The sequence below is a fragment of the Heptranchias perlo genome, chromosome 20, assembly GCF_035084215.1.
Source record: "Heptranchias perlo isolate sHepPer1 chromosome 20, sHepPer1.hap1, whole genome shotgun sequence".
In the NCBI taxonomy this organism is placed as follows: domain Eukaryota; kingdom Metazoa; phylum Chordata; class Chondrichthyes; order Hexanchiformes; family Hexanchidae; genus Heptranchias; species Heptranchias perlo.
Genome location: NC_090344.1, coordinates 2,574,430 through 2,716,493, shown reverse-complemented (window position 1 = coordinate 2,716,493; position 142,064 = coordinate 2,574,430). Strand labels below are relative to the sequence as shown.

The window sequence follows — 142,064 nt, the reverse complement described above, 5'->3', positions numbered from 1 at the left end:
GTTGCCAGTTGGTCTTTGGATCTGATTCTCGCTCAGGGAGTTTCACTGGTTCAAATCCTGGAGCTCTTCTCCACTTTCACTTGATTTCCCACGAAAGCCGAAATAAAGTTTCACTCTCTTCGGTCCTCCATAAATCCTGCTGTCGCAGCCTCTCTCACTCCGGGAGCTGGGGAATAACGGAAAACTGGTGGGTTTGTTGTCCCATCTGGAATGCGGTTTTGAACTGGTGTTTTTCGCCGAGACAGTGCTGCAGGAGCCTTTAATGATCACTCACAAATCAGCTGAACACGGTCGGAATGTGCAAACCATATTGCTTTTCCGAAATAAAGGAGTGACGTTCATTGTGAAAACACGATAGCAGTCTGGTCTCGCTCACTGCACAGATATCAATATCTGAATGAACCAGCTCTCCGGCAAACATTGAGTCCTCCCTTCGGACCTTGTCTGTGAAGAAGAATTCTGAGTTCCGTACAGCCAATCTTGGATTTTTAAATATTTGTCATGTGTCTGCTATCGGACCGTAGGGTCAATGGTGGAATATCAGCCGTGCTCCGCTGGCAATTTTGACCGTGCATTTTCTTGCAGACGAAACACACATTGGAAACCTGGCGCTGTGAGGCAATAAATCCCGAGGTAAAAGTTATCCTGGGCGGGCTTAAACCAGCAACCTTGCAAATAAAAGCCGAACGCGCTAACCGATTACACCACAGAAACACCATGTGCTTTATACTAAACCATTAATTCACCGCGCGAAAGCTTGAGTTTGCAGCGACCAATACAGCAGCTGTCTACAATCGGTTCACTTTTCTAAAATAAAAGGTGTACAGCTGGCACGAGTGAAGATCTGTGCTGTATTATTTCTGAGCATCAAACCCACTTTGCCCCATAAATACCTGTATGTTTGAAGGCTCAGCTCTTGGTGGTAGAGAGGATTGGTTTTTTAGCTGTTATTTGACCAGGCTCCATTTCAGTAATATTCCCGTTACCAGAAAATGAGATGAGATGAAACGAGCAGGTCTAACCTGCCGTTCTGTAACACGACACGGCATCTACAAAGTTGCCTCTTTGCACTTACAGTGAAGCGGAGGGCAGTTTTCACCCTTAAACCAGCAAGTTAGGTGACACGGTAAATAGTGTAGATTGGAGCAGAAAGCAGCAAAGGGCCATTGATGATTAAATGAGAGGCTAAAACTGTGACAGATGGAGTCCAATGTGGGGAAGTGTGATATAATCCACTGAGAAACTCAGAAAGATCAGAGTATTTTCTAAATGGAGAGAAGTTAGGAACTATCGAGGAGCGGAGAAATTCAGGGGTGCAACTCCAGAAATCATTGCGTCAACTGAGTTTTTTACTGATCTTCTGGCTGGCAGCTGGTGTTCACGAGAGAATGGTTTCACTTTTGTGCTGCGGGGTCGATTCTCGGTCAAGGAAATAATTTTAACAAACCAATTATGAACATTACGAATTTAATACACGAAAGCGATGATTCTCTGTGAAAGATGAATAATTGTAATCGTCATTAATGAAATGATAAATTTCTGCTGCAGACCGGTGCAAATACTGACATGGTTAACAAGTGACAGCGAAACTTTGTGCTTTGCATGTTACGAACTTTCATCGGTTCTCATTTCCCAGACAGTAATTTAAGAGTCTGACACCAGGACTGTGATAGAGCCGTTGTTAAATTGAACAGGAACAAACAATTGGCGGCGCATTTTCAAAGGTGAAGCTCAGCCCTGGAGGGCCATCAGGAGTAACTTCCCAAATAACTTTTCCGCCTGGGATCTAACCGGGGACTTTTCGCATGTCAGGCGAACGTGACGACCGCTAAACTAGGGAAACCGTTGCTCAGTTTATAGCACTGTGTCGCTTCTCCGTTAGACAACATCACTTCTGTCCCACACGAAACGCCGCCAATCCTCTTCCGCTTTCCTTCACAAACATCTCAATGATCAAAACCTCACAAGTTACACAGGAAAAAATCTTCCAAATTTCAAAATCATTAAACTCCAGAAGGAACTAAGATGTTAATTCATGGGATTTAGGCGTCGCTGGCAAGGCCAGCATTAATTGCCCATCCCTAATTGCCCTTGAGAATGTGGTGGTGAGCCGCCTCCTTGAACCGCTGCAGTCCGTGTGGTGAAAGTTCTCCCACAATGCTGTTAGATAGGGAATTCCAGGATTTTGACCCAGCGACGATGAAGGAATGACGAATGACGACAGCACTCCAAGTCGGGATGGTGTGTGACTTGGAGGTGAACGTGCTCTTCCCATGTGTCTGCAGCCGTTGTCTTTCTAGGTGGTAGAGGTCGCAGGCTTGGGAGGTGCTGTCGAAGAAGCCTTGGCGAGTTGGTGCAGTGCATCTTGTGGATGGTACACACTGCAGCAGATTAAAGTTGCGTTCAGTCAAAGTCGGTGTGTGAATGTTGTGTGTGTATTGTCTTCCTGAGAGACAGAGACAGGATTGTGACACAGAGCGAAGACATGAACACAGAAATGTGGCCATTCAGGTCCATAAAAAGGCAGACAGTCAGTCAAAGTCATTCATTCCGACACACAATGCGGTACTTGGTCATTCAGTCGGGGAGTGAGGCCTGCAGCCAGCAATCAAAAAGCCTGAGAATAAGGCAGAGACGCATTCAGACGGATATACAGGTAGACAGGAAGATAGACAGACAGACAGGCAGAGAAGCAGACCGTATCCTTTGCCTTTTTTCCTGATTTGTCAGTAATAATTTTAAACAGCTTCTGGATCCATCCCTTCCTTTAATCCTGTGCAGCAGCAGTGACAATAACTTTGTGGATTTGAGGGTTGAGCAGCAAAAAGTGTTACTAATGGGAGTAGTGGGACTGAGAAATGCTTAAACAGCCGGCACCCTGTAAAACAGAGCGCCAAGTATCGGTTTAAATAAAGTCCTGAACTGACAGAGGGGAGGGAAGATGAGGATTGAATTAAATCCCAATTCACTGAATCTAAACAAGGTTTAAATAAGTGAATCTTTCAGGAGTGGGATTCCTGAGCCTGTGTGTGAGCTGAAAGTGGATCGGTCCCGTTCAGTAAAAGAGACCGGCAGGCGGATCCCAGACAGGGCTCAGGCCGGGACCGGGCAGCGGCTGGATGAGAGAGCGGGGCTCCTGCGCTGTTGCTGCGACTGCTTCCGCCTCTGTGAGTCCCTGCGGCGGCCGGTACTGATTTCCCTCTTATGGATCCGGCTCCAAGCTTTCGTTATGAACCTCGTGGCGCAACGGTAGCGCGTTTGATTCTGAATCCAAAAAATGCGTGTTCGAATTATGTTGGGAATTTTGCATTTTCGCAACGTTTCAGTGTCACTCTGTTTTATCGTGGGGCAGTCTTTCAGGGATGGTCCATTCACTGTATGTAAAATAATATTTATCATAGAATGAACACACCACAGAAGGAGGCCATTCGACCCATCAATTCCTTACCTGCCTTTTGTAAGAGCAATCCCATTGGTCCCATTCCCCGTCCCTTTCCCCCTGGCCCTGCATTTTCCTCTTCAAGTATTTATCAAATTCCTTTTTGAAAGCCACGATTGAATCTGCTTCCATCACCTTTTTCAGGCAGCGCATTCCAGATCATAACTATTCGCTGCGTAAAAAAGATTTTCCTCATGTCGCCTTTCGTTCTTTTGCAATCACCTCAAATCTGTGTCCTCTGATTCTCGACACTTCCGCCAATGGGAGCAGCTTCTCTTTATTAACTTTATCTGAACCCCACATGACTTTGAACACTTCTATCAAATCTCCTCTGAACCTTCTCTGCTCCAAGGAGAACACCCCCAGCACGGCGTAAATGCGGTCAATTAGCTCCAATTTATTTTTTTTGGGCATTAAACAAAACGTGAAAGACGAGCAAGGCATTGTGCGAACGGAAATCACTGCTTTAAGACAATAAATCCAATGGCTGCGAGGGAGCAGAGTTCAAATCCTACTACTGATAGAATCTCTGGCAATATTCGTTTTGACCTGTTCACAGAAAACCCGATTGTTGTGCGATAGAGCAGAGGATGTGAAAGAAGCTGAAAGTGAAAGTGCAGATATTAGTTTCATCACAGTTACTGGACACGTTTCCACAGGTAAGGACCTCTCACCTTAAGTTTCTTTCCAGTAGAGTTGGACAGGTGATCAGAGTGACCGGACTCGAGCGGCGCAATCGGTCAGTGCGCGGTCCTTATACAACAGTACAGGATCGGGAAAAGCCGAGGTTGTTAAATCGAGTCTCAGCTAAGTCAAAGGATCCTTTGCCTTGTGAACATTTCGACCGGAGTTGAAGGTACAATTGGTTTGTTCCAAAGTGCATCTACTTATTTGTATTGCCATGTGATTCCTCCGGACTACGCTGTTGCAATAGCAGATGAGATGTTTAGTATTACTTGTATACAGGAGGGAGGCTACGGTTTTGGAGACACAAACTATGATTTTGATCCATCTACAAATTGTGGGATTTAACTGGAGCTTTGAACCAGCGCCTTCGACCGCTCAGGCAGGATACTTTCCATCCTGCACTTCAGGAGCTATTTTTACAGGAATAGAATTACTGCAAGCAAGAATTCTACCCCTGAAGCAAAATTCTCACACGGCAGCAGGATGCATGTGTCCAGTTAGAAACCTGTCTGAAGGAACATGCAGTCTGACAGAGCCGGAAGTCCAGCAGATTGACTTTCGGTCTGAGCAGATGATGAGCCTCCTCCTGTTTCGCCAATTCAGCTCAGAGTGGATTTGGAATCATGAATTCGGGTGTGACTGGAGCCACTGGTGTAAGATGAAGTGCAGGGGGCAGTTTCCCGTCCTTGACGGACATTAAAGACCCTGTTTCGGATTTGCTGCAAAATTTCACTCCCCAGCTCTGAACTAAAACACAACGCTGGTTGGACTTGAACCCACAACCTTTGAATACCACTTCTTAAACTGTTAAACGTAGAAATCCAACACGCTGTCCATTGCGCCACAGAGTCAATTGTACAATGTGAGCGAGAGCGGGGATCCTCTGCTGTGGTTGAGGCGGTCAGGCTGCTCCAGCTTCCGCCTCTCACATTCCGAGAGCCGCGGCGGCAGTCTGCACCGATCGCCGTCCAATGGATCCGGCTCCAGCCGCTTGTTGTGGGCCTGGTGCAAGAACAGTCGTGTCTGACACCACATCAGAAGGTTTCGTGTTTTGAACCAGGTTGAAATCACAGCATTTTCAATGTGGCTCAGGGTCCTGCCGACTGATTTTAGATCGGGACAGTGTTTTAGGGATGGGATGTTCAGTGTTTGTGCAACAATATCAACATTAATTTTGATACAATAATGAGCTTTTTTTCTGTTACTTTCTGTTTACACCCTCTCCAGTTTTATGGAGAAACAGTTAACAACGTTTAAGGGATGTGGTGTGCAGTGTTTGTGGAATCAGTGTAATTAAATTTGATACTTTCATCTGTTCCTTCTCCAACCCAGACCCTTATCATTAGATTTGTACCTTCACCCTGTTTAAAATAGGTTACTCAGTGATAGAAATAAATCAGTAACAACTCTGAAACCTCAGTGGGTATATTTGTTCCAATGCTTTGTGATGGTCTCGATTTCCATTCAAATTTTCGATCAGCAATTCCCAACGGGTATTTTGGGTTTCACAAACTAATTTAAGGAGTTGACTGGTTCCTGGAAATGATCCAGTGGGGATTTCCTTACCCGTACAGATATAGAAATAAATATATTCCATCATTTCACAAACGACAGTTGTGTAAATAAATATATTGCGATATGTAAGATGGAAAAGCAGCTCTTCATGTTCATAAACAAATTTCCTCATTTTATTTTATTAATCCACTTACGTTTCAATGTAGAACATATATTCAGAGCATCCCTCGAAACTTGAAGAATGGTAAAACAATTGCAGATTTTACAATCACATAACATGCTATCGTATAAGTAAGATTAAGGCCTACTTTGTGAAATGTTTATTCTAATTGTCTTTATGATGTTACGAGAAATATTTCTCGATGTCCGTCCCCAACTTAATGGAGAAACTAAGATGAAAACCGAAAGGATTTTTCAAAAACTATTTGGAGCGATTTGATCGGTTCCCCTTCTCCTTTCTTTAATTGTTACCTTTTGCGAATTGTTCATCTTGATCCGTTTGCTTCATTTTTTTCCTCAGTCATTTATGATGAATTTTCTATCCGTTAACGTTCTTAAATATTTGATTTGTTTGCTCTCTCCATCTTGACTTGTGAACTGTTGATCTCCATGTAAAAGTCTGAAGCAGAAATGTGTTTATATTTAGGCGTGACTCTGAAGTGTGGGGCCGAGAGGTGATGCCGGATGTGTGACCGAGAGACCAACTGCAGGAGGCAGGACTGTCCGTAACCTCACATACCCTCTGTGGCATTGCTCATGGTAGGTCGGATGACAATGTTTTATATTGACTGAACTGCTATGCATACAAGACACAACGGATTTTGCTGCTGCTTTAACTCCACAAAGTATAATCACCATCAATGACCAAAGTCTCAGATCAGTTAGAATTGAATTGCTGTTGGTGAAGGGAGATTTTACAGTGGCAGGAGTTTATACATTTACAGCTCCAGGTAAACCTGCAAACCTCTCTCGCCCGTGGGTGACGTCACCATGAGATGATCACCTTCCTTTGCGCTTCTGGAGTTCTGAAGTATGATTGAACCTTACCAAAAGTTTCCTATAATTAGTAAGGAAGGAAGGTATCAGTGTAAATGTGAGATATAAACGTGGATGTTTCACTGGGTACCATGGGAACCAGATACACTGATCATTCCAGTTATTTGCTCAGCAGTAAACAGAAATCATTCTCTTCAACTGTACTCGTCCGAAGGAAAAGGAAACAAACAAAACTGCTCGGTTCTTTGTTTTAGCTTCTTCTGCTGGTTTACGTTCACTCACAGAGATAGTGACAGAGAGAGAGACTGAGAGATTGGATTGGCTTTTTCACTTAGTAATCTATTACACTTTGTAATTATTATAAGAGACGGTTCCATCGCAACTGTCCTGTGCCTGACATTCTCATTGATACTGAGATGTGCTTTAAATGAGTTTCTACTAATTGCACATTGCGGACAAAAGCTGAACGCCGAAAACTGCTCTGAAACCAGTTTCACTTTACAACCTTTAATGGAGATTGTTTGCTGGTTCCAGGTCAAGAAGTTTGTAAAATAAGCCCTCGAGAGCAGTATCCACAAAACGTGTTTTGGACACATTCGCAGATCAAATAACTTACATTAAATATAACAAATATACAAATACGTCACAGGTGTTAAGATTAACACATAATGATACGAGGAAGGAGGCATTGGTGGATCTGGTTCTGGAGAATGAGCTGGGTCACGTGGAGCAAGTGTCAGTGTCATATTTAGAGAACGGTGATCATAGTATCATAAGATTTAGATGAGTTATGAAAAAGGAGAAGGAGATATCTCGAGTAAAGTACTTAACAGGAGAAGGACCAATTTTAGTGGGTTGAGAACGTACCTGGCCAGTGTAAATTGGAATCAAAGATTGGCAGTCGAAAATGTAATCGATCAATGACTCGATGGGCCGAATGACCTCCTTTATTGCTCTAACGATATTATGATTTGTCAAGCTCAAAGTGCTTGCTGCTTCAATGAAAGCTCTGGCTGTACAAAGAACGAGCACTTCCGCGTTACAGTTCAGCAGTCCTTTCCTTGTTGGCTCCGGAATTAATACAAATACCGCCCTGTGTTATTTTGTTGTTTAATTCACAAATGAGCTAAATATCAAATAGAATAAAAAGGCTCCACTGGAAATCGAACCGGGACACCTTGTCACGAAAAAGGCAATTTGCTCAGCTTTTGCAAAATAAGGAGATAAATTAAGCTGCAACGACCCCACCTCCTCTTCCTGATATCTACCTGTCACTGTCTGTTAGCGTTTGAGGCAGTTTGTATTTTTCTATTTCTCTTGTCCATTTTACTGTGTTTACCGATACGCTGTATCTCTCGCTGTGTTCACTATTACTATCGATGTCTCTCGCTGCGTTTACCGATGATCTGTATCTCTCGCTGTGTTGACCGATACTCTGTATCTCTCGCTGTGTTTACCGATACCCTGTATCTCTCGCTGTGTTTACCGATACTCTGTATCTCTCGCTGTGTTTACCGATACTCTGTATCTCTCGCTGTGTTTACCGATACTCTGTATCTCTTGCTGTGTTCACTATTACTATCGATGTCTCTCGCTGCGTTTACCGATGATCTGTATCTCTCGCTGTGTTTACCGATACTCTGTATCCCTCGCTGTGTTTACCGATACCCTGTATCTCTCGCTGTGTTTACCGATACTCTGTGTCTCTCGCTGTGTTTATCTCTCTGTGTCAATCCGTTGGCTGATTCTGAATGAACAATGAAATAAATGAGGGATTTAAGACAATTCTCCCTCTGACACTCGGGAACCAATGAGCGAAACTTTATAACAACATATTGTTTATTGTGAAGCAGCAAAGAACACATTTCATTTTGAATGATTTAGGTTCAGTTTTGTACAAAAGGAAACTGTGACCACAACGAGTTTCCAAAAAGCCGCCTTTTAAGTTGATGTCAGGCTCGCTAACATTGCAGCACGAGGTGTCGGCACCGCGCTGATGACCTTCATGTGTATCTGGGCCTTTCAGACACTTCGTGTGACACAAGAACTTTCCAAACCCCTCCAGATTCTGGACACCGACACATCCGTCGAAGCAGTATTCACCACCAGGATCGATATCGCGCTACCTTTGCCGGACTTCAGCAAATTCAACGATGAAAAGACAAACCAGGACGGACAGTTTCTGGAAAACAGTAAAACTTTCCGTGTTCAGACTTTAGTGAGAACGATAAACAGGACTTTGGGTAGATATTAAGTCGGTGTGTTGTAAGAGTGCGATGTTGTTTTATAAAGTGTGGGAGTGTAGATATGAGTATGATGTTGACATATGAACTGTGGATGTGTTTATATGAGTGTGATGTTTATATATGAACTGTGGATGTGTATATATGAATGTGATGTTTATATATGAAATGTGGGTGTGTATATATGAGTGTGATGTTTATATATGAACTATGGGTGTGTATATATGAATGTGATGTTTTTTTCTGAACTGTGGGTGTGTATATATGAATGTGATGTTTATATATGAACTGTGGGTGTGTATATATGAGTGCGATGTTTATATATGAACTGTGGGTGTGTATATATGAATGTGATGTTTATATATGAACTGTGGGTGTTTATATATGAATGTGATGTTTATATATGAAATGTGGGTGTGTATATATGAGTGCGATGTTTTTCTGTGAATTGCGGAATGAACAGGAGGGGCAATTCCTCCTGCGGTTATATTTTCTTCTAGGACAATGACATAAAGGGAAACTTTATCATGGGGTTGAAATAGCTCAGTTGGGAGAGCGTTAGAGTAAAGATGTCAAAGTCCTTGGTTCAATCCCTCGTTTCGGCAGTTTTTGCTTGTTTAGTTTCTTCTTCCTTGCTTCGATTCTCGCATTTATTTATAGTGAAATTTCATACCCGCCACAGAAGGATTGGGGATGGAATAGAGAGACATCAAGGATGGGAAATATTTATATCGTCTGTATTTGGCTATTATTTATCTGTTACCTTCAGCCTTTTTCTCTTGGTTTTGTCTCTCTCGGTGCCGGGTGACGATTTGATTTGTACGAAACTGATGCCTTTTCCACATTTCTGGGCGGTCAGACCCGCTCTGTCTGTCTGTTGCTGCTGATGATCATTAATGGGAACAGGCCGCGAGTTCAACTTTTATCTGCAAACTGGAGAAAGACAAATAAAAAGAAAGACGTGCTTCTCCGGCCCAGGGGCAAAGTTACAATGGATGTTATTCAAAAAAACTACCCGTGAATTTGTCCATGGATTTTATTTGTAAAGGTTCGAAGTTAAAAATTACAAAAACCCGAAATAAATAAAGTACATTACAAGAATCGAATCCCTGATCATGATATTACAGTATACTGTTTGCAAATGAGTTAACCGGCCGTACCAGCGGCACATTAGGCTGTTTACTTAATTTTTGCACCTGCAGCGATTTCTGTACTTGGACCCCTAATCTCTCTGCTCCTCCAAAGTTCCGAGTTTCTCACCATTTAGAAAATACTCTGATTTATCTTTGTTAGATTGAAAGTGGATGATCTCGCTCTCCCCATATTGAACTCTATTTGGCGCAGTTTTGCCGACACACTTAATCTATCAATTCTCACTTTTCAATTTCCTGCTTCTATCAACATGACTTATTGCGCCACCAGAAGGCTGCGTATTCAAAATAGAGGGTAACCGTTGCTTTCGGAGCTGATAGGATTCTGGATCGTTCCGGAATGAATGTTTCATCTGATTTTTCTCAATACCAGAACCTTGCTCTTAAATCTGCTTCTCTGATTCTCAAATGTCAGCCAATCGTTTCATTCTGACCTCGAATTTTAATCTTGTGCTGCGGATGAAACGTTTGCAAAGAGGGAGAAGAAGTCTCCAAATCACTCCACTTGAATCTCAAACGCTTTCGGAAGAAGTTCAGTGCAAACAATCAGGACGTTAAAGGCACCTCAATGACCTGCCCTTTAATTGAATGAGTTTTGTTCGCCATTGCAATCGACGTGCAATCGCTCCCGACTTTGATCTCACCGAAGTGAAGAGTGTGCCGGCCTTGTATCTGTCAGCGTGTAATTGACGAGTTTGGGGTAAGCACGGGTCGCCTTTATTTTTGAAATCTCAGCAAGCACCGGGAAAAAGAAACTTAGAATCAAACTGTCCCTGTAAGTGAAGAATTGAAGGGAATATCGCTCCAAGCAAATCTGGACAATGCGCAGCGCAGCCGCACAGGAGTTCCAAATCCACCTTCTCGCCCAGTGTCACCGCTCTGAAATCGAGTATTTCTCGGCCACATTTTTTCTTATCATCATTGTTACCGGGTTAATAGCGAAAACTGCCGTCCACTTCACTGTACGTGCAAGCGACAACTTTTTGGACACCGTGTAGTGTCACAGACCGGCTCGTTGGACCTGCTCATTTCATCCCATCTCATTTTCAGCAAACCTGTATATTATAGAATCATAGAACCATAGAAGTTTACCACATGGAAACAGGCCCTTCGGCCCAACATGTCCATGTCGCCCAGTTTATACCACTAAGTTAGTCCCATATCCCTCTATACCCATCTTACCCATGGAACTGTCCAAATGCTTTTTAAAAGACAAAATTGTACGCGCGTCTACTACTGCCTCTGGCAGCTCGTTCCAGACACTCACCACCCTTTGAGTGAAAACATTGCCCCTCTGGACCCTTTCGTATCTCTCCCCTCTCACCTTAAATCTATGCCCCCTCGTTATAGACTCCCCTACCTTTGGGAAAAGATTTTGACTATCTGCCTTATCTATGCCCCTCATTATTTTGTAGACTTCTATAAGATCACCCCTTAACCTCCTACTCTCCTGGGAGAAAAGTCTCAGTCTATCCAACCTCTCCCTATAAGTCAAACCATCAAGTCCCGGTAGCATCCTATTAAATCTTTTCTGCACTCTTTCTAGTTTAATAATACCCTTTCTATAATAGGGTGACCAGAACTGTACACAGTATTCCAAGTGTGGCCTTACTAATGTCTTGTACAACTTCAACAAGACATCCCAACTCCTGTATTCAATGTTCTGACCAATGAAACCAAGCATGCTGAATGCCTTCTTCACCATCCTATCCACCTGTGACTCCACTTTCAAGGAGCTATGAACCTGTACTCCCAGATCTCTTTGTTCTATAACTCTCCCTAACGCCCTACCATTAACGGAGTAGGTCCTGGCACGATTCGATCGACCAAAATGCATCACCTCACATTTATCTAAATTAAACTCCATCTGCCATTCATCGGCCCACTGGCCCAATTTATCAAGATCCTGTTGCAATCCTAGATAACCTTCTTCACTGTCCACAATGCCACCAATCTTGGTGTCATCTGCAAACTTACCAACCATGCCTCCTAAATTCTCATCCAAATCATTAATATAAATAACAAATAACAGCGGATCCAGCACCGATCCCTGAGGCACACCGCTGGTCACAGGCCTCCAGTTTGAAAAACAACCCTCTGCAACCACCCTCTGTCTTCTGTCGTTAATCCAATTTTGTATCCAATTGGCTACCTCATCTTGGATCCCGTGAGATTTAACCTTATGTAACAACCTACCATGCGGTACCTTGTCAAAGGCTTTGCTAAAGTCCGTGTAGACCACGTCTACTGCACAGCCCTCATCTATCTTCTTGGTTACCCCTTCAAAAAACTCAATCAAATTCGTGAGACATGATGTTCCTCTCACGAAACCATGCTGACTGTTGCTAATCAGTCCCTGCCTCTCCAAATGCCTGCGAATCCTGTCTCTCATAATACCCTCTAACAACTTACCCACTACAGATGTCAGGCTCACCGGTCTGTAGTTCCCAGGCTTTTCCCTGCCGCCCTTCTTAAACAAAGGCACAACATTTGCTACCCTCCAATCTTCAGGCACCTCACCTGTAGCTGTACATGATTCAAATATCTCTGCTAGAGAACCCGCAATTTCCTCCCGATCCTCCCATAACGTCCTGGGATACATTTCATCAGGTCCCGTAGATTTATCTACCTTGATGCGCGTTAAGACTTCCAGCACCTCCCTCTCTGTAATATGTACACTCCTCAAGACATCACTATTTATTTCCCCAAGTTCCCTAACATCCATGCCTTTCTCAACCGTAAATACCGATGTGAAATATTCATTTTGGATCTCACTCATCTCTTGTGGTTCCGCACATAGATGACCTTGTTGATCCTTAAGAGGCCCTACTCTCTCCCTCGTTAATCTTTTGCCCTTTATGTATTTGTAGAAGCTCTTTGAATTCCCCTTTGCCTTATCTGCCAAAGCAATCGCATGTCCCCTTTTTGCCCTCCTGATTTCTCTCTTAACTCTACTACAGCAATCTCTATACTCTTTAACGGATCCACTTGATCCCAGCTGCCTATGCATGTCATATGCCTCCTTCTTCTTTTTGACTAGGGCCTCAATCTCCCGAGTCATCCAAGGTCCCGACTTCTACCAGCCTTGCCCTTCACTTTATAAGGAATGTGCTTACCCTGAACCCTGGTTAACACACTTTTGAAGGCCTCCCACTTACCAGACGTCCCTTTGCCTGCCAACAGACTCTCCCAATCAACTTCTGAAAGTTCCTGTCTAACACCATCAAAATTGGCCTTTCCCCAATTTAGAATTTAACTTTTGGGCCAGACCTATCATTCTCCATAGCTATCTTAAAACTAATGGAATTATGATCACTGGTGCCAAAGTGATCCCTCACGAACACTTCTGTCACCTGCCCTTCCTTACTTCCCAAGAGGACGTCAAGTTTTGCCCCCTCTCTAGTCGGGCCAACCACATACTGAATTAAAAATTCCTCGTGAATACACTCAACAAATTTCTCTCCATCCAAGCCGCTAATGCTATTGCTGTCACAGTCAATGTTGGGAAAGTTAAAGTCCCCTACTATTACCACCCTATTTTTCTTGCAGCTGTCTGTAATCTTCTTACATATTTGCTCCTCAATTTCCCGTTGACTACAAGGCACACGTCAGGAGTGGAATGGAATACTCTCCACTTGCCTGGATGAGTACAGCTCCAACAACACTCAAGAAGCTCGACTCCATCCAGGAGAAAGCAGCCCGCTTGAGTGGAAACCCATCCACCGCTCGGAACATTGACTCCCTTCACCACCGGCACACGGTGGCTGCTGTATGTACCATCCACAGGATGCACTGCAGCAACTCGCCAAGGCATCTTCGACAACGGCTCCCAAACCCGCGACCTCTACCACCTAGAATGACAAGTGCAGCAGGCACATGGGAACAACACCACCTGCACGTTCCCCTCCAAGTCACACACCATGCCGACTTGGAAATATATTGCTGTTCCTTCATCGTTGCTGGGTCAAAATCCTGGAACTCCTTTTCAGCAGCACTGTGGGAGAACCTTCACCACATAGACTGCAGCGGTTCAAGAAGGCGGCTCACCACCACCTTCTCAAGGGCAATTCGGGATGGGTATTAAATGCTGGCCTCGCCAGCGACGCCCACACCCCTAGTTCTTTCTCCTCCTGCACCACATTTGAGAATGTACCATTTAGTTTATATTTCTTCTCCTCGTCCTTCCTTCCAAAATGTACCAATTCGGACTTCCCTGCATTAAGTTTCATCTGTCATGTGTCTGCCCAATTCTTCAGTCTGTCTATGTCCTCCTGCAATCTGCTATCATCCTACTCAATATTTACTGCATTTCCAAGTTTCTAATTTGGGCACTGTCAAACTTTTAAGCAGGAAAGTGTTAATCAGACTGCCCTCAGTCCACTAATGTTATACTGCTATTGGTCAGTTTCGATGCAGTGGCCAATGAACTATTGAGTCAAAACCTAAAGCACTGATCAGTTTAGTCACCAGTAAAGATGTTAATATTCCAGAGAACTTTATTCAGTTGATAACAAGTTAGTTCAGCAGACAGTATAAATCTGCGATTCGATCATCCTTTTCAGAAAGCTGGAGATTGGGATGGAATGGTGCAGATTGATAATTAGAGGTTTCACTTGGGAGAATAGCAACAAGAGTGAAACTATCGTCAAGATAAAGTTGGGGAATTGTACCGGTTAGTGGAAAAAGATCTGAAGATATTGATAAGAGAGAAGCTCATTGACATTCTGCGTATGTGGATTTGTATTTCGTAATGCAGAAACTGTAGATTGTCAGGTAGGAGGGGTAAGGAAAAGATATAAAAAGTAAGCGTTGGAACGGATACTTGGGATTCGATTCAGGTCTAGCGTTACATAGCTGGTTGGGAAAGTGAGCTGTGAGGAGGACGCAATGAGTCTGCAAACGAATATAGATAAGTTAAGAGAGTGGGCGCGTAGATGGCAGATGGAGTATATTGTGGGGAAATGTGAAATTATCCACTTCGGGAGGAAGAATAGAAAAGCAGAATATTTTTTAAAAGGTGTGAGACAAAGAATTGTTGGTATCCAGAGGGATTTCGGTGTCCTTGTACATGAATCACAGCAAGTTAACATGCAAGTTCAAAGATCAATTATGAAGGCAATTGGTATGATAGCCTTTATTGTAAGTTGGTTGGAATATAAGAGTAAGGAGGTCTTGCTGCAATTCGATAGAGCTCTGGTGAGACCTCACCTGGAATACCGTGTACAATTTTGGTCTCCTTAACTAAGGAAGGATATACTTGCCCGAGAGGAGGTGCAATAAAGGTTCATTCGGTTAATTCCTGGGTCGAGGGGGTTGCCTGATGAGGAGAGATTGAGTGGAATGGGCCTGTATTCTCTGGAATTTAAAAAATGAGAGGTTATCAAGAGAGCGTGAGCGGGTGGCGATAAAGCAGCGGCGGGTGAAAGCCCGACAGTAGAGCAAGAGTCGGAGGCGATAAAGCCCGAGAGTGGAGCGAGAGCGGGAGGCGATAAAGCAGCGGCCGGCAGATCGAGTTGGAGTCAACTGACCACAGTTGAAATTGAAAGAGTTGAAATTGAATGGTGAGTTTTGTTTTCACTCTAAGTTAGGGCGGAGGGTTAACTTAGAACTCAAATCAATAAATGTAACTGGATAATTTAATTCGTTAATATAACTAAAAAAAAACGAGCGACTAAAATTAAATAAAATATATAAAGAAATGTTTGTTCGCCAAGCGATGGCAGAGCAGGTGATGTGTCATAAAAGCAGCATGTGGGAGTTGCTGGAAACCAGCGAGATCCCCGGCAACCACATCTGCAGTAACTCGAGGAAATTCGGCTCAGAGTTATTGAGCTGGAGTCTGAGCTGCAGACATTGCAATGCATCAGGGAGGGGGAGAGTCACCTGGACAGGGAGCAAGGACTACATGGAGGATGGGCAAACTGACGACAGCGCTGTGGTAGAGGAGACCAATCAAGCGGTGGGGAGCAGCAAAAAGGAATGCGATGGTCGTAGGGGATAGCATAATCAGAGGGATAGACACTGTTCTCAGTGGCCGTGATCGAGATTCCTGAAGACTTTGTTGCTTGCCCAGTGCCAGGGTTAAGGACATCTCCTCAGGGCTGGAAAATAATTTGGAGCTGAGGGCAAGGATCTAATTGTCGTGGTCCACGTACGAACCAACGATATAGGTAGAACTAAGAATGAGGTTCCGGTGAGAAAGTTTGTTGAGCTAGGGCTAAATTAATAAGCAGAACCTCAAAAGTAATAATCTCTGGATTACGTCCTGAGCCACGTGCAAATTGTATTGCTCCACTTGAACCAGGCTGGAACCAGCGTTCTGGTCAATTGAATAACTCGGGCTGTGGATGGAGCTTTGAACTAAAATTAGGGGGTTGTGGGAGGAGTCAGGTGAGGGGAAATTTACAAATCTAATGAGAAAAGTTAAGACAATAGAACAGTGCAGTGCCTTGGGTAAAGATAAGCAAAGTGTGGCAGGAAGGTACAGAGAATTTACCAATCATAGTGCAACAATAAGTAAGGTAAAAGCAGGAAAAATGGTAAAAAGTCAAATGTAAAGGCTCTTTGTCTGAATGTACGAAGCATTCGTAACAAATGTAAAGAATCTTAAAACACCAGGTTATAGTCCAACAGATTTATTTGAAAATCACAAGCTTTCGGAGGCTTTCTCCTTCGTCAGGTGAGCAAGTGTGGGATTCCATGGAAGGTTACCGCATTTATAGTCAGAGAACAATACCCGGTGATTACAGATAATCTTTCCAATTGCCCGATTTCAAGGCAATCAAAGTGTTCATACAGAGTGATGTTACCTACAGGACCACCGAATAAACAAACAGCCATGACAAAAGACAGAGAGAGAGAGAAACATCCGAAAGGAAGAGAAAGACAGAGAATGACCCGTTGTGTTAAAAACAGATAACGTTTTTTCGCTGGTGGGGGTAAATGTAGCGTGACATGAACCCAAGATCCCGGTTGAGGCCGTCCTCATGGGTGCGGAACTTGGCTATCAATTTCTGCTCGACGATTTTGCGTTGTCGTGTGCCTCGAAGGCCGCCTTGGAGAACGCTTACCCGAAGATCAGTGGCTGAATGTCCTTGACTGCTGAAGTGTTCCCCGACTGGGAGGGAACCCTCCTGTCTGGCGATTGTTGCGCGGTGTCCGTTCATCCGTTGTCGCAGTGTCTGCATGGTCTCGCCAATGTACCATGCTCTGGGGCATTCTTTCCTGCAACGTATAAGGTGGACAACGTTGGCCGAATCACAGGAGTATGAACCATGTACCTGGTGGGTGGTGTCCTCTCGTGTGATGGTGGTGTCTGTGTCGATGATCTGGCATGTCTTGCAGAGGTTACCGTGGCAGGATTGTGTGGTGTCGTGGACGCTGTTCTCCTGAAAGCTGGGTAATTTGCTGCGAACGATGGTCTGTTTGAGGTTGGGTGGCTGTTTGAAGGCGAGTAGTGGAGGTGTGGGGATGGCCTTAGCGAGGTGTTCCTCAAACAGACCATCGTTCGCAGCAAATTACCCAGCTTTCAGGAGAACAGCATCCACGACACCACACAACCCTGCGACGGCAACCTCTGCAAGACATGCAAGATCATCGACAAAGACACCACCATCACACGAGAGGACACCACCCACCAGGTACATGGTTCATACTCCTGTGACTCGGCCAACGTTTTCTTCCTCATACGTTGCAGGAAAGGATTCCCCGGAGCATTGCACATTGGCGAGACCATGCAGACACTGCGACAACGGATGAACGGACACCACGCAACAATCGCCAGACAGGAGGGTTCCCTCCCAGTCGGGGAACACTTCAGCAGTCAAGGACATTCAGCCACCGATCTTCGGGTAAGCGTTCTCCAAGGCGGCCTTCGAGACACATGACAACGCAAAATCCTCGAACAGAAATTGATAGCCAAGTTCCGCACCCATGAGGACGGCCTCAACCGGGATCTTGGGTTCATGTCACGCTACACATAACCCCACCAGCGAAAAAAAAGTTATCTGTTTTTAACACAACGGGTCATTCTCTGTCTTTCCCTTCCTTTCGGATGTTTCTCTCTCTCTCTGTGTCTGTCTTTTGTTATGGCCGTTTGTTTATTCGGTGGTCCTGTAGGTAACATCACTCTGTCTGAACACTTTGATTGCCTTGACAACGGGCAGTCGGAAAGATTATCTGTAATCACCAGGTATTGTTCTCTGACTATCAATGCGGTAACCTTCCATGGAATCCCACACTTGCTCACCTGACGAAGGAGAAAGCCTCCGAAAGCTTGTGATTTTCAAATAAAACAGTTGGACTCTAACTTGGTGTTGTAAGATCCCTTACTTTTGTCAACCCCAGTCCATCACCGGCATCTCCACATCATTCGTAACAAGATAGATGAATTAATTGCACAAATAGAGATAAATGACTTTGAACTAAGAGCCATTACAGAGACATGGTTGCAAAATGACCAAGGTTCGGAACTAAATATTCCAGGCAGTGTGCCATTTGGAAAAGACAGGCAGAATAGAAAAGGAGGGGGTGCAGCCCTAATAATAAAGGATGACTTAAGGACAGCAGTGAGAAAGGATCTTGCTCGGAAGGTCAGGAAGTGGAATCAATATGGGTGAAAATAAGAAATAACAAGGGCAGTAAACACTGGTGGGAGTAGTTTATAGGCCCCCTCATAGAAGATATACAGTTGGACAGACTAGTACTCATGAAATAATGGGATTTTGTAACAAAGGAAATGCAGTCATCATGGGGGACTTTAATCTGCATATCGACTGGGCAAATCAAATTGGCAAATGCAGTTTGGAAGACGAATTCATGAGATGTATTCGAGAAGGTTTCCTAGTGCAATACATCATGGAACAAATCAGAAAACATGCTATCATAGATCCTGTATTATTTAATGAGATAGGTTTAATTAGTAATCTCACAGTAAAAGAACCTCTTGGTAAGAGTGATCATAATAGGATAGAATTTCACATTGAGTTGGATAGTAACGTACTTATGTCAGAAACTAAAGTCTTAAACTTAAAGAAAGCCAATTCCATAGGTATGATGGGCGATTTGTCAAAGCTAGATTGGGAAATTAAATTAAAGGGTTTAACAGTTGTAAAGCAACGGCAAACTTTTAAATAAATATTTCAATATTCTCAAAAAATGTACATTCCATTGAAAAATTGAAAACTACACGGGAAAAGTGATCCATCCGTGACGAACTGAAGAAGTTAAGGAGAGTAATAGATTGAAATAAGAAGCCTGTAATATTGTCAAGAAGAGTAATAAGCCTGGGGATTGGGAAAGTATTAGAAACCAACAAAGGACGTCCAAAAATTGATAAAAAGGGAGAAAATAGAATATGAAAGTAAGCTGGCAAGAAATATATAAACGGATTGTAAGAGCTGCTGCAAGTATGTAAAACGGAAGAGAGTAGCAAAAGTAAACGCTGGTCCCTTCGAGGCTGAGACAGGATAAATTATAATGGGGAATCAAGAAATGGTGGATGCGTTCAACAAATATTATGTGCCTGTCTTCACGGTACAAGACACAACAAACATGCCAAAAATGGTGTGGAACCAAAGGTTAAATGAGAGTGAGGAACTTAAAACAATTAATATCAGTAGAGAAAAAGTACTGCTCAAACGAACCAGACTAAAAGTCGACAAATCGCTCGGACCTGATTGTCTACATCCTCGGGTTGGAAAAGAGATGGCTGCAGAGATAGTGGATGCTTTGGTTATGACCTTCCAAAATTCTCCAGATTCTGGAACGGTCCCAGTGGACCGGAAGGTAGCAAATGTAACCCCGCTATTCAAGAACGGAGGGTGAGAGAAAACAGGCAACTTCAGGCCAGTTAGCCTGACATCGGTTGTCGGGAAAATGCCGGAATCCATTATTAAGGAAGTGGTAACAGGGCACTTAGAATATCAAAATATGATTACGCAGAGTCAACATGGTTTTTTGGAGGGGAAATCGTACTGAACAAATTTATTATAGACTTTTGAAGATGTAACCAGCACTGTAGATAAAGGGCAAACATTGGACGTAGTATATTTGGGTTTTCAAAAGGCATTCGATAAGGTGACAAATAAAAGGTTGTTACACAAGTTTAGGGCTTATGGGGTTGGGGTAATATAGAGGTATGTAGAGGCATGGATGGACGATTGGTTAAAGGACAGAAAACGGAATGTAGGGATAAATTTATCATTCTCAGGTTGGCAGGCTGTAAGTAATGGGTGCCGCAAGGATTGGTGCATGGGCCTCAACTAATTATGGTTTATATAAATGACTTAGATGATGGGACTGAGTGTAATATATCCAAGTTTGCTGACGATACAAAACAAGGTGGAAAGTAAACCGTGAGAAGGACACAACGAGTCTGCAAAGGGATATAGGCTGGTTAAGAGTGTGGGCAAGAAGGTGACAAATGGATTAGAATGTGGGGAAATGTGTTTATTCATTTTGGTAGTTCGAATGGAAAAACAAAATATTTTTTTAAATGGTGAGGAACTATTATATGTTGGTGTTGAGAAAGACATGGGTGTCCTCATACAAGAAACACAAAAAGTTAGTATGCAGATGCAGTAAGCAATTAGGAAAGCAAATGTCATTTTGGCCGGTATTGCCAGGGGAAGTAAAAGAGTAAGGAAGTCTTCCTACAGTTGTACAGGGCTTTATTGAGACCTCAACTGGAGTACAGCGTACAGTTTTGGTCTCCTCATCTAAGGAATTATATTCTTACCATGGAGGCGGTGCAATGAAGGTTTACGAGATTAATTCCAGATATGAGGGGGTTGTACTATGAATAAAGGTTGAATAGAATGGGTTTAAACTCTCTGGAGTTGAGAAGAATGAGAGGTGATATCATTGAAACATATAAGATTACGAGTGAGCTTGAGAGATTGTTTCCCCTGGCTAGAGATCCTGGAACGAGGGGGCATAATCTCAGGGTTATGGGTCGGCCATTTAAGACTGAGATGAGGAGGAATTTCTTCACGCAGTGTTGTGAATCTTTGGAATTCTCTACCCCAATGTACTGTGGGTGCTGAGACATTGAATATATTCAAGGCTGAGATGGATAGATTATTGGAGTCTAGTAGAATCAATCAAGGGATATGGGGATTGGGCTGGAAAGTGGAGTTGAAGTCGAAGATTAGCCGTGATCTGATTGAATTTCAGAGCGGGCTCGAGGGGCCTTATCGACTACGCCTGCTATTATTTATGATATTCTTATTTTCCTATCAAGCATTACCTGGATCTTATTCTGGGCGGTTTGTGAATGAATTTCAGTTCCTGGTTCCACAGAGGCTTGCTTCAAGCTGATTGGTGGAGGGGACACGATGATCATTTCCTGCTCTCACCGCTCAGAGAAGCCCAGGAAATGACGCTGCAATGATTGGTGGAGGGGACATGGTAACCATTTCCTCCTCTCAGAGAAGCCCAGGAAATGACGCTGCACTTCTTGCAGCACTCAATTGAAAAAAGTTGTCGCTTTCCAGACCGCAGAAATTTTATGTGTGAGTCAGTTACTTCGCAACGGTGGGCGACATTCGTTCGCCGCTCAGAGCAATTTCCGAGCTCAATCTCATTAGGTTTAGCGTGTTTATGGAAAAGGATCAGGAACAATCAAATGTGAAAATACTTAACTGGCTAATTTCAGTGAGTTGAAAATGGACCTGGCCCAGGTGAATTGGAATCAAAGATTGCAGGTAAAGTAGTAACTGAGCAATGGGAGGCCTTCAAAGAGGAGATAGTTTGGTGACAGCGTAGACACTTTCCAAAGAGGGGGAAAGGAAAGACATCCAAAGCTAGAGCTCGCTGATTGACTAAAAATACAGAGATTGAAATGAAACTGATAAAGGATTCTTATTGTAAAAGTCCGGTTCACAATTCAGTAGAGAATCAATCTGAATCCAGAAAGTACAGAGGAGATCTCAAAAAGGAAATTGGAGGGGCAAAGATAATTGATGAGATTAGATTAATGGGTTACATAAAAGTGAAAGTCTTTTATAAATATATAAATTGTGAAAGGGTGATCAAAGGAAGGGGGTGGGGTGACTAGGGACCAATAAGGAAATCTTCTTTGCAGGCAGGGAACGTGGTTTAGGTAGTGAATGATAACTTTTCTTCTGTCTTTTCTAGAGAAGAGGATGCTGCTAATTTAGCAGTAAAGGAGGAGGGAGTAGCGAAATTTAATAGGATAGAGAAAGATAAAGAGGAGATACTAAAAGGTTGTCAGTGCTCAAAGTAGAAAAGTCACCCGGTCCGAATTGGTTGGAAGTAAGGGTGGAGATTGCGGAGGACCTGGCCACGGCTTTCAATCCTCATTTGATATGGGAGTGGTGCCAGAGGGCGGGAGGAATCCAAATGTTACACCCCTATTCAAAAAAGGGGAGGGTCAAACCTGGCAACTACAGGCCAGTCCGCCGAACGTCAGTGGTGAGGAAAATTTTAGAGACATTTATCAGGCACAAAATTAATTTGCTCTTGGAAAACATTGGTTAATAAATGTAAGCCAGCACGGATAAGTTAAAGGCAAATCGTGTTTGACTAACTTGAATGAGTTAGTTGATGATCTAACGGAGAGTTGGTGAGGGCAGTGGAGTTCATGTTGTGTATATAAACTTTCAAAAGGCGTTTGATAATGTACCACATAATAGACTTGTTAGCAAAATTGAAGCCTATAGGATTAAAGGGCCAGTCGCTACATTGAAAAGAAATTGTCAAATGGACAGAAAGCAGAGAGTCGTGGTGAACGTTTGTTTGTGAGACTGGAGGAAATGTGCAGTAGTGTCCTCTAGGGGTCGGTGTTGGGACCACTGCCCATTTTAATATATATTAATGACCTGGACTTGGATGCAGATATGCTCCTCCTGTGTCCCTGGCGACCATGTTTGCAGGATGTGTGTCTAGCTGCAGCTACTGGCAAACCGCATTTCGGAGCTGCAGCTGGGGGTGGGTTCATTGTGGAGCATCCGTGATGCTGAGACCATCTTGGATAACACGTTCAGTGAGGTGGTCACACCTCAGTTAAAGATTACGAAGGCAGAAGGGAAATGGGTGAGCGCCAGGCAGAGTAAAGGGACTAGGCAGGTAGAGCAGGAGTCTCCTGGGGACATCTCCCTCTCAAACAGATATATCGCTTTGGATATTGTTTGGAGAGCTGGCTTATCAGGGGAAAGCAGCAAGAGCCAAGTTCGTGGCAGCACTGGTGGTTCTGCCGCACAGGAGGGGAGAGAGAAAAGTGGCAGGGCTATAGTGATGGTGGAATCAACTGTATGGGGAGCAGATAGGCGTTTCTGCGGCCGCAAGTGTGACTCCAGGATGGCATGTTGCCTCCCTGGTGCTAGGGTCAAGGATGTCACGGAGCGGCTGCAGGGAATTCCGGAAGGGGAGGGTGAACAGCCAGTAGTCGTGGTCCATATCGGTACCAACGACATAGGTAAAAAAAGGGATGAGATCCTGCAAAGTGAATTTAAGGAGTTAGGAGATAAATTAAAAAGCAGGACCTCGAAGGTAGTGATCTCAGGATTACGACCAGTGGAACATGCTAGTGAGTATAGGAACAGGAGAATAGACTGGATGAATGCATGGCTGCAGGGATGATGGAGGAGGGAGAGATTTAGATTCCTGGGATATTGGGACCGGTTCTGGGGAAGGTGGGACCTGGACAAGCGAGACGGATTACACCCGAGCAGCAACGGAACCGATGTCCTAGCGGGGGTGTTTGCTAGTGCAGTTGGGGAAGGTTTAAACTAGAGTGGCAGGGGGATGGGAACGTGAGCAGGGAGCCAGAAGGGAGTAAAGTTGAGAGCGGCAAGAGAGGGGACGACACAGGGGAAATATGAAATACAAATAGCACAAACATTTGTTCAAGAACATGTGAAATCAAAACGCGTAGAGCAGCAGAAAGAAAGTGCACTTTAGGCACTACAGATCAAGAGAAAACTAGAATGCATAAAGCGATTAACCCAGCTTCAAAGCTGAAGGTCAGGCTCGGGTGTGTGGCTCAAAGAAAAGTTCTATAAACAAATGCACGGAGTATATGGAATAAATTAAATTAACTACAGGTTCAAATTCAATTTGGAGGGTATGACATGATAGCTATGACTGAGGCTTGGCTGCAGGATGGTCAGGATTAGGAACTAAATATACCGGGTTATAAGGTCTACAGGAGAGACAGGGAAAATGGAAGAGGGGAAGCAGTAGCCTTAGTGATTAGAGATGAAATCACTTCAATGATAAAGGAGGATATAACGAGAGGTAAGCAGCCAACAGAGACCTTATGGGTTGAATTGAGAAATAGGAAAGGATCTCAGACTATAGTGGGAGTTGTGTATAGGACCCCTGGCAGCAGTTCTGAAGTGCTAGATTGTATAAATGCAAAGATTAGACAAGGGTGTAACAAAGCCAAAGTGGTCTAAATGGGGGACTTTAACCTTCAATAGATTGGGAAAAGCAGACTAGCAACTGTCCAGAAGGAAGTGAATTTCTTGAGTGTGTCCGGGATAGTTTTCCACAGCAGTATGTCCGAGAGGTAACAAGGGGGCAGCCATACTAGATTTAGTAATAAGTAATGAACCAGATTTAGTTAACAGCTTAACTGTGCGTGAAAATCTATCCAATCGTGGTCATAACATGATCGAGTTCAAGGTAGTGTTTGAACCGGAAAAAAGTGAATCAGCTGCTAAGATTCCAGACTTGCGTAAGGCTGACTTCAATGGGATGAGACAGAGACTGTCCACAGTAAACTGGGCAAATCTGTTAATGAGTAAAACCACTGATGATCAGTGGGAAATGTTTAAAGAAATATTTAATGTGATACAGAATCTGTGTATTCCCGCGAGGGGCAAGAACTCTACTTGCCAAAAAAGAAACAGCCGTGGACAAATAAAGTGGTAAGGGACAGTATAAGACATAAGGAAAGAACACACAAAAAGGCAAAAATGGCACAGGTCATGGTGAATGGGAAAGATACAAAGATCAACAAAGGGTCACAAAACAGATAGTAAGAGCAACAAAAGAGAGTATGAAAAGAAACTTGCAAGGGATATCAAAACCAATCCGAAGAACTTTGATAGTTATATTCGGAAAAAGAGGGTGGTCAGGAGCAGTGTTGGCCCCTAAAAAATGAAAGTGGGGATATTGTCATTGACAATGGGGAAATGGCGGACATGTTGAACAATAACTTTGCCTCAGTATTTACAGTCGAAACAGAGGATAGAACGTCAGAAATCCCAAGATAACTAATATTGAATCGGGGACAGGGACTCGATAAAATTAACATCAGTAAAATAACAGTAATGAAGCAAATAATAGCACTAATGAGTGACAAATCCCCAGGACCAGGTGGTTTCCATCCCAGGGTTTTAAAGGAAGTAGCTGAGCACATTACAGGTGCTCTAACTATAATCTTTCTAAGTTCTCTAGATTCAGGAACTGTCCCTCTAGATTGGAAAATTGCACGTCACTCCGCTTTTTAGAAAAGGAGAGAGAGGGAAACCAGGGAAGTATAGACCAGTTAGCCTGTCATCTGTTGTGGGGAAAATGCTGGAGTCTATAATTAAGGATAGGGTGACTGAACACCTCGAGAAATTTCAATTCATCAGAGAGAGCCAGCATGGATTTGTGAAAGGTAGGTCGTGCCTGACAAACCTGATTGAATTTTTTGAAGAGGTGACTGATGTAGTGGACAGGGGAATGACAATGGATGTTATTTATATGGACTTCCAGAAGACATTTGATAAAGTCTCACATAAGAGATGTTAGCTAAGATGGAAGCCCATTGAATCGAGTGAAAAGTACAGCCTTGGTGAGAAAGTTGGCTGAGCAAAAGGCGACAGACAGTAGGGATAATGGGTAGGTACTCACATTGTCAGGATGTGACTAGTGGAGTCCCGCAGGGATCCGTCTTGGAGCCTCAATTATTCAAAATATTTATTAACGACTTAGATGAAGGCATAGAAAGTCTCATATCTAATTTTGCTGATGACACAAAGATTGGTGGCATTGTAAGCAGTATAGATGAAAACATAAAATTACAAAGGGATATTGATAGATTAGATGAATTGGCAAAACTGTGGCAAATGGAATTCAATGCAGGCAAATGTGAGGTCATCCACTTTGGATCAAAAAAGGATAGAACAGGGTACTTTCTAAATGTGAGACGTTAAAAACAGTGGATGTCCAAAGAGACTTCGGGGTTCAGGTACATTGTTCATTGAAGTGTCATGAACAGATGCAGAAAATAAGCAATAAGGCTAATGGAATGCTGGCCTTCATATCGAGAGGACTGGAGGGCAAGGGAGCGGAAGTTATGCTGCAGCTATACAAAACCCTGGAGTAATGTGAGCAGTTCTGGGCACCGCACCTTCTGAAGGATATATTGGCCTTGGAGGGAGGGCAGCGTAGTTTTACTAGAATGATACCCGAACTACAGTGGTTAAGTTACGAGGAGAGATTACACAAATTGGGGTTGTATTCTCTCGAGTTTAGAAGGCTAAGGGGTGATCTGATCGAAGTTTGTAAGATATTAAGGGGAACAGATAGGGTGGATAGAGAGAAACTATTTCCACTGGTTGGGGATTCTAGAAGTAGGGGGCACATTCTAAAATTAGACCTAGACCTTTCAGGAGTGAGTTTAGAAAACATTTCTACACACAAAGTGTGGTAGAAGTTTGGTACTCTCTTCCGCAAACAGCAATTGATACTAGCTCAATTGTTAAATTTAAATTTGAGATAGATAGCTTTTTGGCAACCAAAGGTGTTAAGGGATATGGGCCAAAGGCAGGTAAATGGAGTTAGATCACAGATCATCCATGGTCTAATCAAATGGCGGAGCAGGCTCGAGGGGCTGAATGGCCAACTCCTGTTGCTATGTTCCGAAAATTTCTAAGTTTGTTGATGACAGGAAAATCGGAAATGTGGTGAACAGTGAGGAAGATGGTGACAGACTTGAGGACGATCTAGTCAGACAGGTGAAATGGTGTACCTACACAAGTATTGGCAGGACAATTTAAGAAGGCTGTTAAAAAACACACGAGATCTTTGGCTTTATAAATAGAGGCATAGAGTGCTAAAACAAGAACGTTTTGCTAAACTTTTATAAAGGACCTGTTGGGCCCCAGCTGTGGCATTGTTCCAAATTCTGAGCACTATATTCTAGACCTTGGAGAGGGTGCAGAGAAGATTTACTGGAATGGTACCAGTTATGAGGTCGTCTTTCGTGGAAAGACTGGAAAATCTGAGCTTGTTCTCCTTGGAGCAGACAAGATTAAGGGGAGATTTGATAGAGCTGTTCAAAATCATGAAGAGTTTTGGTCGAGTAAATAACGTGAAACTGTTCGCATTGGCAGAATGGTTGTTAACCAGAAGACAGAGATTTATGGTAATTGACAAAAGAACAAGATGTGATTTGAGGAAAGAAAATCCGCAGTTATTTGTTATGAACTGGAATGGTAGAAGCAGATTCAATAATAACTTTCAAAAGGGAATTGGATAAATACTGGAAGTGGACAATTTTGCAGGGCTATGGGGAAAGAGCACGTTGATGGGACGAATTGAATAGCTCTTTCAAAGAGACAGCACAGCACGATCGGGCGAATTGCATCCTGTGCTGTGTCATTCTGTGATTCTATCAGTGTACGATGAATAATAAACATGGAAAATGAAAGCGATCTGTCAGCCCTGATTGACAATAAATTGAAGCTGTCGTAAAAATGCTCGGTGACACTGAATAATATAACTGTTGGGATGCAATAAATGGTCAACGTTGAGCTGAAATGGTGAGGTCACCCTGTCATTTCATAAATCATTACTGCGACCTCAATTAGAATTTGTTTACAGTACTGGTCGCCACAGTAGGAAAAGGATACTGCAGCTGATGAATGGATACAGTAGAGAGCAACCAGAATGAGTGAGCGGATGGAGGGATTCAGTTCTGAGGAGCGTCTATGTTAATTGTATAAGTTCTCCCTGGAACAGAGAAGGTTGAGAGTTTATTTGATTCCAGGTTTTAGGATTCTAAATGGACTAGATAATGTGGACCATGAAAAGGTATTGCACCTTTCCAGAAACATAGTATCAGAGGACATGGCCTGCGCTTGAAGGGTGGTGAATTCAAAACTAAACTGCAGAAATAAAGTTTCAGTGTGCGAGTGATACCTCGATGGAACAGACGCACTATGGAGTAGGTGAAGCAGTCAATATTTACTCATGCAAATGTAAATTTGATAGATTTAAATTTTAAAATATATTTTGGTGTAATATGTATGAATAATTTGAGACAAGACATGCGGTAAGTGTACCATATTTAGGCTCAAAGGGTGACTTTGGACCGATGGTTCCCAAAGCTCTCCACTACTGGGGTTTTCCTCGTGTTATTTCTGGGTCTGTTGTAGTCTAATTGATAGAAATTGTTTTTTATGAATAGTCAATAACACCATTATCATTGTATCAGGATGGTAGAAGGTGAACTAGATGGACCTTGGTCTTTTATCATCTAGTATTTCTGACGTGTCACTTGGTATAATTGCTGCAAGACCGTGACTTTCACATTCATGTTCTGTTCTTTCAAAGTTACTAAGATTATATTCTGATCGTCATAGCGCTGGATTATACCTTTCTGCAATACCAGTGAAAATTGTTAGTGTAACAGTGGTTAGTATAACCTGTTTGTTCAATGACGTGATTAATATCCGTCACCATGGAATACAATTCTCCCAGGAGAGGATTTCTATACAATAAATACGGCGCTTAATTCATCATCTTACCTCAAAGTGTGAGGAGAGCATCGCCTCCAGCATCAACTGGAATCATCAGTCCACCAACAAACTGAACGAATGGATTCGTTCCTGATAATAAAATATCTGATACTGTGGACACTTTACGATTTCCAAAAGATTTACTATCCCATCCTCGCAGCTGTTGGTGTTACTGGTAAGTCTTTTATCCAGTTATTAATTCTATAAACCATGTTTCAATGTATTGCTATTCTTGTTATTTACTATCCCCTCGTTGCCGCTTTTGGGATTCCTGGTAAGCCTCTATTTCCAGTTATTGATTCTGTCACCAATGTAATACTGTAACACTGGTCTTGTGATGTACATCATGACATCCAGCTAACTGTTACATTCAGATCACTCATCTTACTGTGTTAGATATAATATGACGCTTCTCTTTGCTATGATTGGTATAATACGGCGCTCCTCTTACTGTGATTGGTATAACACCCCGCTCCTCTTACTGTGTTTGGTATGATACCGCGCTCCTCTTATTGTATTTGGTATAATTATGCGCGCCTTTTGGGTTTTTAGTCTAATACCGCGCTCCTCTTGCAGTGTTGGGAATAATTCCGCGTTCCCCTTCCTGTGTTTGATACAATACTCGAGCTTCCTCGCTGCGATTATTCGATAGTCACCCATTTACTGGAATCAGCTGAATGAATAGTCCGCCCTTATTTACCGCTGTTTGCTCTACGTGGTTCAAAAACTCTTTGAGGTTCTAAAATCAGCAATTTCACTGAACGATTCCCTGCCTTCATCAGATTACTCTCTTTGGTCTCCAATGAAACCTGTGTCAGTTCACAAATTCTCAGCATGTGTTTGCCAGGGACCTTTAACTCCAGCTCCAAGTGGTTCAGTTTGTGGGAGGAATAATTCAGTTCCCGTCAGCTGCCTCACTTCTCTCCATCTCCCTCACTGCACCAGTGTCACTGACCCCGGTTGCTGAGGACAGGAATGCAAGTGCTACATGTATCAGGATCAATTCTTCATTTTATTATATTGCTGTGGATCTATCTCCAATCATTGCTCTGAAATAACCATTTCGTCCCAGACCAGTCTAACACGGTTCAATGGATCTATCAGCGAGTCTCACGCTGATTTTCTACCATCTCCTGCTATTCCACAATACAAATGAGTTAACTTAATTTTTACCTGTTTATTATATGGGTATGTAACCACACGATCCTTACTGGACTGCGATGAATTATTAACTAAATTCATGTTTTATTTTCCCACATTCCCTGTTTCATTTCGTGAAACATTTGATGCTCATCAACTGATGAAACCCAGAAGCCCAGCGCTGCCACTGAGTTCAGATCTTTAATGTTTTAATGTTGTCAGACTGTTTGAAATAACTGTTCATTCTTATAAACGTTATGTGAATGTTCTGATTTTACTAATTATTCCATTAGTGGTTGTAGTTACTGTAAACGATCACCTTAAAGTCCCAAATAGTTCCTCTCCTGTCCGTGCCTCATGTCCACAGTCACCTTACAGAGTAACCGTTCCACATCCCATGCTTACCTCTGGGTGTGGGTGCGATGTTTTAACAACTTCGTCGTTCCTTTTTACTGTAGAAATAAGTGTCTTGTCTGTTTCACATTGATGTATCTTTGGCCCTGTGGTCTGTTTCTCCTATAGAGAGTTTTATCTTGCCCAAGAATCACAGTCTAATTCTGAGCACGTCCATCAAACTATTAAAGAGATTCCTTAGAATGTTGCTATTGATTGCATCAGCGCTGTCAAATGATCCTGCATGGACTGCATGGAATCAGACTACACAAGACATTGACTTGATTTTCACTATGTAACAAACATATTACTTGAGCAATGAGAGAACGTGTATTTATCACATTTCATTAAGGTACAATAATCAATTGGACATATACTTGAAAATAAAGAAATGCAGAATAATGGGGAAATTGGCTTACATGATGGCTCATTCAGAGAGCTGGCAGGAGCACGACGGGCCGAAGTGCCTCATTCTGTGCTTCAGGATTCTATGATTCGACGATTCTATACTACTGTGATTCTCTGATTCTGTGATTCTCTGATTTTATGATTCTACGATTCTATAACACTGTGAACCTATGATTATTTCTGTCACACTCTCGCCTTTGTTCTGAGTTTACTATAATTTGCTTGTCTTCCGCTGAATTGCAGTTAACTTAATGACAATCATTGTCCTGTCTCGTGGAATGTGCGGACTCTCCAAATGTGTCACTCGCTACCTGGTGGCCATGGCAGCGGCGGATCTATTGGTCGTTATCACTGATCTGGTATTGAGGCGGATCCCCATTACTTATCGTTCACAGTTTACTTTTCTATACCACATTCCAGTGTGCAATATTCACGCCGTCCTGCTTTATGCAGCCACAGACTGTTCTGTCTGGTTCACCGTCACTTTCACCTTTGATCGATTTGTAGCCATTTGTTGTCAGAAGTTGAAAACAAAATATTGCACCGAGAAAACGGCGGATGTGGTTTTAGCAACAGTGACTGTTCTGTTCTGTTTAAAGAATATTTTTTGGTACTTTTTCTATACCCGTGATTATATGTTATCCAATAGCCCCTGGTTCTGTGGTGTGACAAGCGGTGCTGTATATTCGCAGATATGGGCAGGCATTGAATTCCTCCATTATATTCTAACTCCGGGTGTCCCATTTGTTCTGATTCTGTTGCTCAATGCTTCAACTGTCAGACACATTTTAGTGGCCAGCAGAGCCCGCAGCAGACTCCGGGGTCACAGCAGTGGGGAGAGTCCCCGTGACCCAGAGATGGAGAACCGAAGGAAATCCATCATTTTACTGTTTGTTATCTCGGGGAATTTCATCCTGTTATGGGCGCTGTTTCTGGTGTTTGTAGTTTCTGAGCGAATGTGGTTTATGGGGTATTCCTCTGTATATCTCCCTACATTCGTAAGAGAAATGGGATTCATACTTCAGCTTCTGAGCTGTTGTACAAACACCTGTATTTATGCAATAACACAGACTAAATTCAGAAAGCAGTTGAAAAATGTGGTGAAATATCCATTTATTGTAATTGTCAGGTTAATTAAATAATTTACAGAATGGAAGAATTCCTGACATTAGATTCTTACTTGGACGCTATTCGATTCATCCTCTCCCCTGAACATCCATTCTCCCAAAATGACGCACAGTGGTTACTGTATATACAACCCACAAGATGTCCTCCTTCATCTTCCCAAGTAACTTTTCCTGGACAATAATGGAGCCTTTTCATCTTCATCCATAATCTGCATAACTTTTCTTTCAAATGTGGTCTGTTAGTTTGTCCAATCCATTCACTGCGGTCTCTGCGATTACAAATTAACAATGTTCGATATTTCAGCAAGCAATTTGGGATTATCATAGAATCAACAAATGGTTACAGCGCATAAGCATGCCATTCGGCCCACCCAGCCCCTGCCGGCTATTTATAAGAGCATTCCAGTTCGTCGCATTTCCCCACACTTTCCCTGTAGCCCTTCAAATGTTTTCCCATTAATTATTTACCAAATTCCACTTTGAAAGCCACGATTGAATCTGCTTCCACCACCCTTTCAGGCAACGTATTCCAGTTCAAAATTACTCTCTGGGTAAAGAAGTTTTCCCTCATGTCGTCGGTGGTTCTTTTGCCAATCACCTTAAATCTGTGTCCCCTAATTCTCAACCCGTCCACCAATGGGAACAGTTTCTCTTTATTTACTTTATCTAAAACCTTCATGATTTTGAATACTTGTGTCAAATCTCCTTTTCGCCTTCTCTGCTCTAAGGAGAACAACCTCAGCTTCTCCAGTCTATCCGCATAAATGTAATCACTCATCCCTGGAACGATTCTATTAAATCTTTTCTGCACCCTCTCCAAAACCTTTACATGCTCCCTAATGTACGGTGCCCATAATTGAACACAATTCTAAAGTTGTGGCCGAACCAGTGTTGTATAAAGGTTCAACATAACTCACTTGCTTTTGTATTCTATGCCTCTATTTATACAGCCCAAGGTCCAGTATGATTTTTAAACACTTTCACAACCTGTCCTGCTACCTTCAAAGTTTTGAGTACACGTACTCCCAGGTCTCTCTGTTCCTGCACCCCCTTTAGATTTGTAACATTTAGTTTATATTGCCTCTCCTCATTCTTCCTGCCAAAATGTAATCAGCTCGCATATCTCTGTGTTCAATTTCATTTGCCATGTGTCCGCCATTGCACCAGCCTGTCTATATCCTCTTGAATTCTATCACTATCCTCCTCACTGTTTATTACACTTCCAAGTTTGTGTCTTCTGCAATTTGAAATTGTGCCTGCACACTCAAGTTGAATTCATTAATATATATCAACATTCAATGGTCCTAGTACTAACCCCTGGGGAATACCCCTATATACCTTCCTCTAGTCCGAATAACAACTGTTCACCACAACTCTCTGTTACCTGTCACTTACCAAATTTAGTATCCATGCTGCCTCTGCTCTTTTATTCCGTGGGCTTCAATTTTGCATGTTTCAAAAGTTGACCAAAGTTTATAATAAGTTCAGGAGAGACACTAACAGAGAGCAAATGTAAGATGGATCTCACAGTTCTTGTGATACTCGGATGAAGACGTCATTTCAGACAGTTCTCTGCCATGCGTTTCATCTCATTCATGACTGTGGTTGACAGGATAGAAAACTCACGAATTTCAGTAACAAAGGCACTGTCATCAGCAGAAATTAATTTCCGTAATCTGGTCTCGGGGAGTTTATGTACAGATTAGAAAGGATAGATGCTAGGACTGATCCCTGAGGGAAACCATTGATTTGGTATCTCTGTGGCATGGTGCAGACGGCCAAGTGTACTCTGAAAATTCGGCAAGGGGCCTAATTGGTTAGTCTAAACACGGAAACAGATTGAGTGCTGTGGGGTTGAAACAGGTGAGGAAAGCGGAATAGATGCAGGACAGAGGGGAAAAGAGAGAATAAGGAACCGAGCCAAACTAGATAATAACAAACAATCTCGTGAACTGAGCTGCAAAATCTGGAAAGTAGACTAATGTCCTGCGGCTGAGACGATGGTGTGTGCATCTTTAAACTCGCTGTCTCAGTGTGCAGGTATTTTAAGTGGGATGGTGTGTGTCTCTGAGACGATGTGTAGCAGTGCTCTGTGAGAATTGTATTCTTTATCTTACTGTCTCGGTTCTCATTATCCTGTTTCACTGCCTCCATTCCTCCCCAGGATATTTCCCTCCCCTTTTATCTCCGATCCTCCACCTTTGTCTCGCTGTTTCTCCCACTATCTTTGTTTCATTCTCTCTCTCACGCTATCTACCTCTTTCTCCTTGCTTGTACCTCTATCTGCATTTCTCCCTTCTCTCTCGAGATGATGTGCAGCCGAGTGGGAGAATTGCACCCTCTATATTTTCTCTCTCCCCTTACAATCCTATTTCCCTCTCTCTTTTTGTCCTCGACAGTCTCTCCCACTATTTTTGTTTCATTCTCTCACACGCTATCTCCTCTGTTTGTTTTTCTTTCTCTCATGTGATTCTCTATCCGCCTTCCTCCTCACTCTAATCTGGGGACCGGCAATTCGAGATGATGTGTAGCCTAGTGGAAGCAGCGCCCTGTGCACCGTTTATATTTTTTCTCTCTCGCCACTCTCCGGCTCAGTATCCTGTTTTACTGCCTTCCATTCCGCTATCATTCTATTTTCCTCGCCTCTCTGACCCTCGACATTTTCCGCTATCTCTCACCATACCTCTATCTTTGTGCTTGGTGCCTGCATCTCTTCGTTTCTTTCTCAGTGAGCATTTCTTTGTCTGCCCTTCACTCTCCTTGCGTCCCTCTCTGATCTGCATCTCTCCTTTTCATTGTTTCTTTCTCAGTGCCTCTCCTCCTTTCTATTGGCTCTGTACCAATCACGGATTCTCGATTTTCATTTTGTTCATAGGATGTGGGCGTCGCTGGTTATAACGGCATTTCATGCCCATCCCGAATTGCCCTTGAGAAGGTGGTGCTGACTGATCTTCTTCAACCGCAGCAGTCTGTGTGGTGATGGTTTCTCCCATAGTGCTGTTGAGAATGGAGCTCCAGGATTGAACCAGCGACGATAAGGGAACGGCGACATATTTCCAAGTCGGGATGGTGCGTGAGTTGGTTTTTGTGGTGTCCGGTTCAATGTTAATTACGACTTTTTTTTTTAAGCGAGATTTAACAACTGAGTTGCTTGCTAGGTCATTTCAGAATCAACCACATTGTTCGGGGTGGGGAATCACACAAAGGCCAAACCTGGAAGGGACAGCACATTTTTACCACAATCCATTAATTTCACGGCCACCATTACTGACACTAGTATTTTAATTGCACATTTTATTTAATTAATTGTTTTGGATTAAATTCCCCAGCAGTAGTAGTGGGTTTTCAATTTACAACTCCAGATTACTAGGGCTGTAACTTAACCACTATGCTACCGTACCCTTATGGCGAATCAGATAATGAGAAGGGGTTGATTAATAATCTTGTCGTGCGCGGTCCTTTCGGGAAGAGTGACCATAACATGATAGAATTCTTCATTATGATGGATAGTGAAGTTGTCCAATCCGAAACGAGGGTCCTAAATCTAAGAAAATGAAACTGGGAAGGTATGAGGAGTGAGTTGGCTATGATAGTTTGGGAAGCTTCATCGAAATGAATGATGGTGGTTAAGCAATGGCTGACATTTAAGGAACGAATGCATGAATTGCAACAATTTTATACATTCCTTTCTGGTGCAAAAACACAAAAGGAACATCGGCGAAACCATGGCTAACAAAATAAATTAAGGATAGTATTAGATCCAAAGAGGAGTCATATCAAGTTGCCAGAAAAATTAGCAAGCCTGAGATTTGGGAGCAGTTTAGAATTAAGCAAAAAAGGACCAAAAGATTGAATAAGAGGGGAAAATAGAATATGAGAATAAACTTGGAAGAAACATAAAAGTGGACTGTAAAAGCTTCTACATGTATGTAAAAAGAAAACGATTAGTGAAGACAAATGTAGGTTCCTTAAGAACAGAAACGGGAGAATTTATAATGGGGAACAAGGAAATGGCAGAGCAATTAAACACATACTTTAGTTCTGTCTTCACGGAAGAGGACACAAATGACTTCCCAGAAAAGCTAGGGAGACAAGGGACTGGTGAGAAGGAGGAATTAAAGGAAATTAGTATTAGTAAATCAATAGTGCTGGATAAATTAATGGGACTGAACGCTTATAAATCCCCAGGGCCTGCTAATCTGCATCCCAGAGTAATAAAAGAGGTAGCCATGGAAATAATGGATGCGTTACTTGTCATCTTCCAAAATTCGATAGATTATGGAACAGTTCCTGCAGATTGGAGGGTGGCAAAAGTAATCCCACGATTTAAAAAAGGATGGAGAGAGAAAAGAGGGAACTATAGACCGGTTAGCCGAACATCAGTAGTAGGGAGAATGCTGGAGTCCATTATAAAGGATGTGATCACAGGACATTTATAAAATATCAACGGGATTAGACAAAGTCAACATGGATTTATGAAAGGGAAATCATGTTTGACAAACCTACCGGTGTTTTTCGAGGATGTAACTGGTAGAATAAATAAGGGAGAACCACTGAATGTGTTTTTTTGTATTTTCAGAAGGCCTTTGATAAAGTCCCACATCAGAGGTTTGTGCAGAAAATTAAAGCACATCGGATTGGTGGTATTACACTGGCATGGATTGAAAATTGGTTAACAGACAGGAAATAGAGAGTAGGAGTAAATGCGTCTTTTCGGGGTGGCAGGCAGTGACTAGTGGGGCACCGCAGGTATCAGTGCTTGAGTCCCAGATATTCACAATATATATCAATGATTTGGATGAGGGAACCAAATGTAATATTTCCAAGTTTACTGATGACACGAAACTAGGTGGGATCGTGAATTGTGAGGAGAATGCAAAGAGGCTTCAAGGTGATTTAGACAAGTTGAGTGAGTGAGCAAAAATATGGCAGATGCAGTATTAAGTGGATTAATGTGAAGTTATCCACTTCAGAAGGAAAAACAGAAAGGCAGAGTATTATTTAAATGGCGATAGATTGGGGAATGTTGATGTACAAAAGGACCTGGGTGTCCTAGTACATCAGTCACTGAAAGCAAACATGCAGGTGCAGCAAGCAATTAGGAAGGCAAATGGTATGTTGGCCTTCATTGCAAGAGGATTTGAGTATAGGAAAAGGATGTCTTACTGCAGCTATACAGGACCTTGGTGAGACCACATCTGGAGTATTGTGTGCCGTTTTGGCCTCCTTAGCTGAGAAAAGATATACTTGCCATAGAGGGAGTGCAGCGAAGGTTCACCAGAGTGATCCCTGGGATGGCAGGACTGTCATGTAATGAGAGATTCGGTCGACTCGGTCTGTATTCACTCGAGTTTAGAAGAATGAGAGGGGATCTCAACGAAATATATAAAATTCTGACAGGACGAGATAGACTGGATGCAGGGAGGATGTTTCCCCCTGGGGCGTCCCGAACAAGTGTCACAGCCTCAGGATACGGGATAGGACATTTAGGACTGAGATAAGGAGAAATTGCTTCACTCAGAGGGTGGTGAACCTATGGAATTCTCTACCACAGGAGGCTGTGGAGGCCAAGTCACTGAATATATTTGAGAAGGAGCGAGATAGATTTCTAAGCACAAAAGGCGTCAAGGGGTATGGAGAGAGAGCGGGAATATGGTATTAAGATCAAGGATCAGCCATGATCATATTGAATGGTGGAGCAGGCTCGAAGGGCCGAATGGACTACTCCTGCTGCTATTTTCTATGTACTATGTTTCGTTCTCTGTAATTATCTTTCTGAGCATATCTCTCTCTCTGTCTCTCTCTCTGAATCTCTCTCTCTCTTGCTTATGACTCTCTCTGTCTCTCTGCGTGTCACTCTCTCTATCTATCTCTCTCTCCGTATCTCTCTCTGTCCATCGCTCTGCGTCTCTTTCTCACTTTCTCTCTCTCTCTTTCTCTCAGTCTCTCTGTCCATGTCTGTCTCTCCCTAACTCTCTCCCTCTTTCTCTCTCCCTCTCTGTCTCTCTCCCTGTGTCTCTCTTCCTCTCAGTGCCTCTCTCTCTCAGTGTGTCTCTCTGTGTTTCTCCCGCTCTCTGTGTTTATCACTCACTGTCTGAATGTCTCTCTTTTTTTCTCTATCTTGCTCTGTGTCTCTTTCCTTCTCTCTGTCTCCCTCTTTCCTTCTCTCTCTCTGACTCTCTTTGTCTCTCTCTCTCTGTCTCTGTGCCGCTCTCTTTCCCTTTCTCTATCTCGCTCTCTCTTTCTCCGTTCCTCTGCCTCTCTCTCGCTCACTGTGAACTTTCTCTTTCACCATTTCTCTCTCTGTCTCTTTCTTCTTCTCTCTCACTGCTCCCCTGTCTGTCTGTCTGTCTCTCCCCCTCTCTCACTCCCTGCCTCTATCCCTCTTGGTCATTCCCTGTCTGTGTCTCTCTCTTTCTGTCTCTGTTTCTGTATATATGTATTTGTGCGACTCTCACTCTATGTGTCTCTCTCTGTTTGCGTCTCTCGCTGTTTCTCCCTCGCATTGTTTCCCTTTTTCTGTCTCTCACTCTCTGTTTTTTCTCACACCCTCTCCCTGTCTCGCTCTCTCTCTCTCTCTCTGCTTCTCACTCTGTCCCTCTCCCTCTCTGTCTCTATATCCGTCTCTCTGCAGTGGCTGCTGTGGGTACCTTCCATAGGATGCACTGCAGCAACTCGCCAAGGCTTCGTCGACAGCACCTCCCACACCCGCGACCTTTAAAACCTGGAAGGACAAGGGCAGCAGACACATGGCAACAACACCACCTACACGTTCCCCTCCAAGTCACACACCATCCAGACTTGGAAATATATTGGCCGTTCCTTCAACGTTGCTGGGTCAAAATCCTGGAACTCCCTACCTAACAGCACTGTGGGAGAGCCTTCACGACACGGACTGCAGCGGTTCAAGAAGGCAACTCACCACCACCTTCTCAAGGGCAATTAGGAATGGGCAATAAATGCCGGCATCGCCAGCGACGCCCACATCCCATGAACAAATGAAAACAATCTCTGCGCTCCTCCAATTCTGGCGTCTTGCGCATCCCCGATTTCAATCGCTCCACCATTGGCGGCCGTGCCTTCAGCTGCCTCGGCCCTAAGCTCTGGGATTCCCTCCCTAAACTTCTCCGCCTCTCTCTCCTTTAACACATACCTTAAAACCTACCTCTTCGACTAAGCTTTTGGTCACCGGTCCCAATATCTCCTTATGTGGCTTAGTGTCAAGTTTTGTTTCATAACGCTCATGTGAAGCGCCTTGTGACATTTTACTACGTTAAAGGCGCTTTATAAATGCGGGTTGCTATTGTTGTGTCCTCTGGTTATCGACCCTCCTGCCAATGGAAACAGCTTCTCCCCATCCATTCTGTCAAAATCCCCTCATAATTTTGAACACCTCTATTACATCTCCCCTTATCCTTTTTGTGACGAACCATCGCCACCGATCCTTCTCTGCAGCGCTCCGAATGCACCACAGGAAATGTATCCCCGTGAATTGAGCTCCTGGACAGTAATACGGAAATTAGTTTGGCTGAGGGGTTATGTCCCTAACACAAAGTTTTAGCAAACAAGTTTCCGTTGTGTAGTGGTTATCACATTCGCCTAAGACAGGAAATGTCCCCGGTTCAAAACCAGGCGGCAACATTTTGAAAACTTGTTCCATTTCAAATGCTAAAATACTGAACGATTCACACTGCTGATTAAATATGGACAAGTGCGTATCTCCCAGCCCTGTTATTGCAGTCCGCTGGCAGCAGGCGATGAAAGCCAGTGTGATATTGGGGGTGAAGGCTGCATCTAACACTCTCTCACACCCGGTGGGACCTGGCGGAGATTTGATAAGCCCTATCGATTCAACCAAAGTAGGATAAATGAAACGGTGTTTGAGAATCAGTCATATGTATAAAAACATGAGAACTTGTTTGCTATGAAGTAACCGCTGGGCTAAAGCTGACGCCGTTCAAAGGACGCGAACCCACTGAATGTGAAGGATAAGCTCATAACCAGCAGGTCCTGGAAACGTCAAACATCTCCTTCCTTATTCAATCGAGGGAGCAGAGGCGTGTGCATTATCAGACGCCAGCAACTTTAAGAAATATAACAGATAAAGGCACAGATGCAAGTTCCAAATCTTTTCAATGCAAAGTTATTTCACTTTACTTAAAAGGCGACTGCCGTGAGGCTGAAAACAGGTTCCAGTTGATTTGCGTTCACTCGTGATTTGTTTTCCAATGTTTGTCCGTCAGGTTTGCAATTCAATTTTTATTGGATATTGAAGATATTCCAATTTCAGGATGATTGCACAACATACCACGTGTAAAGCAACCATCTTGATAACTCCAATCATCACACGCTCCACATCGACGCTTCAGAGGCCCCAGCACCCCTTTCAATATTGTTTTTCTTAACTCACAGTTTTCAAAAGTGAATTGGATAAACGCTTGGATGGAAACATTTTCTGGACGATGGGGAAACAGCAGGCGAGTGGGATTAACTGGACAGCTCTTTCAGAGAGCTGGCACAGGCACGATGGGCCGAATGGCGCTGTCTTATTCTATGATTCTATTAATAGATCAATTTCCGCCTTTCACTGAGCCTCCCTAAATGGAGCGCAGTAATCGTGTCCCTGTGAAATGAGCTCCTGAACAGTAATTCGGAAATTAGCGTGGCTGAGCGGTTTAAAACTGGTTATGCTCCTAACATGAAATCTCCTCTCTAAATTTGATAAGTTTATCAATTATCTGCCCCCTTTCGATCTTAAATGTCTTTACATATTTTTTTGATCTCGTTATCTACCGTCATGCCCACAATATTAGTGTCCCTGGTAAATACTGAAGCAAGGTGATTATTAAATATTTCTGCCATTTCGCTGTCATTGCCTTTGAGTTTGTCGCGTTCATCCCTGGGTGGCCCTATTCCTATCCTAAATTTTCTTTGGCTGTTAATGTGTCCAGAATACTTTGCTTTTTTGATATTCCTTTTTGCCTTTCTAACAGTTCGTTTGACTTCTTTCCCAGTCTTCTCACATTCCCATTTGTCATCCTCTCCTTTATTGTCTAGTTTGTGCCTTTTTCAATCGTTTCAATTTTGCCCGTATTTCTTTATTCATCCCTGGTGTATCATTTCTGGCTAGTTTGTTCTTGTATTTTAGTGGGATATATTTCTCCTGGACGTTATTGATCACCGTTTTAAATGTTTCCCATTGCTGTTCTATTTCTTTGTCCAGGTCATTAATATGTCAAACATTTCACCGTTCAAAACTTCTCAAGTCACAAATCCATGACAAAGCCAGTTGCTTTTATGGGAGGAGCAAATCGACTTGGCAGAAAAATTAGCTGCAGCCCAATCCGCAAATAAAATATTTCCATGGAGCAGTAAAAATGGGAAACGTCGGAAGGGGGATTCGAACCTACGCCTCCATAAAAAACTGCGACATGAACGCAGCGCCTTAGACCACTCGGCCATTCTGACGAGCATTTGAGTTTTTCATTCTCCATCATTTCTGCACTGTTCGCCAGTGAAGGCAGCACAAAAGTTTAAAATGGCATTTTTTTAACGTGGGGCTCGAACCCACGACCTTGAAATTAAAAGTATCAGACCCTACTGACTGAGCTAGCCGGGCTTATATGCACTCAGCCGCCTTATCTCTTATTGTAGCAAGCAGAAGACTCCATTTCCAAATTATTGGAATCAATTCTGAGGGACAGGATAAACTGTCACTGAGAAAGGCATGGACTTATCATGGACAGTCAGCACGGATTTGTTAAGGGGAGGTCGTGTCTGACTAACTTGGTTGAATTTTTCGACGAGTTGATAAGGAGGATTGATGTCGTCGGAACGGAATAAGAGCAGAGAGAAAACACCATTCAGTTACCCATTGTGTTGAGTGGGATGCCACCGGTTTCCGCAGTATAATCGTTATCCTTATTCGCTTTGCACGCGAAAAGTCCCGGTTCAATCCCGGGTGGAAACGTTATGTTGGAACTTGGTCTCCATAAACATCCTGACGGATTTTCTTCTCCTGCCGAAAATGGAGACAGTGGCTTCTCCCTTATTCTTTAAAAGCTGCATCTTTTACTTCATTAAAGAGATAACTTTGAGTGCGAGAAAACTGATGCACAGTGACGCTCATTTCAAGTTTCATTCCCTTTTTATCTGGATAGATATATTGGCTTTGAACAGAGTGGATTTTTGAAAGGAGTTTGTTCGGGTGGGATCGACAAACCTTTTTCGCTGGTGGCAGACAAGGGAACCTAAACAATCACCTGCCAAGTTCTCCTGAATTCTAACGTGCAATGGGAAACCGACCAACAAAAACCCTTTCATTGACCGTGGAGGTTCAGACAATTTTCGGATCACAAAGTACTCAATCCATTTCTCTTGTCTATTTCCCGGTGTTTCCAGATACTGTCTGCATCTCTGCCCTGTGTTTATCTCACTATGTGTCCACCTACAGGTTGTTTTTTGAAAGAAGACGTGTGTTTGTCTTCTGTTTGTTACATTAAATAAATGAGGCCATCAGGTGCTTCCCTCCCTGACACGGGGGAACCAGAGGCAGACTTTAGAGCAGGGTTCTGTTAATTGTGAAGACGCAAAGAAAACATTAATTGCGGAATTATACAAACCAGCTCGAAGGAAAATGTGGAACCGCGACGTGATTTGAACACGCAACTTTCTGATACTGTAGGCAGACGGGCTACCGTTGCGCCACAAGATATGTGCACACTTCTAAGTGTTTGTTTATGTGAATGTTTATCAAGCACCGCTTTATTTCTCCAATATTGGTGCAATGGGTTGGCTTTCAAATCGCCGCCCACTTTTACCGGATGTCAGGCAGCATCAGAAGTTGCCTTCACCTGTCAGCGGCAGCACGGCGCTCGCTTCCATCGCCTGCTGTCAGCGGACTGCAGCAAATCCAATTACATTCAACCTGCACCCAGAATTATCACGTCACAGGCAAAGGATGCAGGAAACTGCTCAAGATACATAACAGGACGGGAAACTTCTGAAAAACACTTAGACTTTCGATGTTTGGATTTTGGTCAGAACTGCAAAAAAAGAGAGTGTGAAAATATAAACTATGAGTGTGATGTTTATATATAAAGTGAATGTTTGTTCGCGGATTTCTCCCGTTACTGTCGCAACTATGGGTTGCTAATCCATCAACAACAACTTCCGCTTGATTTTAGCCCGAGTGGTTACAAAATTGCAAGTTTAATTGATTGACTTACAACAGAGTTGCACTCCAGCTATCTTCAACATTACATTCAACGGTATTATAGTTATAATACAACTGTCTACAGATTACATTAATGACAAGCAATCAACACAACCTGACCTGTCTGCGAATCCAGGTCGATCAGACCTGACATTTGCGGACTGCCTGTGGCAATGGACTTCTGACTGTCCCCTATTGAGAGCTCGAACATTTGAGAAGGGAGCATGCCCTATCTTTATACGATTCGGCTGCATTGTTCTGTACGTAAGCACCGCTGATCTTAACTCATGATCGTAAACCATCCCACTTTGCTGACTCTCAGAAATCACGAAGGTTTGTTTAATGTCGTAATGTTTATTTAGCCTTTGTCCGTCATCAGGTTATGTATGTTACACTAGGTTAGCTCAACCTGGAGTTCAGATGTCCAGGACACCCAAGTCTCTCTGGACATCAACATTTAATAGTTTCTCACCATTTAAAAACATTCGGTTTTTCTTTTCTTTCTACATATATCCCTGTATATATCCCTTTGCAGACTCTTTGTGTCCTGCTCACAGCTTACATTCCCACCTAGCTTTGTATCATCAGCAAACTTGGATACATAACACTCGGTTCCTTCATCAAGTCATTAAATGTCTTCTATAGGCATAATAATAGTAAACGGTTAGTAGGAGGAGAGGTAAGACCGATTAGGGACCAAAAAGGAGATCTACGCATGGAGGCAGATGTACTAAATAAATACTTTGCATCTGTCTTTACCGAGGAAGAACATGCTGCCAAAGTCACAGTAAAAGGGGATGTTTTGAGATACTGGATGGGGTGAAAATTGATAAAAGAAATGTACTAGAAAGGCTAGCTGTTCTTAATGTAGATAAGTCACCTGGTCCGAATGGGATGCATCCCAGGTTGCTGAGGGAAGTAAGGATGTAAATTGCAGAGGTCCTGGCCATAGTCTTTCAATCCTTCTTAGATACAGGTTTAGGTTCCAGAGGACTGGAGAATTGCAGATGTTACACCCCTGTTCAAAAAAGTGTGCAAGGATAAACCTAGCAACTACAGGCCAGCCAGTTGAACCATGGAGGTGGGAAGCTTTTGGAAATGATAATCTGGGACAAAATTAATAGTCATTTGAAGAAGTGTGTATTGATAATAGAAAGCCACTGTGGATTTGTTAAAGGCAAATCATGATTGAGTTTTTGTGATGAGTTAACAGAGAGGGCCGATGAGGGCAATGTGGTTGATGTTGTGTAAAAGGCCTTTCAAAAGGCGTTTGACAAAGTGCCACAAAATAGGCTTGTCAAAAGGGGCGCGAGTGGCTGCTTCCTTATTCTTTCAAAGCTCTTTCTTTTACTTCAATCAACAGATAACTTTGAGTGAGCGAAAACTGATCCACAGTGAGACTTATTTCAAGTTCATACCCTTTTAATCTGAAAGGATATATTGGCCTTGGAAGGAGTGCAGCACAGATTCACCAGATTTTTACCAGGGTGCAATGCGTTAAATTATGAGAAGAGGTTACATAAACTAGGCTAAAATCACACAAGTCACAGTGCAAAAAGTTTTCATTTTTGATACATACATTGATGACCTGGACTTGGGTATACAGGGTATAATTTCAAAGTTTGCAGATGACATGAAATTCGGGAATGTAGTAAACAATGTGGTGGATAGTATCAGACTTCAGGAGGACATAGACAGCCTGGTGAAATGGTCTTTATTAATCGAGGCACAGTACAAAAGCAACAAAGTTATGCTAAACATTTATAAAACACTGGTTAGGCTGCAGCTGGAGTATTGTGTTCAATTCTGGGCACCACACTTTAGGAAAGATGTCAAGGCCTTGGAGAGGGTGCAGAGGAGATTTACTAGAATGGTACCAGGGATGAGGGTCTTCAGTTATGTGTCGAGAATGGAGAAGCTGGGAATATCCCCTTAGAGTAGAAAAGGTTAAGGGGAGATTTGATAGAGGTGTTCAAAATCATGAAGGGATTTTGATAGAGTAAATGAGGAAAACAATGTTTTCAGTGGCAGAAGGGTCGGTAACCAGAGGACACAGATTTAAGGTAATTGGCAAAAGAGCCAGAGAGGACACGAGGGAAGTTAATTTACGCAGCGAGTTGTTATGATCTGGAATGCGCTGCCTGAAAGGGCGGTGGAAACAGATTCAATAGTAGCTTTCAAAAGGGGATTGGATAAATACTTGAAGGAGAAAAAATTGCAGGGCTTATGAGGAAAGAGCTTATGGGTGGTGAGACTACTTGGATAGCTCTTTCAAAGAGCTAGCACTGGCACGATGGGCCGAATGATCTCCTTCTGTGTTGCAACATATTAAGTGTTGCTGAACGGAGAAGCAACACATTCCAAATCAGAGACAGGAGACTAAGTCAGTTCCCCATTGTTTTTAATAAAAAAAGCAGCGGTTTCCGTAGTGTAGCCGTTATCACGTTTGCTTTACACGCGAAAGGTTCCCGAGCGGGAACATTCTGTTGGAACCTGCTCTCCATAAACATCCAAGGAGGAGATTTTTTCTCCTGCCAAAAAGGGCGATAGTGGCTGCTCCATTATTCTTTAAATGCTGCATCTTTAATTCACTAAACAGATAACTTTGAGGGAGAGAAAACTGATCCTCAGTGACGCTCATTTCAAATGTTATACCCTTTTCCTCTAAAAGGGTATACTGGCCTTGGAAGGAGCGCAGCCCAGATTTACCAGAATGTGAGCAGGGATCGAAGGGTTAAATTATGAGGAGCGGTTACATACTTGTATTCCCTGGAATATAGAAGGCTTTTCTGGATTTTGAAAGGTAGACAGACAAGCTGGTGAGGGAGTCCAGGACAATATCACAATATCACAGCAGCTGGTTTCCGAGTAAAAACGGCCTGACGCATCACTGAGTTCAAGAGACTCTCGGTGCCGCGTCCTGTGCAGTGAATGTCAAGACTTTTAAAAGGTGCAGAAAGTGTTGGGGGTACAGATACACAAACCTCTCTGATGGAAATGAGAATTTGTCAGAGGTTGCAGCCTTCCCTACTTCTCTTGCATTTTGCGAGGCATCTGTTCCGGTTTAAACTTACAAACTGCGTGAGTTGGTGATCACGGCACAGCAGTCTCAGCGGTCCCGGGTGAGACAGAGAAAAAGCAGCCCGGGCGCGGCCAGAATGTGCGCGGTGACACTGCAAGGGGGTGGTGGAAGTCAGAGGTGGGGTTCACCCCTGAAAGCAACATAAAAAGTTTAAAACAGAAATCGCCCAACGTCGGGCTTGAACACACGACTCTGAGATTAAGAATCGCATGCTCTACCGACTGAGCTAGCTGATCTTGAAAAACCAAGCCACTCTTGTCTTTCATTGCAGTAAACTCGTCCCTGGGCGTCCATGTGCAACAATCCAAACAGAACGTCTTTTTCTTTGGCTGTGTTTATTTGTGTGTGTGTGTCCACCTGCAGGTTGATTTTGAACGAATACGAGTATTTGTCTTCTGTCTGTAACATTAAATAAAAGAGGGCATCAGACGCTTCCTTCCCTGACACTGGGGAACAAGTGAGACAGACTTGTTATTGTGAAAACTCAAATAAAGCATTAATTGCGGAATTATACAGACTCTTATCAGCGCCAAAAGTAGCTTTACAATATAAACACCCCAATAAATAAATACATAATACAGATACATGTAAATCAATTTGCAACTAACAGAGTGATGAAACCAGAAATATTATTTGTGCCGAATACAAACACTCCCAGATATATTGCGAAATCTGAAATGCCTTCCCTGGTGGACGCTCTCACCGCCCCAACGCGGGTTCGATTCCGGTTCAGGGAATTTGCGGTTACAAAAACAAGTGCCAATTTTGTAGAATCATAGCAAATTTACGGCACAGAAAGAGGCCATTCCGCCCATCGTCTCCGCGCCGGCCGAAAATAAGCCACCCAGCCTCATCCCACTTTCCAGCACTTGGTCCGGAGACTTGTCGGTTCCGGCAATTCAGGTGCACAACCAAGTATTTTTTAAATGTAACGAGGGATTCTGCCTCTACCAGCCTTTCAGGCAGTGAGTTGCAGACCCCCACCACTCTCTGGGTGAAAAGATTGCTCCTCATGTCCCCTCTAATCCTTCTACCAATCACTTTAAATCTACGCCCCCTGTTTATTGACCTCTCTGTTAAGGTAAATAGGTCCTTCCTGTCCACTCTATCTCGGCCCCTCATAATTTTGTACACCTCATTAATCACCCCTCAGCCTCCTCTGTTCCAAAGAAAACAACCCCAGCCTATACAATCTTTCCTCACAGCCAAAATTCGACAGCCCTGTCAACCTCCTCGTAAATCTCCTCTGTACCCTCTCTAGTGCAATCACATCTTTTTTGACCAGTATGCCATGTGGGACCTTGCTAAAATCCATGTACACTACATCAAAGTACTCCAGGTGTGTTCTCACCAAAGCCCTATTTAATTGCAGCAAGACTTGTGCTGCAACCTCCTTGCAATAAAGGCCAACATACCATTTGTTTCCTAATTGCTTGCTGTACCTGCATGCTAACTTACTGCGATTCGTTTACAAGTACACCCAACTCCCTCTGAATAACAACATTTATTGGACTCTCACCTTTTAAAAATATTCTGCTTTTCTATTCTTCCTACCAAAGTGGACAATTTCACATTATTCCACCTGATACTCCAACTGCCACCTTCTTACCCAATCACTTAATCTGTCCACCTCCCTTTGCGTCCTCCTCACGGCTTACTTTCCCACTTACCTCTATATCATCAGCAAACTTGGATACGTTGCACTCGGTCCCCTCATCTAAGTCATTAATATAGAATGTAAACAGCAATTGCAACATAAATTGTCCGCCCAGGATCGAAAGCAGGGCCGTTCGCGTGTAAAGCGAACTGGTAACCACTACCCCACAAAAAACCGCTGGTGACTTATACTGGACAGAGGGGAACTGACCAGTCATCATGTTCAAGTAATTAACGTTCCGAAGGAGATCCCTAATTTCGCTCCCCGAACTTTATGAATCAGATCATTCTCGTCGGGATCTTTTTCAACGTGAACCGGCCGCCCTCCCCCCAGGAAGTAGCCTTTCTGATTCTGTGACTGTGGCCGGCTTTGTTGGCACCCTTGTCCCTTGTCCCTTGTTTTCTTCCACATCCGCAGATTGGGGCCGGGCCCTGACTGATTTTTTTTCTCTGTCTCACCTGGGGCCGCTGAGTCTCCGACTGAGATCACCAACTTGGTCTCTGACACCCGATCACCAACTCACCCAGTTTGTAAATTGAAACCGGAGCAAGTGCCTCGTAAGAGGGCAAGAGATGTAGGGGAGGCAGCAACCTCTGACAAAATCTCAGGAACATCAGAGAGATTTGTGTATCTGAACTCCAAACACTTTCTTTCTCCTTTTAAAGTTTTGACCATTGCACACGACGCGGCACTTACAGACTCGTCTCTTGCACGCGGAGGGTTCACACGTGAAAGCAGCGGAAAAGTTTAAAACAGAGCTTACCCAACGTGGAGCTCGAACCCACGAACCTGAAAATATGAGTCTTATGCTTGACTCAATGAGCTAGCCGAGCCAGTTGAAGGATTTCCATTTGTTCTGCTATTTCAACGAGGCGGCTGTTGGCTCCGCCCAGGGGCTGAGTTGAAAATCGTGGAAGGAGACAGCTCAGTGGCAGACCATTCGGGCCATCGCGGCCGTGCCTTGTCCCACAAACCAAGTACCAGATTCCCCTGAATTCCAAGGTGTGGAAAGATAGCGAAAAACAAAAGCCCTTTCATTCGACTGTGGAGGGACAGGCAACTCTCTGAGAAACCGTTTTGTCTATTTCTCGTGTCTATTTCCCGGTGTTTGCCGATACCGCCTGTCTCTCTGGCTGTGTTTATCTCTGTGCGTGTAGAGCTGCAGGCTGAATTTGAATTAATAAGTGTGTTTGTGTATGTTTCTTACAATTAATAAATGATGGAATCAGACGCTTCTCTCCCTGACACTGCGGAACCAGTGAGCCTGAATTCAGATCAGGGTTCTGTTCATTGTGAAAAAGGGCATGCAATTTGAATTCCGGAATTATTCAGACTCCTCCCTGCGCTAAAAACATCTCTGATCCAGACGTGATTTGAATACGCAGCTTTACTGATTTGGAGTCAGACGCGATACCTTTGCGCCACGAGCTCTGATGACCAAGAGGTGGATGTTTATCTTATGAAATGTTCTCATGCACCGTTTCATTTATTTCAGATCACCAAATCCCCGCCCACTCCCACCGGGTGTCAGGCACCGTCAGAATCAGCCATCACCTGTCCGCGGCAGCATGACTGCAGCAAATCCAATTACCCACACCCGGCACCCAGAATCATCACATCACAGGAAAGGAACTGCTCAAAATGCATAACAGGACTGGCAGCATCTGAATAAAGCCTGAGACTTTCGGTGTGTGGATTTTGTTCAGGACTGCTAACAGGACGGTGTGCAAATACAATCTATGGGTGTGCATAAATCGATGTCATTTTTTTTTATTATTCGTTCATGGGATGTGGGCGTCGCTGGCGAGGCCGGCATTTATTGCCCACCCCTAATTGCCTTTGAGAAGGTGGTGGTGAGCCGCCTTCTTAAACGGCTGCAGTCCGTGTGGTGATGGTTCTCCCACAGTGCTGTTAGGAAGGGAGTTCCAGGATTTTGACCCAGCGACGATGAAGGAACGGCGATATATTTCCAAGTCGGAATGGTGTGTGACTTGGAGGGCAACTCTCTGGGGTGACTGGGTGCAGTCTAGTAACCCTGGCTGCACTCTTGAATGACTCTGCTGTGACTGGGTGCACTCTAGTAGCCCTGGCTGCACTCTGGGATCATTCTGGGGTGGCAGGTTGTTCTCCGGGATGCCCGGTTGCACTCTGAGATCACTCGGGGTGACCGGGAGCACACTGGGATCACTGGCTGCACTCTGGGATCACTCTGGGGTGAATGGTTGCACTCTGATATCCCTGGCAGCACTCTGGGATCAATCTGGGATTACTTGGTGCACTCGCGGATGCCTGGCAGTCCTCTGGGGTCACGCTGGGGTGACTGAGCGCACTCTGGGCTCCCTGGCTCCACACTGGGATCACTCTGGGGTGACTGGGTGCTCTCTGGGATGCCGGGCTGCATATTTGGATCAATATTGTGTGATTGGGTGCACTCTGGCATCCCTGGCTGCAATCTGGGATCACTCTTGGGTGACTGGGTGCACTCTGGAATCACTCTCGTGTGACTGGGTGCAATCTGGGCTGCTTGGCTGCTCTCTGGGATGAATGGTAGCACTGTGGGATGCATGGCTGCAATCTGCGATCACTCAGGGGTGACTGGGTGCAATCTGGTAACTCTGGCTGAACTCTGGGATGCGAGAGTCTGAGAGGTGAGCACAGTATAAAAGGAGAGACCTGGAGCGGGAGGAGAATCTGAGAGTCTAAGGCAAGTCATGGCAGCACAGCTCGCACCCGTGATATGCTGCTCCAGCTCGATGTGGGAAGTCATGGACAATACCAATGTCCCTGGTGGCCATGTGTGCAGGAAGTGTGTCCAGCTGCAGCTACTGGCTAACCGTCTTTCGGAGCTGGAGCTGCGGGTGTGCTCACTGTGGAGAATCCACGATGCTGAGACTATCGTGGATAGCACGTTCAGTGAGGTGGTCACACCGCAGTTAAAGATTACGCAGGCAGAAAGGAAATGGGTGACCGCCAGGCAGAGCAAAAGGACTAGGCAGGTAGTGCAGGAGTCCGCTGGGGCCATCACCCTCTCAAACAGATATTCTGCTTTGGATACTGTTGGGGGAGATGGCTTATCAGTGGAAAGCAGCAAGAGCCAAGTTCGGGGAACCACGGGTGGCTCTGCTGCACAGGAGGGGAGGAAGAAGAGTGGCAGGGCTATAGTGATAGGGGATTCAATTTTCAGGGGAACAAATAGGCGTTTCTGCGGCCGCAAACTTGACTCTAGGATGGTATGTTGCCTCCCGGGTTCTCGGGTCAAGGATGTCACGGAGCGGCTGCAGGGCATTCTGGAGGGGGAGGGTGAACAGCCAGTAGTCGTGGTCCATATCGGTACCAACGACACAGGTAAAAAAAGGGATGAGGTCCTGCAAGGTGAATTTAAGGAGTTAGGAGATAAATTAAAAAGCAGGACTTCAAAGGTAGTGATCTCAGGATTACCACCAGTGCCACGTGCTAGTGAGTATAGGAACAGGAGAATAGACAGGATGAATGCGTGGCTGCAGGGATGGTTTAGGAGGGAGGGATTTAGATTCCTGGGACATTGGGACCGGTTCTGGGGAAGGTGGGACCTGTACAAGCGGGACGGGTTACACCCGAGCAGGACCGGGACCAATGTCCTCGCGGGGGTGTTTGCTAGTGCTGTTGGGGAAGGTTTAAACTGGAGTGTCAGGGGGATGGGAACCTGAGCGGGGAGTCAGAAAGGAGTAAAGTTGAAAGCAGCAAGAGAGGGGAAGACCCATGGGAAATCTACAATACAAATAGTACAAACAGTTTATCAAGAACAAGTGAAAGGAAAAAGCGTAGAGCAGCATAAAGAAAGTGTACTTTAGGCACGACAGATGAAATAAAAACTGGAAGGCGTAAGGCGATTAACCCAGCATCAAAGCTGAAGGCCAGGCTAGGATGTGTGGACACCTAAGAGTTCTATATACAAATGCACGGAGTATAAGGAATAAATTAAATGAACTACAGGTTCAAATTCAAATTGGAGGGTATGACATGATAGCTATTACTGAGACTTGGCTGCAGGATGGTCAGGATTGGGAACTAAATATACCGGGTTATAAGGTCTACAGGAGAGACAGGGAAAATGAAATAGGGGGAGGAGTAGCCTTAATGATTTGAGATGAAATCACTTCAATGGTAAAGGGGGATATAACGAGGGGTAAGCAGCCAACAGAGACCTTATGGGTTGAATTGAGAAATAGGAAAGAATCTAAGACTATTGTGGGTGTTGTATATAGGAGCCTTGGCAGCAGTTCTGAAGTGCTAGATTGCATAAATGCAGAGATTGGATAAGCGTGTAAGAAAGGCATCGTGGTCTTAATGGGGGACTTTAACCTTCACATAGATTGGGAAAAGCAGACTAGCAACTGTCAGAAAGGCAGCGAATTTCTTGAGTGTGTCCGGTTAGTTTTCTACAGCAGTATGTCCTGGAGGCAACAAGGGGGCAAGCCATACTAGATTTAGTAATGAATAATGAACCAGATTTAGTTAACGGCTTAACTGTGCATGAACATCGATCCAATTGTGATCATAATATAATCGAGTTCAATGTAATGTTTGAAAGGGAAAAAATTGAATCAGCTGCTCAGATTCTAGACTTGGGCAAGGCCGACTTCAATGGGATGAGACAGAGACTGTCCACAGTAAACTGGGCAAATCTGTTAATGGGTAAAACGACTGATGATCAGTGGGGAATGTTTAAAGAAACGTTTAACGTGATGGAGAATCGGTTTATACCCCTGAGGGGCAAGAACTCTACTTACCAAAAAAAAAACAGCCATGGACAACTAAAGAGATAACAGACAGTGTAAGACATAAGGAAAGGGCATACACAAAGGCAAAAAATGGCACACATCCTGGCGAATGGGAAAGATACAAAGATCAACAAAGGGTCACAAAACAGACAGTTAGAGCTACAAAAAAGAGTTTGAAAAGAAACTCGCAAGGGATATCAAAACCAATATGAAGAACTTTTCTAGTTCTATTAGGAAAAAGAAGGGGGTCAGGAGCAGTGTTGGCCCCTTAAAAACGGAAAGTGGGGATATTGTCATTGATAATGGAGAAATGGCGGACATGTTGAACAATTACTTTGCGTCAGTAATTACAGTCGAAACAGAGGATAGCATGCCGGAAATACCAATAAAACTTATATTGAATCGGGGACAGGGACTCGATAAAATTAACATAAGTAAAGAAACAATAATGAAGAAAAGAATAGCACTTAAAGAGTGACAAATCCCGAGGACCAGATGGTTTCCATCCCAGGGTTTTAAAGGAAGTAGGTGAGCACATTGCGAATGCCCTAACTATAATCTTTCAAAGTTCTCTAGATTCAGGAACTGTCCCTCTAGATTGGAAAATTGCACATGTCACTCCGCTTTTTAAGAAAGGAGAAAGGCGGAAACAGGGGAATGATAGACCAGTTAGCCGAACATCTGTTGTGGGGAAAATGCTGGAGTCTATAATAAAGGACAGGGTAACTGAACACCTCGGGAATTTTCAGTTAATCAGAGAGAGCCAGCATGGATTTGTGAAAGGTAGATCGTGCCTGACAAACCTGATTGGATTTTTTGAAGAGGTGACTAAAGTATTGGACAGGGGAATGTCAATGGATGTAATTTATATGGACTTCCAGAAGGCATTTGATAAGGTCCTACATAAGAGACTGTTAGCTAAGATAGAAGCCCAGGGAAAAGTACGGACTTGGTAAGGAAGATGGCTGAGCGAAAGGCGACAGAGAGTAGGGATAATGGGGAGGTACTCACATTGGCAGGATGTGACTAGTGGAGTCCCGCAGGGACCTGTCTTGGTGCCTCAATTATTCACAATATTTAATAACAAGTTAGATGAAGGCATAGAATGTCTCATATCTAAGGTTGCCGATGACACAAAGATTGGTGGCATTGTAAGTAGTGTAGATGAAAACATAAAATTACAAAGTGATATTGATATATTGGGTGAATGGGCAAAACTGTGGCAAATGGGATTCAATGTAGACAAATGTGAGGTCATCCACTTTGGATCAAAAAAAGAATAGAACAGGGTACTTTCTAAATGGTAAAAAGTTAAAAAAAACAGTGGATGTCCAAAGGGACTTAGGGGTTCAAGTACATAGATCATTGAAGTGTCATGAACAGGTGCAGAAAATAATCAATAAGGCGAATGGAATGCTGGCTTTTATATCTAGAGGACTTGAGCACAAGGGGGCAGAAGTTATGCTGCAGCTATCCAAAACTCTGGTGAGTCAGCACCTGGAGTACTGTGAGCAGTTCTGGGCACTGCACCTTCGGAACGACATATTGGCCTTGCAGGGAGTGCAGCGTAGGTTTCCTAGAATGATACCCGCATTTCAAGGGTTAAGTTACGAGGAGAGATTACACAAATTGGGGTTGTGTTCTACAGAGTTTCGAAGGTTAAGGGGTAATCTGATCGAAGTTTGTAAGATATTAAGGGGAACAGATAGGGTGGATGTGAGTAACTATTTCCGCTGGTTGGGGATTTTAGGAGTGGGGGGCACAGTCTAAAAATTAGAGCCAGACCTTTCAGGAGCAAGATTAGAAAACATTTCTACTCACAAAGGGTTGTAGAAGTTTGGAACTCTCTTCCGCAAACGGCAATTGATACGAGCTCAATTGGTAAATTTAAATCTGAGATTGATCTTTTTGTCAACCAAAGGTATTAAGGGATATGGGGCAAAGGCAGGTATATGAAGTTAGATCACAGATCAGCCATGGACTTATCAAATGGCGGAGCAGGCACGAGGGGCTGAATGGCCTCCTCCTGTTCCTATGCTCCTATGTTGCAGAGAGAGAGATCGAAATGAATAAACACACGAGGATTGGACAGGGTGAGAGCGAATGTAATAAACACCCAGAGATTGGACCGAGCGAGATGGAAGGGAAAAAACACCCGAGGATTTGACAGGGAGAGGTGGAAGTGCACTGTTTGAGGGGCACGACCTGTCTCGCAGTAATCATAGACTTTTACACATGCCGGCTACAAATTCTCCACCACAAAATTATGGATGGCGTGAAAGGATAATTGTTGGAGACGATTCGATTCTATCTGCAGAGTGAATTGGGGTAAGTACCGGAGAAAAAAGCACATTTAAGCCCATTAACCTTACTATCCCATGGCCCTGGCCTCTCGACACATCTCAACCGCACATCAAAACCCACATCGCAACTGACATCTCAATCGCACATCACAACTTACATCACAAACCCACATCACCACAACCCACATCACAACCACACATCACAACACCACATCTCACTGACATCACGACCCCACATCCGAAACAGCACATCACAAACCCACATCACAAACCAACATCTCTTCCCCAGAAAGGTGCCGAGGCAGCAGGAGGAGTTGTGGAGGCCAGGACGCGGCACAGGCCAAGGTGGAGCCGCCATATCGATAACTATTCGGAGCTGCACTCACCCCGAGTCTCAAGCCTGGTTGTAAAATGGCCCTTGTATTCTGGAGGCTTTACAAGAGGCAACACCTCAATCCGAGTTGGGAGAGGTGCTTTCTCACTTCCCTAAACAAACAAAAAACGGTGCTCTCTCCACAGAGAGAGAGGGAAGGAGAGTGGGTATCTGACGAAGTCGGGAACGGTGAGTTAGGTGGGATACACTTTCCCGTTGGCCGATATTGTCTTCTTGTGGGAGTGGACGGGTGGAAGAGATCTCGTCACCTCAGACGGCTGGAACAGCCCAGGCTCAGTACTCCACAGGAAGCGTTTTGCAGGAAAACTTCGGCCAGACAACGGGGGTGTTTATCAAATATGAATCACCTCCCCATTTTAGACCTTGTGTCTTATTTTCTCCCCCTCCCTCTCATCGACCTCTTCCTAGATCTTGTCTTTTCCAGGCGAATCAAAAAAGCCCAAAAGAAGATGCAGAAAATTGCCCCAAACGCAGACCTCTTCTTCCACCTCCTTTGATGTGTTGATAGATAGAACCACCCCCACGCAATCGAGGTTGGGATGAATCTGAATGTGTCGGTCAATCTCCCTCCTTCCAGGTAGATGTCGTTTTCCTTTATCCTTTCCCTTCCCTCTCCCCTCTCCTCCAATCTTGAGAGCAAAACGCCCACTCTCCTTGAATCCATCTCTTTGACCGAGCTTTTGGTCACCCCTCCTAATATCTCCTTCCTTGGCTTATCTTTTTCCTCGCCCCACCCTGAAGCCCCTCAGGATGTTTTTTTCCCCATTTAAGGCGTTGTATTATACAAGTTGTTGTTGCTGTTGTAATAACTCGGCCTGAATGGCTGCACACAGTATTTGGGCAGGTGGTGGGAACAGAAGGTGGTTGAATTCGGACTGATATCCTCGTGTCAAGATGCCTTTAAATCTTTCAATGGCAGCATCCCTGCTCTGGCCAATTGTTAAACATTTCACCTCACACGCTAAATGCTCAAGAAATACTTAATATTAAAAATGGTACAGGGAAATTCAGACATGCCTGATTACTGCAATATTAATAGAATGTAGTTCATCGATTTAAATATCGTTCTAAAACATGACTTAGCCTCCCCCTCAGCTTTCTTCCATATTATTTAATTGATCTATTTATCTCTTTAATCTTGTTTTTTTTGTGCCTGTACCATACATTTTAGGTCACATTGCTTTCAATCTCCACCGAACTGGCTGCTTCAGCTGAGCAATCAATTAGCTGATTGGCAGCTTTCGAAAAGAGCTGGGGTTGGTGGGGATGGTTTCTGTATTTGATATCCGAATGGGTTGCTGTGTGGATAGAGCGGTCGCTGAACTGCGAGGGTAAAGAAGGTTTATTACAGGGAAGGAAAGTGGTGCAGGATGTGTAAAGCAGATATAAGCCCAGAATAAGCACTGGGAAACTTTACTCAACTTAGGTTTGGGTGTTGAAGAAAAACGTTTCAGGCCTCTTACTCCCCCCTCAAAATAATACCATTGAGGTTACGTGTTGGAGCAACTTCCTTGCTTTTTAAATTAATAAATCCCAGTGTCCCATAGGCTATGATTTGATCTATCTTGATATGTGGGAGTTAACTGGAGGTTTAAACCAGCGGCTTAGACACGATACTTTCAATCCTGCATTTCAGGAACAGAATTATTACAAGCAAGAATAATGGCTCGGCAGAAGAGTGCTTTGTCCAGTTGGAAATCTGTATGAAAGAACGTGCAGTCTGACAGAGCTGGACGTCCAGCAGATTGAATTTTGTGCGAAGTAGATGATGAGGCTCCTTCTTGAGAGTTCTCTGGTCTTCAGTGTAACAGTTCCAGGGGTCAGAATGGCGCAACGGGTGTAAGTTGCTGAGTTCAGGTCGCAATCTTCCCTGCAGGCTTGGGCTCCAATCCCAATAATTCTCTGATTCTAATAAACTTGCGTGAGTTGCTTGCTTACGTATTTAAAAGCGATAAGTCCAGGGTCCAAGTCCCGGATAAAGCAAGCATTTTTAGTCAAAAATCTCCAATTCATATAAACGTTGAAAAAGACAGAAATATGTTTAATTACTAACTGCGACAAAATCTGATTTACGTTGAAATATTATTCATGTTTCAAACTAACAGCAACAAGCTTTGCATCAAAATATAAACGAAGGATTTTAACGAAACGCAGTAGAATGAATTCTAGCCGTTTTTTTGCCTCCTGTTCTTCACATTGAGAGGATTCAAATTCACAGGAGACACTTAGATTTGTGAGAGAATGCGCTGCAAACAAGGCGGGAACCTGAGCGGGGAAAACCGCAGTGAGTGTCGAGTCCAACGGCTTAACCTCCCGCCCAAGGTTTCAACAGTCGGCGGGAAGGAAGTCGAGGCTGAGGCTGATCTGTGTCACGTGGGAGCTGAACACCAAATAATATTCATCGAGTTACATCGAAACTGCAACACAGAAACAGGCCATTCGGCCCAACTGGTCTCTGCCGGCGTTTAAGCTCCACACGAGCCTCCACCCTCCCTACTTTATCTCACCCTGTCAGGATACCCTTCTATTACTTTCTCCCTCATGGGCTTATCTGGCTTCCTCTTCAATGCATCTCTACTATTTGCCTCAACTATTCCTTGTGGTAGCGCGTTCCACATTCTAACCAGTGTATTAGCGACTATTCCTTCTGTTTATATTCGTTATCCTGCAGAATATTCGATACTGTTTTCAACATCTTCTATTAGCTTTAATATTGGAAGGGTTTAGACTGTTGTAATGGTCGCTGCGATTATTTCCGATTTAATTAATTTCATGCAAATTGAACAATACAAACTAGCAAAACATTTCCTGCCGATATTAAACACACCTTGAGGTGCAATCGTAACGTGTCTGACAACAACTTATAAAGCGACGTCTTTGAAACACGTTGGGGCCACAGTTTGTTTTTGCACAGAACTGAACCTAAATCATTCAAGATGGGATTTTATTTAATGTATCAAAATAAACAATATCTTGCTGTTAAGTTTGGCTGCTCAGTTCCCCAGTGTCAAAGGGAGAATTGTCTGATTTCCTCATTTATTCCACGTAAGGAACAAACACAAACAAAAACACATGCATTAAATCAGAATCAAGTCACAGATGGACAAACAAAGAAAAACAGAGCGAGAGACACAGAGAGGATCGGGAAACACAGTGAAACAGACAAAAGAAATGGATGAAGACAAAATGGCGCCACAATCCTCAAACTCACCGTCTCGACTCAAAGGAAGCTCACATATCAGTGAGAAGATGTGGTGCTTTATCAATGTGATTTGGCGCCGTGTCTTAGCTGGTTAATGCGACTATCTAACTAAACAGCTGATCCTGGGTTTGATTCCCAGCGTGTGTCCTTTTTGTTTCCTAAGTGATATTTACAACTTTGTGAATTTAAGCAACAAAATATCACAGGGCGGAATTGAGGTCCAGATCACCCATGATAAATTAAATAGCGCAGCAGGTTCGAAGGGCTGGATGGTCTTCTCCTGTCCCCATGTTCCCGTCCTGATCAACGTGGAGCTGTCTGACAGGTAAAGAACATCAGACTGACTCCAGATTGAAAATCAGGTGTTCAGAAGGAAGTCCCCTTCGATTGTTGGACAAATTGACCAAATGAAGCAAAGCCCATTGGTACCTTTCTGCCAGAAGAGGTAACGAATGTTACCAGTGGGCCCAGCTATCTCTCGTCATTAAACACATGAGACTCTTAATTTCAGGGTCGTGGGTTCAATCCCCACGTTGGGTGGTTCGCATTTTATTGTTCACAAAGGGTTGCAGGTGCAACCTCTTATCTTCAATTAATGAAATCCAGATATAAAAAACGGATACAACAATGAGCTGTGAGAAAGAAAACCGTGAGCACTGGCAAACATCCAGTCCCGTCCCGATTCTACCTTTTCATTCCCTGCACGTGGGACACGGCAGATTATCTGTTCAATTCGGATTCATTTTTTGCTGTTATTAAATATTAAGAAATGTAATGTTTAGAAGATGACAACTCTGGATCCATGGGCCTCTCTGATCCCTCCTGAACACCCCTCTCCCTCTTTAATTCTCCCTAAGCTCATTGCCTTCTCTGATACGGTCTGTCTCTTACATTCTCCGATACCCTCAGAGAGTCCATGATCCTTTTTGATACCTTGTCAGCGCCCTTTACGTTCTCTGATACCCTGAGTGCCCCTTACACATTGATATGCCCGGAGACCCCTTACATTCTTTGACACCCTCTCACAATCCGTTCCCCCTATCTCAGATCCCCTTGCCCTACCGGATCACCACGAAGAAGCCATTAAACTCCCTGATACCTTCTCAGAAGATTTACAGGTTTATAGTTCAATCTCGGGTTTCGGCAGCTTTCGCTGTTGGGAGAATCCAGAATGAGGGGGCTTAATCTGAAAAGTAGAGCAAAACCATTCAGCTGATAAATCAGGAAGCACTTTATCACAGAAAGTATCGTAGAAATCTGGAACTCTTTTCAAGAAAAGGCTTTAGATGTTGGGTCAATTCATATTTTGAAGACTGACATCGATGGATTTTTCCCCGAAAGTGTATCAAGGGATATGTGTCACAGTCGGGGAAATAGAGTTGATGCACAGATAAACCCTGATCTTATTCAATAGCGCAGCAGGTTCGAGGGGCTGAATAGTCTTCTCCTGTCCCCAATTTTCGACATTTATCAACGTCGGGCTCGATGACAAGTTTTTTGAAAAAGTGTTAAATGCAGTAAGCGCTCAGAAAGCCCTTTAAATTCCTTCTTGCACAATTCAAAAGCACTGGACCCAGATGACAAAGAGCAAGAAAGCCGGATTTCAATCACTAGCCTCATGTTTCATTAACGATGAGCTTCTAACGTGGCAGCATGGCCGAGCGGTCTAAGGCGCTGGATTTAGGCTCCAGTCTCTGCGGGGACGCGGGTTCGAATCCCACTGCTGTCAGGATTAGTAGTAATGTTTATTTTGACGTATTCACAGAAAATCGTGGTGCAGTGTCGTCCAGAGGAGAATGCAAAAGAAGCGAAAAGTACAGCAATGAGGATCATGGAGAGTTGCTGCACAAAGGTGGACCATTCGGCCCATCGTGTCCGTGCCGCTTTCAAATTTTTGCAGCGTTGCGATTCTGTATCATGTCCCCGGAGAGACTGGAGCTCTAATCCAGGATTCGTTTCAACAAGGGGATAAGACACGTTTTCATCGGTAAGGGCGGCTCCCGTTTGCATCATTTCCAGCAGAGTTGGTCATGTGAATACGCGTTATTTGTATGTCAGTAAAGGTTCGGGGAATGCCGAGATTGTGAGTTCGATTACCCACTTAGAACAAAGAATCGTTTTGCTTCTGAACAATTCGAACGGAGTTGAAGGAACAATTGGTGTTCTTCAAACTGCATCTCCTTATTGGTGTTGCCACGTGGTTCCTCCGGCCTATCGTGTTCCAATACCAGATGAGAGGTTGAAAGCAGCGCTTCAGCATTCCTTGTTTACTGCAGGGAGGCTGCGGTTTTGGAGCCATCGGCTTTGATTTTGATCCAACTACAAAATGTGGGATTTATCTGGAGCTTTAAACCAGCGCCTCAGAACATTCAGACACGATACTTTCCATCCTGCACTTCAGCATTTACTGTTACAGGAACAGAATTACTACAGCCAAGAATAGGACCTCTGAAGCACCAATGTTCGTACGGCAGAAGAGTGTTTTTTCCAATTGGAAATCTATATGAAAGAACATGCAGTCTGGCAGAGACCGGCGTCCAGCAGATTGAATTTTGCGCGAAGCAGATGATGCGGTTCCTTCATGAGAGTTGTCTGGACTTTAGTGTAACAGCTCCAGGGGTCAAAATGGCCTAACGGGTGTAAGGTGCTGGGTTCAGGTCGCAATCTTCCCTGGAGGCGTGGGCTCCAATCCGAATAATTTAATGATTCTAATAAAGTCGCTTGAGTCGCTTGTTCAGGGACTTGCTCTGATTGAAATGCGATAAGTCAATGGTCCAAGTCCAGGATAAAGCGGGCATCTTCAGTCAAAAATCTCCAATTCATATAAACGTTGAAGAAAACAGAAATATTTTTAATTAATAACTGCCACAACATCTGATTTACGCTGAAATATTATTCATGATTCCAACTAACAGCAACAAGCGTTGCATCAAAATAAAATTAGAGATTTTTACGAAACGAAGTAAAATGAATTCCAGCCGTTTTTTGTCGACTGTTCTTCACAGGGAGAGGAATCAAATTCACAGGAGTCACTTAGATTGTTGAGAGAATGCGCTGCAAACAAGACGGGAACCTGAGCGGGGAAAACCGCAGTGAGTGTCGAGTCCAACGGTGGAACCTCCCGCCCACGGTTTCGGCAGTCGGTGGGAAGGAAGTTGAGGCTGAGGCTGATCAGCGTCACGTGGGAGCAGACCACCAAATAATATTCATCGAATTACATCGAAACTACAGCACAGAAACAGGCCATTCGGCCCAACTGGTCTCTGCCGGCGTTTAAGCTCCACCCGAGCATTCACCCTCCCTACTTTATCTCATCCTATCAGGATACCCTTCTATAAATTTCTCCCTCATGGGCTTATCTGGCTTCCTCTTCAATGTATCTCGACTATTTCCCTCAACTATTCCTTGTGGTAGCGCATTCCACATTCTAACCAGTCTATTAGCGACTATTCCTTTTGTTTATATTCATTATCCTGCAGAATATTCGAGACTGTTCTCAGCATCTTCTGTTACCGTTAATATTGGAGGGGTTTATACCATTGTGATGGTCGCTGCGATTATTTCCGATTTCATGCAAATTGAATAATACTAAACTAGTGAAACATTTCCTGCCGAGACACACCTTGAGGTGCAATCGGAACGTGTCTGGAAACAACTTATAAAACGATGTGTTTGAAACACGTTGTGGTCACAGTTTCTTTTTGAACAGAACTGAACCAAAATCATTCAAGATGGAAGCTTTATAATGCTTAATAATAAACAATATCTTGCCATTAAGTTTGGCTGCTTGGTTCCCCAGTGTCAAAGGGAGAATGGTCTGATTTCCTCATCTATATCACGTAATAAACAAACACAAACACAAGGACATGCATTAAATCAGAATCAACTCACAGATGGACAAACAAAGAAAAACACAGCGAGAGACACAGACAGTATCGGGAAACACAGAGAAACAGACACAAGAAATGGATGAGTACAAAATGGCCCCACACTCCTCAAACTCACCTTCTCTTCTCAAAGGAAGCCGACGGATATCAGTGAGATGTGGTATTTTAGTATTGTGATTTGGCGCCTTGGTTTAGCTCTTCAAAGCACACTATCTACACTATCTAGTAAATAGGTAGATCTTGGGGTCGATTTCCAGCAGTGCCTTTTTGCTTCCTTCGTGATATTTGGTACTTTGTGAATTTAACCAACACAATATCACAGGGCGGAGTTGAGGTCCAGATCACCCATGATCAAATTGAACAGCTCAGCAGGTTCGGAGGGGCTGAATGTATTTCTCCTGTGGCGATGTTCCAGTACTGCTCAACGCGGGGCTGTTTGACAGGTGAAAAAACACAGACAGTCTCCAGATTGAAAAATCGGGTGTTCAGAAGGAACACTCCTGGAATTGTTGGACAAATTGACCCAATGAAGCAATACCAATTGCTCCCTTCCTGCCAGAAGAGGCAACAAATGTTGCCAGTGGGCCCAGCGATTTCGCGCGTTGGACTCTTTATTTCAGGGTCGTGGGTTCGAGGCCCACGTTGGGTGGTTCACATTTTATTGCTCACAAAGAGTTCCAGGTGCAGCCTCTTATCTTCAATTAATGAAATCCAGTTTTTGAAACGGAACAACAAAGAGCTGTGTGAAAGAAAACCGTGAGCACTGGCAAATATCCAGTGCCGTCCCGATTCTACCTTTTCATTCCCTGCACGTGGGACACGGCAGATTATCTGTTCAATTCGGCTTCATTTTTTGCTGTTATTAAATATTAAGAAATGTAATGTTTAGAAGATGACAACTCTGGATCCATGAGCTTCTCTGATACCTCCTGAACGCCCGTTTCCCTATTTAATTCAATCTGAGCTCATTGTCTTCTCTGATACGCTCTGTCTCTTACCTTCTCCGATCCCCTCAGAGAGTCCATGATCCTTTTTGATACCTTGTCAGCGCCCTTTACGTTCTCTGATACCCTGAATGCCCCCACCACACTGATATGCCCGGAGAACCCTCACATTTTCTGACACCCTCTGACAATCCGTTCCCCTATCTCAGATCCCCTTGCCCTACGGGATCACCACGAAGAAGCCATTAAACTCCCTGATACCTTCTCAGAAGATTTACAGGTTTATAGTCCAATCTCGGGTTTCGGCAGCTTTCTCTGTTGGGAGAATCCAGAATGAGGGGGCTTAATCTGAAAAGCGGAGCAAGACCATTCAGCTGATGAATCACGAAGCACTTTATCACAGAAAGTATCGTAGAAATCTGGAACTCTTTTCAACAAAAGGCTGTAGATGCTGGGTCAATTCACATTTTGAAGACTGAGATCGATGGAATTTTCCCCGAAAGTGTATCAAGGGATATGTGTCACAGTCGGGGAAATAGAGTTGATGCACAGATCACCCCTGATCGAATTAAATGGCGCAGCAGGTTCGAGGGGCTGAATAGTCTTCTCCTGTCCCCAATTTTCGACATTTATCAACGTCGGGCTCGATGACAAGTTTTTTGATCAAGTGTTAAATGCATGAAGGGCTCAGAAAGCCCTTTAAATTCCTTCTTGCACAATTCAAAAGCACTGGACCCAGATGACAAAGAGCAAGAAAGCCTGATTTCAATCACTAGCCTCATGTTTCATTAATGATCGGCTTATTTCGTGACAGCATGGCTGAGCGGTCTAAGGCGCTGGATTTAGGCTCCAGTCTCTGCGGGGACGTGGGTTCGAATCCCACTGCTGTCAGGGTTAGTAGCAATGTTTATTTTGACGAATTCACAGAAAATCATGGTGCAGTGTCGTCCAGCGGAGAATGCAAAAGAAGCGAAAAGTACAGCAATGAGGATCGTGGAGAGTTCCTGCACAAAGGTGGACCATTCGGCCCATTGTGTCCGTGCCGCTATCAATTTTTTGCAGCGGTGCGATGCCATACCATATACCCAGAGAGACTTTTGGGCTTAATCCAGGATTCGTTTCAACAAGGGGACAAGACACGTTTTCATTGGGAAGTGCGGCTCATGTCCGTATCTTTTCCAGCTGAGTGGGACAGGTAAATAGGCGGTATTCGGATACCAAAAAAGGCTCGGGGAATGCCGAGATTGTGAGTTCGATTCCCACTTGGAACAAACAGTCGTTTTGCTTGTGAACAATTCGAACGGAGTTGAAGGAACAATTGGTGTTCTTCAAACGGCATCTCCTAATTGGTGTTGCCAAGTGGTTCCTCCGGCCTATCGTGTTCCAATACCAGATGAGAGGTTGAAAGCAGCGCTTCAGCATTACTTGTTCACTGGAGGGAGGCTGCGGTTTTGGAGCCATCGGCTTTGATTTTGATCCATCTACAAAATGTGGGATTTATCGCGAGCTTTAAACCAGCGCCTTAGACCACTCAGACACGATACATTCCATCCTGCACTTCAGGATCTACTGTTACAGGAATAGAATCACTACAAGCAAGAATAGTACCTCTGAAGCACCAATGTTCGCACGGCAGAAGAGTGTTTTGTCCAATTGGAAACCTATATGAAAGAACATGCAGTCTGGCAGAGCTAGGCGTCCAGCAGATTGAATTTTGTGCGAAGCAGATGATGAGGCTCCTTCTTGAGAGTTCTCTGGACTTTCTTGTAACAGCTCCAGGGGTCAGAATGGCCGAACCGGTGTAAGGTGCTGAGTTCAGGTCGCAATCTTCCCTGGAGGCGTGGGCTCCAATCCGAATAATTTAATGATTCTAATAAAGTTGCTTGAGTCGCTTGTTCAGGGACTTGCACTGATTGAAATGCGATAAGTCAATGGTCCAAGTCCCGGATAAAGCGGGCATCTTCAGTCAAAAATCTCCAATTCATATAAACGTTGAAGAAAACAGAAATATTTGTAATTAATAACTGCCACAACATCTGATTTACGCTGAAATATTATTCATGATTCCAACAAACAGCAACAAGCGTTGCATAAAAATATAAATGAGAGATTTTTACAAAACGAAGTAAAATGAATTCTAGCCGTTTTTTGTCTCCTGTTCTTCACAGGGAGAGGATTCAAATTCACAGGAGACACTCAGATTGTTGAGAGAATGCGCTGCAAACAAGACGGGAACCTGAGCGGGGAAAACCGCTGTGAGTGTCGAGTCCAACGGTGGAACCTCCCGCCCAAGGTTTCTGCAGTCGGTGGGAAGGAAGTTGAGGCTGAGGCTGATCAGCGTCACGTGGGAGCAGACCACCAAATAATATTCATCGAATTACATCGAAACTACAGCACGGAAACAGGCCATTCGGCCCAACTAGCCTGTGCCGGCGTTTAAGCTCCACCCGAGCATCCACCCTCCCGACTTTATCTCACCCTGTCAGGATACCCTTCTATTACTTTCTCCCTCATGGGCTTATCTGGCTTCCTCTTCAATGTATCTCGACTATTTGCCTCAACTATTCCTTGTGGTAGCGCGTTCCACATTCTAACCAGTCTATCAGCGACTATTCCTTCTGTTTATATTCATTATCCTGCAGAATATTCGAGACTGTTCTCAGCATCTTCAATTACCGTTAATGTTGGAGGGTTTATACTATTGTAATGGTCGCAGCGATTATTTCCGATTCATTAATTTCATGCAAATTGAATAATACTAAACTAGCGAATCATTTCCTGCCGAGACACACCTTGAGGTGCAATCGGAACGTGTCTGGCAACAACTTATAAAACGATGTGTTTGAAACACGTTGTGGTCACAGTTTCTTTTTGAACAGAACTGAAACTAAATCATTCAAGATGGCAGCTTTATAATGCTTAAAAATAAACAATATCTTGCCAATAAGTTTGGCTGCTTAGTTCCCCAGTGTCAAAGGGAGAATTGTCTGATTTCCTCATTTATTTCACGTAAGAAACAAACACAAACACAAGGACATGCATTAAATCAGAATCAACTCACAGATGGACAAACAAAGAAAAACACAGCGAGAGACAAAGACAGTATCGGGAAACACAGATAAACAGACAAAAGAAATGGATGAGTACAAAATGGCCCAACACTCCTCAAACTCACCTTCACTGCTCAAAGGAAGCTGACAGATATCAGTGAGATGTGGTATTTTAGTATTGTGATTTGGCGCCGTGGTTTAGCTCTTCAAAGCACACTATCTACACTATCTAGTAAATAGGTAGATATTGGAGTCGATTTCCAGCGGTGCCTTTTTGTTTCCTTCGTGATATTTGGTACTTTGTGAATGCAACCAACACAATATCACAGGGCGGAGTTGAGGTACAGATCACCCATGATCAAATTGAATAGCGCAGCAGGTTCGAGGGGCTGAATGGTCTTCTCCTGTCCCGATGTTCCCATATTGCTCAACGCGGGGCTGTATGACAAGTAAAAAAATACAGACAGACTCCAGATTGAAAAATCGGGTCTTCAGAAGGAACTCTCCTCGGACTGTGAGACAAATTGACCCAATGAAGCAAAACCAATTGCTCCCTTCCTGCCAGAATGCTGCCAGTGGGCCCGGCTATCTCGAATCGTTAGCGCATGAGACTCTGATTTTCAGGGTCGTGGGTTCGAGCCCCACGTTGGGTGGTTTACATTTTATTTCTCACAAAGGGTTCCAGGTGCAACCTCTTATCTTCAATTAATGAAATCCAGTTATATTAACGGAACAACAATGAGCTGTGTGAAACAAAACCGTGAGCACTGGCAAACATCCAGTCCCGTCCCGATTCGATCTTTTCATTCCCTGTACGTGGGACACAGCAGATTATCTGTTCAATTCGGATTCATTTTTTGCTGTTATTAAATATTAAGAAAGGTAATGTTTAGAAGATGACAACTCTGGATCCATGAGACTCTCTGATACCTCCTGAACGCCCCTTATCCTCTTTAATTCTCCCTGAGCTCATTGCCTTCTCTGATACGCTCTGTCTCTTAACTTCTCCGATACCCTCAGAGAGTCCATGATCCTCTTTGATACCTTGTCAGCGCCCTTTACGTTCTCTGATACCCTGAGTGCCCCTTACACACTGATAAGCCCGGAGACCCCTTACATTCTCTGACACCCTCTGACAATCCGTTCCCCCTATATCAGATCCCCTTGCCAGAACCGGATCACCACGAAGAAGCCATTCGACTCCCTGATACCTTCACAGAAGATTTACAGGTTTATAGTTCAATCTCGGGTTTCGGCAGCTTTCTCTGTTGCGAGAATCCAGAATGAGGCGGCTTAATCTGAAACCGAGAGCAAAACCATTCAGCTGATCAATCAGGAAGCACTTTATCACAGAAAGTGTCTTAGAAATCTGGAACTCTTTTCAACAAAAGGCTTTAGATGTTGGGTCAATTCATATTTTGAAGACTGACATCGATGGATTTTTCCCCGAAAGTGTATCAAGGGATATGTGTCACAGTCGGGTAAATAGAGTTGATACACAGATAACCCTGATCGAATTAAATGGCGCAGCAGGTTCGAGGGGCTGAATAGTCTTCTCCTGTCCCCAATTGTCGACATTTATCAACGTGGAGCTCGATGACAAGTTTTTTCATCAAGTGTTAAATGCAGGATGGGCTCAGAAAGCCCTTTAATTTCCTTCCTGCACATTTCAAAAGCACTGAGCCCAGATGATAAAGAGCAAGAAAGCCGGATTTCAATCACTAGCCTCATGTTTCAGTAATGCTGCACTTCTTTTGTATTGCATGGCCGAGCGGTCTAAGGCGCTGAATTTAGGTTCCAGTCTCTTCGGGGACCTGGGTTCAAATCCCACTGTTGTCAGGATTAGGAGTAATGTTTGTTTTGACGTATTCACAGAAAATCTTGGTGGAGTGTGGTCCAGCGAAGAATGCAAAAGAAGCGAAAAGTGCAGCAATGAGAATCATGCACAGTTGCTGCGCAAAGGTGGACCAATCGGCCCATCGTGTCCATGCCGCTTTCAAATTTTTGCAGCGTTGCGATTCTATATCATGTACCCGGAGAGACTGGAGCTCGAATCCAGGATTCGTTTCAACAAGGGGATAAGACACGTTTTCATCGGTAAGGGCGGCTCATGTTTGTATCCTTTCCAGCAGTATTTGGAGATCAGTGAAGGTTCGGGGATTGCCGAGATTGTGAGTTCGATTCCCACTTGGAACAAACAATCGTTTTGCTTGTGAACAATTTGAACGGTGTTGAAGCTACAATTGGTCTTGTTCCAACGACATCTCCTCATTGGTGTTGCCATGTGGTTCCTCCGGCCTATCGTGTTCCAATAGCAGATGAGAGGTTAAAAGCAGCGCTTCAGCATTACTTATTTCCAGGAGCGAGGCTGTGGTTTTGCAGCCACAGGCTATGATTTTGATCCATCTAAAAAATGTGGGATTTAACTGCAGCTTTAAAACAGCGCCTTAGACGACTCAGACACGATACTTTCCACCCTGCACTTCAGGATCTACTGTTACAGGAATAGAATTACTACAAGCAAGAATAGTACCTCTGAAGCACCAATGCTCGCACGGCAGAAGAGTGTTTTGTCCAGTTGGAAACCTGTATGAAAGAACATGCAGTCTGGCAGAACTGGACGTCCAGCAGATTGAATTTTGTGTGAAGCAGATGATGAGGCACCTTCTTGAGAGTTCTCTGGGCTTCAGTGTAACAGCTCCAGGTGTCAGAATGGCCTCCAGGGTGTAAGGTGCTGAGCTCATGTCGCAATCTTCCCTGTAGGCGTGGGTTCCAATCCCAACAATTTAATGCTTCTAATAAAGTTGCATGAGTCGCCAGCATAGGGACTTGCACTGATTGAAATACGAGAAGCCCAGTGTCCAAGTCCCGCATGAAGCGGACAGTTTTAATCAAAAATCTCCAATTCATAAAAAAAACATTGAAGAAGATAGAAATATTTCTAATTAATAACTGCCACGAAATCCGATTTACGCTGAAATATTATTCATGTTTCCAATTAACTGCAACAAGCTTTGCATCAAAATATAAACAGGATTTTTTAACCAAACGCAGCCGAACGAATTCTAGCCGTTTTTTGAATCCTGTTCTTCACAGGGAGAGGATTCAAATTCAAAATAGAAACTTAGATTGTTGAGAGAATGCTCTGCAATCAAGGCGAGAACCTGAGCGGGGAATAACCGCAGTGAGTGTCGAGTCCAACGGCCTAACCTCCCGCCCAAGGTTTCTGCACTGGGCGGGAAGGAAGTCGAGACTGTGGCTCTCAGCGTCACGTGGGAGCAGAACACCAAAAAATATTCATCGAGTTTCATCGAAACAAGAACACAGAAGCAGGCCATTCGGCCCAACTGGTGTCTGCCGGCGTTTATGCTCCACACGAGCCTCCTCCCTCCCTACTTCATCTAAACATATCAGGATACCCTTCTATTCCTGTCTCCCTCATGGGCTTATCTCGCTTCCTCTTCAATGCATCGATATTATTTTCTTCATCTATTCCTTGTGGTAGCGCGTCCCACATTCTAACCACTCCCTATTGGAATTATTGGCGACTATTCCTTCTGTTTATATTCATTATCCTGCAGAATATTCGATACTGTTCTCAACATCTTCTGTTACCGTTAATATTAGAATGGTTTAGACTGTTGTAATGGTCGCTGCGATTATTTCAGATTTCATTAACTTAACGCAAATTATATAATACGAAACTAGCGAAACATTCCCTGTCGAAATTAAACACACCTTGAGGTGCAAACGTAACGTTTCTGACAACAACTTACAAGGCGACGTGTTCGAAATATCTTCGGGTCACAGTTTCAGGTTTTTTGCACATAACTGAACCGAAATCATTCAAGGTGTCATATTTTATTTACTGTATCAAAACAAACAATATCTTGCGATTAAATTTGGTTCCTTAGTTCCCCAGTGTCAAAGGGAGCACTGTTTCATCTCCTCATTTATTTCACGTAAGAAATAAACACAAACACAAACACAGGCAATAAATCAAAATTAACTCACAGATGGACTCAAAAAGAAAAACACAGCGAGAGACACAGACAGTATCGGAAAACACAGAGAAATCGACAAAAGAAATCGATGACTTCAAAATGGCCCCGCATTCCTCAAATTAACCTTCTCTGCTCTTCGGCAGCTCACAGGTGTCAGTGCGAAGATGTGTTGGCTTCGCAACGTGATTTTGCACCGTGGTTCAGCTGGTCAAAGCGCTTGTTTCATAAACAGGCGATTCTGCGTTCGACTCCCAGCGGTGTATTTTTGTTTCCATAGTGGTATTTAGCACTTTGTGAATTTAAGCAACAAAAGATCACTGGTCGGTATTTGTATCGGTTGAGAAGCCAACAAGGAAAGGATTCCAGAATTACAGTGCGGAAGTCCTCTTTCGTTCTGCAGACAGGCCTCTCACAGAAAGTGTCCTGAATACATTTCGCGGTTACTGCTCTGGACGGCTGATTTTACAAGCATCTTTACTTTCAAACAGCAACCCACCTCCCACTCAAAGATGCGATGCGAAGCTGGTATGAGAGCAAGTTTCGGTGGTCAGCTTTTGTCCGCAATGTGCAATTCGGAGAAACTCATTTATAGCACATCTTAGTAGCAATGAGAATGTCAGGCACATGACAGTTGGGTTGGACCCGTCTCTTACAAGAATTACAAAGGATAATAGATTACAAAGTAAAAAGCCAATGCAATCTCTCAATCTCTCCGTCACATTCTCGGTGAGTGGACGTAAACCAGGAGAAGAAGCGATAACAAAGAACTGAGCAGTTTAGTTTGTTTCATTTTCCTTCAGGCAAGTACAGATGAAGAGAATGATCGCTGTTTCCTGCCAAACAAGTAACTGGAATGAGCAGTGTATCTGGTTCCCACGGTACCATCCACGTGTATATCTGATATTTACACAGATACCTTCCTTCCTTACTAATTGTAGGAAACTTCTGGTACGGTTCGATCACACTTCAGAAGGACAGAAACACGTAAAATATAGCCACCGCCTGGTGACATCTTCTAGATGAGAGAAGTTTTAGGTTTGTGGAACCATAGAATCATAGAATTTTACAGCACGGCAGGAGGCCATTCGGCACGTCGTGCCTGTGCCGGCTCTTCGAAAGTTCAGTCCAATTTAGTCCCACTTTACCCCGATAGCTCTGCAATTTAGTCCTCTTCACATAAATGTTCAATTCCCGTTTGAAAGATCATGTGCAATCTGCTTCCACCACCCTATCAGGTTGTGCGTTCCATCTCTTAAGAACCCTCTGTGTGGAAAGAAATTCTCCTCAATTCCCCTCTGGTTCTTTTGACAACTATTTTCAATCTAAGACCTCTGGTTACCGACCCGCTTGCCAGAGGAAACAGGCTCGTCCTCCTTGCTCTATCAAAACCCCTCATGATATTGAATGCCTCTATTAGGTCTCCACTTAACCATCTCTGCTCTAAGGAGAACAATCACAGCTTCTCCGATCTCTCCACATAACTGAAGTCCCTCATCCCTGGTATCTTCCTGGTAAACTGCCTTTGTACCGTCTCCAAAGCATTTTCATCCTTCCTCAATGGTGGTGCCCAGAATTGAACAACGTACTCCAGCTGAGGCCTAACGAGTAATTGGTAAAGGTTTAGCCTTGACTTTCTTTGTTGGACTATAACCGGGTGTTGTGCATCTCCTTACATTTGTCCACCCCAGTCCATCACCGGCATCTCCACATCGTGGCCACTATCGACACCACAAACTGCCGGCTAAAAGTGGAGAGAATCTCCAAGAAGATCACGCATATCGACACAGACATCAAGTTTCTACAGAGCTGAAAGAAAGCAGACAAGATCCCGAAAGGACAAGAGATCACGAACCCACTCAAGTCGATATACAACACAGACTACGCTGAGAGACTCTGCCTTCGTACCTCTCGCACACTCCGCAACCATCTCATACACCAGCTCTCCAACAGAAGCCGCAACCTCGAAACCAAGATAGAGTCCATACTGTCAACCTGTACTCAGGACACAGCAGACCAGCTACGAGACACCGCCAAACAGACGAGGCAACAGAACTACGCTTCCTGCATGCAAACCAAGAGCAGGATGCTTGAGAAACTCGGCATCACCACCAGCATCGACCAAGCTTCCCCTGGTACCACGGTTGCAACCACAGGGAAGTCCGTCGTCAATTTGTCCGACCACACCCTTCAACCAGACGAAATCGAAGTTCTCAGCCGAGGGCTCAATTTCTGCCCCACGACCAAAATGGACCCCACTTGTCTCGCGCCGGACACAGAGGAATTCATCAGGAGAATGAGGCTCCGGGAATACTTCCACAAACCCCAAGATTTCAGCAGCGAACCCAATGAGACAATCAACGATCCGGAACAGCAGACAGAGCGATCCGCGGTACAGCAACCGAAGAGGAAAGAGTCTCACTGGACTCCTCCAGAGGGTCGCTGCCCTCAGCTTTACATGTATGCTCAAGCTGTCAGGAAATGCGTCAATGACAGATTCATCAGCCGCACTCAGAAGACAGTCCAGAATGTAACCCGAGCACAACGCAACGCCATCAACGCTCTCAAGACCAACCGCAACATCGTCATCAAACCAGCGGACAAAGGAGAAGCCATTGTCATAGAGAACAGAACGGACTATTGCAAAGAAGCATACCGACAACTGGACAACCAGGAACACTACAGACGGTTACCCGCAGATCCAACCAAAGAACACACACACCAGCTCAACAAACTGATCAAGACCTTCGATCCAGACCTTCAAAGCATCCTACGCGCTCTCATCGCACGTTCTCCCCGCTTGGGAGACTTCCACTGCCTCCCAAAGATACACAAAGCCAACACACCCGGACGTCATATCGTATCAGGCAACGGAACCCTGTGTGAGAACCTCTCTGGATACATCGAGGGCATCCTGAAACCCATCGTACAGGGAACCCCCAGCTTCTGTCGCGACACTACAGACTTCCTACAAAAACTCAGCACCCACGGACCAGTTGAACCAGGAACACTTCTCACCACGATGGACTTCTCGGCACTCGACACCAGTATCCCCCACGATGACGGCATCGCTGCGACAGCATCAATACTCAACACCAACAACAGCCAATCTCCAGACGCCATCCTACAACTCATCCGCTTCATCCTGGATCACAATGTCTTCACCTTCGATAACCAGTTCTTTACCCCAACACACGGAACAGCCATGGGGACCAAATTCGCACCCCAATACGCCAACATTTTCATGCACAAGTTCAAGCAGGACTTCTTCACTGCACAAGACCTCCAACCAACACTATACATCAGATACATCGACGACATTTTCTTTATATGGACCCACGGCGAAGAATCACGAAAGAGACTACACAATAATATTAACAAGTTCCATCCCACCATCAAGCTCACCATGGACTACTCCTTGGAATCAGTTTCTTTCTTGGACACACGAATGTCCATCAAAGACGGGGACCTCAGCACCCCACTCTACTGCAAGCCCACGGACAACCTCACGATGCTCCACTTTTCCAGCTTCCACCCTAACCACGTCAAAGAGGCCATCCCCTATGGACAGGCCCTGCGAATACACAGGGTCTGCTCAGACGAGGAGGAACGCGAAGGACACCTACAGATGCTGAAAGACGCCCGAGTAAGAACGGGATATGACGCTCGACTCATCGATCGACAGTTCCGACGGGCCACAGCGAAAAATCGCGTAGACCTCCTCAGAAGACTAACACGGGACGCAACCAACAGAGCACCCTTCGTCGTCCAGTACTTCCCCGGAGCGGAGAAACTACGCCATCTTCTCCGCAGCCTGCAACATGTCATCAATGATGATGAACACCTCGCTATGGCCATTCCCACACCTCCACTACTCGCCTTTAAACAGCCATCCAACCTCAAACAGACCATCGTTCGCAGCAAATTACCCAGCTTTCAGGAGAACAGCGTCCGCGACACCACACAACCCTGCCACGGTAACCTCTGCAAGACATGCCAGATCATCGACACAGATACCACCATCACACGAGAGGACACCACCCACCAGGTACATGGTTCATACTCCTGTGACTCGGCCAACGTTGTCTACCTCTTACGTTGCAGGAAAGGATGCCCCAAAGCATGGTACATTGGCGAGACCATGCAGACGCTGCGACAACGGATGAACGGACACCGCGCAACAATCGCCAGACTGGAGGGTTCCCTCCCAGTCGGGGAACACTTCAGCAGTCAAGGACATTCAGCCACCGACCTTCGGGTAAGCGTACTCCAAGGCGGCCTTCGAGACACACGACAACGCAAAATCGTCGAGCAGAAATTGATAGCCAAGTTCCGCACGCATGAGGACTGCCTCAACCGGGATCTTGGGTTCATGTCACGCTACACGTTACCCCACCAGTGAACAAAAGTTATCTATTTTTAATATAACGGGTCAATTGCTGTCTTTTCCTTTCGGATGTTTCGGCCTCTCTCTCTGTTTTTTTTTGTTCTGGCCGTTTGTATATTCGGTGGCCCTGTCGGTAACACCTATCTGTCTGAACACTTTGGTTGCCTTGGCAACGGGCAGTTGAAAAGACTGTCTGTCATCACCAGGTATTGTTCTGTGATTTATAAATGCGAGAGGTTCGAGGATTTCTTGACATTCACCTGAGGAAGGAGGAAGCCTCCGAAAGCTTGTGAATTTTAAAATAAAATTGTTGGACCATAACTTGGTGTTGTAAAATTGTTTACAATTGTCAACCCCAGTCCATCACCGGCATCTCCACATCATGCTACTATCGACACTTTTTCTTAACATCATAGTTACTTGTTTGAGAGTGAAAACTGCCGTCCGCTTCACTGTAAGTGCACGGGACAACTTTGTAGACACCGAGTCGTGTCACAGACCTGCTCGTCGGTCCTGCTCATTTCATCTCATCTCATTTTCAGCAAACCTGAATATTACTGGAATAGAGAATGGCGAATCACAGCTCGATAAATCAATCCTCTCGACCACGAGGGGACTGAGTCCTCCAACATACAGGTGTTTAATGGCAAAGTGAGTTTAATGTTCAGGAATGATAGAGCACAGATTTTCACTCGTGCAAACTTCACACACTTTATTTTGGAAAAGTAAACTGATCGAAGAGAGAGAGGTCAGAGTGATCGCTGCAACCTGGATTTTTAGCTCGTTGAATCAGTGGTTCACGATCAAACGTGTGCTGTCTCTGTGGCGCAATCGGTTAGCGCGCTCGGCTGTTAACCGAAAGGTTGGTGGTTCGAGCCCACCCAGGGACGGTAGGGAAACTTTTATCTTCATGGTCTCGCATTTCCTGGTTTTTGATGTTTGTTTTGGCTGCAAAACAAATGCCCGGTTTCGATGGCCAGCTGAGCACGGCCGATCTTCCAACATTTAACCTGTGATTGGCTTCGCGGAGATCTGAATTCTTCTTGACAGACAAGGTCCGAAGGTTGCAGGAGAGCCGCTTCACTCTGACATGGATATTTCTGCAGTGAGCGACACCAGACTGTTTCCACAATGAATGTCACTCCCTTTTATTTTGGAAACGCAAAATTGTATTCATATTCCGATGGGTTTCAGTAGATTTATGAGAGATCATGAAAGGATCCTGCAGCGCTGCCTTGGATAATAACAACAGTTCTAAGCCGCATTTCAGTCGCGGCAACAAATCCGAGTGTCTGCAACCTTAAATCCGAGTATCTGCACCCTGACACCGGAGTATCTGCACCCTCACACCAGAGGATCTGCACCCTCACACCGGAGGATCTGCACCCTCACACCGGAGTATCTGCGCCCTTACAACCCATTAACTCATCAACTGTCCCCAATCATCTTTATCAGCGTCAGGAGCCCGAAACAAAACCCAACAGAGCAGAAATTGGCTTTATGATTCTTCACTAATGTACGGACACATTTTTATTTACGGTGCTTCAAGGGATATGTGGTGAAAGTGGCCGCTGATACTCAGAAACTACTGCTTGTTGCGTTTTTTATTCCAGCGGGCTCGTTGGTCCAGGGGTATGATTCTCGCTTCGGGTGTGTTGTTTGAAATATGTGAGAGATCCCGGACGAGCCCTCATTTTTCCCCCCGTCCTGTGATCTTGAGCTGCTATTCAAACTGGCAAGGTGTTTGGAGGTATCTCAATGATCTCACGTCTTCTGGATGCATTCTGCTCGCAATTGCAATTGACCTTGAAACCGCTCTCGGATTTAATCTCACTCAAGCAGAATGTGGCCGCTTTTTATCTGTCAGCGTGGAAGTGACGAGGTTGTGGTTGATAACCGTGGGCACACCTGTCCGGATATTGGTATTCAGAATGTACAAAATGTTGTCGCAAATACTCTGTTGTCATCCAGGGAGCTCTAGTTTTGCGTGCCCAACCTTTCCCCGAGCAATAATGTGTCCAGTCTGTACCCGAACTATCTCCTCACTCAAAGCCTCCCATTGCTCATTCACTGTTTAACCTGCCAATCTTTGATTCCAATCCACCTGGACCCGATCCCTTTTCAACTCGCTGAAATTCGCTCTTCCCAGTTGAGTATTTTCATACTTGATTTTTCCTTGCATTGTCCATAACTACACTAAACCTGCTGCAAATGCTCGCCCACTGAATCATGCTCCACTTGCCCCATTTCTTTCCCCTAAATAAATCCAACACTGCTTCCTTCCTCGTTGGGCTGAAAACATACGGATTAAAAAATTTCTCTTGTACACATTTCAGGAATTGCTCGCCCTCTTTGACTTTTACACTGCTATATCCCAGTCTATATTCGGATAAATGAAGTTCCCTTTTATCACTACTCTAAAATTATTGCATCTTTCTGCAATTTACCTGCCAATTTGCTCCTCTATCTCCTTCCCACTATTTGGTCGCCTGTAGAATGCATCCTGCAGCGTAATAGCTCCTCAATTGTTCCTTAATTCTAACCAAAAAGATTCTGCCTTTGAACCCTTAAGCATGGCGACCCTTTCTACCGCTGTAACAGTATTTTTGATCAATAGTAGCTGCTCCCCTCTACCACCTCCCCCCATTTTTTTCCCTCCCTTTCCTGAATACGTTGTAGCCAGGAATATTTAAGTGGCCATTCCTCCGCTTATTTGAGCCAGGTCTCCATTACTGACACTATAACATAATCCGATGTTACCACTTGTGTCTGCAGCTCACCAACATTATTTATCAAGTGTGTTAAACACAACATCAGGGCATAAGGGTATTACAAGTTCTATTGCCCAATTAAATGTTCTATGCATTAATGTACGTAGCATAAGAAATAAAACAAGTGAATTAGAAGCGTAAATTCAGCTTAAAGTGCATGACGTAGTGCTCATCACTGAGACCTGACTACAAACTTGGCATGACTGGCAGATAAATATTTCAAGTTATATGCCGTTTAGAAAGGATAGGGACATTGGAAATGGCGGTGGAGCAGCGATATTGAGGAGTGATACTATTACTGCATTAGAAAGAAGACATATCAGTAAAGGTGAGCACGCAGTGGAAAGGCTTTGCGTAGAAATTAGCAACAGAATAGAATGCAAGACTTTGGTGGGAGTTGTTCATAGACTTCCGGACAGCAGTGAAAAAGTAACAGGATACACAGAAGCGGAGAGAGTGTTCGGGGTCTGGAACTCACTGTCTGAAAGGGTGGTCGAGGCAGAAAACCTCAACTCATTTAAAAAGAACTTGGATGTGGATCTGAAGTGCGGTATTCTACAGGGCAATGGACCAAGTGTTAGAAAGTGTCATTATGTTGGATAGCTCTTTTTCGGTCGGTACAGACACGATGGGCTGAATGGCTTCCTTCTGTTCTGTAACTTTCTATCATTCTGTGATCCGTGTGTGGAGGGATTCGCTCAATCATCAGACGTGCTGAGACACCAGCGAGTTCACATCTGATTGCAGGGCTTGGATTCTGCTGTTAATCGCATGCAGGACTGCTGATATTAATAACCCCTATAACTGAGCAGGAGTTTAATATTCTGGATATGTGTTAAATAAATCAGCTTTGTTTTAAACACCTTGTTGTAGATTTAGTTTTTTTCCCACCTGAGTGTTTAGCATCACCTGGCGAGAGCTCAGAAAGGATAATCTGGGGGGAGGATCATCCGGTGGGAACAGAATTTCTGCCTGGACACAGTCCTTCACGGCCACAGTGAGAGGGGCAAACGGCACTTTGGTCTTTCCCGCCTCTCTTCACTGACAGCAAAGTCGCCGTCCGGCGTCCAGTCTAAAAATGACTGTGGTAATTATTCTATGAAGATTTAACCTGTTTGTGAGACAGTCCTGAGTCTACTATTTAAGGCAGGCGTTAACTGATTTAAAATAAACCCGATTAAAAGAAATGGGTTCTGAATTGTGATTTCCGTGAAGCAACTGTTCCATTCCTTTATATGTTTCATGTGCCTGCTCTCCGACCGCAGGGTAAGTGGTGGAATATCAGCCCTGCGCAGCCGGCTATGATCACGATACATTTTCTTGCAGACCAAACACACATTGAAACCCTGGAAATGTGAGGCGATGAATCCTTCGGGAAAATGAAATAAGGGTTCGAACCATCACACTTTCTCGCTAAGTGATCGCACCACCGAAACAGACGAAGAGATCACCTGCTAAACCAATAATTCACTGAGCTAAACTTTATGATTGCAGCCACCAATAAAACAGCTGTCTACTGTTAGTTTACTTCTCCAAAATGAATGCGTGAAGCTTGCAGGAGTGAAAATCCAACGAGCTGGTCTTCACACTTAAACCAGCAACTGTGAAGTTAAGAGAAACGTGCCGGAGAAATACTCGATTTCAGCGCGGTGACACAAGGCCAGTGTAAAGGTCATTTAATATGATCGCTGAGTAGCGAGAGGGTGGATTTGAAATTCCTGAGCGAACGCACTGTGCATTTTCCAGATCTGCTTGGCGCACCAATCCCTTCAATTCTTCACTTGCAGGGACAATTCGATTCTCGGTTTCTTTTCCCTGAGGCTTGGTGAAATTTTTAAAATTGAAAGAGACCAATATCAATGCAAACCTGGTCAGTGACATGCTCACAGATACAAAGCGGCCAGACTCTGCTTCAGTGAGATGAAAGCCCAGAGCGGTTTCAAGGTCGAATGCAATTGAAAGCAAAGCTCGTTCAATGAAAGTGTAGGTTATTGACGTGCCTTGAAAGGTCGTGATTGTTTGAACTGAACTTCTTCCGAAAGCGTTTGAGATATAGGTGGAGTGATTTGGGGACTTCTTTTCCCTCTTTGCAAAAGTCTGAACCGCAGCTCAAGATAAAAATTCTAAGGCTAAATTGGGGATTCTCCGGAATATGAACCTCGAATCGTAAATTATACCCCGACCTCAACGAGCCCAGAAACAAGAACGTGTCCTTGTTACGCTCACATTCTATGAGAGGTCAGTCTGTAAAATAAAAGGGCATTTTGAAGAGATATTCTGAGAAGTTCCGTATTGGACCGTGAACAAAATACAAACACCGAACGATGTTTTTGCTGGTCAAATTCACGACACATCATAAATTCCACAAAAGCACCACGGGGAGTTGAATCTAGGACCGGAGTTCTTTAACCAACTGAGCCACGGAGCCAATCCACGGGAACGCTTCTCACTTCCTCTCATTAATATATATGCTACAAGTCATATTCTGTTGGGGGTTCAGACTGTTTTATCTTTATCAATTTCATAGAAAGATAGAAAATAAGAGCAAGAGTCGATCATTCGGCCCTTCGGGCCTGCTCCGCCATTCAAAATGATCATGGCTGATGTCTAACTCAATACCCCGTTCCCGCTTTTTCCCCCATATCCCTTGAGCATTAAGAAATATATCTATCTCCTTCTTGAATACATCTAATGACTTGGCCTCCACTGTCTTCTGTGGTAGAGAATTCCACAGGTTCACCAACCTCAGTGAAGAAATTTCTCCTCATCTCGGTTCTAAATGACATAGCCCCTATCTTGTGACTGTGAGCCCCGGTTCTGGACTCCCCAGCCAACGGGAACATCCTCCCTGCATCTAGTCTGTCTCGTCCTGTTGGAATTTTATATGTTTCGATGAGATCACCCCTCATTCTTCTAAACTCTAGTGAATATAGGCCTAGTCATACATCATCCTGCCCTCCCAGGAATCAGTCTGGTAAAACCTTCGTTGCACTCCCTCCATGGCAAGCACATCCTTCCTCAGATATGGAGACCAAAACTGCACACAATACTCCAGATGTGGTCTCACCAAGGCCCTGTACAACTGCAGTAAGACATTGCTGCTCCTGTACTCAAATCCTCTTGCAATGAACGCCATAATACCATTCGCCTTCCTAACTGTTTGCTGCATCTGAATGCTCGCTTTCAGCGACTGGTGTACAATGACACCCAGGTCTCGTTGCACCGCTCCATTTTCCCAATCTATCACCATTCAGATAATAATCTGCATTTCTGTTTTTACAACCAAAGTGGATAACCTCATTTATCCACGTTATACTGCATCTGCCATGTTCTTGCCCACTCACCCAACTTGTCGAAATCACATTGGCCCCTCTCTGCATCCTCCTCACAGCTCACATTCCACCCCAGCTTTGTGTCATCTGCAAACTTGGAAATGTTACATTCCGTTCCTTCATCCAAATCATTGACATATATTGTGAATAGCTGGGGCCCAAGCACTGATCCCTGCGGTACCCCACGAGTCACTGCCTGCCACCCGGAAAAAGACCCATTTATTCCTACTCTTTCCTGTCTGTCAACCAATTCTCAATCCATGCCAGTATATTCCCCCAATCCCATGTGCTTTGATTTTGCACACTAACCTCTTGTGTGGGAACTTATCAGCAGCCTTCTGAAAATCCAAGTACACCACATCTACTGGTTCACCCCAATCTATTCGACAAGTTAGCGCCTCAAAAAACTCCAGTAGATTTGTTGAGCATAATTTCCCTTTCATAAACCTATGCTGACTTTGTCCAATCCCGTTAATGCCTTCCAAGCGTTCTGTTATCGCATCTTTTAAAATAGACTCGAGCATTTACCCCACGACTGATGTTAGGCTAACTGGTCTTTAATTCCCTGTTTTTTCAATAGTGGGGTTACATTTGCCACCCTCCAATCTGTAGGAACTGTTCGAGTCTGTAGAATTTTGGAAGATGATCACCAATGCATGCACTATTTCCAGGGGCATTTCGTTTCGTACTCTGGGAAGTCGATTATCAGGATCTGGGGATTTGTCAGCCTTTCGCCCCATTAGTTTTCCGAGCACTTTTTCTTTAAAACGAATCCTGGTTTGCTTCAGTTTCTCCTCAGTCGACCCTTGCTTCCCTAACATTTCTGGAAGGTTGTTTGTGTCCTCCTTTGAAGACAGAACCAAAGTATTTGTTTAATTGTTCTCCCATTTCTTTGTTCCGCATTTGACTGTAAGGGACCTACATTTGTCTTCACTAATCTTTTTCTTATTACATTTATAGAAACTTTTACAGTCAGTTTTTGTGTTGCCAGCTACTTTACTCATACTCTACTTGTCCCCCTCTTCGTCCTCCTTTGCTGAATTCTAAACTGCTCCCAATCCTCAGGCCTGCAGCTTTTTCTGACAATTTTATATGTCTCCTCTTTGGAACTAATACTAATTTCTTTTGTAAGCCACGGTTGAGCCACCTTTCCTGTTTTATTTTTGAGCCAGACAGGAATTAATAATGGTTATAATTTCTCCACATGTTCTTTATATATTAGCCATTCCCTATCCGCCGTCATCCCTTTTAGTAAAGTTCTCCAATCTATCCGAGCCAACTCACTTTCGTAATTTCCTTTATTTAGATTCAGCACCCTAGTTTCGGATTCAACTACTTCACTCTCCATCTTAATGAGGAATTCTATGACGTAATGGTCGCTCTTCCCGAAGGGAGCCCGAACAAGATTGTTAATCAATCTTTTCTCATTGCACAATACCCAATCTAGGATCGCCTGTTCTCTAGTTGGTTCCTCAATGTATTGGTCTGGAAATAAATCATGTACACTCCAGGAATTCCTCCCCCACTGTATTATTGCTAATTTGGTTTGACCAAGCTGTATATAAATTTAAGTCCGATTATGGTTGTAACTTTCTGGCTCTAATTTCCTGTTCAATGCGCTCCCCTACTGTTTGGGGCCAATAGACAACCCCAACCAACGTTTTCTGCCCCTTGGTGTTTAACTCCAGCCATACAGATTCCACATCGTGATTTTCCGAGCCAATATCCTTACTCACTATTGCATTGATTGCCTCCTTTACTAACAACGCTACCCCACCTCCTTTCCATTTTTGCCTATCCTTCCTAAATATTGAATACCCCTGGATGTTCAGTTCCCCACCTTGGTCATCCTGCAGCAATGTCTCTATGATCGCAACTATATCATACCCGTTAATATCTATCTGCGCTATCAATTCATCGACCTTATTGCAAATGATCCGCACATTAACACCTTTAGACTGTTCAAGATTGCTAGTCATCTTAGTATTATTTTGCACTACGGCCCTCTGTTTAGCGCCCTTGTTTTCTCTGCCTGCCACTATTGCTTCATCCCGTTCTGTCTTGTTTCTATCATTGTTTCCCCCTCCTCCGTCTCCCTGCTCAGGTTCCCATCCCCCTGCCATTCTAGTTTTAACCTTCCAACAGCACCAGCAAACTCCCCCATGAGGACATCGGCCCTGGTCCGGCTCCGGTGTAACCCGTCCCATCTTCCGCAGAACCGGTCCCAAAGTCCCAGGAATTTAAATCCCTCCCACACCATCCCTGTAGCCACGCAGTCATCTCGTCTATTCTCCTGTTCCTGTAGCGGGAGACACCAGCAGCCAGTGGTCGTGCAAGGAGAGAGCCCAACATTCTCCCGGCTTGGCAAACTGGTCAATCGATGCCCTCAGGGAAGAAGCAATTCCAGAAATATGGGCCCAGGACCAACCCACAGGATCAGAGTTAGAGGCAAGGGAACGAGTCATTCCTTCTCGACACCATTTCACGACAAACCCACAACTTTGACCCGGATCTCATTCCGAATTGGGGAAGGTTGCAATTGTTGGCTGCAGCAAAAACAATTCTCAAACCAGACACCAAGTTAACTCACTGCAAAGAGTACAATCCAGCGAGCATTTGGAAGATAACACGAGACCAGCAATCATCTATAACAGGATTTTATTATCAAACAGACATCTACAGTTCCATGGAGCTGCACTCGGAGCCCACCCTGCGGCCATGCTCCATTTTCCATATAGCAACAGTCCCGACCAACAGGGCCACGGAGAGCAGCGCTACCCCAACAGCTAATCCAGGAACACGGAAGGGGGAATCAACAGCAGTATCTGTGGGGAGAAGCCAGGGTTAGATGGGCACCAGTTACTCAATCACTAGACACAGGTGGAGCTCCCTGCTTTACCTTTCTCGTCCTGGTGGATCAGAGCAGCCAATCTCGCCTCACCTTCCAGGAAAAGGATGGGTCCATCAGCGGTCACCAATACCCCAGACTGGTCATCGGCACTTCTTCGCCTCTCTGGGGCGAAGGAGAGAAAGAGACAAGAGTTCATGGTGAATGATTAAATCTTCATCTGTCTGGAAATCCTGAACCAGATGGCCTCATGGAAAACACATCAGGGCCCTGGGTACCGGACAGAGATTGCAGTTCCGGCTATAATTCCATCCGGTCCTCACCAAACGGATTCTCAGAAGGACGTGCAAACTGAGCAGAGTTCGCAATTACTGCTGCCGCCACAATGGTCAGTCTGGTCTCCTGGTGAAAGACACTGATGCACTACTTTGACCCGCAGTTTTATAAGACACTCACAATTGGCCAGGTGTCCGGCCCCGGGACATCCGTTCGGTTCCACCCTGAATTCCCAGTGTCAGAATGATGATAGTTAGATGCTGGTTTAATGTTCTCCAAGGAGAAGGGTGGACTATTCGGAACCGGATGTGGAACACACCCGTGCCAACAATGGGAGGATTCTGCTCCTCAGGGGGTCGGCAGGTAGGGCAGCTCAGCATCCGGGCAAGTAGCAAGGAGCCAAAAGTACCTCATTCATCCCAGCTCAAGGATCAGAGCATCCTTCACAATTACTGACCTGGTGCAAGATGTGCGCAGACCCGCTGCCCGAGATTGCTATTCGAATGGAGACCTGCACCGAATGGAACGGGACAAGTTCCCAGAACCGCCAGATTCGGGACATTCACCCTGTGCCCAGTGTTCGGCCCCTTGCTGAGAGAGCCCCGTGTCCAGATGTCCCACACCCACCCCTCCCCGTCAGGGTTTAGTTTCTAGTCAGATCACAGGTACTTACTGGGGCTGCAGGGAGTCGTGCAGTTCTCTCGAGTGGAAGGGTAGCAAACCTCAGCACTGCAGTGGAAATAAACCTGCAAAGGGACAGTGCGGTATGGTCAATCCCACAGCTCCCAGTTAGGAGATTAATGCTTCTACAGTCAACCGACCAACAGGGGCCTGCTCACTTAAGACCCAGGGATCATGCAATACCAAGTGACCGGGAAAGAAGCACTGAAGGAAACTCACCTCCCCGGACAGAGCCCGGCCCGAAACTCGGTCCCAGAAAGCGAACGTGCTGACTACAAAACGATTATGGTGAGTTGGGAACAGCAAATGGGAAGCAGCGTTTACCGGGAGGAGGCGGGTTTTGTAGTTATCACCAGCAAAGGGGCACCTGGAACAGAGACAGAGGGGGAGTCACACGGTGACTGGTATAATTTGTTTGATGTAAACCTAAGTCTGGAACAAAATATCAACTTCGAAGGACTATTTCCCCCTGTCATTAACTCGGACTCCAGGAATGATTTTTGTATTAATCCTCGCCCATGTCGACCCCTCCCCATTCCCCACACTGCCCCAAGCTCCCTTACCTCTCCACCAGGAGATCCCATCGGAGCCCCGAATACGGCTCTGGGGTGGGGGTCGCCCAGCAGTCATTGAGCAGCAGCACAAGGGACGGATCGTTCCGGTTCAGAACACGAACCTCCACAAACACGGGGTCCCGGAGCACACTCAGGATCGGGTAGTCACTGGCCACGTACCAGCTCCGGTAACCACCATCTGAAAAGAGAAAAATGAAGGGTGGGCACTATTTGGAGAGCCTGAAGTTGGACACTACTATCAGCGAGCACTCGTTACCTCTCGCTATTCTCAGCTCCAGAAGCAGGATCCCGGCCTCAGTGGCAGGCAGTGGTGGAGAAAGTGTGTAAACTCTGGGCTTCACCTGCAGATCAGACTCCTGGCTTCCCCTGTAACTGCACTGGACATGGAGCCTGAAAGAAAACGGACACGGCTGAAGAATTCAGGTCCTCACGGTCTCTACCCGCTGAATGTGCTCCTATTCTCACCTGAAAGGGCTGTCCCGGGTCACCGATCCCAAAGCGCCATCCAAGATCTCAAACTCACCCAACACATCCGTTTCATACAGGATGTTCATGCCGTCCAGCTGCAAGAGACAGAAGACCATCATTCCCGAACTGAGCTATTGATGGGACTCCCAGCCCACAATACCTACCCGCTGAGTAGCGCCACATTCAGTGACTGCGAACTGAAAGAGCACAGTGTCTGCAGAGGCCACGATCGGATTGCACTCAGCTCCTTCTCCATCCTTCAGATGGACCGTTGTCAGGTTTACAGGAGGCAGCGTCAAATCCTTGGAGATAGCGATGAGGACCTACCCATCCTTGGTGCAGACTGCAAGAGAGTCAATGAAAGGCGGTTAGTTGACCCACGGGGAGGGTCAAGGGAACCGTTACAGGGAAGGGGACAAACCCCATCCATGTTTCAGTTTCTATCCCGTCCCCTTATCTGTCTAATGGAAACCAGTTGACCAATTCCAGCTCGTCACCACGCTGCTTGGATTAAAATTGCTCGCATCGCCGATAGAAATTAAATATCAAATGGTCAGTGGCAGCAGGGGCCGGGGCTCATTCACTCTGCCCCTCCCCCCCAACTAGCTGGACAATTACACGTGGCAGAATTCAACCAGTGTGAGTCCCAAGTCACCGAGCAACGGTGCAATGATTTTAACGGCAGCTATTGTGTCAAAGGCCGATTAACTATTTCCCTTTCTGTTTGATTACCAGCCCCCAATCCCACAATCAATTATACTCTGCGGGATTAGAGACTCTCAATCACACCACCATTTCCACTCTCCGGACTGGAAAGGTTTGAAATTCAAACTGACGTTGTATGACAGGAAGGAGAAAGAGGAAACTGTCCAGGGAAACCCCGAGTACAGCGAGATTGCGGGTGAACCTGGAAAGTCCTGGCCCAGAACATAAACGGACTGAGAATACACGCACCTGGAAGACTGTCCAGTGAATAGAAACACGGCGGTGCATCCCGGTTCCCCGCATCAAAGCAGCAGCCTCTCTGCACACACTCACTGGCTTCAATTCCGGGAAATCCGCAGTCTTTGCGGTTTTTGGGAGACAGCCAACATTTATCGGCGGGGAAAAGGAGAGAGGGCGGCTGAGCTGAACAGATTACAACAAGTAACAAACCAAGAATCCCCAAACCCTCCATTATAACAAACAAACCCTCCCAGGTAAGTGAGAGTAGAAAACCGACTCCCTCTTTTTATCGCAGCGCTGTTAACTGGCAGTAATTGTCTGTTCCAATCAGCCTGAGGCACAGTCCGAGGCCCACGGGCTCCGGAACATAAATCAGCATTCGCACGGCTCACACGGAGATGGGCCTATTTTTAATGGAAGAAAAAAGGTGAGACTGGGTCAAACGACAAAATAAGAAGAAAAAAAAAAGTGAGACTGGGTCCAACGACAGCTCCACAATTCGCCCCCGGACTTCTTGTTTGGTTGCATTGAAATTGTTGCTTTTTTCCCCCTTGACACCTTTATTTCTTCATCACAAAATTAAAAGAAACTGGAACCACATCACATTATTAGTTCCTATTTTGCTTTTTTAGTCACTTTTATTTCTTGGACCCAACGTCAACTTTAATAGTTGATAAAAAATAGGCCCCATCTCAGTGTCACCCGTGGGAATGCGGTTTTTTAAAATACTAATTAATAAACAGAGTCAAATCAATATGTTATTGTCCAGATACAGTACGGTAGCATTAGTGGTTATGTTACTGAACTTGTAATCCAGCAGGCCTGGACGAATAATCTACGTGTCATAAGTTCAAATTCTGCCACGGCAGCTGGGGAATTTAAATTCAATTAATTAATTAAAATCTGGAATTAAAATACTACTATCAGTAATGCTGGCGATGAAACGACCGGATTATCATAAATAAAACCCATCTGGTTCACTAATGTCCTTCAGAGAAGGAAACCTGCCGTACTTACCCGGTTGGCCTATGATGTGACTTCAGGCCCACAGCAATGTGGTTGATTCGTAATTGCCCTCTGAAATGGCCTAGCAAGCCATTCAGTTGTAAAAACTCGTTTAAAAAAAGTCATACTCAGAATAAAACTGGACATGAAAAAGGCACCCAAGCCCAGTTGACCCTGCAAAGTGCTCCTCACTAAAATCTGGGGACCAGTGCCAAAATTGGGAGAGCAGTCAAGCAACAGCCTGACATAGCCATACTCACAGAATCATGCCTTTCAGCAGAGGTCCGTGACTCTTCCATCACAATCCCTGGGTATGTGCTGTCCCACTGGCAGGACAGACAAACCAGAGGTGGCGGTGCAGTGATATACAGTCAGGAGGGAATGGCCCTGGCAGTCCTCAACATTGACTCTGGACCAAATGCAAATCTCATGGCATCAGGTCAAACATGAGCAAGGAAACCTCCTGCTGATTACCACCAACCGCCCTCCCTCAGCTGATGAATCAGTCCTCCTCCATGTTGAGCACCACTTGGAGAAAGCACTGAGGGTAGCAAGGGCCACAGAAGGTACTCTGAGTGGGGGACTTCAATGTCCATCACCAAGAGTGGCTCGGTAGCACGACTACTGGCCGAGTCCTGAAGGACAAAGCTGCCAGACTGGGCCTGCAGCAGATGGTGAGCGAACCAACACGAGGGGAAAAATTTACTTGACCTCGTCCTCACAAATCTACCTGTCGGAAATGCATCTGTACATGACAGTATTGGTGGGAGTGACCACCGCACAGTTCGCGTGGAGACGAACTCCCGTTTTCGCACTGAGGACACCATCCAACGTGTTGTGTGAACAGATCGTGGAAGCTCAAAACTGGGCCTCAGATACCTGTTATCTGGGGCAGATTAAATGGTGGAATATCAGCCGCGCTCAGCTGGCAATGTTCACGGTACATTTTCATGCAAACAGAACACACATTCGAAACCTGGAAATGCGAAACAACGAATGTTAAGGTAAAAACTCCCTGTCATCTCCGGGTGGTCTCAAACCAACATTTTCAGTTAACAGCCGAACGCGCTTAACAATTGGACCACAGAGACAGGACGTTTGGTTTCCTGAACCACTAATTCACCGAGCTAACGTTTCACCTTGAAACGATCAATGTAACAGCTGTCTTCCCATCAGTTTACTTTTCAAAATAAAGGGTGTGCAGCTTGCACGAGTGAAAATCGGTGCTGTCTTATTTCTGAACATCAAACTCCCCTTGTCCCTAAATGCCTGTATGTTGGAAGACTCGGTCACCCAGTGGTAGAGAGGGTTGATTTTTCGAGCTGTGATTCACCATTCTCTATTCCAGTAATGTTTCGGTTTGCAGAAAATGAGATGAGATGAAATGAGCAGGTCCAACGAGCAGGTCTGTGACACCACACGGTATCTACAAAGTTGTCTCTTGCACTTACAGTGAAGCGGACGGCAGTTTTCACTCTTGAACCAGTAACTATGATGTTCAGAAAATATGTGGCCGAGAAAGACTTGATTTCAGCCGAGTGACACTGGGCCAGAGTAAAATTGTGATTGTCGAGTGGTGAGAGGGTGGATTTGGAACTCCCGTGCGGCTGCACTGCGCATTGTCCAGATCTGCTTGGAGCGATATTCACTTCAATTCATCACTTACAGGGACAGTTTGATTTCAAGTTTCTTTTTTCTGGTGCTTGGTGAGATTTCAAAATTGAAAGCGACCCATACCGACCCCAAACTCGTCACTTACACGCTGACAGATACAAGGCGGCCACACTCTTCACTTCAGTGAGATGAAAGCGGAGAGCGATTTCACGGTTGAATGTCATGGCGAACAAAACTCACCCAATGAAAGTGCAGGTCTTTGAGGTGCCTTTAAATTCCTGATTGTTTGCACTGAACTTCTTCCCAAAGCGTTGGCGATTCAGGTCGAGTGATTTGGGGACTTCTCCCTCTTCGCGAAAGTTTCAACCGCAGTTCGAGATCAAAAGTCGAGGGCAGAATGAGACACCTCCCTGAAACCGGGGAACAAAGAAACCAAACTTTAGAGCAAGGTTCTGTTTGTTGAGAAAAATAAAATAAAACATTTATTTTGGAAAGATCCAGAATGCTATCAGCTCAAAAAGCAACTGTTACCCCGGCGGGATTTGAAGACGCAGCCTTCTGGGGGAGCAATAAGTAATGCAGATAGAAGCAGGAAGTTGAAAAGTGTGAATTGATAGATTAAGTGAGTGGCCAAAACTGCGGCAAATGGAGGTCAATGTGTGGGAGAGCGAAGTCATCCATTTAAATCGAAAAAAGATAAATGGTGAGAAGCTGGGAACTATGGAGGAGCAGAGAGATTTCGGTGTCCGTGCACAGAAACCGCTACCAACCACTATAGGTACAAAAACGATTGAAAATCGTTAATGGGATGTTAGCAACGGTTCGTTCGTTTGCTTAGACGTGTCATAATATCCCGATCGCGGCTTGATTCCTGTATGGGCTGAGAAGGGATTTTGGTTCGTGTTTATATGACTTTTAAACTCCAAGCTTTACAAACACATCCACAGACGAAGTGACGGGGACAATTTTTGGAAGAACATCCATTGTAGCTTTTACCCCTGGGCCGGAGAAACACGTCTTTCTATTTATTTGTCTTTCTCCGGTTTGCAGAGAAACGTTTAACTCGCGGCCTGTTCCCGTTAATGATCATCAGCAGCAACAGACAAACAGAGCGGGTCTGACCGCCCCGAGATGTGGAAAAGGCATCGGCTTTGGAGAAGTGAATCAAATCAAATAATCACCCGGCACCGAGAGAGAGAAAACCAAGAGAAAAAGATAGAAGGGAATCGAGAAATAAAAACTAAATCAAGTCGATAGAAATATTTCCCATCCTTGATGTCTCTCTATTCAATCCCCAATCCTTCAGTGGCGGGAATCAAATGTCACTGTAAATAAATGCGAGAATCGACCCAAAGAAGAAGAAACCAAATAACCAAAAACTGCCGAAACCCGGGATTGAATGAACAACCTTTAGATCTTCAGTTTAACGCAATTCCAACTCAGAGATTTTGATCCAACAGCAAATTCAACTTTGCCTCATTGTCCTGCAAGAAAATATCACCGCCGCGACGCCTTGCTCTTCCTGTTCATTACCGCACTTCATATATAAACATCGCACTCACATATACCCAACCACAGTTCATATATAAACATTGCACTCATATCTAAAACCCCACAGGTCGTTGATAAACACCGCACTCATACACGCACCCACAGTTCTAATATATTGACATAGCAATCAGATATACACACCTGCAGTTCATATATAAATATCGCACTCATATATAAACACCCAGACTTCACATATAAACATCGTTCTCATATATAAACTCCCACAGTTTATAAATCAGCAGCGCACTCATACATCCACACCCAGTTTATAGGAGGAAGTTCGGTACCGACCGCCGATACAGCTCTCAGAGTGGGAGAGGCGGAAGTAGCAGCGACCGAACAAACTCTGGATCTCATCCTTAAGACAGACCGGTAGATCCACCTGTGAAATTACATCGCATTTGTGTATCAGTGAGGGTAATGGGTTCTTAGTGGAGATCGATCGGGCCAAGGGGATCTCAGAGAGGGGAAGGGACAGTCAGATGGCATCAGAGAGTGTAAGGGGGCTCAGAGAGAGGAAGGGACAGTCAGATGGCATCAGAGCGTGTATTAAGATCTGAGAGAGGGGAAGGACTGCCGAGTATGGGAGAGTGTAAGGGGGCTCAGGACGTATCTGTGTCAGGGGCACTCAGTGGGCACCAGAGCAGGTAAATGGCGCTGACAAGTTTTAAAGAGGATCATGGACTCACTGACGGTATCGGAGAAGGTAAGAGACAGAGCGTATCAGAGAAGATAAGCAGCTCAGGGTGAACCAAAGAGGGTAAGGTGGGCTCAGGAGGTATCAGAGAGGCGAATGGATCCAGAGTTGGCATCTTCGTAATATTACATTTTCTAACCTTCAACATTTTTAATAACGGCAAAAAATTAAGCGGACTGAACCGATAACCTGTCCGTGTCCCATGTGGAGGGAACGAGAAGGTAGAATCAGGAGGGAGTGGATAATTGGCAAGGCTCACGGTTTCCTTTCATGCAGCTCAGGGTTGTGTCTGGTGATACAACTGGAGAAAAGGGGTTGCACTTTGAAACTTTTATCACTCAGTGTGAAAAATAGAACACAAATCGCCCAAAGTGGGGCTCGAACCCACGACCTTAAGATTAAGAGTCTCATGCACTACAGACTGAGCTAGCCGGGCCGACGATCAAAATTCTTCCCATCCTATTATTGCAGAGAGACAGCTGTTGGCTTTGCTGCAGGAGTTCAGTTCGTTCCACAATCTCAGGGTATCTCCTTCTGAACACCTGTTTTTTTTTCTGGAGTTAGTCTGATGCCGTCACACTCTTCACTTCAGTGAGATGAAAGCGGAGAGCGATTTCACGGTCGAATGCAATGACGAATAAAACTCATTCAATGAAAGTGCAGGTCATTGAGGGGCATTTAAAGTCCTGATTGTTTGAACTGAACTTCATCCCAAAGCGTTTGAGATTCACGTGGAGTGATTTGGGGACATCTTTTCCCTCTTTGCAAAAGTTTCAACTGCAGGTCAAGATCAAAAGTCGAGGGCAGAATGAGACGCCTTCCTGAAATTTGAGAACTCGGGAAGCAGACTTTAGAGCAAGGTTCTGTTAATTGTGAAAAAGCAGATAAAACATTAATTCCGGAACGATCCAGAATCCAGCTCTAAAATTAACGGTTACCCATGATTTATACACGCAGCCTTCTGGTGGCACAATAAGTAATGTCGCTTAAAAACCGGAAGTTGAAAAGTGGGAATTGATAGATGAAGTGAGTGGGCAAAACTGCGGCAAATAGAGTTCAATGTGGCGGAGAGCGCGGTCATGCACTGTAAATCTGAGAAAGATAAATCAGATTATTTTCTAAAGTGGTGAGAATCTCGGAACTGTGGACGAGTAGAGAGATTTAGAGGGCCATGTACAGAAACCGCGACCAGCCAGCGTACAGGTCAAAAAATAATTAAATAACCGAATGTGCCGTTCGTCGGGCCGGTTAGCTCATTTGCATAGAGTATACCGTAATGTCATGATCACGGATTCGATTCTTGTAATTTACTTTATTTATTTCGGGTTTTTGTAACTTTTAAAATCGAAGCTTTACAAAAAAAACCACAGACAAATTCACGGGGACAGTTTTTTTGAATAACATCCATTGCAACTTTGCCCTCGGGTCGGAGAAACAAGTCTTTTTTTGTCTTTCTCCGGTTTGCAGATAAACGTTTAACTCGCGGCCTGTTCCCATTAATGATCATCAGCAGCAACAGACAGACAGAGCGGGTCTGACCGCCCCGAGATGTGGAAAAGGGATCAGTTTAGAACAAATGCATCAAATCAAATATCACCCGGCACCGAGAGAGACAAAACCAAGAGAAAAAGGCAGAAGGTAACAGAGAAATCAAAACTACATAGAGACGATAGAAATATTTCCCATCCTTGATGCCTTTCTATTCTATCCCCAATCCTTCAGTGTCGGGTATCAAATTTTACTATAAATAAATGCGAGAATCGAAGCAAGGAAGGAGATACTAAACAACCATAAACTGCCGAAACTCGGGATTGAACTCAGGACCTTAACACTCTCCCAACTGAGCTATTTCGGCTCCACATCCATCGTTCATTTCGTGTTATTGTCGTGGAAGTAAATATAGCCCCAGGAGGAATTGCCCCTCCTGTTCATTCCACAGTTCATATATCAACATTGCACTCATATTTTCACACCCACAGAGCATATATAAGCATCGCTGTCATACATAAACTCCCAAAGTTTATCAATCAGCAGCGCACTCAGAGATCCACACCCAGTTTATAGGAGGAAGATCAGTACCGACTGCCAATAGAGCTCTCAGAGTGGGAGAGGCGGAAGCAACAGCGACCGAACAAACTCTGGATCTCATTCTTAACACAGACCGGTAGATCCACCTGTGAAGTTACACTGCACTTTGAAAGCAGGGACGGTAATGTGTTCTGACAAGGCATCGGGGGGTCTAATCGCTTCTTAGTGGCGATCCATTGGGGCAAGGGCATCTCAGAGAGGGGAGCGGGCATTCAGAGGGTATCAGAGAGTATATTGAGATCTCGCAGAGGGGAAGCACTGCCAGAGGGTATCAGAGAGTTTAAGGACGCTCAGGGCGTGTCAGTGGGCGAGGGGCACTCAGCGGGTACCAGAGAGTGTAAAGGGCGCTGACATGGTTCAAAGAGGATCATGGACTCTCTGAGGATATCGCAGAAGATGAGCAGCTCATGGAGAATCAAAGAGGGTAAGGTGGGCTCAGGAGGTATCAGAGAGGCGAATGGATCCAGAGTTGGCATCTTCTAAATATAACACTTCCTAACCATCAACATTTTTAATAACAGCAAAAATGAAAACTATTGAAACGGTATCTGCCGTGTCCCATGTGGAGGGAATGAGAAGATAGTATCGGGAGGGGCTGGATATTTGGCAACGCTCACGGTTTCCTTTCACACAGCTCAGTGTTTTGTCTGTTTATAGAACTGGATTTCGTGAACTGGAGATAAGAGGTTGCACTTTGAACCTTTCATCACCCACTGTGAAAAATAGAACACAAAACGCCCAAGCTGTGGTTTAAACCCACGACCCTGAGATTAGGAATTTCGTGCTTTACCGACTGAGCGAGCCGGGCCAGCGGCAGGGCTCCTTCTCATCCTATTATTGCAGAGAGGCAGGTGGTGACGTTGCTGTAGGGGTTCAGTTTGTCCGACAATCCCAATGTGGCTGAATCTGAACACCCACTTCTCATTCTCGAGTCAATCTGATGCCTTTTACCAGACGTCCAGCCCCGCGCTGAGCAGGAGAGGAACATCGGGACAGGAGAAGACCATTCAGCCCCTCGAACCTGCTGTCTCATTCAATTTGATCATGAGATGATCAGTAATTCATGTCTGTTTCCCCGCCTTGGACTCATATCTCTTGGTAACCGAACCGGAAACAGATCGATCAATATCAGATTTGAAAATTTGATTTGAGCCACAATCCACATCCTTTGGGATGAGAGAGTTCCAGCTTCCGGCCGTATTTTGTTTGCTAAAGTGATTCCTGATTTCTTGCATGATTAGTCCAGCTCCAATTTCATTTTGGATTCGGCCAACAGAGAGAGAGAAAGAGGCCGTCTTAACCGGAGATTGATCCTTGAACGATCTCTCACAAATCAACTGAAAACTGTCGGAATGTGAATACCATTTCACTTTTTCAAATTAAAGGGAGTGACATTCATTGTGGAAACAGTCTGATGTCGCTCACTGCAGAAATATCCATGTCAGTGAGATTCAGTCTGAAGGAGCTCGCCTGCAACCTTCGAACCTTCTCTGTCAAGAAATATTCCGACTTCGTTCAAGCCAATCTCGTTTTTTTTGGATATTTTTCAGATGCCTGTTATCCAACCGCAGAAAAAATGGTGGAAAATCAGACGCACTCAGCTGGTAATGTTTGCGGTACATTTTCTGGCAGACAAGACACACATTCGAACCCAAGAAATGCGAGACAATGAATGTTGAGGTAAAAGGTTGCCTGAGCGTCCTCTCGTGGGTTCAAACGACCAACTTTTCAGTTAGCAGCTGAACGCGCAAAACAATTGCGCCACAGAAACAGAACTTGCAAATGTTCAAGGACCAATTCATCGAGCTGACGCTTCGGGTTGCCGCACTCAATGTAACAGCTTTCTTCCAATCAGTTTACTTTTCCAAAATAAAATGTGTGCAGCTTGCACGAGTCAAAATCTGTGCTGGATTATTTCTGAAAATTAAACTCACCTTGCCATTAAACACCTGTATGTTGAAAGACTCAGTCCGCTCGTGGAAGAGAGGATTGATTTTTGAGCTGTGATTCGCCATTCTCTGTTCCAGTAATATTCAGGTTTGCGGAAAATTAGATGAGATGAAATGAGCAGGACAAACCAGCAGGTCTGTGACACTACACGGTGTCTACAAAGTTGTCTCTTGCACTTACAGTGAAGTGGACGACAATTTTCACTCTTAAACCAGTAATTATTATGTTAAGAAAAACTGTGGCCGTGAAAGACTCGATTTCAGCGCGGTGACACGGGCCAGAGTAAAGTTCAGTTCATGCGATTGCCGAGTGGCGAGAGGGTGGATTTGTAACTCCTGTGCGGCTGTGCTGCGCATTGTCCAGATCTGTTTGGAGCGATATTCCCTTCAATTCATCACTTACAGGGACAGTTTGATTCTAAGTTTCTTTTTCCCGGTGCTTGGTGAGATTTCAGAAATAAACGCGACCCGTGCTTAACCCAAACTCGTCACGAACACATTGACCGATACAAGGCGGCCACACTCTGCAATGGCGAAAAAAAGTCATTCAATGAAAGTGCAGGTCATTGAGGTGCCTTTAAATTCCTGATTGTTTACACAGAACTTCTTCCCAAAGCGTTTGAGATAAACTTGGGGCGATTTGGGGACTTCTTCTCCCTCTTTGCAAAAGTTTCATCCGCAGCACAAGATCAAAAGTCGAGGGCAAAATGAAACGATTCGCTCAAATTTGAGATCCAGAGAACCAGAATATAGAGCAAGGTTCTGTTTATTGAGAAAAATCAGATGAAACATTCATTCCGGAACGATACAGAACCCTATCAGCTCTAAAGGCAACGGTTACCCCGTGTTTTGAACACACAGCCTTCTGGTGACGCAGGAAGAAACGCAGATGGTAGCAGGAAATTGAAAAGTGGGAATTGATAGATTAAGTGTGTGGACAAAACTGTGGCAAATAGAGTACAATGAGGGGGAGACCGAGGTCATACACTTTAAATCTAAGAAAGATAAATCAGAGTATTTTCTAAATGGTGAGAAACTGGGTGCTGTGGAGGAGCAGAGAGATTTAGGGGTCCAAGTACAGAAATCGCTGCAGGTACAAAAATTAATTAAACAGCCTAATGTGCCGTTGGTACGGCCGGTTAACTCGTTTGCAAAGAGTATACTGTAACATAATGATCACGGACTCGATTCTTGTAATTTACTTTATTTATTTCGCGTTTTTGTAACTTTTGAAATCGAAGCTTTAAAAAGAAAATCAACAGAAAAATTCACGGGGACCGTTTTTGAATTACATCCGTTGTAACTTTGCCCCTGGGCAGGATAAACACGTCTTTCTTTTGATTTGTCTTTCTCCAATTTGCAGATAAACGTTTAACTCGCGGCCTGTTCCAATTAATGATCATCAGCAGCAACAGACAGACAGAGCGGGTCTGACCGCCCCGAGATGTGGAAAATGGAACAGTTCGGACAAATCAAATAGTCACCTGGCACCGAGAGAGACAAAACCAAGAGAAAAAGGCAGAAGGTAACAGTGAAATAACAGCCAAATACAAACGATATAAATAATTCCCATCCTTGATGTCTCTCCATTCAATCCCCAATCCTTCAGTGGCGGGAATTAAATTTCACTGCAAATGAATCCGAGAATCGAAGCAAGGAAGAAGAAAGGAAACAAACAAAAACTGCCGAAACTCGGGATTGAACCAAGGACCTTCAGATCTTCAGTCTAACGCTCTCCCAACTGAGCTATTTCGGCTCTGTACCCAACGATTACTTTGTGTTATTGTCGTGGAAGAAAATATAACCCCAGGAGGAATTGCCCCTCCTGTTCATTCCACAATTCACATATAAACATCGTACTCATAGAGATACACCCACAGTTCATATATAAACATCGTACTCATAGAGATACACCCACAGTTCATATATAAACAGCGTTGTCATACGTAAACTACCAAAGTTTATAAATCAACAGCGCACTCATGCATCCACACCCAGTTTGTGGGAGGAAGATCGGTACCGACCGCCGATAGAGCTCTCAGAGGCGGAAGCAGCAGCGACCGATCAAACTCTTGATCTCATCCTTAACACAGACCGGTAGATCCACCTGTGAAGTTACACCGCACTTTGATAGCAGGGACGGTAATTGCTTCTGAGAAGGCCTCAGGGCGTCTAATCGCTTCTTCGTGGCGATCCATTGTGGCAAGGGCATCTCAGAGAGGGGAAGGTACTATCAGAGGGCATCAGAGAGTGTAAGGGGGCTCAAAGAGGAGAGCGTGCAGTCAGATGGCATCAGAGAGTGTTTTTAAGATCTGAGAGAGGGGAAGGACTGCCGAGTATGGGAGAGTGCAAGGCGGCTCAGGGCGCATCTGTGTAAGGGGCAATCAATAGGTATCAGAGCAGGTGAATGGCGCTGACAAGGTTCAAAGTGAATCATGTACTCTCTGAGGGTGTCGGAGAAGGTCAGAGACAGAGCGTATCAGCGATGATAAGGAGCACAGGGAGAATCAAATGGGGTAAGGGGGGATCAGGAGGTATCAGAGAGGCGAATTGTTCCAGCGTTGGCATCTCCTAAATATTACATTTTCTGACCTTCAACATTTTTAATAACAACAAAAAGTGAATCCAATTGAACCGATAACCTGTCCGTGTCCCATGCGGAAGGAACGTGAAGGGAGAAGCGATTGGGGGTGGATATTTGGCAACGCTCACGGTTTCCTTTCACACAGCTCAGGGTTGTGCCTGTTTCGAATCTGGAGACAAGAGGTTGCACTTTAAATATTTTATCACCGAGTGTGAAAAGTAGAACACAAATCGCCCAACGTGGGACTCGAACCCACGACCCTGAGATTAAGAGTCTCATGCTCTATCGACTGAGCTAGCCGGGCCGACGGCTGAAATTTTTCCCATCTTATCATTGCAGAGAGACAGCTGTTGGCTTTGCTGCAGGAGTTCAGTTCGTTCCACAATCTCAGGGTATCGACTTCTGAACACCCGTTTTTTTCATTCTGGAGTTAGTCTGATGTATTTTACCATTCGTCCAGCTCGGCGCTGAGCAGTATCGAAACATCGGGACAAGAGAAGGCCATTCAGCCCCTCGAACCTGCTGCCCCATTCAATTGGATCATGAGTTGATCTGCAATTCATCTCTGTTTCTCCGTCTTGGACTCATATTGCTTGGTACCCGAATCGAAAAACGATCTGTCAATATCAGACTTCAAATTATGAATTGAACCACAATCCACATCCTTTGGGATGAGAGAGTTCCAGCTTTCGGCCGTATTTTGTTTGCTAAAGTGATTCCTGATTTCTTGCATGATTAGTCCAGCTCCAATTTCATTTTTGATTCGGCCAACAGAGAGAGAGAAAAAGGCCGTCTTCACCGGAGATTGATCCTTGAGCGATCTCTCACAAATCAACTGAAACCAGTCGGAATGTGAATACCATTTCACTTTGCCAAAATAAAGGGAGTGACATTCATTGTGGAAACAGTCTGATGTCGCTCACTGCAGAAATATCCATGTCAGTGTGAAGGAGCTCGCTTGCAACCTTCGAACCTTCTCTGTCAAGAAGTATTCCGACTTCGTTCAAGCCAACCTCGTTTTTTTGGATATTTTTCATATGCCTGTTATCCAACCGCAGAATAAATGGTGGAAAATCAGAGGCACTCAGCTGGCAATGCTTGCGCTGCATTTTCTGGCAGACAAGACACACATTCGAACCCAAGAATTTGCGAGACAATGAATGTTCAGGTAAAAGGTTGCCTTCGTGTCCTCAAACGACCAACTTTTCAGTTCGCAGCGAAACGCGCTAACCAATTGCGCCACAGAAACAGAACTTGCAAATGTTCAAGGACTAATTCATCGAGCTGACGCTTCAGGTTGCCGCACTCAATGAAACAGCTTTCTTCCAATCAGTTTACTTTTCCAAAATAAAATGTGTGCAGCTTGCACGAGTCAAAATCTTTGCTGTATTATTTCTGAAAATTAAACTCACCTTGCCATTAAACACCTGTATGTTGAAAGACTCAGTCCGCTCGTGGAAGAGAGGATTGATTTTTGAGCTGTGATTCGCCATTCTCTGATCCAGTAATATTCAGGTTTGCGGAAAATGAGATGAGATGAAATGAGCAGGACAAACCAGCAGGTCTGTGACACTACACGTTGTCTACAAAGTTGTCTCTTGCACTTACAGTGAAGTGGACGACAATTTTCACTCTTAAACCAGTAATTATTATGTTAAGAAAAAATGTGGCCGTGAAAGACTCGATTTCAGCGCGGTGACACGGGCCAGAGTAAAGTTCAGTTAATGCGATTGCCGAGTGGTGAGAGGTTGGATTTGTAACTCCTGTGCGGCTGCGCTGCGCATTGTCCAGATCTGTTTGGAGCGATATTCCCTTCAATTCATCACTTACAGGGACAGTTTGATTCTAAGTTTATTTTACCCGGTGCTTGGTGAGATTTCAGAAATAAATGCGACCCGTGCTTAAGCCAAACTCGTCACTAACACGTTGACCGATACAAGGCGGCCACACTCTGCACTTCAGAGAGATGAAAGCCGACAGCGATTTCTCGTCGATTCCAATGGCGAAAAAAAGTCATTCAATGAAAGTGCAGGTCATTGAGGTGCCTTTAAATTCCTGATTGTTTACACAGAACTTCTTCCCAAAGCGTTTGAGATACACGTGGGGCGATTTGGGGACTTCTTCTCCCTCTTTGCAAAAGTTTCATCCTCAGCACAAGATCAAAAGTCGAGGGCAAAATGAAACGATTTGCTCAAATTTGTGATCCAGAGAACCAGAATTTAGAGCAAGGTTCTGTTTATTGAGAAAAAGCAGATGAAACATTCATTCCGGAACGATACAGAACCCTATCAGCTCTAAAGGCAACGGTTACCCCGTGTTTTGAACACGCAGCCTTCTGGTGACGCAGGAAGAAACGCAGATGGTAGCAGGAAATTGAAAAGTGGGAATTGATAGATTAAGTGTGTGTACAAAACTGTGGCAAATCGTGTTCAGTGTGGGGGAGACCGAGGTCATACACTTTAAATCTAAGAAAGATAAATCAGAGTATTTTCTAAATGGTGAGAAACTCGGTGCTGTGGAGGAGCAGAGAGATTTAGGGGTCCAAGCACAGAAATCGCTGCAGGTCCAAAAATTAATTAAACAGCCTAATGTGCCGTTGGTACGGCCGGTTAACACGTTTGCAAAGAGTATACTGTAACATAATGATCACGGACTCGATTCTTGTAATTTACTTTATTTATTTCGCGTTTTTGTAACTTTTGAAATCGAAGCTTTAAAAGGAAAATCAACAGAAAAATTCACGGGGACCGTTTTTGAATTACATCCGTTGTAACTTTGCCCCTGGGCAGGATAAACACGTCTTTCTTTTGATTTGTCTTTCTCCAATTTGCAGATAAACGTTTAACTCGCGGCCTGTTCCCATTAATGATCATCAGCAGCAACAGACAGACAGAGCGTGTCTGACCGCCCCGAGATGTGGAAAATGGAACAGTTTCGGACAAATCAAATAGTCACCTGGCACCGAGAGAGACAAAACCAAGAGAAAAAGGCAGAAGGTAACAGTGAAATAACAGCCAAATACAAACGATATAAATAATTCCCATCCTTGATGTCTCTCTATTCAATCCCCAATCCTTCAGTGGCGGGAATTAAATTTCACTGCAAATAAATCCGAGAATCGAAGCAAGGAAGAAGAAAGTAAACAAACAAAAACTGCCGAAACTCGGGATTGAACCAAGGACCTTCAGATTTTCAGTTTAACGCTCTCCCAACTGAGCTATTTCGGCTCTGTACCCAACGATTACTTTGTGTTATTGTCGTGGAAGAAAATATAACCCCAGGAGGAATTGCCCCTCCTGTTCATTCCACAATTCATATATAAACATCGTACTCGTAGAGATACACCCACAGTTCATATATAAACATCGTTGTCATACGTAAACTACCAAAGTTTATAAATCAACAGCGCACTCATACATCCACACCCAGTTTGTTGGAGGAAGATCGGGATCGACCGCCGATGGAGCTCTCAGAGGCGGAAGCAGCAGCGACCGATCAAACTCTTGATCTCATCCTTAACACAGACCGGTAGATCCACCTGTGAAGTTACACCGCACTTTGATAGCAGGGACGGTAATTGGTTCTGAGAAGGCCTCAGGGCGTCTAATCGTTTCTTAGTGGCGATCCATTGTGGCAAGGGCATCTCAGAGAGGGGAAGGTACTATCAGAGGGCATCAGAGAGTGTAAGGGGGCTCAAAGAGGAGAGCGGTCAGTCAGATGGCATCAGAGAGTGTTTTAAGATCTGAGAGAGGGGAAGGACTGCCGAGTATGGGAGAGTGTAAGGCGGCTCAGGGCGCATCTGTGTGAGGGGCAATCAATCGGTATCAGAGCAGGTGAATGGCGCTGACAAGGTTCAAAGTGAATCATGGACTCTCTGAGGGTATCGGAGAAGGTGAGAGACAGAGCGTATCAGCGATGATAAGGAGCACAGGGAGAATCAAATGGGGTAAGGGGGGATCAGGAGGTATCAGAGAGGCGAATTGTTCCAGCGTTGGCATCTCCTAAATATTACATTTTCTGACCTTCAACATTTTTAATAACAACAAAAAGTGAATCCAATTGAACCGATAACCTGTCCGTGTCCCATGTGGAGGGAACGAGAAGGTAGAATCGATAGGGAGTGGATATTTGGCAACGCTCACGGTTTCCTTTCACACAGCTCAGGGTTGTGCCTGTTTCGAATCTGGAGACAAGAGGTTGCACTTTAAAAATGTTATCACCCAGTGTGAAAAGTAAAACACAAATCGCCCAACGTGGGGCTCGAACCCACGACCCTGAGATTAAGAGTCTCATGCTCCACCGACTGAGCTAGCCCGGCCGACGGCTGAAATTCTTCCCATCTTATCATTGCAGAGAGACAACTGTTGGCTTTGCTGCAGGAGTTCAGTTCGTTCCACAATCTCAGAGTATCGACTTCTGAACACCCGTTTTTTCATTCTGGAGTTTGTCCGATGTCTTTTACCATTCGTCCAGCTCCGCGCTGAGCAGTATATGAACATCGGGACAAGAGAAGGCCATTCATCCCCTCGAACCTGCTGCCCCATTCAATTGGATCATGAGTTGATCTGCAATTCATCTCTGTTTCTCCGTCTTGGACTCATATTCCTTGGTACCCGAATCGAAAAACGATCTGTCAATATCAGACTTCAAATTATGAATTGAACCACAATCCACATCCTTTGGGATGAGAGAGTTCCAGCTTTCGGCCGTATTTTGTTTGCTAAAGTGATTCCTGATTTCTTGCATGATTAGTCCAGCTCCAATTTCATTTTGGATTCGGCCAACAGAGAGAGAGAAAAAGGCCGTCTTCACCGGAGATTGATCCTTTAGCGATCTCTCACAAATCAACTGAAACCAGTCGGAATGTGAATACCATTTCACTTTTCCAAAATAAAGGGAGTGACATTCATTGTGGAAACAGTCTGATGTGGCTCACTGCAGAAATATCCATGTCAGTGTGAAGGAGCTCGCTTGCAACCTTCGAACCTTCTCTGTCAAGAAGTATTCCGACTTCGTTCAAGCCAACCTCGTTTTTTTGGATATTTTTCATATGCCTGTTATCCAACCGCAGAATAAATGGTGGAAAATCAGACGCACTCAGCTGGCAATGCTTGCGGTACATTTTCTGGCAGACAAGACACACATTCGAACCCAAGAATTTGCGAGACAATGAATGTTAAGATAAAAGGTTTCCTTCGTGTCCTCTAACGACCAACTTTTCAGTTCGCAGCGAAACGCGCTAACCAATTGCGCCACAGAAACAGAACTTGCAAATGTTCAAGGACCAATTCATCGAGCTGACGCTTCAGGTTGCCGCACTCAATGTAACAGCTTTCTTCCAATCAGTTTACTTTTCCAAAATAAAATGTGTGCAGCTTGCACGAGTCAAAATGTGTTCTGTATTATTTCTGAAAATTAAACTCACCTTGCCATTAAACACCTGTATGTTGAAAGACTCAGTCCGCTCGTGGAAGAGAGGATTGATTTTTGAGCTGTGATTTGCCATTCTCTGATCCAGTAATATTCAGGTTTGCGGAAAATGATATGAGATGAAATGAGCAGGACAAACCAGCAGGTCTGTGACACTACACGGTGTCTACAAAGTTGTCTCTTGCACTTACAGTGAAGTGGACGACAATTTTCACTCTTAAACCAGTAATTATTATGTTAAGAAAAAATGTGGCCGTGAAAGACTCGATTTCAGCGCGGTGACACGGGCCGGAGTAAAGTTCAGTTAATGCGATTGCCGAGTGGCGAGAGGTTGGATTTGTAACTCCTGTGCGGTTGCGCTGCACATTGTCCAGATCTGCTTGGAGCGATATTCCCTTCAATTCATCACTTACAGGGACAGTTTGATTCTAAGTTTCTTTTTCCCGGTGATTGGTGAGATTTCAGAAATAAACGCGACCCGTGCTTAACCCAAACTCGTCACTAACACGTTGACCGATACAAGGCGGCCACACTCTGCACTTCAGTGAGATGAAAGCCGACAGCGATTTCTCGTCGATTCCAATGGCGAAAAAAAGTCATTCAATGAAAGTGCAAGTCATTGAGGTGCCTTTAAATTCCTGATTGTTTACACAGAACTTCATCCCAAAGCGTTTGAGATACACGTGGGGCGATTTGGGGACTTCTTCTCCCTCTTTGCAAAAGTTTCATCCGCAGCACAAGATCAAAATTCGAGGGCAAAATGAAACGATTTGCTCAAATTTGAGAACCAGAGAACCAGAATATAGAGCAAGGTTCTGTTTATTGAGAAAAAGCAGATGAAACATTCATTCCGGAACGATACAGAACCCTATCAGCTCTAAAGGCAACGGTTACCCCGTGTTTTGAACACGCAGCCTTCTGGTCGCGCAGGAAGTAACGCAGATGGTCGCAGGAAATTGAAAAGTGGGAATTGATAGATTAAGTGTGTGGACAAAACTGTGGCAAATCGTGTTCAATGTGGGGGAGACCGAGGTCATACACTTTAAATCTAAGAAAGATAAATCAGAGTATTTTCTAAATGGTGAGAAACTCGGTGCTGTGGAGGAGCAGAGAGATTTAGGGGTCCAAGTGCAGAAATCGCTGCAGGTACAAAAATTAATTAAACAGCCTAATGTGCAGTTGGGACAGCCGGTTAAATCGTTTGCAAAGAGTATACTGTAACATAATGATCACGGACTCGATTCTTGTAATTTACTTTATTTATTTCGCGTTTTTGTAACTTTTGAAATCGAAGCTTTAAAAAGAAAATCAACAGAAAAATTCACGGGGACCGTTTTTGAATTACATCCGTTGTAACTTTGCCCCTGGGCAGGATAAACACGTCTTTCTTTTGATTTGTCTTTCTCCAATTTGCAGATAAACGTTTAACTCGCGGCCTGTTCCCATTAATGATCATCAGCAGCAACAGACAGACAGAGCGGTTCTGACCGCCCCGAGATGTGGAAAATGTAACAGTTTCGGACAAATCAAATAGTCACCTGGCAGCGAGAGAGACAAAACCAAGAGAAAAAGGCAGAAGGTAACAGTGAAATAACAGCCAAATACAAACGATATAAATAATTCCCATCCTTGATGTCTCTCTATTCAATCCCCAATCCTTCAGTGGCGGGAATTAAATTTCACTGCAAATAAATCCGAGAATCGAAGCAAGGAAGAAGAAAGTAAACAAACAAAAACTGCCGAAACTCGGGATTGAAACAAGGACCTTTCGGTCTTCGGTCTAACGCTCTCCCAACTGAGCTATTTCGGCTCTGTACCCAACGATTACTTTGTGTTATTGTCGTGGAAGAAAATATAACCCCAGGAGGAATTGCCCCTCCTGTTCATTCCACAATTCATATATAAACATCGTACTCGTAGAGATACACCCACAGTTCATATATAATTGTAAACAATTTTACAACACCAAGTTATAGTCCAGCAATTTTATTTTAAATTCACAAGCTTTCGGAGATTTTCTCCTTCTGTCTCTTACCTTCTCCGATACCCTCAGAGAGTCCATGATTCCCTTTGAACCTTGTCAGCGCCATTCACCTGCTCTGATACCGATTGATTGCCCCTTACACAGATGCGCCCTGAGCCGCCTTACACTCTCCCATACTCGGCAGTCCTTCCCCTCTCTCAGATCTTAATACACTCTCTGATGCCATCTGACTGGGCGCTCTCCTCTTTGAGCCCCCTTACACTCTCTGATGCCCTCTGAGAGTCCATGATTCCCTTTGAACCTTGTCAGCGCCATTCACCTGCTCTGATACCTATTGATTGCCCCTTACACAGATGCGCCCTGAGCAGCCTTACACTCTCCCATCCTCGGCAGTCCTTCCCCTCTCTCAGATCTTAATACACTCTCTGATGCCATCTGACTGCCCGCTCTCCTCTTTGAGCCCCCTTACACTCTCTGATGCCCTCTGATAGTACCTTCCCCTCTCTGAGATGCCCTTGCCAAACATTTGCCTGAGGAAGGAGAAAATCTCCGAAAGCTTGTGAATTTAAAATAAAATTGCTGGACTATAACTTGGTGTTGTAAAATTGTTTACAATTGTCAACCCCAGTCCATCACCGGCATCTCCACATCATGACAGTTCATATATAAACATCGTTGTCATACGTAAACTACCAAAGTTTATAAATCAACAGCGCACTCATACATCCACACCCAGTTTGTGGGAGGAAGATCGGTACCGAACGCCGATGGAGATCTCAGAGGCTGAAGCAGCAGCGACCGATCAAACTCTTGATCTCATCCTTCACACAGACCGGTAGATCCACCTGTGAAGTTACACCGCACTTTGATAGCAGGGACGGTAATTGCTTCTGAGAAGGCCTCAGGGCGTCGAATCGCTTCTTAGTGGCGATCCATTGTGGCAAGGGCATCTCAGAGAGGGGAAGGTACTATCAGAGGGCATCAGAGAGTGTAAGGGGGCTCAAAGAGGAGAGCGGGCAGTCAGATGGCATCAGAGAGTGTATTAAGATCTGAGAGAGGGGAAGGACTGCCGAGTATGGGAGAGTGTAAGGCGGCTCAGGGCGCATCTGTGTAAGGGGCAATCAATAGGTATCAGAGCAGGTGAATGGCGCTGACAAGGTTCAAAGGGAATCATGGACTCTCTGAGGGTATCGGAGAAGGTAAGAGACAGAGCGTATCAGCGATGATAAGGAGCACAGGGAGAATCAAATGGGGTAAGGGGGGATCAGGAGGTATCAGAGAGGCGAATTGTTCCAGCGTTGGCATCTCCTAAATATTACATTTTCTGACCTTCAACATTTTTAATAACAACAAAAAGTGAATCCAATTGAACCGATAACCTGTCCGTGTCCCATGTGGAGGGAACGAGAAGGTAGAATCGATAGGGAGTGGATATTTGGCAACGCTCACGGTTTCCTTTCACACAGCTCAGGGTTGTGCCTGTTTCGAATCTGGAGACAAGAGGTTGCACTTTAAAAATTTTATCACCGAGTGTGAAAAGTAGAACACAAATCGCCCAACGTGGGGCTCGAACCCACGACCCTGAGATTAAGAGTCTCATGCTCTACCGACTGAGCTAGCCGGGCCGACTACTGAAATTCCTCCCATCTTATCATTGCAGAGAGACAACTGTTGGCTTTGCTGCAGGAGTTCAGTTCGTTCCACAATCTCAGGGTATCGACTTCTGAACACCCGTTTTTTCATTCTGGAGTTCGTCTGATGTCTTTTACCATTCGTCCAGCTCCGCGCTGAGCAGTATCGGAACATCGGGACAAGAGAAGGCCATTCAGCCCCTCGAACCTGCTGCCCCATTCAATTGGATCATGAGTTGATCTGCAATTCATCTCTGTTTCTCCGTCTTGGACTCATATTCCTTGGTACCCGAATCGAAAAACCACCTGTCAATATCAGACTTCAAATTATGAATTGAACCACAATCCACATCCTTTGGGATGAGAGAGTTCCAGCTTTCGGCCGTATTTTGTTTGCTAAAGTGATTCCTGATTTCTTGCATGATTAGTCCAGCTCCAATTTCATTTTGGATTCGGCCAACAGAGAGAGAGAAAAAGGCCGTCTTCACCGGAGATTGATCCTTCAGCGATCTCTCACAAATCAACTGAAACCAGTCGGAATATGAATACCATTTCACTTTTCCAAAATAAAGGGAGTGACATTCATTGTGGAAACAGTCTGATGTGGCTCACTGCAGAAATATCCATGTCAGTGTGAAGGAGCTCGCTTGCAACCTTCGAACCTTCTCTGTCAAGAAGTATTCCGACTTCGTTCAAGCCAACCTCGTTTTTTTGGATATTTTTCATATGCCTGTTATCCATCCGCAGAATAAATGGTGGAAAATCAGGCGCACTCAGTTGGCAATGCTTGCGGTACATTTTCTGGCAGACAAGACACATATTCGAACCCAAGAATTTGCGAGACAATGAATGTTAAGTTAAAAGGTTGCCTTCGTGTCCTCTAACGACCAACTTTTCAGTTCGCAGCGAAACGCGCTAACCAATTGCGCCACAGAAACAGAACTTGCAAATGTTCAAGGACTCATTCATCGAGCTGACGCTTCAGGTTGCCGCACTCAATGTAACAGCTTTCTTCCAATCAGTTTACTTTTCCAAAATAAAATGTGTGCAGCTTGCACGAGTCAAAATCTGTGCTGTATTATTTCTGAAAATTAAACTCACCTTGCCATTAAACACCTGTATGTTGAAAGACTCAGTCCGCTCGTGGAAGAGAGGATTGATTTTTGAGCTGTGATTCGCCATTCTCTGTTCCAGTAATATTCAGGTTTGCGGAAAATGAGATGAGATGAAATGAGCAGGACAAACCAGCAGGTCTGTGACACTACACGGTGTCTACAAAGTTGTCTCTTGCACTTACAGTGAAGTGGACGACAATTTTCACTCTTAAACCAGTAATTATTATGTTAAGAAAAAATGTGGCCGTGAAAGACTCGATTTCAGCGCGGTGACACGGGCCGGAGCAAAGTTCAGTTAATGCGATTGCCGAGTGGCGAGAGGGTGGATTTGGAACTCCTGTGCGGCTGCGCTGCGCATTGTCCAGATCTGTTTGGAGCGATATTCACTTCAATTCATCACTTACAGGGACAGTTAGATTCTAAGTTTCTTTTTCCCGGTGCTTGGTGAGATTTCAGAAATAAACGCGACCCGTGCTTAACCCAAACTCGTCACTAACACATTGACCGATACAAGGCGGCCACACTCTCCACTTCCGTGAGATGAAAGCCGACAGCGATTTCTCGTCGATTCCAATAGCGAAAAAAATGTCATTCAATGAAAGTGCAGGTCATTGAGGTGCCTTTAAATTCCTGATTGTTTACACAGAACTTCTTCCCAAAGTGTTTGAGATACACGTGGGGCGATTTGGGGACTTCATCTCCCTCTTTGCAAAAGTTTCATCCACAGCACAAGATCAAAAGTCGAGGGTGAAATGAAACGATTTGCTGAAATTTGAGAACCAGAGAACCAGAATTTAGAGCAAGGTTCTGTTTATTGAGAAAAAGCAGATGAAACATTCATTCCGGAACGATACAGAATCCTATCAGCTCTAAAGGCAACGGTTACCCCGTGTTTTGAACACGCAGCCTTCTGGTGACGCAGGAAGTAACGCAGATGGTAGCAGGAAATTGAAAAGTGGGAATTGATAGATTAAGTGTGTGGACAAAACTGTGGCAAATTGAGTTCAATGTGGGGGCGACCGAGATCATACACTTTAAATCTAAGAATGGTAAATCAGAGTATTTTCTAAATGGTGAGAAACTCGGTGCTGTGGAGGAGCAGAGAGATTTAGGGGTCAAAGTACAGAAATCGCTGCAGGTACAAAAATTAATTAAACAGCCTAATGTGCCGTTGGTACGGCCGGTTAACACGTTTGCAAAGAGTATACTGTAACATAATGATCACGGACTCGATTCTTGTAATTTACTTTATTTATTTCGCGTTTTTGTAACTTTTGAAATCGACGCTTTACAAAGAAAATCCACAGAAAAATTCACGGGGACCGTTTTTTGAATTACATCCGTTGTAACTTTGCCCCTGGACAGGATAAACACGTCTTTCTTTTTATTTGTCTTTCTCCAATTTGCAGATAAACGTTTGACTCGCGGCCTGTTCCCATTAATGATCATCAGCAGGAACAGACAGACAGAGCGGGTCTGACCGCCCCGAGATGTGGAAAATGCATCAGTTTCGGACAAATCAAATAGACACCTGGCACCGAGAGAGACAAAACCAAGAGAAAAAGGCAGAAGGTAACAGTGAAATAACAGCCAAATACAAACGATGTCAATATTTGCCATCCTTGATGTCTCTCTGTTCAATCCCCAATCCTGCAGTGGCGGGAATTAAATTTCACTGCAAATAAATCCGAGAATCGAAGCAAGGAAGAAGAAACTAAACAACCATAAACTGCCGAAACTCGGGATTGAACCAAGGACCTTTAGATCTTCAATCTCACGCTCTCCCAACTAAGCTATTTCGGCTCCACATCGATTCTTTACTTTGTGTCATTCTCGTGGAAGAAAATAAAACCCCAGGAGGAATTGCCCCTCCTGTTCATTCCACAATTCATATGTAAACATCGCACTCATATGTACACACCCACAGTTCATATATAAACACCGCACTTATAAATACACACCCTCAGCTGATATATAAACATCGCACTCATTTATGCACACCCACAGTTCATATTTATACATCGCACTCATATGTACACACCCACAGTGTATATATAAATATCGCACTCATATATACACACCCACAGTTTATATATAAACATCGTTGTCATACCTAAACTCCCCAAGTTTATAAATCAACAGCGGACTCATCGATCCACACCCAGTTTGCAGGAGGAATATCAGTACCGACTGCCAATGGAGATCTCAGAGTGGGAGAGGCGGAAGCAACAGCGACCGAACAAACTCTGGATCTCATTCTTAACACAGACCGGTCGATTCACCTGTGAAGTTACACCGCACTTTGATAGCAGGGACGGTAATGGGTTCTGAGAAGGCATCAGGGGGTCTAATTGCTTCTTAGTAGCGATCCATTGGGGCAAGGGCATCTCAGATAGGGAAGGGACAGTCAGAGGGCATCAGAGAGTGTAACGGGGCTCAAAGAGTGGAAGGGAAAGTCAGGGGGTATCAGAGAGTGTATTGAGATCTCGCAGAGAGGAAAGACTGCCAGAGGGTGTCAGAGAGTGTAAGGACGCTCAGGGCGAATCAGTGGGTGAGGTGCACTCAGCGGGTATCAGAGAGTGTAAAGGGCGCTGACAAGGTTCAAAGAGGATAATGGACTCTCTGAGGGTATCAGAGAATATGGGGAGCTCATGGAGAATCAAAGAGGGTAAGGTGGGCTCAGGAGGTATCAGAGAGGCGAATGGACGTGTCCCATGTGGAGGGAATGAGAAGATAGTATCGGGAGGGACTGGATATTTGCAACGCTCACGGTTTCCTTTCACACAACTCAGTGTTGTGTCTGTTTCTATAACTGGATTTCTTGAACTGGAGATGAGGTCGCACTTTGAAACTTTCATCACCCACTGTGAAAAATAGAACACAAAACGCCCAATCTGTGGTTTCAACCCACAACCCCGAGATTAGGAACTTCGTGCTTTACCGACTGAGCTAGCCGGGCCAGCGGCAGGGCTCCTTCCCTTCCGATGATTGCAGAGAGGCAGGTGGTGACTTTGCTGTCAGAGTTCAGTTTGTCCGACGATCCGAAGGTGGCTTAATCTGCACACCCGCTTTTCATTCTGGAGTCAGTCTGATGCCTTTTACCAGTCGTCCAGCCCCGCGCTGAGCAGGAGAGGATCATCGGCCCGTCGAACCTGCTGTCCCATTCAATTCGATCATGAGGTGATCAGTGATTCATCAATGTTTCCCCGCCTTGGACTCATATCCCTTGGTAACCGAAGCGGAAAAAGATCTATCAATATCAGATTTGAACATTTGAATTGAGCCACAATCCACATCCTTTGGGATGAGAGAAATCCAGCTTTCGGCCGTATTTTGTTTGCTAAAGTGATTCCTGATTTCTTGCATCATTAGTCCAGCTCCAATTTCATTTTGGATTCGGCCAACAGAGAGAGAGAGTGAAAAAGCCGCCTTAACCGGAGATTGATCCTTTAACGATCTCTCACAAATCAACTGAAATCTGTCGGAATGTGAATACGATTTCACTTTTCCAAAATAAAGGGAGTGACATTCATTGTGGAAACAGTCCGATGTCGCTCACTGCAGAAATATCCATGTCAGTGTGAAGGAGCTCGCTTGCAACCTTCGAACCTTCTCTGTCAAGAAGTATTCCGACTTCGTTGAAGCCAACCTCGTTTTTTTTGGATATTTTTCATATGCCTGTTATCCAACCGCAGAATAAATGGTGGAAAATCAGACGCACTCAGCTGGCAATGTTTGCGGTACATTTTCTGGCAGACAAGACACACATTCGAACCCAAGAAATGCGAGACAATGAATGTTAAGGTAAAAGGTTGCCTGAGCGTCCTCGAGTGGGTTCGAACGACCAACTTTTCAGTTCGCAGCGAAACGCGCTAACCAATTGCGCCACAGAAACAGAACTTGCAAATGTTCAAGGACTAATTCATTGAGCTGACGCTTCAGGTTGCCGCACTCAATGTAACAGCTTTCTTCCAATCAGTTTACTTTTCCAAAATAAAATGTGTGCAGCTTGCACGAGTCAAAATCTGTGCTGTATTATTTCTGAAAATTGAACTCACCTTGCCATTAAACACCTGGATTTTGAAAGACTCAGTCCGTTCGTGGAAGAGAGGATTGATTTTTGAGCTGTGATTCGCCATTCTCTGTTCCAGTAATATTCAGGTTTGCGGAAAATGAGATGAGATGAAATGAGCAGGACAAACCAGCAGGTCTGTGACACTACACGGTGTCTACAAAGTTGTCTCTTGCACTTACAGTGAAGTGGACGACAATTTTCACTCTTAAACCAGTAATTATTATGTTAAGAAAAAATGTGGCCGAGAAAGACTCGATTTCAGCGCGGTGACACGGGCCAGAGTAAAGTTCAGTTAATGCGATTGCCGAGTGGCGAGAGGGTGGATTTGGAACTCCTGTGCGGCTGCGCTGCACATTGTCCAGATCTGTTTGGAGCGATATTCACTTCAATTCATCACTTACAGGGACAGTTTGATTCTAAGTTTCTTTTCCCCGGTGCTTGGTGAGATTTCAGAAATAAACGCGACCCGTGCTTAACCCAAACTCGTCACTAACACGTTGACCGATACAAGGCGGCCACACTCTCCACTTCAGTGAGATGAAAGCCGACAGTGATTTCACGTCGATTCCAAGTAACGCAGTGATCGCAGGAAATTGAAAAGTGGGAATTGATAGATTAAGTGTGTGGACAAAACTGTGGCAAATAGAGTTCAATGTGGGGAAGACCGAGGTCATACACTTTAAATCTAAGAAAGATAAATCAGAGTATTTTCTAAATGGTGAGAAACTCGGTGCTGTGGAGGAGCAGAGAGATTTAGGGGTCCAAGTACAGAAATCGCTGCAGGTACAAAAATTAATTAAACAGCCTAATGTGCCGTTGGTACGGCCGGTTAACTCGTTTGCAAAGAGTATACTGTAACATAATGATCACGGACACGATTCTTGTAATTTACTTTATTTATTTCGCGTTTTTGTAACTTTTGAAATCGAAGCTTTACAAAGAAAATCCACAGAAAAATTCACGGGGACCGTTTTTGAATTACATCCGTTGTAACTTTGCCCCTGGGCAGGATGAACACGTCTTTCTTTTTATTTGTCTTTCTCCAATTTGCAGATAAACATTTGACTCGCGGCCTGTTCCCATTAATGATCATCAGCAGGAACCGACAGACAGAGCGGGTCTGACCGCCCCGAGATGTGGAAAATGGATCAGTTTCGGACAAATCAAATAGTCACCTGGCACCGAGAGAGACAAAACCAAGAGAAAAAGGCAGAAGGTAACAGTGAAATAACAGCCAAATACAAACGATATAAATATTTCCCATCCTTGATGCCTCTCTATTCAATCCCCAATCCGAGAGTGGCGGGAATTAAATTTCACTGCAAATAAATCCGAGAATCGAAGCAAGGAAGAAGAAAGTAAACAACCAAAAACTGCCGAAACTCGGGATTGAATCAAGGACCTTCAGATCTATCAGTCGAACGCTCTCTCAACTGAGCTATTTCGGCTCTACACCCAACAATTACTTTGTGTTATTGTCGTGGAAGAAAATATAACCCCAGGAGGAATTGCCCCTCCTGTTCATTCCACAATTCATATATAAACATCGTACTCATAGAGATACACCCACAGTTCATATATAAACATCGTTGTCATAAGTGAACTACCAAAGTTTATAAATCAACAGCGCACTCATACATCCACACCCAGTTTATGGGAGGAAGATCGGTACCGACCGCCGATAGAGCTCTCAGAGGCGGAAGCAGCAGCGACCGATCAAACTCTTGATCTCATCCTTAACACAGACCGGTCGATCCACCTGTGAAGTTACACCGCACTTTGATAGCACGGACGGTAATTGGTTCTGAGAAGGTCTCAGGGCGTCTAATCGCTTCTTAGTGGTGATCCATTGGGGCAAGGGCATCTCAGAGAGGGGAAGTTACTATCAGAGGGCATCAGAGAGTGTAAGGGGGCTCAGAGAGAGGAAGGGACAGTCAGATGGCATCAGAGTGTGTTTTTAGATCTGAGAGAGGGGAAGGACTGCCGAGTATGGGAGAGTGTAAGGGGGTTCAGGGCGCATCTGTGTAAGGGGCACTCAGTCGGTATCAGAGCAGGTGAATGTCGCTGACAAGGTTCAAAGTGGATCATGGACTCTCTGAGGATATCGGAGAAGGTAAGAGACAGAGCGTATCAGCGATGATAAGGAGCACAGGGAGAATCAAATAGGGTAAGGGGGGATCAGGAGGTATCAGAGAGGCGAATTGTTCCAGCGTTGGCATCTCCTAAATATTACATTTTCTGACCTTCAACATTTTTCATAACAACAAAGAGTGAATCCAATTGAACCGAAAACCTGTCCGTGTCCCATGTGGAGGGAACGAGAAGGTAGAATCGGGAGGGAGTGGATATTTGGCAACGACAATTTTCACTCTTAAACCAGCAATTATTAAGTTAAGAAAAAATGTGGCCGATGAAGACTCGATTTCAGCGCGGTTAATGCGATTGCCGAGTGGCGAGAGGGTGGATTTGGAACTCCTGTGCGGCTGCGCTGCACATTGTCCAGATCTGTTTGGAGCGATATTCACTTCAATTCATCACTTACAGGGACACTTTGATTCTAAGTTTCTTTTCCCCGGCGCTTGGTAATATTTCAGAAATAAACGCGACCCGTGCTTAACCCAAACTCGTCACTAACACGTTGACCGATACAAGGCGGCCACACTCTCCACTTCAGTGAGATGAAAGCCGACAGCGATTTCACGTCGATTCCGATGGCGACAAAAACTAATTCAATGAAAGTGCAGGTCATTGAGGTGCCTTTAAATTCCTGATTGTTTACACAGAACTTCTTCCCAAAGCGTTTGAGATACACGTGGGGCGATTTGGGGACTTCTTCTCCCTCTTTTCAAAAGTTTCATCCGCAGCACAAGGTCAAAAGTCGAGGGCAAAATGAAACGATTTGCTGAAATTTGAGAACCAGAGAACCAGAATTTAGAGCAAGGTTCTGTTTATTGAGAAAAAGCAGCTGAAACATTCTTTCCGGAACGATACAGAATCCTATCAGCTCTCAAGGCAACGGTTACCCCGTGTTTTGAACACGCAGCCTTCTGGTGACCCAGGAAGTAATGCAAATGGTAGCCGGAAATTGAAAAGTGGGAATTGATAGATTAAGTGTATGGACAAAACTGTGGCAAATAGAGTTCAATGTGGGGGAGACCGAGGTCATACACTTTAAATCTAAGAAAGATAAATCAGAGTATTTTCTAAATGGTGAGAAACTCGGTGCTGTGGAGGAGCAGAGAGATTTATGGGTCCAAGTACAGAAATCGCTGCAGCCTCATGTGCCGTTGGTACGGCTGGTTAACTCGTTTGCAAAGAGTATACTGTAACATAATGATCACGGACTCGATTCTTGTAATTTACTTTATTTATTTCGCGTTTTTGTAACTTTTGAAATCGAAGCTTTACAAAGAAAATCGACAGAAAAATTCACGGGGACAGTTTTTTGAATTACATCCGTTGTTACTTTGCCCCTGGACAGGATAAACACGTCTTTCTTTTGATTTGTCTTTCTCCAATTTGCAGATAAACGTTTAACTCGCGGCCTGTTCCCATTAATGATCATCAGCAGCAACAGACAGACAGAGCGGGTCTGACCGCCCCGAGATGTGGAAAATGCATCAGGTTAGGACATATCAAATAGTCACCCGGCACCGAGAGAGACAAAACCAAGAGACAAAGGCAGAAGGTAACAGAGAAATAACAGCCAAATACAAACGATATAAATATTTCCCATCCTTGATGTCTCTCTATTCAATCCCCAATCCTTCAGTGGCGGGAATTAAATTTCACTGCAAATAAATCCGAGAATCGAAGCAAGGAAGAAGAAAGTAAACAAACAAAAACTGCCGAAACTCGGGATTGAACCAAGGACCTTCAGATCTTCAGTCTAACGCTCTCCCAACTGAGCTATTTAGGCTTTACATCCAATACTTACTTTGGGTTATTGTCGTGGAAGAAAATATAACCCCAGGAGGAATTGCCCCTCCTGTTCATTCCACAGTTCAGATATAAACATCACACTCATGGAGATACACCCACAGTTCATATACAAACATCGCACTCATAGAGATACACCCACAGTTCATATATGAACATCGCTGTCATACGTAAACTACCAAAGTTTATAAATCAACAGCGCACTCACACATCCACACCCAGTTTATAGGAGGAAGATCGGTACCGACCGCCGATTGAGCTCTCAGAGGCGGAAGCAGCAGCGACCGATCAAAGTCTGGATCTCATCCTGAACACAGACCGGTTGATTCACCTGTGAAGTTACACCGCACTTTGATAGCAGGGACGGTAATGGGTTCTGAGAAGGCCTCAGGGCGTCTAATCGCTTCTTCGTGGCGATCCATTGGGGCAAGGGCATCTCAGAGAGGGGAAGGTACTATCAGAGGGCATCAGAGTGTGTAACGGGGCTCAAAGAGGGGAGCGGGCAGTCAGAGGGAATCAGAGAGTATATTGAGATCTCACAGAGGGGAAGGACTGCCAGAGGGTATCAGAGAGTGTAAGGACTCTCAGGGCGTATCAGTGTGTGAGGACTGCGGGTATCAGAGAGTGTAAAGGGCGCTGACAAGGTTGAAAGAGGATAATGGACTCTCTGAGGGTATAAGAGAAGATGAGGAGATCAGGGAGAATCAAGGAGTGTAAGTGGGTATCAGGAGGTATCAGAGAGGCGAATGAATCCAGAGTTGGCATCTTCTTAATATTACACATCCTAACTATCAACATTTTTAATAACAGCAGAAATGAAACCTATTGAAACGGTATCTGCCGTGTCCCATGTGGAAGGAATGAGAAGATAGTATCGGGACGGACTGGATATTTGGCAACGCTCACGGTTTCCTTTCACACAGCTCAGTGTTGTGTCTGTTAAAATAACTGGATTTCATGAACTGGAGATCAGAGGTTGCACTTTGAACCTTTTTCACCCACTGTGAAAAATAGAACTCAAAACCCCCAATATTTGCTTTAGACCCAAGACCCTGAGATTAGGAATTTCGTGCTTTACCGACTGAGCTAGCCGGGCCAGCGGCAGGGCTCCTTCTCATCCTATCATTGCAGAGAGGCAGGTGGTGACGCTGCTGTCGGGGTTCAGTTTGTCCGACAATCCCAAGGTTGCTGAATCTGAACACCCGAGTTTCATTCTGGAGTCAAGTCTGATGACTCTTACCAGTAGCCCAGCCCCGCACTGAGCAGGAGTGTAACATCGGCACAGGAGAAGAACATTCAGCCCCTCGAGCCTGCTTGCCCATTCAATTAGATCATGAGGTGATCAGTAATTCATCTCTGTTTCCCCGCCTTGGACTCATATCCCTTGGTAACCGAACCAGAAAATGATCTATCAATATCAGACTTGAAAATTTGAACTGAGCCTCAATCCACATCCTTTGGGATGAGAGAGTTCCAGCTTCCGGCCGTATTTTGTTTGCGAAAGTGATTCCTGATTTCTTGCTTGATTAGTCCAGCTCCAATTTCATTTTGGATTCTGCCAACAGAGAGAGAGAGATAAAAAGGCCGCCTTAACCAGAGATTGATCCTTGAAAGATCTCTCACAAATCAGCTGAAACCTGTCGGAATGTGAATACCATTTTACTTTTCCAAAATAAAGGGAGTGTCATTCATTGTGGAAACAACAAGTAATCCGAATTCTTTCAAGCCAATCTCGTTTTTTTTGAATATTTTTCAGACAGCAGATTAAATGTTGGAAAATTAGACGCACTCAGCTGGCAATGTTCACGGTGTAGAATCATAGAAGTTTACAACATGGAAACAGGCCCTTCGGCCCAACATGTCCATGTCGCCCAGTTTATACCACGAAGCTAGTCCAAATTGCCTGCACTTGGCCCATATCACTCTATACCCATCTTACCCGTGTAACTGTCCAAATGCTTTTTAAAAGACAAAATTGTACCCGCCTCGACGACTGCCTCTGGCAGCTCGTTCGAGACACTCACCACCCTTTGAGTGAAAATATTGCCCCTCTGGATCCTTTTGTATGTCTCCCCTCTCACCTTAAATCTATGCCCCCTCGTCATAGACTCCCCTACCTTTGGGAAATTATTTTGACTATCTACCTTATCTATGCCCCTCATTATTTTATAGACTTCTTTAAGATCACCCCTAAACCTCCTAATCTCCAGGGAAAAAAGTCTCAGTCTATCCAACCTCTCCCGATAAGTCAAACCATCAAGTCCCGGCAGCATCCTAGTAAATCTTTTCTGCACTCTTTCTAGTTTAATAATATCCTTTCTATAATAGGGTGACCAGAACTGTACACAGTATTCCAAGTGTGGCCTTACTAATGTCTTGTACAACTTCAACAAGACATCCCAACTCCTGTATTCAGTGTTCTGACTAATGAAACCAAGCATGCTGAATGCCTTCTTCACCACCCTCTCTACCTGTGACTCCACTTTCAAGGAGCTATGAACCTTTACTCCTAGATCTCTTTGTTCTATAACTCTCCCCAACGCCCTACCATAAAGGGAGTAGGTCCTGGCCCGATTCGATCTACCAAAAATGCATCACCTCACATTTATCTAAATTAAACTCCATCTGCCATTCATCGGCCCACTGGCCCAATTTATCAAGACCCCGTTGCAATCCTAGATAACCTTCTTCACTGTCCACAACGCCACCAATCTTGGTGTCATCTGCAAACTTACGAACCATGCCTCCTAAATTCTCATCCAAATCATTAATATAAATAAGAACGGACCCAGCACCGATCCCTGAGTCACACCGCTGGTCACAGGCCTCCAGTTTGAAAAACAACCCTCTTCAACCACCCTTTGTCTTCTGTCGTCAATCCAATTTTGTATCCAATTGGCTACCTCACCTTGGATCCCGTGAGATTTAACCTTATGTAACAACCTACCATGCGGTACCTTGTCAAAGGCTTTGCTAAAGTCCATGTAGACCACGTCTACTGCACAGCCCTCATCTATCTTCTTGGTTACCCCTTCAAAAAACTCAATCAAATTCGTGAGACATGATTTTCCACTCGCAAAACCATGCTGACTGTTCCTAATCAGTCCCTGCCTCTCCAAATGCCTGTCGATCCTGTCTCTCAGAATACCCTCTAACAACTTACCCACTACAGATGTCAGGCTCACCGGTCTGTAGTTCCCAGGCTTTTCCCTGCCGCCCTTCTTAAACAAAGGCACAACATTTGCTACCCTCCAATCCTCAGGCACCTCACCTGTATATTTTCGTTCAGACAGGACACACATTCGAATGCTGGAAACGCGAGACATTGAATGTTCAGGTGAAAGTTACTACCTAGCGTCCACCGGGTGGAGCTTGAACCAACAATTGCGCCACAGAAACACAACTTTGTAGTTGCTGAAGGACTAATTCACCGAGCTAAAGCTTCAGCTTGCCGCGATTAATATATCAGCTGTCTGACTATCAGTTTACTTTTCCAAAATAAAGGGTGTGCAGCTTGCATGAGTGAAAATCTGTGCTGTATTATTTCTGCAAATGAAGCCAACCTTGCCATTAACCACCGTATGTTGGAAGACTCAGTCCCCTCGTGGTAGAGAGGATTGACCTTTTGAGCTGTGATTCGCCATTCTATATTCCAGTAATATTCAGGTTTGCTGAAAATGAGATGAGATGAAATGAGCAGGTCCAAGGAGCAGCTCTGTGACACGACACGGTGTCTGCAAAGTTGTCGCTTGCACTTCCAGTGAAGCGGACCGTAGTCTTCACCATTAAACCAGTAACTATGATGTTAAAAAAAATGTGTTTGAGAAATACTTGATTTCAGCGTGGCGATACTGGGCCGGAGTAAAGTTGTGATTGCCGAGTGGCGAGAGGGTGGATTTGGGACTCCTGTGCGGCTGCGCTGCTCATTGTCCAGATCTGCTTGGAGCGATATTCACTTCAATTCATCACTGACAGGGACAGTTTGATTCGAAGTTTCTTTTCCCTGTTGCTTGGTGAGATTTCAAAAATAAAGACGACCCGTGCTCACCCCAAACTCGTCACTTACACGCTGACAGATACAAGGCGGTCACACTCTTCACTTCCGTGAGATGAAAGCCGAGAGGCGAACAAAACTCATTCAATGAAAGTGCAGGTCATTGAGGGGCCTTTAAAGTCCTGATTGTTTGCACTGAACTTCTTCCCAAAGCGTTTCAGATTCACGTGGAGCGATTTGGCGACTTATTTCCCTCTTTGCAAAAGTTTCAACTGCAGGTCAAGATCAAAAGTCAAGGGCAGAATGAGACGCCTTCCTGAAATTTGGGAACCAGGGAAGCAGACTTTAGAGCAAGATTCTGTTTATTGAGAAAAAGCAGATAAAATATTCAATCCGGAACGAGCCAGAATCCGATCAGCTCGAGAAGCAACGGTTACCCCGTGTTTTGAACACGCAGCCTTCTGGTGGCGCAATAAGTCATGTAGATGGAAGCAGGACGTTGAAAAGTGGGAATAAATCGATTAAGTGAGTGGGCAAAACTGCGGCAAATAGAGTTCAATGTGGGGGAGAGCGAGTTGATCCACTTTAAATCTAATAAAGATAAATCAGGCTATTTTCTAAATGGTGAGAAAAAAGGAACTGTGGAGGAGCAGGGAGATTTCGGGGTCCAAGTCCAGATATCGTTACCAACCAGCATACAGGTACAACAATTAATGAAACAGCCGTTCGGACCGCCGGTTAGCTCATTTGCAAAGAGTATGCGGTAATGTCATGATCATGAATTCCATTCTTCTAATTTGCTTTATTTATTTCGGGTTTTTGTAACTTTTAAAATGCAAGCCTTACAAACAGGTCCACAGACAAATTCACGGGGACAGTGTTATTGAATAACATCCATTGCAACTTTGCCCATGGGCCGGAGAAACACGTCTTTCTTTTTTATTTTTCTTTCTCCGGTTTGCAGAGAAACGTTTAACTCGCGGCCTGTCCCCATTAATAATCATTAGCAGCAACAGACAGACAGAGAGGGTCTGACCGCCCCGAGATGTGGAAAAGGCATCGGTTTAGGACAAATGCATCAAATGAAATTGTCCCCCGGCACAGAGAGAGAAAAAACAAGAGAAAAAGGCAGAAGGTAACAGAGAAATAAAAACTAAATCAAGACGAAAAAATATTTCCCATCCTTGATGCCTCTCTATTTCATCCCCAATCCTTCAGTGGCGGGTATCAAATTTCACTGCAATGAAATGCGAAAATCGAAGCAAGGATGAAGAAACTGAACAACCAAAAACTGCCGAAACTCGAGATTGAACCAAGGACCTTTCGATCTTCAGTCTAACGCTCTCCCAACTAAGCTATTTTGGCCGCTTGCTAAAGTGCCCCTTTACATCATTGTCTTGGAAGAAAACATAACCCCAGGAGGAATTGCAGCTCCTGTTTATTCCGCAATTCAAATAAAAACATCGCACTCATATGTGCACACCCCCCGTTCGTATATAAACATCGCACTCATATATACGCACCCGCAGTTCATATATAAAGATCGCACTCATATATACACACCCGCAATTCAGATATAAACATCACACTCATATAGAAACACCCACAGTTCATATATAAACATCGCACTCATGTTTCCACACCCACAATTCATATACAAACATCACACTCATATATATATACACCTATAGTTCATTTGCAAACATCACGCTCATATATACACACCCACAGTTCATATATAAACATCGCACTAATATATACACACCCACAGTTCATAAACAAACATCACACTCATATATATACACCCGCAGTTCATATATAAACATCGCACTAATATATACACACACAGTTCATATATAAATATCACACTCACATATACACTCCCACTGTTCATGTGTAAATATCACCCTCATATATATACACCCACAGTTCATATATGAATATCACACTCATATATACACTCCAACTGTTCATGTATAAATATCACCCTCATATATACACACCCACAGTTCATATATAAATATCACACTCATATATACACACCCATTGTTCATATTTAAACATCACACTCATATTTTCACCCACAGTTCATATGTAAACATCGCACTCATATATAGACTCCCACAGTTCATATATAAATATCACACTCATATATACACACCCACAGTTCATATATAAACATCACACTCATATATACACACACAGTTCATATATAAACATCGCACTCATATATGGACTCCCACACGTTATAAAACAACAGCGCACTCTCACGACACGTCCTGTTTTGTATTTTCAGCGTTAAATTTGCTGAAGTCTGGCAAAGGGGGCGAGATGTCGGTCCTGCTGCTTCGACGGATGTTTCGGTGTCCAGGGGATTGGAAAGCTCCTGTGCCACACGAAGTGTCTGAAAGGCCCGGATACACATGAAGATCATCAGCGCGGAGTCGACACCTCGTGCTGCAATGTTAGCGAGCCTGATCAACTTAAAAGGCGGCTTGTTGCAAACACCTTGTGGTCTCAGTTTCTTTTTGCACAGAACTGAACCTCAATCGTTCAAAATGCAATGTTTTCTTTGCTGTTTCACAATAAACAATATCTTATAATAAAGTTTCGCTCATTGGTTCCTCAGTGTCAGAGGGAGAATTGTCCAAAACTCCTCATTTAATTCATTGTTTATTCAGAATCAGCCCACGATTGACACAGAGAGATAAACACAGCGAGAGATACAGAGTATCGGTAAACACAGCAAAAGATACAGAGTATCGGTAAACACAGCGAGAGATACAGAGTATCGGTAAACACAGCGAGAGATACAGAGTATCGGTAAATACAGCGAGAGATACAGAGTATCGGTAAACACAGCGAGAGATACAGAGTATCGGTAAACACAGCGAAATAGTCAAGAGAAATAGAAAAATACAAACTGCCTCAAACGCTAACAGACAGTGAGAGGTAGATATCAGGAAGTGGAGGTGGGGTCGTTGCAGCTTAATTTGTATCATCAATTTGCAAAAGCTGGGCAAATTGCCATTTTCTTCACAAGAGGTCCTCGGTTCGATTCCCAGCAGTGCCTTTTTATTCTATCTGATATTTACCCCATTTCTGAATTAAACAACAAAGTAACACAAGCCGTATTTGTATTAATTCCGGAGCCAACAAGGAAAGGACTGCTGAACTGTAACGCGGAAGTGCTCGTTCTTTGTACAGACGGACCTCTCACTGAAGTAGCAAGCACTTTGAGCTTGACAAATCATAGAATCGTTGGAGTTTGGAAGGATGCCATTCGGCCCATCGAGTCTATGCCGTCTCTTTGTAAGAGCAATCCAGTTAGTCCCATTCCCTCTCTCTTTCCCCGTAGCCCTGCATTTTCTTCCCTTCTACTATTTATCCAATTCCCTTTTGAAAGCCACGATCGAATCTGTTTCCGCCATCCTTTCAGGCAGTGCCTTCCAGATCAGAACTTCTCGCTGCTTTTTTTTTTCCTGATGTCGCCTTTGGTTTTTTGCCAATCACCTTAAATCTGTGCTCTCTGGTTCCCGATCCTTCCGCCAATGGGAACAGTTTCTCTCTATTTACTTTATCTAAACCCGTCATGATTTTGAACACTTCCATCAAATCTCCTCTCAAACTTTTCTGTTCTCAGGAGAACAACCCGAGCTTCTCCAGTCTATTCGCGGAACTGAAGTCCCTCATCCCTGGATTCATTTCTGCACCTTCTTTTCTGCATTTTTTCTGCACCCTTTCTAAGGCCTTCACACCCTTCCGAAACTGCGGTGCCCCGAATTGGACATAATGCTCAAGTTGTGGCTGAACTAGTGCTTTATAAAGGTTTAACATAACTTCCTTGCTTTTGTGCTCTATGCCTCTATCTATAAAGCCCCAGATTCCGTATCCTATTTAACCGCTTTCTCAATCTCTCCTGCCACCTTCAAAGATTTGTGCACAGATACCACCAGGTCGCTTTTCCTGCACCCCTTTAGAATTGTACCATTTAGTTTATTTTGCATCTCCTCGTTCTTCCTTCCAAAATGTATCACTTCGCATTTCTCTGCATTAAATGTTATCTGCTATGTGTCCGTCCATTCCACCAGACTGTCTATGTCATCTAGGAGTCTATTACTGTCCTCCTCACTGTTTACTGCGCTTCTCAGTTTTGTGTTATCTGCAATTTGAAATTGTGCCCTGTACACCCAAGTCCAATTCATTAATATATATCTAAAAAAGCAGCCATCCTAGTACCGACCCCTGGGGAGCACCACTGTCTACCTCCCTGCAGTCCAAAAAACAACTGTTTACCACTACACTCTGTTTCCCGTCAGTTAGCCAATTCGCATCCATGGTGCCACTGCCCCTGTTTGTTCCGATGGCTTCAATTTTGCTGACAAGCTTATTACTGGACTATTCCAATGGTCTCCTGGCTCATCTCCCATCTTCCACCCTCCATAAAACTGAGCTCATCCAAAACTCTGCTGCCCGTATCCTAACGCTCAACAAGTCCCGTTCTCCCACCTCCCCTGTGATCACTAACCTACATTGGCTCCCAGTCCGGGAAAGCCTCGATTTTAAAATGCTCATCCATGTTTTCAAATTCCTCCATCTCTTCGCCTATCCCTATCTCTGCAACCTCCTCCAGCCCTACAATTCTCATCCTTCTTTTCAAATGCCTCTATGGCCTCGCCCCTCCCTGTCTCTGTGAACTCCTCCAGCCCTACAACCCTCCGAGATCTTAGCGCTCCTCCAATTCTTCCTTCTTTTGCATCCCCGATTTTAATTGCTCCACCATTGGCGGCCGTGCCTTCAGCTGCCTCGGCCGCAGGTCTGGAATTCACTCCCGAAACCTCTCCGCCTCTCTACCTCTCTCTCCTCGTTTAAGACGCTCCTTAAAACCTACCTCTTCAACCAAGCTTTTGTTCATCTGTCCTAATACCGCCTTATGTGGCTCAGTATGAAATTTTGTTTGATAATCTCTCCTGTGAGTCGCCTTGGGTCGTTTCACTACGTTAAAGGACCGAAATAAATGCAAGTTTTTGTACTTGTTGTTGTTCTTGTTGTTGTTTTGTCGCACTTCATCAACCGCATTGCCCTCATCAACTCTCTCTATTACCTCATCAAGAAACTTAATCAAGTTAGTTAAACACGATTGGCCTTTAACAAATCCATGCTGGCTTTCCTTTATTAATCCACACTTGCCCAAGTGACTATTCATTTTGGCCCGGATCATCGTTTATAAAAGCTTCCCCACCACCGAGTTTAATGTTACTGGAGTGTAGTTGTTGGGTTTATCCTTACACTCTTTTTTAACAAGGATCTAACATTTGTAAACATCCAGTCCTCTGGCATCACCCCTGCATCTAAGGCGGATTGGAAGATTATGACCAGGACCTCTGAAATTTCCACCCTTCCACTCCCTCAGCAACTTTGAAAGCATCCCATCCGGTCCGGGTGAATTATCAACTTTAAGCATAGCCAGCCTTTCAAGTGTCTCCTCTGTATCAATTTTCACCACATCCAGTGTCTCAACTACCTCCCTTTTTACTGTGACTTTGGCAGCATCTTCTTCCTTGGTAGAGACAGATGCAAAGTACTCTTTTAGTGCCTCAGTCACGCTTTATGCCTCCATGCGTAGATCTCCTTTTTGGTCCCTAATCGGCCACACCCGTCCTCTTATGAACCTTTCATTATTTAAATGCCTGTGGAAGACTTTTGTATTACCTTTTATGTTAGCCGACAATCTATGTTCATGCTCTCTCTTTGCCCCTCTTATTTACTTTTTCACGGTACTTCCTATATTCAGCCTGGTTCTCACTTGTATTGTCAAACTGATAACTGTCATAAACCCCCTTTATCTGCTTCATTTGACCCCCTATCTCTTTCGTCATCCAGCGATCTCAGGCCCTACCTTCCCCCCTATTGGGAATCTACCTAGTCTGTACCCGAAACATCTCCTCCTTAAAGGCCACCCATTGTTCGATTATATTTTAGCCTGCCAATCTTTGATTCCAATTTACACGGGCCAGGTACGTTCTCAACCCATTAAAATTGGCCCTTCTCCTGATAAGTACTTTACTCGAGATAGCTCCTTCTCCTTTTCCATAACTAATCTAAATCTTATGACACTATGATCACCGTTCCCTAAATATTCCCCCAGGGACACTTGCTCCACTTGACCCACCTCATTCAGCAAAATCAGATCCACCAACGCCTCCTTCCTCGTATCATTATGTGTTAATATTAACACCTGTGACGTATTTGTATATTCGTTACATTTAATGTAAGATATTTGACCTGCGCATGTGTCCAAAACATGTTTTGAGGATATTGCTCTGGAGGGCTTATTTTACAAACTTCTTTACCGACAACCAGCAACCCATCTCCATTAAAGGTTGCGAAGCGAAGCTGATTTCAGTGCAGTTTTCGGCGTTCAGGATTTGTCCGCAATGTGCAATTCGTAGAAACTCAGTTAAAACACATCAAATATCAATGAGAATGTCAGGCACAGGACAGTTGGGATGGAAACGTCTCTTATAATAATTACAAAGTGTAATAGATTATGAAGTGAAAAAGCCAATCTAATCTCTCAGTCTCTCTCTGTCACTTTCTCGGTGAGAACGTAAACCAGCAGAAGAAGCTAAAACAAAGAACTGAGCAGTTTTGTTTGTTTCATTTTCCTTCGAGCGAGTAAAGTTGAAGAGAATGATTTCTGATTTCTGCTGGACAAATAACTGGAATGAGCAGTGTATCTGGTTCCCATTGTACCCAGTGAAACATCCACGTTCATATCTCACATTAACACTGATACCTTCCTTCGTTACGAATTATAGGAAACTTTTGGTAAGGTTCAATCACACTTCAGAAGTCCAGAAGCGCAAAGAAAGGTGGACACCTCATGGTGACGTCACCTACAGGCGAGAGAGGTTTGCAGGTTTACCTGGAGCTGTAAATGTATAAACTCCTTCAAATGTACAAACTCCCCTCACCAACAGAAATTCAATTCTTACTGATCTGAGACTTTGGTCATTTATGGTGATTATTCTTTGTGGAGTTAAAGCAGCAGTAAAATCCGTTTTGTGTTATGTACATAGCCGTTCATTCAATGTAAAACATTGTCATCCGACCTACCATGAGCAATGCCACAGGGGGTATGTTAGGTTACGGAGAGTTCTGCCTCCAGCAGTTGTTCTCTCGGTCACACATCCGGCATCACCTCTCGGTCTCACACTTCAGAGTCAAGCCTGAATATAAACACATTTCTGCTTCAGACTTTTACCTGAAGGCCAACAAATCACAAGTCAAGAAGAAACGAACAAACAAATCAAATATTTAAGAATGTTAACGGATAGAAAATTCACCATAAATGACTGAGGAAAAAATGAAGCAGACGGATCAAGATGAACAATTAGCAAAATGTAACAAATAAAGAAAGGAGAAGCGGAACCGATCAAATCGCTCCAAATCGGTCTTGACAAATTTTTTTGGTTTTCATCTTAGTTTCTCCGTTAAGTTGGGGACGTGCATCTCGAAATATTTTTCGTACCATCATAAAGACAATTAGAATACAAATTTCACAAAGTAGGCCATAAACTTACTTATACGATCGCGTGTTATGTGTTTATAAAATCTGCAATTGTTTTACCATTCTTTAAGTTTAGAGAGATGCTCTGAATATATGTTCTACATTGAAACGTAATTGGATTAATACAATAAAATGTGATAGTTTTTTTATGACTATGAAGAGCTGCTTTTCCATGTTGGATATCGCGATATATTTATTTGAGCAACTGTCATTTGTGCAATGATGGAATGTATTTATTTATATATCTGTACGGGTCAGGAAATCTCCACCGGATCATTTCCAGGAACCAGTCAAGTACTTAAATTAGTTTGTCAAACCCAAAACACCCGTTGGGAATTGCTGATTGAAAATTTGAATGGAAATCGAGACCATCACAAAGCATTGGAACAAACATACCCGCTGAGGTTTCGGGGTTACGACTGATTTATTTCTATCACTGAGTAACCGATTTTGAACAGGGTGAAGCTACAAATCGAATGATCAGGGTCTGGGTTGGAGAAGGAACAGATGAAAGTATCAAATTTAATCACACTGATTCCACAAACACTGCACACCACATCCCTTAAACATTGTTAACTGTTTCTACATAAAACTGGAGAGGGTGTAAATAGAAAGTAACAGATAAAAAGCTCATTAATGCATCAAATTTAATTTTGATATTGTTGCACAAACACTGAACATCCCATCCATAAAACACTGTCCCGATCTAAAATCAGTCGGCAGGACCCTGAGCCACAATGAAAATGCTGTGATTTCCACCTGGTTCAGAACACGCAACTTTCTGATTTAGAGTCAGACGCGACTGTTCTTGCACCAGGCCCACAACAAGCAGCTGGAGCAGGATCCATTGGAGGGCGATCGGTGCAGACTGCCGCGGCGGCTCTCGGAATGTGAGAAACAGAAGCAGGAGCAGCCTGACCGTCTCAACCACAGCACAAGATCCCCGCTCTCCATTTTATTTCTGAATTGATAGTGTGGCGCAATGGACAGCGTGTTGGATTTCGACTTAATGGTTTGAGAGGAGACGTTCAAGGTTTGTGAGTTTGAGTCCCACCAGAGTTCGATTTCATTTCAGGGAGCTGGGTAGTGAAATTTTACAGCAAATCCGCAACAGGATCATTCATGTCCGTCACAAAAGGGAAACTGCCCCCGACACTTCATCTTACACAAGTGGCTCCAGTCACACCCGAATTTATGATTCTAAATCCACTCTGAGCTGGATTGGCGACACACTCTCAAGGAGGAGACTCTTCATCTGCTCAGACCGAAAGTCAATCTGCTGGACTTCCGGCTTTGTTGGACTGAATGTTCCTTCAGACAGGTTTCTGAATGGACACATTCATCCTGCTGCCGTGCGAGCATTGGTGCTTGAGGGGTACAATTCTTGTTTGCAGTAATTCTATTCCTGTAAAACTAGCTTCTGAAGTTAGGATGGAAAGTATCCTGGCTGAGCGGCCTCTGGCGCTGGTTTAAAGCTCCAGTTAAATCCCACAATTTGGAGATGGATCAAAATCATAGTTTGCTTCTCCAAACCGCAGCCTCCCTCCTGTAAACAAGTAATACCAAACATCTCACTTGCTATTGCAACAGCGTAGACCGGAGGAACCACATGGCAATACAAATAAGTGGATGCATTTTGGAACACACCAATTGTACCTTGAGCTCCGGTCGAAATGTTCACAAGCAAAAGGATTGTTTGATCTCGGTGAGACTCGAATTAACAACCTCGTCATTTACTGATCCTGTACTGTTATTTCAGGACCGCGCACTAATCGATTGCGCGGCTAGAGCCCGGTCACTCTGATCACCTGTCCCACTCTGCTGGAAAGAATATTCAGGTAAGAGGCCCTTACCTGTGAAAACGTGTCCAGTCACTGTGATGAAACTAATATCTGCACTTTCACTTTCAGCTTCTTTCACATCCTCTGCTCGATCGCAATGCAATCGTGCTTTCTGCGAACAGGTCAAAATGCACATTGCCAGAAATTCTATCAGTGGTAGGATTTGATCCCAGCGATTGGATTTATTGTCTTAAAGCAGTGAATTCCGTTCGCACAACGCCTCACCAGTCTTTCACGTTTTGTTTAATGCCCAAATAAATAAATTGGAGCTAATTTACGCCGTGCTGGGGTTGAGAATGCCTACGTAGTGCCCCTTTAATGAAAATGCCTATATAGTCAGTTTTCAGTCGATAGTAAAATGACTAAGTGGCAAAGTAGAAGACGTAGTAATATGATTAAGCAAGGGTTAATTAGAATCCTGCCTGCTAAGGGTTGGAACAATGGGCCCCTTCAAGGCTAATAGTGGTGTGAGTAGCTTGTCAGATGTCGAGGTCTGCTTATGCTCATCGGTTAGGGAGTCTGGTGTAGGGGTCTCTGTACAGCTCGGTGATCAATAGAAATATTGAGCTGAGCGAAGCCCTAAACATCCCAAGTTAGTAGATAAGGATGTGGGATGAACAGGAGAAGCATTCCAAGCTTGGAAATGAGGAGACATCCATCTATATCTGTCTCTGTGGTGTGATCAGCCAAGTTTATTATCTGTGATTGGCCTGCAATCATGTAACCCAGCACGGCTTATGATTGGTGTTGACCCTTGTGTTAACAATGTTCCAACCCCTATTGATCTGTATAAACGTGTGAATTTCTGTATGTGTTTTTGTCTTGCTCTGTCAGAATCGACAAGGCTCTATCAGGAGTCAAAATCGAAGCTGCAGACCAAGTCCTGCTAATAAAGTTGTGTTGAACTTTAAAGGTATATTCGACTCAGTGTTTGCTGAACCAGACTGAGGGGTGAAAGAATCCAGTTCATCAGGGTTGTTCTCCTCAGAGCAGAGAAGGTTCAGAGGAGATTTGATTGAAGTGTTCAAAGTCATGAAGGGTTCAGATAAAGTTAATAAAGAGAAGCTGTTCCCATTGGCGGAAGTGTCGACATGGACCCGATGGGCCGAATGCCCTCCTTCCGTGCTGTAACCATTCTAGGATTCAAAGAAACAGAAACTAAATATCTCAAACTGCCGAAACCCGAGATCTTTAGACCTTTAGTCAAACGCCCTCCCATCTGAGCTATTTCCACCCCACTGTTAATTGATCTTTGTGTCCTTATGTTGGAACAACATAAAACCCCAGGGGGAATTGCCCCTCCCGGTCATTCCGCACTTCATATATGAACATCGCACTCATATATAAACACCCATCGTTCATATATAAACATCGCACTCATATATACTCATGCACAGTTCATATATATATGATGTGGAGATGCCGGTGATGGACTGGGGTTGACAAATGTAAAGAATCTTACAACACCAGGTTATAGTCCAACAATTTTGGACTATAGCCTGGAGTTGTAAGATTCTTTACAGTTCATATATAAACATCACACTCATATATACTCACCCACCGTTCATATATAAACATTGCACTCATATATACACACTCATAGTTCATATATACACATTGCACTCATAGAAGCTCACCCACAGTTCATATATAAACATCGCACTCATCTATACACACCTATAGTTCATATATAAATATCGCACTCATATATACAAACCCATAGTTCATATTTTAACATCGCACTCATATCTGCACATTCATAGTTCATATATACACATCGCACTCATTACTACTCACCCACAGTTCATATATAAACATCGCACTCATATATACTCACACACAGTTAATACATAAACATCACGGTGTGAGGACAACACAATGTGCTGAGAGTTCGGTACGTGTGGGAGTTTGGTAAAGTGGGGGAAGGAGGTGCTGCTTTGCCTTGCTTATCCTGCAGAGCGGTCGTGGACCTGAGAGCGGTGAGCGGCGGTAAAGAGCGAGACCAGAGCGGGGATAAAAACAGCGCAGAGAGAGCGAGAGTCCAGTCGGTGAGCGGCGGGAGAGAGCGAGACCAGAGCGGAGATATAAACAGCGCGGAGAGAGCGAGAGTCCAGTCGGTGAGCGGCGGGAGAGAGCGAGACCAGAGCGGGGATATAAACAGCGCGGAGAGAGCGAGAGTTCAGTCGGTGAGCGGCGGGAGAGAGAGAGACCAGAGCGGGGATATAAACAGCGCGGAGAGAGCGAGAGTTCAGTCGGTGAGCGGCGGGAGAGAGAGAGACCAGAGCGGGGATATAAACAGCGCGGAGAGAGTGAGACCAGAGCGGGGATATAAACAGCGCGGAGAGAGCGAGACCAGAGCGGGGATAGAAACAGTGCGGAGAGAGCGAGACCAGAGCGGGGATATAAACAGCGCGGAGAGAGCGAGACCAGAGCGGGGATATAAACAGCGCGGAGAGAGCGAGACCAGAGCGGGGATATAAACAGTGCGGAGAGAGTGAGACCAGAGCCGGGATATAAACAGCGCGGAGAGAGCGAGAGTCCAGTCGGTGAGCGGCGGGAGAGAGCGAGACCAGAGCGGGGATAAAAACAGCGCGGAGAGAGCGAGACCAGAGCGGGGATATAAACAGCGCGGAGAGAGTGAGACCAGAGCGGGGATATAAACAGCGCGGAGAGAGTGAGACCAGAGCGGAGATATACACAGCGCGGAGAGAGTGAGACCAGAGCGGGGATATAAACAGCGCGGAGAGAGTGAGACCAGAGCGGAGATATACACAGCGCGGAGAGAGTGAGACCAGAGCGGGGATATAAACAGTGCGGAGAGAGCGAGACCAGAGCGGGGATATAAACAGCGCGGAGAGAGCGAGACCAGAGCGGGGATATAAACAGCGCGGAGAGAGTGAGACCAGAGCGGGGATATAAACAGCGCGGAGAGAGCGAGACCAGAGCGGGGATATAAACAGCGCGGAGAGAGCGAGACCAGAGCGGGGATATAAACAGCGCGGAGAGAGTGAGACCAGAGCGGGGATATAAACAGTGCGGAGAGAGTGAGACCAGAGCGGGGATATAAACAGTGTGGAGAGAGTGAGACCAGAGCTTACTCTGAGAGCGAGACTCTGAGACCAGCGGCAGAGTTCAGGGTGACGTCACCAGTCAGAAAGTGACGCGGCACATGGGAGGCAGCTGATTGGTGAGTAGGTTCAGGTGAGTATTTCTACCATTTTACTGTAAGTAAAGTAATAAGAAAGGGAAGATCTGCAGGTTTTATAGCAGATAGTGTTTTTTTTTTAGTGAACCTAGGTCCCTAGTATAGTTAACATTTTCTAATTTCAACGTAATTTAAAAGGGGTAACTAAGCTAAGGCAAGTCATGGCAGCAGACCTCGCACCCGTGATATGCTCCTCCTGCAAGATGTGGGAACTCATGGACACTACCAGTGTCCCTGCCGACCATGTGTGCGGGAAGTGTGTCCACCTGCAGCTACTGACCGATCGTATCTCGGAGCTGGAGCTGCGGGTGGACTCACTGTGGAGCATTCGCGATGCAGAGAAACTCGTGGATAGCACGTTTAGCGAGTTGGTCACACCGCAGGTAAAGGGTATACAGGCAGGAAGTGAATGGGTGACCACCAGGAAGAGTAAGAGATGCAGGCAGGTAGTGCAGGGGTCCCCTGTGGCCATCCCCCTCTCAAACAGATATGCCACTTTGGATGCTGTTGGGGGGGATGACTTATCAGGGGAAGGCAGCAGCAGCCAACTTCCTGGCACCACGGGTAGCTCTGCTGCACAGGCTGGGAGGAAAAAGAGTGGCAGAGCTATAGTGATAGGGGACTCAATTGTAAGGGGAATAGACAGGCGTTTCTGCGGCCGCAACCGAGACTCCAGGATGGTGTGTTGCCTCCCTGGTGCAAGGATCAAGGATGTCTCGGAGCGGCTACAGAACATTTTGGAGGGGGAGGGCGAACAGCCAGCTGTCGTGGTGCACATAGGCACCAACGATATAGGTAAAAAAGGGGATGAGGTCCTAAAAGCAGAATATAGGGAGTTAGGAGGTAAATTAAAAAATAGGACCTCAAAGGTAGTAATCTCAGGATTGCTGCCAGTGCCACGTGCTAGTCAGAGTAGAAATAGGAGGATATTTCAAATGAATACGTGGCTAGAGGAATGGTGCAAGGGGGAGGGATTCAAATTCCTGGGACACTGGAAACGGTTCTGGGGAAGGTGGGACCAGTACAAACCGGATGGTCTGCACCTGGGCAGGGCCGGGACTGCTGTCCTAGGAGGAGTGTTTGCTAGTGCTGTTGGGGAGGGTTTAAACTAAAGTGGCAGGGGGTTGGGAACCTGAGCAGGGAGAGAGAGGAAAGCGTAACAGGAAGGGACAGAAGGTATGGAGTAATAGGTAAAGTGTTAAAAAAGGAAAAAGCAGGAACTAAGCGTCACAAAACAGATTTGAAAGTTCTTTATCTGAATGCACGTAGCATTCGTAATAAAATGGACGAGTTAACGGCACAAATAACTACGTATGGGTATGATCTTGTGGCCATTACAGAAACATGGCTGCAGGGTGACGACGACTGGGAATTAAATATGCCAGGGTATTTAACAATCAGGAAGGACAGGCAGGAAGGAAGGGGAGGTGGGGTGGCTATGTTAATAAAGGAAGGAATCACTGTAATACAGAGAAATGATATTGGGACAAAGCATCAAGATAATGAAACAGTTTGGGTGGAGATAAGGAATAATAAGGGAAAAAAAACATTAGTGGGCGTAGTATATAGGCCTCCTAATAGTTGCAACTCTGCTGGAAGAAGTATTAATCAGGAGATAGTCGGGGCATGTAATAAGGGAACAGCCATAATTATGGGGGATTTTAATTATCATATTAACTGGATAAATCAAATTGGGCAGAGCAGCCTTGAGGACGAGTTCATTGAGTGCATCAGGGATGGATTTCTTGAGCAGTATGTAACTGATCCTACAAGGGGGCAGGCAACCTTGGACCTGGTCCTGTGTAATGAGTCAGGATTAATTAATAATGTCCTAGTTAAGGATCCCATTGGAACGAGCGACCACAACATGGTTGAATTCCATATCCAATTAGAGGGTGAGAAGGTTGATTCTCAAACAAGCGTACTGAGCTTGAATAAAGGAGACTATGATGGTATGAGAGCGGAATTGATTAAAGTGGACTGGGAAAATAGATTAAAGGGTAAGACGGTACATGAGCAGTGGTGTTCATTTAGGGAGTTATTTTACAACTTTCAAAATAAATATATTCCACTGAGGAAAAAAGGGTGTAAAAGAAATGACAGCCATCCGTGGCTAAGTAAAGAAATCAAGGATAGTATCCGACTAAAAACAAGGACATATAAGGTAGCCAAACTTAGTGGGAGGATAGAAGATTGGGAATTCTTCAAAAGACAGCAAAAAGTAACTGAATGATTGATTAAGAAAGGGAAGTTAGATTATGAAAAGAAATTAGCAAAAAATATAAAAACAGATAGCAAGAATTTCTATAGTTATATAAAAAGAAAAAGGGTGGCTAAGGCAAACATAGGTCCCTTAGAGGATGAGACCGGGAAATTAATGGTGGGAAACATGGAGATGACAAAAATGCTGAACAAATATTTTGTTTCAGTCTTTACAGTAGAGGACACTAAGAATATCCCAACACTGGACAAACAGGGGACTCTCGGGGGGGGGGGAGGAGCTAAATACGATTAAAATCACTCAGGAGATGGTACTCAGTAAAATAATGGGACTCAAGGCGGATAAATCCCCTGGACCTGATGGCTTCCATCCTAGGGTCTTGAGGGAAGTGGCAGTAGGGATTGCGGATGCTTTGGTGATAGTTTTCCAAAATTCCCTGGACTCAGGAGAGGTCCCGGCAGATTGGAAAACTGCTAATGTAACACCGTTATTTAAAAAGGGTAGTAGGCAGAAGGCTGGAAATTATAGGCCAGTTAGCTTAACATCTGTGGTGGGTAAAATTTTGGAGTCTATTATTAAGGAGACAGTAACGGAACATTTAGATAAGCATAATTTAATAGGACAAAGTCAGCATGGCTTTATGAAGGGGAAGTCATGTCTGACAAATTTGCTTGAGTTCTTCGAGGATATAAAGTATAGGTTGGATAAAGGGGAACCAGTGGACATAGTGTATTTAGACTTCCAGAATGCATTCGACAAGGTGCCACATAAAAGATTATTACTTAAGATAAAAAATCACGGGATTGGGGGTAATATTCTGGCATGGGTGGAGGATTGGTTATCGAACAGGAAGCAGAGAGTTGGGATAAATGGTTCATTTTCGGACTGGCAACCAGTAACCAGTGGTGTTCCACAGGGGTCGGTGCTGGGTCCCCAACTCTTTACAATCTATATTAACGATTTGGAGGAGGGGACCGAGTGCAACATATCAAAATTTGCAGATGATACAAAGATGGGAGGGAAAGTAGAGAGTGAGGAGGACATAAAAAACCTGCAAGGGGATATAGACAGGCTGGGTGAGTGGGCGGAGATTTGACAGATGCAATATAATATTGGAAAATGTGAGGTTATGCACTTTGGCAGGAAAAATCAGAGAGCAAGTTATTTTCTTAATGGCGAGAGACTGGAAAGTACTGCAGTACAAAGGGATCTGGGGGTCCTAGTGCAAGAAAATCAAAAAGTTGGTATGCAGGTGCAGCAGGTGATCAAGAAAGCCAACGGAATGTTGGCTTTTATTGCTAGGGGGATAGAATATAAAAACAAGGAGGTATTGCTGCAGTTATATAAGGTATTGGTGAGACCGCACCTGGAATACTGCATACAGTTTTGGTCTCCATACTTAAGAAAAGACATACTTGCTCTCGAGGCAGTACAAAGAAGGTTCACTCGGTTAATCCCGGGGATGAGGGGGCGGACATATGAGGAGAGGTTGAGTAGATTGGGACTCTACTCATTGGAGTTCAGAAGAATGAGAGGCGATCTTATTGAAACATATAAGATTGTGAAGGGTCTTGATCGGGTGGATGCAGTAAGGATGTTCCCAAAGATGGGTGAAACTAGAACTAGGGGGCATAATCTTAGAATAAGGGGCTGCTCTTTCAAAACTGAGATGAGGAGAAACTTCTTCACTCAGAGGGTGGTCGGTCTGTGGAATTTGCTGCCCCAGGAAGCTGTGGAAGCTACATCATTAGATAAATTTAAAACAGAAATAGACAGTTTCCTAGAAGTAAAGGGAATTAGGGGTTATGGGGAGCGGGCAGGAAATTGGACATGAAGCTGAGTTCGGATCGGTCAATGCCCTGTGGGTGGCGGAGAGGGCCCAGGGGCTATGTGGCCGGGTCCTGCTCCGACTTCTTGTGTTCTTTAGATTTGTGGTTGGGATCAGATCAGCCATGATCTTATTGAATGCGGAGCAGGCTCGAGGGGCCGATTGGCCGACTCCTGCTCCAATTTCTTATGTTCTTATGTTCTTATGTTCTTACTCACCCACAGTTCATAAATAAACATCGCACTCATATGTACACTCCCACAGTTTATAAAAGAACAGCGCACTCCTCATCCACACCCAGTTTATATGTATCCAAAGGCCTGTTTATGGTTCTCACCAAAGTCTGAACACTGAAAGTTTAACTGTTTTCCAGATACTCTCCGTCCTACTTTGTATTTTCAGCATCGGATTACCGCAGACCGGCAAAGGGAGCGGAATAGCGGTCCTGTCGGTGAATGCTGCTTTTAACGAACGTCTCGGCGTCGAGGAGCTGGCGGGGATTGGAAAGCTCTTGTGTCACACGAAGTGTCTGAACGGCCCGGATACACCTGAAGATCATCAGCGCGGTGCCTCCACCTCGTGCTGCAATGTTCGTGTGTCTGACATCAAACTAAAAGGCGGCTTGTTGGTAAACGTTGTGGTCACAGTTTCTTTTTGTAATTGAACCTAATTCTTTCAAGATGGAATGTTTTCTTTGCTGCTTCACCATAAACAATATCTTGTCACGAAATTTGATTCTTCGTTCCCCAGTGTCAGAGATAAAATTGCACAAACCCGAGCCAGGTAGGAGTCGAACCTACAATCTTCTGATCCGTAGTCAGACGCGTTATCCATTGCGCCACTGGCCCATCTGATGACGAGGGACGTTTTTTATTTCATTTTTCATTCAGAATCAACCGACAGGTTGACACAGAGATGAACACAGCGAAATGGACAAGAGAAATCGAAACGAACCAAACGGCCTCAAACTCCAACACACAGTGGCGAGTATCTGACAGGTGTCAGTGAGAGCAGATGGTGATTTTGCAGCTTGATTTGGCTCCGTGGCTTCGCTGCTCAAAGTGCCTGTTTCGTCGGGTCCTTTATTGTCTAAAGCCTCCTCTGTGATATTTACCCAATTTGTGAGTTAAGCAACAAAATAACATTTCACAAAATAATATTTATATTAGTTTCGGAGTCAACAAGGAAAGGATTCCAGAACTGCAGTGCGGAAGTGCTCCTTCATTGTACAGACGGAACTCTCATACAATGTCTCCGAAACACGTTTCGAGGATACTGTTCCAGAGGGCTGATTTTACAAACTAATTTAGTTGCAACCAGCAACCAATCTCCATTGAAAGTTGCGAAGCGAAACTCGTTTCAGAGCAGTTTTCGCTCTTCAGCTTTTGTAAAATTAGCAGAAACTCATTTTGAACACATCATAGTATTAATGAGAATGTCAGGTGCATGACAATTGGGATGGAACCGTCTCTTACAAGAAGTACGAAGTATAATCGATTACAAAGTGAAAAAGCCAATCCAATCTCTCAGTCTCTCTCTCTGTCACTTTCTCAGTGAGTGAACGTAAACCAGCAGAAGAAGCTAAACAAAGAACTGAGCAGTTTTGTTTGTTTCTTTTTCCTTCGGGCGAGTACAGTTGAAGAGAATGATTTCTGTTTCCTGCTGGACAAATAACTGGAATGAGCAGTGTATCTGGTTCCCATGGCACGAAGTGAATCATGCACGTTTATATCTCACATTTACACTGATACCTTCCTTCATTACTAATTATAGGAAACTTTTGGTCAGGTTCAATCACACTTCAGAAGTCCAGAAGCGCAAAGAAAGGTGGACACCTCATGGTGACGTAACCTACAGGCGAGAGAGATTTGCAGGTTTACCTGGAGCTGTAAATGTATAAACTCCTTCCAATGTACAAACTCCCCTCACCAACAGCAATTCAATTCTAACTGATCTGAGACTTTGGTCATTTATGGTGATTATACTTTGTGGAGTTAAAGCAGCAGTAAAATCCATTGTCTGTTACGTACATAGCCGTTCAGGCAATCTTAAACATTGTTATCTGATCTGCCATGAGCAATGCCACAGTGGGTATGTTACGTTACGGACAGTTCTTCCTCCTGCAGTTGTTCTCTCGGTCACACATCCGGCATCACCTCTCGGTCTCACACTTCAGAGTCACGCCTGAATATAAACACATTTCTATTTCAGACTTTTACCAGAAGGTCAACAAATCACAAGTCAAGATGGGGGGAACAAATAAATCAAACATTTAAGAACGTTAACAGATCGAAAATTCACCATAATTGACTGAGGAAAAATGAAGCAAACGGATCAAGATGAACAATTAGCAAAATGTAACAAATAAAGAAAGGAGAAGCGGAACCGATCAAATCGCTCCAAATAGTTATTGACAAATCTTTATGGTTTTCATCTTAGTTTCTCCGTTAAGTCGGGGACGTGCATCTCGAAATAGTTTTCGTAACATCATAAAGACAATTAGAATACAAATTTCACAAAGTAGGCCTTAATCTTACTTATACGATCGCGTGTTATGTGTTTGTAAAATCTGCAATTGTTTTACCATTCTTTAAGTTTAGAGAGATGCTCTGAATATATGTTCTACATTGAAACGTAATTGGATTAATACAATAAAATGTGGAAGTTTTTTTATGACTATGAAGAGCTGTTTTTCTATGTTGGATATCGCGATATATTTATTTGCGCAACTGTCATTTGTGGAATGATGGAATGTATTTATTTATATATCTGTACGGGTCAGGAAATCTCCACCGGATCATTTCCAGGAACCAGTCAAGTACTTAAATTAGTTTGTCAAACCCAAAACACCCGTTGGGAATTGCTGATTGAAAATTTGAATGGAAATCGAGACCATCACAAAGCATTGGAACAAACATACCCGCTGAGGTTTCGGGGTTACGACTGATTTATTTCTATCACTGAGTATCCTATTTTAAACAGGGTGAAGGTACAAATCTAATGATAAGGGTCTGGGTTGGAGAAGGAACAGATGAAAGTATCAAATTTAATCACACTGATTCCACAAACACTCCACGCCACATCACTTAAACATTGTTAACTGTTTCTACATAAAACTGGAGAGGGTGTAAATAGAAAATAACAGAACAAAGAGCTCATTAATGTATCAAATTTAATTTTGATATTGTTGTACAAACACTGAACATCCCATCCATAAAACACTGTCCCGATCTAAAATAAGTCGGCAGGACCCTGAGCCACAGTGAAAATGCTGTGATTTCCACCTGGTTCAGAACACGCAGCCTTCTGATTTGGAGTCAGACGCGACTGTTCTTGCACCAGGCCCACAACAAGCGGCTGGAGCAGGATCCATTGGAGGGCGATGGGTGCAGACTGCCGCCGCGGCTGCAGGAATGTGAGAGGCGGAAGCAGGAGCAGCCTGACCGCCTCAACCACAGCACAGGGTCCCCGCTGTCGGGCGCATTGACTCTGTGACGCTCTGGACAGCGTGTTGGACTTTTACTTAATGGTGTCGAGGAGGTATTCAAAGGTTGTGGGTTCGAGTCCCAATAGAGTTAGATTTTAGTTCAGGGAGCTGGGAAGTGAAATTTTGCAGCAATTCCGCAACAGGATCATTAATGTCCGCCAAGGATGTGAAACTGCCCCCGACACTTCATCTTACACAAGTGGCTCCAGTCACACCGAATTTATGATTCTAAATCCACTCTGAGCTGGATTGGCGAAACACTCTCAAGGAGGAGACTCATCCTCTGCTCAGACCGAAAGTCAATCTGCTGGACTTCCGGCTTTGTCAGACTGCATGTTCCTTCAGACAGGTTTCTAACTGGACACATTCATCCTGCTGCCGTGTGAGCATTGGTGCTTGACGGGTAGAATTCTTGCTTGCAGTAATTCTATTCCTGGAAAACTTGCTCCTGAAGTGTCGGTTGGAAAATTTCCTGGCTGAGCGGTCGAAGGCGCAGGTTCAAAGCTCCAGTTGAATCCCACAATTTGTCGATGGATCAAAATGATAGTTTGCGTCTCCAAAACCGCACCCTTCCTCCTGTAAACAAGTAATACTAAACATCTCATCTGCTCGGATGTGACTGGATCCACTTGTGTAAGAAAGAGTGTTGGGGGCAATTTCCCGTCCTTGACGGACATCAATGATCCTGTTGCGGATTTGCTGCAAAATTTCACTTCCCAGCTCCCGATTCTTACAACCCACAACTTTTGAATGTCTTCTTACAACCATTAAGTAGAAGTCCAACAGGCTATCCATTGCGCCACAGAGTCAGTTACGCAATGCGCGGGAGAGCGAGGATCCTGTGCTGTGGTTGAGGCGGTCAGGCTGCTCCTGCTTCCGCCTCTCACATTCCTTGAGCCGCGGCGGAACCACATGGCAACACAATTAAGTAGATGCATTTTGGAACAAACCAATTGTCCGTTCAACTCCGGTCGAAATGTTTACAAGCAAAAGGATTGTTTCATCTAGCTGAGACTCGAATTAACAACCTCGGTATTTCCCGACCCTGTATGGTCATTTAAGGACCGCGCACTGACCGATTGCGCCGCTGGAGTCCGGTCACTCTGATCACCTGTCCCACTCTGCTGGAAAGAATATTAAGGCCAGAGGCCCTTACCTGTGGAAACGTGTGCAGTCACTGTGAAGAAACGAGTATCTGCACTTCCACTTTCAGCTTCTTTCACATTCTCTGCTCCATCGCACGACAATCAGGTTTTCTGCAAACAGGTCAAAATGCACATTGTTAGAAATTCGATCAGCAGGAGGGTTTGAACCCAGCGCCCACGCAGTGATTGGATTTATTGACTGAAAGCAGTGAGCTCCGTTCGCACAACCCCTTACCAATCTTTTATGTTTTGTTTAATGCCCAAATAAATAAATTGCAGCTAATTGACCGCAATTACGCCGTGCTGGGGTTGTTCTGCTGAGAGCAGAGAAGGTTCAGAGGAGATTTGATAGAAGTGTTCAAATTCATGAAGGGTTCAGATAAAGTTAATAAAGAGAAGCTGTTCCCATTGTCGGAAGTGACGAGAATCAGAGGACACAGATTTGAGGTGATTGGCAAAAGAACCAAAGGCGA

General features: G+C 44.4%; 1 long non-coding RNA gene and 14 other non-coding genes across 15 annotated transcripts; 3 read left to right on the top strand and 12 right to left on the bottom strand.

Moving 5' to 3' along the window:
* The first annotated feature begins 60,117 nt into the window (after positions 1-60,117).
* trnal-uag (transfer RNA leucine (anticodon UAG)) lies at positions 60,118-60,199 on the top strand. The gene has a single exon. It is a non-coding gene; the product is annotated as a tRNA-Leu (tRNA).
* A 3,911-nt stretch (positions 60,200-64,110) lies between these two features.
* trnal-uag (transfer RNA leucine (anticodon UAG)) lies at positions 64,111-64,192 on the top strand. Its single transcript has one exon. It is a non-coding gene; the product is annotated as a tRNA-Leu (tRNA).
* An 11,363-nt stretch (positions 64,193-75,555) lies between these two features.
* Positions 75,556-75,629, top strand: trnan-guu (transfer RNA asparagine (anticodon GUU)). Its single transcript has one exon. It is a non-coding gene; the product is annotated as a tRNA-Asn (tRNA).
* A 7,934-nt stretch (positions 75,630-83,563) lies between these two features.
* Positions 83,564-84,713, bottom strand: LOC137336057 (uncharacterized). Its single transcript, XR_010966548.1, has 3 exons — positions 84,640-84,713; positions 83,742-83,855; positions 83,564-83,667 (listed from the first exon to the last, which is right to left on the bottom strand). It is a non-coding gene; the product is annotated as an uncharacterized lncRNA (long non-coding RNA).
* Positions 84,714-91,865: 7,152 nt separating this feature from the next.
* Positions 91,866-91,938, bottom strand: trnak-cuu (transfer RNA lysine (anticodon CUU)). Its single transcript has one exon. It is a non-coding gene; the product is annotated as a tRNA-Lys (tRNA).
* Positions 91,939-97,222: 5,284 nt separating this feature from the next.
* On the bottom strand, positions 97,223-97,295 carry trnaf-gaa (transfer RNA phenylalanine (anticodon GAA)). The gene has a single exon. It is a non-coding gene; the product is annotated as a tRNA-Phe (tRNA).
* A 1,059-nt stretch (positions 97,296-98,354) lies between these two features.
* Positions 98,355-98,427, bottom strand: trnak-cuu (transfer RNA lysine (anticodon CUU)). Its single transcript has one exon. It is a non-coding gene; the product is annotated as a tRNA-Lys (tRNA).
* A 2,850-nt stretch (positions 98,428-101,277) lies between these two features.
* Positions 101,278-101,350, bottom strand: trnaf-gaa (transfer RNA phenylalanine (anticodon GAA)). Its single transcript has one exon. It is a non-coding gene; the product is annotated as a tRNA-Phe (tRNA).
* Positions 101,351-102,368: 1,018 nt separating this feature from the next.
* On the bottom strand, positions 102,369-102,441 carry trnak-cuu (transfer RNA lysine (anticodon CUU)). Its single transcript has one exon. It is a non-coding gene; the product is annotated as a tRNA-Lys (tRNA).
* A 2,849-nt stretch (positions 102,442-105,290) lies between these two features.
* trnaf-gaa (transfer RNA phenylalanine (anticodon GAA)) lies at positions 105,291-105,363 on the bottom strand. Its single transcript has one exon. It is a non-coding gene; the product is annotated as a tRNA-Phe (tRNA).
* Positions 105,364-107,089: 1,726 nt separating this feature from the next.
* trnak-cuu (transfer RNA lysine (anticodon CUU)) lies at positions 107,090-107,162 on the bottom strand. The gene has a single exon. It is a non-coding gene; the product is annotated as a tRNA-Lys (tRNA).
* A 2,851-nt stretch (positions 107,163-110,013) lies between these two features.
* trnaf-gaa (transfer RNA phenylalanine (anticodon GAA)) lies at positions 110,014-110,086 on the bottom strand. Its single transcript has one exon. It is a non-coding gene; the product is annotated as a tRNA-Phe (tRNA).
* A 6,118-nt stretch (positions 110,087-116,204) lies between these two features.
* trnaf-gaa (transfer RNA phenylalanine (anticodon GAA)) lies at positions 116,205-116,277 on the bottom strand. The gene has a single exon. It is a non-coding gene; the product is annotated as a tRNA-Phe (tRNA).
* Positions 116,278-121,583: 5,306 nt separating this feature from the next.
* On the bottom strand, positions 121,584-121,656 carry trnaf-gaa (transfer RNA phenylalanine (anticodon GAA)). The gene has a single exon. It is a non-coding gene; the product is annotated as a tRNA-Phe (tRNA).
* Positions 121,657-137,734: 16,078 nt separating this feature from the next.
* Positions 137,735-137,807, bottom strand: trnar-acg (transfer RNA arginine (anticodon ACG)). Its single transcript has one exon. It is a non-coding gene; the product is annotated as a tRNA-Arg (tRNA).
* Between the last annotated feature and the right edge of the window lie 4,257 nt (positions 137,808-142,064).